This window comes from Pleurodeles waltl, chromosome 10 (genome assembly GCF_031143425.1).
Source record: "Pleurodeles waltl isolate 20211129_DDA chromosome 10, aPleWal1.hap1.20221129, whole genome shotgun sequence".
Lineage (NCBI taxonomy): Eukaryota > Metazoa > Chordata > Amphibia > Caudata > Salamandridae > Pleurodeles > Pleurodeles waltl.
Window position 1 is genome coordinate 22,848,474 of NC_090449.1, and position 144,179 is coordinate 22,992,652.

At 47.5% G+C, this 144,179-nt stretch overlaps 2 protein-coding genes across 3 annotated transcripts; both read left to right on the top strand.

The window, feature by feature from the left end:
* Positions 1-3,740: 3,740 nt before the first annotated feature.
* On the top strand, positions 3,741-78,619 carry GDI1 (GDP dissociation inhibitor 1). The gene is made up of 11 exons (XM_069209499.1): positions 3,741-4,407; positions 24,655-24,762; positions 38,349-38,448; positions 40,594-40,728; positions 42,913-43,111; positions 47,152-47,283; positions 47,701-47,800; positions 49,273-49,444; positions 59,206-59,350; positions 60,573-60,627; positions 71,912-78,619. Exons 1-11 carry the CDS (start codon positions 4,363-4,365, stop codon positions 72,062-72,064), a joined length of 1,344 nt encoding a protein of 447 aa, XP_069065600.1. The 5' UTR covers positions 3,741-4,362; the 3' UTR covers positions 72,065-78,619.
* A 9,660-nt stretch (positions 78,620-88,279) lies between these two features.
* On the top strand, positions 88,280-134,990 carry FAM50A (family with sequence similarity 50 member A). 2 transcript variants are annotated; one of them, XM_069209500.1, is made up of 13 exons: positions 88,280-88,502; positions 97,374-97,458; positions 97,945-98,044; positions 99,318-99,466; positions 100,675-100,754; positions 101,139-101,205; positions 101,494-101,555; positions 102,899-102,975; positions 103,351-103,405; positions 105,866-105,914; positions 108,787-108,857; positions 117,176-117,286; positions 117,642-118,399. In XM_069209500.1, exons 1-13 carry the CDS (start codon positions 88,392-88,394, stop codon positions 117,648-117,650), a joined length of 1,026 nt encoding a protein of 341 aa, XP_069065601.1. In that variant the 5' UTR covers positions 88,280-88,391; the 3' UTR covers positions 117,651-118,399. The 2 variants fall into 2 exon arrangements, with proteins under 2 accessions (XP_069065601.1, XP_069065602.1); XM_069209501.1 differs by lacking the exons at positions 117,176-117,286; positions 117,642-118,399 and adding an exon at positions 134,178-134,990.
* The last annotated feature ends 9,189 nt before the right edge of the window (positions 134,991-144,179 follow it).

Consider the following 144,179-nt stretch of genomic DNA (forward strand, 5'->3'; position numbering starts at 1 on the left):
CGAGGACCACCTAGGCAGACTTGAGGGACCTGCAGCCTCCACTGACAGCTCTCAGTACCCCCAGACACCAGCGGCACCGAGGCCTGCACGAGGACCACCTAGGCAGACTTGAGGGACCTGCAGCCTCCACTGACAGCTCTCAGTGCCCCAGACACCAGCGGCACCGAGGCCTGCACGAGGACCACCTAGGCAGACTTGAGGGACCTGCAGCCTCCACTGACAGCTCTCAGTGCCCCAGACACCAGCGGCACCGAGGCCTGCACGAGGACCACCTAGGCAGACTTGAGGGACCTGCAGCCTCCACTGACAGCTCTCAGTACCCCCAGACACCAGCGGCACCGAGGCCTGCACGAGGACCACCTAGGCAGACTTGAGGGACCTGCAGCCTCCACTGACAGCTCTCAGTGCCCCAGACACCAGCGGCACCGAGGCCTGCACGAGGACCACCTAGGCAGACTTGAGGGACCTGCAGCCTCCACTGACAGCTCTCAGTACCCCCAGACACCAGCGGCACCGAGGCCTGCACGAGGACCACCTAGGCAGACTTGAGGGACCTACAGCCTCCACTGACAGCTCTCAGTGCCCCAGACACCAGCGGCACCGAGGCCTGCACGAGGACCACCTAGGCAGACTTGAGGGACCTGCAGAATTCCAAGAGATGGTGAAGAGCTGGGCCACTTTCTGCAGATCCTGGGTCTGTCCATTCACGATCGAGAGAGCAATCAAAGGTGGCACCTGGCAAAGCATCATGCCAGGCCTGTCTGCGCCTTTAGCCGTGCACGGTGCCAAGAGCACTGGTTCCGCGGGTTAAGACTGCAATTGTAATTTGATTCGTTTTTCAACCAATACTGAGCTGTCAGTCCTTTGAGTAGAAAGTATTTTAAGGGGACCATGGAAATGCATAGCTCATGTGAGTGCCTCCAGCTTGAACAGTATTGTCTAACTTGTGACTGGGATAACCCTCCCTCTTCTTTCCACCCTCTAGTCTCTTCTGTTCCATCACCCTCTCGGTCTCCATCACCCTCCCTGCCCATCACTCGCCTCTCCCTTCTGTTCTATCACTCTCCTCTCATCACGCCTTCTCTGCCCCAGCACAATGAAGCATTCGCTCATATCGCCCTCTCTGATTATGTTGTTTTTTGTTCATCCTAATGCTTTTCAGCCTCATCCATCACCTTCACCCTGCCCCACTCTTCCCCTCTAGTCACCTCTCAGCCCTTTCTCAGTTCAGATCTGCCAATCACCCTATTCACATCACCCACTCGGGTCATGTGTTTCTTGCTATATCCTTCTTCATTCACCTCTCAAACGTCTGCATCACATTCTCTACCTTATGACACACATCACTCTCCTTCTCTAATCAGTCCTTTTCTCATATTTTTCCCTTCTCTTCTACTCGCTACTTTACTCCTCTTTCATCCATCTCTTTTCTAACCATTCGTTTTTGTCCCCCTCCCTTTTTTCCCTTGCACTCATCTTTTCAATCCTCACAGTCTCCTCTAGTTCATCTCCATAGCTCTTCTCTGCATCAGTCCCATCACCATCCCTCTTATCAAGAACCGAGGATGCTTGATAGGTTCACCATCCTCCAGGGCCGCACTGGTGGAGGCTGCGGATGTAGGTTTTTCAGGGCTTCTGACTAAAGGCCACCATCACCTCCAAGGCTGTGCGTTAATTCAGCGTTAATGCATTAGTGGTCTAAGTGGAATATCTGCTCAGCTTTTCAAAATGTGCCAAAACGCCATTGTTGTAGCTCAAATAAGTGTGTTGTCAATCAGAGATCGAGGACCTCCAGAAGCTCAGAGTTGTTATATTCATGGCAGGGCCTGACATTTTTTTCAGCTTCCACTGTCCCAATCTTTAGTCAAAAATGAAAAGGCTGAATAGCAACATTTGAACTGCACAGACTGTAGGAGCATCTTAGCAGCAAGTGCATTAGCCCACTATGTTATCTGACTGGTTTATGGCCGAGGGGTTACCGTACCCCTATAATCCATTTCTATCCGTGTGATATAACGAAAGAATTTGTTGGGAGAGAATAGATACACAGTTCATCGGGCCCTAAAGGGTTCAGTCTCCGCCTTAAGGACCTTCAACTTATGTTAGTTTCAGCTGTCGCCCCTGGAGGTTTGGAGTGGGCAGGACGGTGGCAGCACATGCTGGCAGTGCCAACACAGAATAGCCGCCAATACTGTTCTTTGTGTGGCAGGAATCTGCGCTGCTCCCACCCATTCTGGATCTAGGTTATGTTAGTGAAACTTGGAAAAGGTTTTTCAATTCAGAAAAGTAAAAATGTAAGGCATTGGCAGTTATTTTTTTCATCTAGTGCAACAAGTTGAGAAGAAGGACACAGCAGGAAAAAACTAAAACCACTACTAAGATTTAAATTGGCTGTATGATAATATCTAGTTACTTTTCTTAGGATGGCAGAGTCCTATGAGATTGTTTCTGCCATATTCAGGGCCAGCTGTGATTGGCTGGCAAGGGAGGACCAACCAATGAGTAACATTTACTAAATTATGTGATAGGAAAGTACAAACTATGTGGCCTAATGGGGCATCCTTTTTAAGCAGTATTAGCCATTTTCTGTGCGGACAAACATTTCCCCTCACTAATATCAATTTAACTTCTAAATGAAGCAATCTGCAACAGAGAAGTGACTTGTCTATCCATGACAAAGTCTGCTACTGCATGGCAACACGTGTGGTAGTCTCTTTAAGATCCGTTTGAACAAGAAACATTCTTTTGTTACATCTGCAAATTATTAGCACTGTGTGGCAAATGCGACCAGTCCATAATTATGCGGCAATCACATCTGCAGAATCACAAAATCCCAGTGACTCTGTGCATATGTCATCTCCTAAGTAATGTGTAATGGGAGCTTGCACGCCTCTTTTAATACAACAGGCGTGCCATAGGTAGCCTGCTTTTCACGTGTGCAATTAAACAGGCACCACACCACGGACTTAAACCTGTCCCAGGCACTTCAGGGAGCCCATTGGCAGGAAGTTTAGCAGCTAGATTCACACAGCGAGGCTGCAGGCCCACGTGAATCATTAAGAAAAGAAACAACATTTATTCTCCTACGTCCATATGGAAGTTGGGAGGGCCAGGGATCTACCTTGGGGGGGACTGGCCCACCTGCCCCCCGCCCTCCTCCTAGAACCGGACCTGCTTCCCATCCTCTCCCTGCACGACCTTTACAAAGGCCAATTATACAGACCCCCCCTTATTACCTCTCGCTTACTGCCAGGCCCACTCACTCCCTGCACGACCCTAACCCCCCTTCCTGTCCGTCTTCGGGCCCCTCTCTGTGCGCCCTCCCCTCATAGCCCCCACGCCACACCCTCCGTGCACTGAATGCCACCATGGGATGCATCCCTGCCTCTCTTCCATTTACTGCTCCAGGTCCCATTCTTCTGCACGACCTTAGCCTCCTGCCCCTCTGCAGGTGTCTCTCTATGCGCCCTCCCTGCATGGCCCCCGCGCCACACCCTCCGTGCACGAATGGTCCCATCCGTGCAGTGAATAGTACCCCCATGCAATAAGTGGTCACGTCCGTGCAGTGAAGAATTTATCTCCCCCCCGTGCAGTGGATGTTTCCCTTCGTACAGTAAATGTTCCCTTCCGTGCAGTGAATGGCCCCATCCGTGTATTAAATGATTTCTTCCATGCAGTGAATATCCCCCTCCTGTCCGTGCAGTGAATGTTCCCCCTCTGTGCAGTGGCCCCCGCCCCCCACAGTGAATGGTCCATCTCTGCTGCATCCCTGCATCTTCTCCTCGCAGTGCTCTATTCTGCACGACCCCAGCATCTCTTCCAGCCGGCACCGTGCGCCCCTCCCTCGGACCCCTCCCTTTACACGAAGCTCCCCCTAATGCTCTGCATGCACACACCCTAAAGGACGCGCCCGCCCCCCGGCTGAATGTTATCAAGGGCTCTCCCTGTCTGCAGTACAGACCCCGTCCTGGCACTGCCATAGCCCTCCCCCTGGCACTGCCATAGCCCCTCCCTGCTGTGGAACAGACTCCCCCCGCCCCCCCACCTCCTGGCACTGCCACAGCCCCATTCCCTCCCTGGCACTGTCGTGGCCCCTCCCTGCAGCGCTCGCCCCTCCCCCCGCTCACTCCCTTCAGTGCTTGGTCCTCCCCCCGCGTCCTCTGCACTACTAGACGCCCCCCGCGTCCCTCTGCTCTCAGCCAAGCCCCCCCCCTGAGCCCGCTGCCCCCTCCCGGAGGCGGACTCTTTGCTCTCGCGGAGGAGCCCCTCCCGGGCGGTGGTGCGACGCCATCTTTGGTCCTCTGACAGCAGAAGCAGCTCTCTTCTTCCTCCTCCGGCTCCATCCTCATCCCCGCGGCCGCCATGGATGAAGAATATGACGTCATAGTGCTGGGCACCGGCCTGACGGTGAGTGACCCCCCCCCCCCAAATCTCAGCGCCCCCCTCCCCTAGACTATTGCATAATCATGGCATCTTCGCCCCTTCTATTGTCACCCTGTGCCCATGCATGCCCACTCATCCTGGGGTGTTTTAAAGTCCCCTGCCCCCATGCTTCAGTCATGCCACCCCCCTCACCGATAGTGAAATGCTGGCACCCTCGTTTCCCTTGACGGATCCATGCCCTCACCCCTGTTCTTGATGCCCTGCTCTCACTATTATGGTATTTTCACGTTGGCCACCTGAATAAGCATTGCTGGTTCATGCCCTCCGGCAGCTGGCCAAATGAATGCCTCCCCCCCCAGCCCCATAAGCTGGCATGTGTATACTTTAATTATCTAGTTATCCGCCCCGCCCCCTTGCATAGGTGGAATATCTGTGCCCCAAACTCCTTAGCATAGAATACTCACATCTGCCCCTGTGGACATGGTTTAAGACCCCCTAACTGCGGATTGCACCCCCTGTCGCCCTGGCATGTTAAATGCCCCCATTGTGGTGTGATGCAGACACTGTTCGGGTTATAGCGCTATTCTGCACTTCCCCCTGGAGCCTGTGAGTTGAAAGCGGGCACTGCCCATGGAATGCCCTTCGCCTTTTCTTTCAGTCAGGGCGAAACCACCTGGGAGGGCCTTGCATGACATCATGATGTAATGCCCTAAGGATGCGTGTGCCATGTGAGACCTCCCGGGCCTCCCTGCCCTGGGGTCACTCATTGCAGGTGTCAGGCCTCTGCTTTTGCCCCGCTGCCCATGCATCTGTACATCTGCTGGGGCCGCCTTGCACCCCACCCTCACCCCCGATCTCAGTCACTGATGTGTAGTGAGAGGCAGTGTGTTCTTGTCTTAAGCTGCCAACACCCCCTCCCCCGCCCCCGCCGGGTGCCTGTTCGTGGCTGTCTGCGGTGTTGAGTCTGTGTGAGTCCTGTGTGGGGAGCTATTTGTGGGTGTATGCTTGTCTGTGTGTGGTGTCTGATTCTGTGTGAGTCCTGTGTGTGGATGTATTTATGGGTGTATGCTTGTCTGTCTGCGGTGTCTGATTCTGTGTGAATCCTGTGTGTGGATCTATTTGTGGGTGTATGCTTGTCTGTGTGCGGTGTCTGAGCCCGTGTGAGTCCTGTGTGTGGATCTATTTGTTGGAGTATGCTTTGCTGTGTGCGGTGTCTCAGTCTGTGAGCCCTGTGTGTGGATCTATTTGTGGGTGTATGCTTGTCTGTTTGCGGTGTCTGAGCCCGTGTGAGTCCTGTGTGTGGATCTATTTGTTGGAGTATGCTTTGCTGTGTGCGGTGTCTCAGTCTGTGAGCCCTGTGTGTGGATCTATTTGTGGGCGTATGCTTGTCTGTGTGCGGTGTCTCAGTCTGTGTGAGTCCTGTGTGGGTATCTATTTGTGCGTGTATGCTTGTCTGTGTGTGGTGTCTCAATCTGTGTGAGCCCCTGTGTGGGGATCTATTTCTGGGTGTATGCTTGTCTGTGTGTGGTGTCTCGGTCTGTGTGAGTCCTGTGTGTGGATCCATGTGTGAGTGTATGCTTTGCTGTGTGCGGTGTCTCAGTCTGTGTGAGTCCTGTGTGGGGATCTATTTGTGGGTGTATGCTTGTCTGTGTGCGGGGCCTCAGTCTGTGCGAGCCCTGTGTGTGGATCTATTTGTGGGTGTATGCTTGTCTGTGTGTGGTGTCTGAGCCTGTGTGAGTCCTGTGTGTGGATCCATGTGTGAGTGTATGTTTGTCTGTGTGCGGTGTCTCGGTCTGTGTGAGTCTTATGTGGGGATCTATTTCTGGGTGTATGCTTGTCTGTGTGCGGTGTTTCGGTCTGCGTGAGACCTGTGTGGGGATCTATTTGTGGGTTTATGCTTGTCTGTGTGCAGTGTATGAGTTGTCTGAGTGTGTGTGGATCTATTTGTGGGTGTATGTTTGTCTGTGTGCGATGTCTGAGCCTGTGTGAATCCTGTGTGTGGATCTATTTGTGGGTGTATGTCTGTGTGCGATGTCTGAGCCTGTGTGAGTCCTGTGTGTGGATCCATGTGTGGGTGTATGTTTTTCTGTGTGCGATGTCTCAGTCTGTGTGAGCCCTGTGTGGGAATCTATTTGTGGGTGTATGCTTGTCTGTGTGTGGTGTCTGAGCCTGTGTGAGTCCTATCTGGGGATCTATTTCTGGGTGTATGCTTGTCTGTCTGTGTGTGGTGTCCACACTGCGTGGGTGTCTAATCACTGTGGGAATGCAATTATTGTATCCATGTGTAAACCTGCGCTTACCTGTGTCTGGATGTGTAATTTGTATACGAATGTGGTGTCTTTGCAGCTCTTCTGTCTACTCTGAGCTGTGTGTGAAGTTGTGGTGCGTGTCTGAGTGCTACACGTCTGTCTGTGTGAGGTGCCGCAGTGAATTTGGGCTGTTGTGTAAACTTTGTGTGTATGTGATGCCAGACGGCCCTGCTTGCTATCCTTTGAGCACGTGTCGTCGGAGCTGTACACACGACTGTGAGCCGTGCTGAGCTGTCCGTGTTGTCATGTGGTTTGTGAGCGGTGCATACATCACACAGTGCTGCCGGTGTCTGCGTGTTTGGCGTCTGTGGTGTGGTTATCTGGTGCCCACTGCGTTCGCCGTGTGAAGGCTGCGTTGTGTATCACGTGCCTGTGGTGTTTCTGTGTGTGGTGTTTCTGTGTGTGGTGTTTCCGTGTGTGGTGTATTTCTTGTCGCGTGTTGTTGATCAGCTGATGGTTTGTGCCTCGCGGGCCCTGGAGCCTTCCCCGCCCTCCCCCCATCATCTTCCACGTTTCCTTCTCTCTCCTGGTGGGAGGGAGTGCGGCTAGAGTGACACGCGGCCTGCATCCTCCCCAGCCTGCATCTTCCACAGACAGGCCTACACTGCCTTCTCACCAGGCTGCATCAGCACCAGGTAGGCCTAGGTCGCACCCTCCCCTCACAGGCCCTGTCCACATCAGCCCCAGACGGGCCCAGCCTGCATCCTCCCCAGGTGAGCCCTGCCTGCACCAGCCCCAAGAGGGTCCTGTCTGCATCAGCACCAGACAGACCCTGCCTGCATCCTTCCCAGCCAGGCCCTGCCCGCACCAGCCCCAGGAGGGCCCTGCCTGCATGCTCCCCAGGTGAGCCCTGCCTGCACCAGCCCCAAGAGGGTCCTGCCTGCATACTTCCCAGACAAGTCCTGTCTGCATCAGCACCACACAGGCCTGCCTGCATCCTTCCCAGCCAGGCCCTGCCCGCACCAGCCCCAGGAGGGTCCTGCCTGCATCCTTCCCAGCCAGGCCCTGCCCGCACCAGCCCCAGGAGGGCCCTGCCTGCATCCTTCCCAGCCAGGCCCTGCCCGCACCAGCCCCAGGAGGGCTCTGCCTGCATCCTCCCCAGGTGAGCCCTGCCTGCACCAGCCCCAAGAGGGTCCTGCCTGCATCCTTCCCAGACAAGTCCTGTCTGCATCAGCACCACACAGGCCTGCCTGCATCCTTCCCAGCCAGGCCCTGCCCGCACCAGCCCCAGGAGGGTCCTGCCTGCATCCTTCCCAGCCAGGCCCTGCCCGCACCAGCCCCAGGAGGGTCCTGCCTGCATCCTTCCCAGCCAGGCCCTGCCCGCACCAGCCCCAGGAGGGCTCTGCCTGCATCCTCCCCAGGTGAGCCCTGCCTGCACCAGCCCCAAGAGGGTCCTGCCTGCATCCTTCCCAGACAAGTCCTGTCTGCATCAGCACCACACAGGCCCTGCCTGCATCCTTCCCAGCCAGGCCCTGTCTGCCCCAGTCCCAGGAGGGTCCTGCCTGCATCCTTCCCATGCAGGCCCTGCCTGCACCAGCCCCAGGAGGGTCCTTCCTTCATCCTTCCCAGACAAGCCCTGTCTGTATCAGCAACAGACAGGCCCTGCCTGCATCCTTCCCAGCCTGCACCAGCACTAGACAGGCCCTCCTGTGCCCTCCTCGGACAGCCCTCTTCTCACGAGTCCGCTCCTGCCCTCCTCAGTCAGGGCTAGCCAGCATCACCTCTAAGCAGGGCCTGCTCTGCCCTTTTCCCACAGACCCTCCCCTTCCCTCCTTAGACAGGCCCTCCTGTGCCCTCCTCGGACCGACCCTCGCTGTTCTCTCCACACAGGCCCTCCCTCCTCTGACCCCTTCTGACAGGCCCTGCTGACACAGCGAGAGGAAGAGGCGCTATTTCCTTGATATGACGCTGCTGAACTGTGCATTTCCGTGTTCACATTGTTGTGCATGTGTAGGGGACGCTGTAGGGGCCGACGACGGGGGTCGGCACACCTTTGTGATGTTCGTAAAAACAAATAAGCATTGACAAAGCCAAGAGATCAGTAAATTATCTTGGAACTGGAACACAGTGGGAATGTTTGGGTCTCATGTTTGTAGAGAGTTTTCAGACTGAGAATGGGGATTCACTGCCAGGACCCAGTTTGTGGTAGTTCCTTTGCATAACTAAACTTTCTTCTACAGTACCAGTTGTTTTTGTGATGCGATGGCTCTCATAACGGGTATTGATAATGCTGGCGCTGAGCAGGACTCCCCATAACCAGTGCTTTAAATGGGCCGGTACTCTCCGGTACTGAGTACCGCACTTTTTTATTTTGAGAGGGAGAGTACCGGCACATCTCAAGAAAAACGTAATACTTTTAATTAGAGAGTACCGGCACTTCTCAGAAACAAGCAGGTACTCTGGTACAGAGTACCTGCACTTCTATGTTTCCATTTAAAGCACTGCCCATAACATGGGCGCAGGGAGTTGCAAGCTCCGCCCCTTGCTTCCGTCAGTCCCCCTGGAGGGTCCCTCGGATGGTGGAAGGGCAGGCCCCGCCTAGAAACTTCTCTCCTTTAATAAGCGCATCTGTTGATTCACGCACATCCCCTACGACCTACCAGACGGCAGTGCTCAGGAAGGACTCATCAGCAACCCCTTGCTAACAAAGAACTCTTCGACTCTCTAAAGGTGGCCCTGTCTCCATCCCTCAGCACTTCAGTGTCTGAGGCTACACCCTTCGGCTCAGGAATACCTGGGATACATTCCCACTGTCCAAGGAGGCTGTGGCAGAACCTCTAACCTGGGCCATGTCAAAGCCGAGGGCAATCCAAAATGGATCCCACTGGCTTAGAGCAAACATACACTCTAGCAGGCAGTTCTGCTAGCAGGTAGAGAACCCACATCTACTGAATACACTCATACGGGTGTCAGGTTAGGGTCTTAGCATGACACAAGCGTTGCTTTACTCAAGAGAGCCACTAGGCATCACTCTGTCCTGGAGAGCAGGAAGAAGGCTGTTCCCACTCCCGAGATTCAAGAGCAGACGCTGCTGCCCCCTCACCGCGTATGATCCTGGACAGAGGTGGTTGTCACGTGTCGTTAAAGAGGTGTGCTTTTGGCTCACCCCTCTGACGCCCAGAGCCAGGCTCTTGGTGAATTTCAGGCCTAGACCTTAGGGTTCATGTATGATATCATGGATTCTGGGGCCTAAAGAAAGTCTGGATACCAGGTTCACTTGCAGTCAGGCAACTTAGGGCAGGGTGCCAGTCCACATACCATGCAGCACACATTCATACCCAAACAGAATCTAAATTGAGGACCTTATCATTTGGCTTGGGTCCAGTCCTTCTGTTCCTTTGTTAGACACCACGGATATAGTGCATCCGCGGATATAGTGCGACCAAGCCCTCCACAGGGCTTGGTCGCCCCACTCACTGCTGCCGCTCCTGCCTGCCTTTGCCGCCTCCTGCCTGCAGATTCCTTCGCTCGCTCGCTGCTCCTGGGATTTCCCGCCGCTGCCTCCCTGCGGCCCCGCCCCCCTGTGATTCCATTCGCCGGACCGCTCCCGCCACCCAGCTGCTCCTCCCTCCCGGCTCCTTACTTATGACGCCCCCAGAGCGACCGCGCAGCAGACGCGCGCAGCGGGAGCTCCGACTGAGCGCCGAAGGTGCGCCAAAGGTAAGCCCGTCCGCGCCTGGACCGCGCCCAGCGCCAGACCCCCTGGTCCTCGCCCTCGCCAGCACACCCTGCACAGCTACGATGCCAGAACCCTCCACGCACTCAACGCCGGCCGAAACACCGCCTGCTACCGAGCCACCCCGAGACGCACCCACGGACCCTTCACCTGCCTGACCTGCCGCTTCACCAGCCTACGACCCAACACTGCACCTACTAAACCGAGCCCCAGCAACAAACACCTGATGTGCATCCTGCTCAACACCCGCTCCGTTCACAGGCATGCCGTCGAACTCTGGAACCTCCTCGACTCGACAGCACCAGACATCGCCTTCCTGACAGAAACCTGGATGAACGCCTCCTCAGCACCCGACGTCGCCATCGCCGTCCCAGAAGGCTACAAAATCACCAGGAGGGACCGCGTCAACCAGACAGGAGGAGGCATCGCCATCATCCACAAGAACACCATCCGCATCACGACCAACTCTGATGACACCTTCACCTCCGCCGAACACCTCCACTTCCAGATACACACCAACCCCAAGACCACGCTCAGAGGCACCCTCATCTACAGACCACCGGGACCACGCACACAGTTCAGCGAAGACATCACAGACTTCGTCAGCCCCCACGCCATCAATTCCACCGACTACATCCTCCTGGGGGACCTCAACTTCCACCTGGAGGACGACAAGGACCGCAACACCACTGCTCTACTGGACAACCTGGCCAACCTCGGACTCAAGCAACTGGTAACCACCCCTACACACCACGCCGGCCACACGCTTGACCCAGTCTTCTCATCCAGCAAATATGTCACCTTCAGCCACTCCACCAATCTCCAGTGGACTGACCACAGCTGCGTCCACTTCAGCTTCAGTAAAACGACGACCCACCACCACCCCCAACAAACCCCCCGCAGGAGCTGGAACAAGATCACCGGCGACCAGCTCACCACCTTCCTCAGCCAGAACCCCCCCACCAGCTCAACGGACCCCAACGAAGCCGCCAACAACCTCACACAGTGGATCACCAACTGCGCAGACGCCCTCGCACCACTGAAGAAGAACCCCCCCAGCAGACGCAGCAGCAAGAAAGCCTCCTGGTTCACCGACGAGCTCATCACCTCCAAGAAGAACTGCCGCTCCCTGGAGAACACCTGGCGCACCAACCAGACCACAGACAACATGACGGCCCTCAAACACGCCACCCGCAAACACCACCAACTGATCCGCGCCACAAAGAAGACAGCCTTCAAGGAACGACTGGACAACAACACCCACAACAGCAAGGAACTCTTCAGCATCGTCAAAGAGCTCTCCAACCCCGACGCCGGAAACAATGACATCACTCCCTCGCAAGACCTCTGCGACTCCCTCGCAGCCTTCTTCCACGACAAGATCGCCAACATTCACAACAGCTTCGGCCCACCAACCACAAACCCCACCACCGAACCGATGCCCCCCACCGCCACCCTCCGCACCTGGACCCCAGTCAGCACCGAAGACACAACACGCACAATGAACACCATCCACTCCGGATCCCCTACGGACCCCTGCCCACACCACATCTTCAACACGGCTGACCACATCATCGCACCCCACCTCCGTGACATCGTCAACGCCTCCTTCCACACCACCACCTTCCCGGAGTGCTGGAAACACGCCGAGATCAGTGCCCTGCTGAAGAAACCAACTGCAGACCCCTCCGACCTCAAGAACTACCGCCCCATCTCGCTCCTCCCGTTTCCTGCCAAAGTCATCGAGAAGACCGTCAACAGACAGCTAGCTGCCTTCCTCGAGACCAACGGATCCCTCGACCACTCGCAATCCGGCTTCCGAGCCAACCACAGCACGGAGACCGCCCTCATCGCAGCCACAGACGACATCAGATCCCTAATGGACAATGGGGAAACTGCGGCCCTCATCCTCCTGGACCTCTCCGCAGCGTTCGACACTGTCTGCCACCGCACCCTGGTACAGCGCCTGAACAACACCGGCATCCAGGGGAAGGCCCTGGAGTGGATCGCCTCATTCCTCGCCGGAAGAACCCAGAGAGTCCGCCTCCCCCCGTTCCGGTCAGCGGCCACCGAAGTCATCTGCGGAGTTCCACAAGGGTCATCGCTCAGCCCCACCCTCTTCAACGTCTATATGAGCCCCCTCGCAACCATCGCACGTCAACACAACCTCAAGATCATCACCTACGCCGACGACACCCAGCTGATCCTCTCCCTCACCAGCGACCCGGACGCCGCCAGAGCCAGCCTACACGAAGGGATGAAAGACGTCGCCGAATGGATGAAGAACAGCCGCCTGAAACTGAACTCAGACAAGACGGAGGTCCTCATCCTGGGATCATCACCATCCGCCTGGGACGACTCCTGGTGGCCCCCCGCCCTGGGAGCCACCCCCAAGCCAACGGACCACGCTCGCAACCTAGGCTTCATCCTGGACTCCTCCCTCTCGATGACCAGACAAGTCAACGCCGTCTCATCTTCATGCTTCAACACCCTGCGCATGCTTCGAAAGATCTTCCGGTGGATCCCCACCGAGACCAGGAAGACGGTCACCCAGGCCCTCGTCACCAGTCGGCTGGACTACGGGAACGCCCTCTACGCCGGCACCGCCGCCAAACTCCAGAAGAAACTCCAACGGATCCAGAACGCCTCAGCACGACTCATCCTGGACATCCCCCGACACAGCCACATCTCCGAACACCTGAGAGACCTGCACTGGCTCCCCGTCAACAAAAGAATCACGTTCCGACTCCTCACCCACGCACACAAGGCCCTCCACGACCTGGGCCCCAAGTTCCTCAACAGCCGCCTGACCTTCCACAAGCCCACCCGCCAGCTCCGCTCCGCCAGCCTCGCTCTCGCCACCGTCCCCCGCATCCGCAGAGCTACCGCCGGAGGAAGATCCTTCTCCTACCTGGCAGCCAAGACATGGAACTCCCTCCCCATCCACCTCCGGACAACGCAAGACCATCTCGCCTTCAGGAAGCAACTCAAGACCTGGCTGTTCGAGCAGTAGCGTTTCCCCCCCCCCCCCAGCGCCTTGAGACCCTCCGGGTGAGCAGTGCGCTATACAAATGCCTTTGATTGATTGATTGATTGATTGTGTTTTTTTGTTATCCTAGTGCTTCTAGTTGCTAAAGGGGGTGTTAACCCTAAAAATGGTCAGGTGCCCTATTCCCTGCAGCTCTAAATCAATCCTGCCTGCAGTGAAGTTTTGGATTTGAGAAAATAGTACGATTGGGAAGCGCAGCCATAGGGACACCTGAGCAAGCGAATATAAGGACATTTCCTTCGGCTGTACGGTGCAATTGTGTATGTGTCACAATGAGGAGAATGCAGTATGGGGACTGCGTGGGAATCCTGACTCTTCAGTTTTGAGTGTAGTTTGGAGTGAGCGATCCCCACCCAGTGTGACGCAAGTCTGTGAACACATCCCACTTGTTCATCGAGACGCACTTGAGGTTGTGTGACCAAGCGAAAGGGGCAGGTCATCTATAAATGAAAGACAAACACACCTGGCCCTCAAGCCTTACTCCACAAAACAGAGCAAATACTGCTAAGCATTCAGCGATTCTCGCCCAGGACACAGGCTATAGGAAAGCATTTACTTAAGGTGTCCACAATGTGTAAATATGTCTAGGCATGTATGCAGCAGTAAGTACACAGAGGCGTAGCAGTAACATTGGTGTGGAAAGGTGGAAGCTCCTGAGTGAAGGATTCATGGTGGTAAACCATGCCTTTCAGAAGTGTGCTCCAAGCTCCCTGAGTTATGGACCTCCACTCACAGCTCCACCTAGGTCCATGCCTTTCAGAAGTGTGCTCCAAGCTCCCTGAGTTATGGACCTTCACTAACAGCTCCAGCTAGGTCCATGCCCTTCAGAAGTTTGCTCCAAGCCCCCTGAGTTATGGACCTTCACTCACAGCTCCAGCTAGGTCCATGCCCTTCAGAAGTGTGCTCCAAGCCCCCTGAGTTATGGACCTCCACTCACAGCTCCACCTAGGTCCATGCCCTTCAGAAGTGTGCTCCAAGCTCCCTGAGTTATGGACCTTCACTCACAGCTCCAGCTAGGTCCATGCCTTTCAGAAGTGTGCTCCAAGCTCCCTGAGTTATACTTTTCAGATTATGTGTATATTCCTGTGGTTGGGTAGCCCCAGTTCACAATCAACATCTCCTAGACCTGTGGTTGGGTAGCCGCAGTTCACAATCAACATCTCCTAGACCTGTGGTTGGGTATCCGCAGTTCACAATCAACATCTCTTAGACCTGTGGTTGGGTAGCCCCAGTTCACAATCAACATCTCTTAGACCTGTGGTTGGGTAGCCCCTGTTCACAATCAACATCTCTTAGACCTGTGGTTGGGTAGCCGCAGTTCACAATCAACATCTCTTAGACCTGTGGTTGGGTAGCGCCTGTTTGCAATCAACATCTCTTAGACCTGTGGTTGGGTAGCCCCAGTTCGCAATTAACATCTCTTAGACCTGTGGTTGGGTAGCCCCAGTTCACAATCAACATCTCTTAGACCTGTGGTTGGGTAGCCGCAGCTCACAATCAACATCTCTTAGACCTGTGGTTGGGTAGCCCCAGTTCACAATCAACATCTCTTAGACCTTTGCTGAGGTCATCTGCCTGGTGTCTGCAGGGGCAGTTCTGTTTCTCTCAGATGCTTGAATGTTCTCAGTAGCCTGGCTGACAAGGCAAGTGACAGAAAATTTTGGTCAGACCATATGCTTAGGGCCACTTTACTGATGGTCACATATTGTTGTGGATTGCCAGGGACACGCCGTCCTTGTGGACTGCATTCTGTCCTGGTTCCCCTATCAGCAGCCTATTGAGGTCAGTAGAACAGAGGTTGCAACAAGCTCCAACTTTTCGCTTGCTTCATCTGACTAATGCTTTGTAGCAGCCTCAGCACCATCTCCTGGGCTTGTTGGGACAGCACCAGCCATTGGTAGGTGGGGACTGAGAAGTTCAGGGTTTAACTCGAAGTTCCATGAGTATCCAAGGCCCATGGCTGAAATGGGAGCTCGGCGAGAAAGCTGCTGACAGCCCTTGAGCATCCATCGGACTTATTGGTATTTCATACTACTGAGATCGATCAGAACTGAAAAGGCGATTTGCTGCACCAACAACTCCTTTGTTCACCACTCCTAGGAAGAAAGTGCTGGTTAGCACCTGCAGACAAGTAACAACTATATGCTGTCTCTAGAGCAGTGGTCCCCAACCTTCTGACTTCTGTGGACCCCCACTTTATCATTACTGGAACCCGGGACCACCACTGAATCATTATTGGAATCTGGGGACCCCCCACTGAGTCAATACTGAAACCTGTGGGCCTAATCTGTTAATATCATTTAATTTTCTAAGCAGTCGCAGACCCCCTGAGGAGGCTTTGCGGACCCCCAGGGGTTTCCCGGATCACAGGTTGGGAACCACAGCTGTAGAGGGCCCAAAATACACTGTCATATTCAGAGTGCACTCTAAGCAGCTAGTTTGGTCCTGATTGTACGCAGTTCGGGTCCCTAATGAGCAAAGCAGGTCTTCGGAGGCAGAGGGTGGTTTTAAGTTTGAGGCACCTCCAGGGGCAACGAGTTATATGAAAAAGCGCTGCACAGAGATTGCTGGCAAAGGTGCGTGAGTCTGGACCTCCTGCCAAGTGAGAGTTGTCAGTCTTGGAGGCTGGAGCGTCAAAGATGGGCCAGCTGGCAACAAAAGGAAGATGGAATAAAGCAATTACTGGGAGGTCCAGCAGAAAAGGCGTAAAGTTCTGACAATTTCTAGATGATCTTCAGTATAATGTGTGATGGATTCACAAGTTAGCACGCCAGCACAGAGAGAGTGGTGAAGCCAGTGGACTCTCCAGCTGAAGACAGTACAGTGGTGATTCTCGAGGAGATCTTGTCCTACTCCAGGCCAGTTGAGAAGAGGCTTCACACTATAAAGATTCCCCTGACCTGCTCACTGGGGCAGAGTGAGCCAGTGGTTGTCGGCCTCGACAGGCTTCCCGCGCTCCATGATGACTAACGGTTACAGTGAGGCGTGTGTTTCTGCCCAGAGCTGTCTAAATCTACTGCAGATAGCCCCCTTCATCCCTCTCGATTAAAGGATTCCATTGAACTCTTGTTTTGTGGCGAGGTAATCTAATTTAAAGAAGCAACCCAAGCTGGAGTCCTTCTGGCATTTACTTATCCTGTACTTTTCTTAGTGAACCCTTGCCTGGATCTAGGCCTCTCTTAGGAAGAGCCTTGGAAAGTCATTCTGTCTGGCCAGAAGCTATTTTGTTGGGCAACTGGGGCTCTTCCTCCAGAGATGGCAACCAGGCCTACACTGGAAGACAGGCTGCCCCTCTACACTCAGATGCATGGGCTGACCTCCTGATCCATGTCATCCTTGTTGATGCCAAGGAGGGATGGGGAATGGAGTGGTGCAATTCTTTCTTTTGCCAGGGAACGAGCTACAATGGAATGAAGATGGTGGACTTCCCTGCATTAATTCCAGTACATTAAAGATAGTTCACAGGCAAGCAGACCAGCTGGTGAACACAGCAGGCAATCCATCCATCACGCAAATATCCAGGTGGCAGCAGATGCCCCTTGGTAAAAGGACCACATCCTATTCCCAGCCTGTGCCCACACAATCCTCAGTGTGAGTAGTCCACAACCATCAAGAGTCTCTGTCCAGCCTGTTGGACCCAAACCATTCCACTCAAAGAGCTAGTGGTTAGAAGTTCCACTGCTGCAGCTATTATAATAAAATATAAACATACCATAAATGGTAACTTGCTGATAAAAGAAGATGGGCTAATATGTTCAAGTTCAGTGAAAATAAAGGTGCTCAGGGTAAGTAGCTGGTGAGAGCACAGCCGCCTGTGGTGAGTAAGGAACTTCTGTGGTCCAACAACTGTGACAGGTGGAAGTACGCAGGATATTAAGTCGTACTACTCGCTTTACTGTGTGGTAGAGTAACAGCTTGACTGAAGGTTCACCTAGTTTAATTCCAAATAAGTTCTTATGAACAGACGCAGAGGTTTGAGCTGGGTGTCATTACTGTTCAGTGAGATTGCTAGAGTGTGCTCGATTCCTTTCTCGTGGAAAGTTGGCCGTCCCCTTTATTAAAGGGTAGCGACTTCGGGACTGCGCCATTAGATGTGAAGCGAAACAGTTTACCCACATGCCCCACGCCAAGTTGGAGTAATGGGCTGCTGAAACACCTTAATGCCCACTGCTTGCGTTAGGTGGTTCATTATGCCAATGACCCTGTTCTTTTAGATTGCAAGACATTGCATCCAGACAGGGTGCTTACATGGTTGGTCTCCACTACTCAAGGTAACTTCTTGGTCACTGATCAAAGAGAGTCCATAATCATGTTCTTGTACTCGCGTATTGACCCGTTGGAGTGTGACCATCAAGGTGGATTCTTGGGGTTACAATAGAGCGCGAGCTGAGTCCCAAGCTACAACGGTGATGACCAGCTTGAGCGGTCTCAGTAGCTGCGCTCACCTTGGTCTTGTGCGGTGGTGGCCATATCATATGTGGATGATACTCAGTTGCTTCTCACAAATCTCTTTTCTCCTTACATCTCTGAAGGATGTCTTGCATTAAATGCAGAAAAGCTTTCTCCAATGCAATGCAGACAAAAACAAGATTCTCGAGTTTGGTAAAGCAAGATATCATTCCCTCTCCAACCACGACAGCTAAAAATAGGGTGTCAGAATAGATGATAAGCCGTCCAAGGGTACCCAGATTGGTTCTGTAGCTGGGACCTGCTTTGGCTTGCTGCGTTCCACATGAAATCGCTGGACTTGTTACGTGTTGAGACCCCTAGGACAGTAGTTCATGCTCTGATCACATCTAGATTGGAGTACTCCAATTGTCTCTATATGGGTGGGCCTGGCTAGAAAGCTGGGAAACTTCAGACAGTCCAAAACAATGTGGCCCGGCTTATCTTGGGATATCGAGAAGGGACTCAGTCTCCTCGTACTTGCAGGAACTGCACTGGCTTCTCCTTAAGAATAGGATCCTCTTCAAAGCCCTAACTTTCATGCATCGGGTTTTCGCTTGGTGAGACCAGGAGGACTCTTCTTTTCCGTGCTGGGAGGCAAGGCAAGGAGTGAGCTTCCACCCGCTTGCATGTGTCCTAGTCTGAGGCTCACTTAAAAAAAGAACTAAAAACGCATCTTTTCTCATCAAACTTGTTGCAAAGGGGTTCTGATCTTAGTAGAGTAGCACGGGGACACTCTTGAGGAGTAGATGCGGCTTTATAGATTGTCTTTATTCATTGATTCATGTGGCCTCAAGAGCTGGACATCACACAGTTGATGGAGCTGCTAGAACTGAACGCAGTACTCTAGACCGGACCCCCACAATTGGGCACAAGTTTGGTTTCTAAACTGGACAGAATCCCGTGGCCTCAAAATCTGCACACAAAATCTGAAATGCTCCCTCAGAACCAGACAAAAGCCTTATGCTAGAACTCTGCAACATGTGCTCACGCGCCTGAGGTGGTCTCCAGGACTTGTCCTTCAGGGCTCACGGTAATTGAGTGTCTTGCTTCTGCGTTCATCTTTTGCCGATCTGTGGGCAAGTTTTACAGTATCTTCCAAAGCACTTATACGCCACGTTGGTAGCGCCTTGCGTAGTGTCTGGTCTAGATTACATCTGCACCTATTATCTGGGCTTTCCAGCAAACACACAGAACTAATTGCAACATATTCAAAGTTTTGTCTTAAGAATTGTCCTACAAATGCAGAATGACGGCCTTGAAAACATTGCGCCTTGTTCGTAAATCTTTCTATGAGCATGAGGCACCCTGTTCCCAGAATAGGGCAACTCTATATCCTTCAGGGGATAGATATGCATAGTACGACAGTAACATCCCCAGTGGTGACAGGTTTATTGACTCCGCGAAGTACTTCAAGTATTATCATCTAAACTCTTCTGGTGCCCAGCACATCACATTAGCCAGATATGAGAATAAGGAAAGAAACAACTACAATATGTGCACAGACTCAACGAGAGGAAGAGGTTCAGCATCCTCACATCCTTTGTAATGTGGATTTTACAACTAAGTGTAGCATCATAATACTCAGACAAAGCGGAAAGTGTTTCGCATGTTTTGTGTGTGGATTCACCCATCGCCACAAGTGGAAAATCAGTGGCACCATTGAACAGTGTCCATTAAGAAGGTGCTGCAAGGTCTTTATTGCAGAAAGGAAGCGAGTATTGTATAGAGGCATCACTACCTCCCTATCGCAATGAATGCATGACGTCACAGACTCTATGGCCCTTAAAGGGGCATCTGAGGAATGATGTCACAGTAGGATTTGTAACCCACCTAGATGCCATCAAAGAAAGCGACATCCAGGAAACCTGACTGTAGGTTGCTGATGCCAGATTGGTAAGATGTTACTTCGCCTGCGACGGACTGCGGTGAGTGCGCAGGAACCCTTGCCAGATGTGGACTAGATGCAGAACAGAGGACGGCACATTCTTCTGCACCACACAAGAGGGCTTTTTGTCCCTCCCTTTCGGGGAGAGATATTTGCCTCACTCTTGGGGGTACTCAGTTGGCCGATTTGCCCCTCTCACAAGTTGGCACCGCTCCATGTGTTTGAAGACTTGGAGGCTACTCAGTGTCTCAAAACGCTATGAAAGCCAAAGACTGGACAGCTTTTCATCAAGCGTCAACAGCTGGGGATGTCACGCAATAATTACTTGTCACGCACTGCAAATGAAATGGACTTCTAGTTATACAGGGCATAATATACTTAACTTCATCCATATATATATATACATATAGTTAGAATCTGCTGTGTCTTTGGCTTATTATTCCTAATATGTGTGTATCAGGCTATCATTCGATCAGACTCTCTGCAGTTTCTCTCTTTCTAGTCTCCTTCTTTTTCCCTATTTGAAACTGACCCATTGACCCCACATCAGCATCTCTATTCAACTTTTGTATTTTTCTATTGGGAAAGTTAACTACTATATAGTTTAACATGTTTGAGGGTATCATTTCACTTGTCCACTTTGCAATGTATTTTAATCTTTCTTTTTGTTCTTTGCTAAATAAAATGTTTTAAAAAAAAGGCGTTAAACCCGGGAATAGTATTGACGTCGAGGGGCGTTGCGCAGTTGTGGCGTGCTGCAGACCGTCCCACATTACATGGTTGGGCGTGAGGTTTGAACAGATGTATAGTCCATGAAGAACAGTTCTACAGAGCCAGGAGGTGCCCCCAGAAGCACCGAAGATTTAGGAGTCATAGAAAGATCACTATCTGACCCATGCATCTTCCTTGTACCCTCACATTGTTACACATCATCGACAGTACCTTGTAACATGCTCTTCACGCCTCCCTCTCACCTGCTGCTGAGTAGATGCTTGGTGTCCACCTCCTTCTGGCCACATGTGGACCCACATGGAATGTCCACATTGGAGTTTACTGAATAGTCTGGTTATTGGGTCCATTTTCACAGTATTGCTAACTGTAACTACACTGGTATATGTGTGCCTTGGGCATCTGATAGAGTGCTATTGAAGAAGAATGGTACGATGACGAGGTTTTTTACTTTTAAATGGATAGGCCCTTTAAATGGGGTAAGGTATTCCCCTCACTCACAAAAAGGATACAAACTCCTCACTCGCTCCAGGTGGCTTGCATCACCATATGGGCATTCCTTCCAGGGAGTTTTTAAGGCATGGGTCAGGCCCCCAGCCTTTCAAGGGCCCCCTGATAGAGCCAGCTCTGTTCTGCAGAGAGTCCAGCCTTGATGACCTTGAGTAATGTTTAGACATTATTTTAAATACCGTTTTCCTTTCCTTTGTTTTCAATATGGGTGATGTGTTAAAGTCTATTACAGATATTATGCAGAGAAATGTTCTTTATGTTTCAAGAAACATCCATAAAATAGTTTCTTTTGGATCAGAACAGGACCTCACATATGAGGAAAGGGAGGTGTCACAGAGATTATTTGCAGTAATATTAGTGAGTTGCTGTTGTGTTATAATATTGAAAACACTTTGGGCCAGTGCGCCTGTGCAGTGTCAGTGACCTGACCAAAGAGGGCATGAAAGAGCTGAAACTGGATCATAAATTCAAAGCTGTTCTGAACAGGGGCCCCCAAAATACATTTGGCCCAGGGCCCCCAAATCCTTGAGACACCCCTGACTCCTTCATCAGCAATCTGGTCAGTGGGCTCTCCCAGAGCTCTCGCTTGTAGGCAATTTGTTGTGTGTGAGCAAGGTCACAAAAATTACAATTATATTAAGTCTATGAATATTTAATTCCTTTATCCTATACTAACCCTTCTTTATATGAGGCTGAAAGCAACAAAGGCTGGGGCAGTGAATGAATTTAAAACCCCACCCTAATCACATAAGTGCTGTAAACATGTTTCTGCCCTCTAAATGTGCTCCTTCTTGTCACAGGGCTTTTATCAGGACCTAAAGGACCCTACCCCTGGCTATGTGTGCCCTATCTAACCCTACCATATATAGTGTAGCAGATGTGAAAAGGAATCCTGTCTGCCATGAGATTCAGATGCAGTAGGAAAATGTCCTAAACAAAATCTCTGATTGACAGAAGAAGGCGACGGTGACAACAAGGCACCATTTAGTATCCAGCGGAAGCGAAGGGTGGGTCTGTTCTTTCATGGTAATCCGCTGCTACTGGTCAGTCTCTGTCTGTAGACAGCATAAACGTTGTGGGGTGAAGAATTGAGGTACAAGAAGCATGTGATGTGCTTCAGAGACGGTTTGAAAGATAACGTGAAGGAGGGCGGATGTTTTTTTTTAAAAGGGTGAGCACATTGTCCTCCATCACTGAGACAAGTCCTATGTATTTTGAGTTTGGAGGTCTCTTCACTCAACAGGAGGCCCAGGAGATGATGTTTGAAGAGGAGAGTTTGGAAGCCTCCCATGATACTGATTTAGTGGAGAAGTAGGCAGGATTCAAAAAGCCTTGATTAGGGTCTTTCTTTCATTTGGGTATCTCCACCCCGACTTAGACTCGTCTATGAGTGAAGCGGGGGCCTCTCAAGTTGGTGAGTGTTTGCTCGTGTACGACTACACATTGCTGATGATTGTCTTGTCTCCTTTGCTGCAGGTTTTGAAGAGATTGAGACTTGGAGTGGTGGCCTGCTGAGGGTGACTGCTGATTGTGGGATATGGGTCTATGTGTGGGCACATGTGATGATTTCAGTGACAGTGGGCAGTATAGACCAATTATGTTTTCTTATATCTTAACCTCTGGGACACTGAGAAAGCACTACGTGTCTACTTATAGGTTTTCTTTGAGTAAGCCTGAGATATTCCTCCTTCCACCCGCTAAATTCCTGGGGATGGTCCATTCAACATCTGGTCAATAGGATGCCCCTCCACAGTCAAAAGTAGCCCCGCTTTCATTGGTAGCTGCCCCGCCACGCTAAAAAATAGCCCCTCTTTCACTGGTAGCTGATGGATCATTTCAACATTCATCCCTGGCTCCTGATTCATCTCACTTAGAGACTCCCAGGCCTGGCATGCCATGCCAGGCTAGGTGGTGTCTGCCAAACAGAACAGGGATGGGGCAGCAGCAGAGCTTACAGTTCTGCGACTGTATGGCGGGCACACTTCCCCTGCACTGACTCTTAGTGATGCTGTTGTGGACACAAACAGGAAGCTGAGGGATGGGCGGGAGGTGCTGGGGACGGCAGTGTGAGTCGATTCAAAGCGCCATGGCGCCATGAGTGAGAAGGAGAGACACAGAAGGAAAAAAGTAGTTTGTGCACATAGAACCTATCAGCAGTCATGCGATAATCCATGTATCAGGGTCAGTCTGCAAGGCGGGTCAAACGTAAACCATTTACCAACGCCCTCAGAGGATTTTTGAAAGGCGAGCCCACAAACACATGAAAGTGATGGGCGTGGTAAAAAGCCCACAATCTTTACAACAGGTCGGAAGCTCTTTTGCGCTCGTCCTAATAAAAAGTGCACTTCTTGGTAATTTAGGAATTTTTGTGTAATTTAGGACCAAAGAACCCCAGGCATTGCAAAAACAAATACCTCTTTCATAGGTTGCTAAAAATCTTTCATTACAAATACTGTTAAACTCCATGGAGGAATTCTGTAGAAAGTGCCACTCAGCATTACCTCATAAAAAACACTATCCTTGCAGTGGGATGTGAATGTTTTGGGACAAAGTTTTGGTAAAGACTGTACTAATGTTGTTAATTGTACAATTATGTTCCACATTTCTGATATATTGATGCATTTACTTGTGGATATTAATCTGGTGACTACAAACCAATAAACATATTCATGAAAAGCTGGACACAATTTTGTTACATTTTCAGAAGTCGAAGTGCCCGGTTTCATCTGTCCTCTTAAGAAAGACACCCGGCTCTTTGATGCATCTGAGTTTGGCAGGAGTAGCAGTTTGTTTTGGTAGATAATGAATTTGTCTGAATCCCCCCATGTTCTTGGAAGGGAATGGTGATCACTGTGATTAAGGTGCTGTGTGTTCTTAATGCTGCAGGGCATGGGCTGTGGTTCCTCTGTGCACTTGTTAGAGTTGGGCCTTGGGTGTGGTTAGAAGGCATCCCATTCTGGTTCACACTGCTCAGTTTATTGGGCTACTCATACTTTTCCTGTTAGCTGTGGTCAGAGAGTAAAGTTTGAATATCACTCTGTTTTGTTGGCATTAATTAATGAGTTTTGTCTGAATCCTGACCTGGTCTTGCAAGGGTTTGTATATTGTTATAATTAGATCACTGAATGCTCTTACAGCTGGTGGGCAGTGGGCATGATTTGAACACCTGTATGCACTTCTATGGTTAGAATGCCATCCTGTTCTTGTTAGCCTTGGTCACTTGGTTGAAATGCCCAGAGTTTTATTGTTAGTGTTGGTCAGTGAGTGGGGTTTAAACATCAGGCTGCACCTGTTGCTCTTAAGCCCTTAAGATAATCAAAACAATCTGGATTTTCCTGCTGATGCCAGCCAGGTATCTCATTGTGCCACCTCCCTCTGATCCTGGAAAACTCTCTGCCTTTTGCTTCACTCCTTCTTGGATTTTCACTCCATGCTTGTACCTTTGTCGCCTGCACTCATCTAAAAGCTGCAGCAAAAAACTGCAAACGCCTAATCATGTGCTGCTGGACATCTGTTTTGAAACATGTTTTTGTGTGGGTGGTAGATGTGGGTTTGTGTAACCAACAGTGTGGGACATCGAGTCCGTGCAGTGCCACATATCTTCTCTCTGACTCTACCCCTCACAAGTCCTAACTTCAGACTCTGCTTTCTCTCTTTCCACCAGGAATGCATCTTGTCGGGTATCATGTCTGTGAATGGGAAGAAGGTCCTTCACATGGACAGGAATCCTTACTACGGTGGCGAGAGCTCGTCCATCACCCCCCTGGAGGAGGTAAGAGACCTATCTGTCTGTGCACAGCAAAGCAGGGAGAGCCCAGTGCACAGCGTGGGGGGTTTGCTATCTCTAGAAGAGCCTCCCTTGTGTACACCCCAGCGTGGAGACCACAGTGTGCATTAAGGAGGGTTTGATATCGCTATAAGAGCCTTCATTGTGGACACCAGAGCAGGGAGAGCTCGATGCTCAGCGTAGAGGGCTTGATATCACTAGAAGAGACTGAATTGTGAACACCACCGCAGAGAGAGTGCGGTGTGCAGCGTGCATGGCTTGATATCACTAGAAGAGACTGGCTTGCGGAAACCACAGCAGAGAGAGTGCGGTGTGCAGATTGGAGGGCTTGAAGTCACTAGAAGAGACTGGCTTGTGGACACCACAGCAGAGAGAGTGCGGTGTGCAGCGTGGAGGGCCTGATATCACTAGAAGAGACTGGTTTGTGGACACCACAGCAGAGAGAGTGCGGTGTGCAGCGCGGAGGGCTTGAAGTCACTAGAAGAGACTGGCTTGTGGACACCACAGCAGGTAGAGCGTGGTGGTGGGGCTAGGAGGGCTTGATATCACTAGAAGAGCCTTCCTTGTGGACACCAGAGCAGGGAGAGCGCAGTGCTGGGGCTACGAAGGGTTGACAATGGCGGTACGGCAAGGCGAGTGTGCAGTGGTGCTGGAATCTGTGTTAATGGTAGAGATATCACTATAAGAGTCTGGTCTTTATGACAGGGAGAGTGCGGTGTTGGGAGAGGTTGAAGAGAAGGGATATTGCTAGAAGACCCTGGTCTGTGGACTGCGTGTAAGCCAAACTGTGGTGCTGGCTGTCAGTGGGGTTCGGAGTGAGGAGACCTCTAGAGGTGCACCAGCTGTGGGCTGCACTGCAGGACGGTGCATAGTTTGGGTTACACGGCTATAAGTGACCGGCTTGTTGGCTGCTCTCAGGGTGAGTGCGGGTTGGATCTGGAGGATTGAGAGGCACGGCTATAAGAACCGGACACTGGGATTGCCCAGCAGGGAGAGTGGAGTGCTGGGACCAGGAGGGCTGAGTGGTAGAGACACCGCCCCCTGTGTACTGCATGGCAGTAAGAGTGTGGTGTTGGGGCTCGAGGGTAGGGATGGCACTAGAAGAGCCTGGCCTGTGGACAGCATGGCAGACGAGGCACGGTGCTGGGGCTGGGAGGTAAAGAGAGGTGTGGATACCACTTTGCAAGCATGGTGTGCTTTGTAACCAGACGAACCGCTTGGACTGGGCTGAATTCTGCACGAAGGGTTCCCTACTGGGTGAAGTGGGGCAGCTGGAGTGAGGGAACCATGCTGCACCTGTTTGTGCCAGCTTAGCGCATATGTTGTCCAGTTTCAGTGAGACATTGTACCTGGGGCTTCTCCTATTACCTCAGTTCATGATAAGTTTCTCTGGGACTCCTTCGCTGCTGTTATAGGACCAGCTGTAGCTCTCATTGTGAATGACCCACACACACCTGTTGAGACTCAGAAACATAACTCAGAAACATGAGAGATCAGCTAGTGGAACAAAATGCTATGGTTCCACAGAATGGAAGAGTAACAACCACACCTACTGCAAACTTTAGTCCATTTTGAAGATTTACAAAACCACTTTCAAAGCCCAAGTCCATTCCTTACTTTTCCTTTTCCTTGGGCAAGAGCAGTACCCTGGATTTTAGAAGCTGAAGCCCAAAAATGGTTGTTATTCAGATAGCTACACATGTCAGTTTCTCGTCTTCTTTAACACAGCAGCCAATATAATGTAATATAACTCACTTCTCTTTGCCTTTGAGTGAAACTTCAGAAATTATACATCAGTGATGTGTGGAGGAGTCTCATTTTTTAAAAATTTGCTCAAGAAGCACAGATTCTTAGATTCATATATATGAGGGTCAAACTCCCTTCTCACTTCACGTAATTTTCCTCTTAACCATAAAGCAGACGCACCCTGCCTTCCAGACGAGGTTATACACCTGCAGCGGTTTGCTACTTTAGCACTGAATTTGCTCTGAAAGGTGGGCGACGGCTATTATTTTAGATTTTTTCGAGACGACTCTTTCTCTACTGCAAGTCCAAGTTATGAGCTAGCCAAGCGCCCGCTGCTGGCGGTTTTCTGAAAGCCACCTGTACGTATGCATTTGTGTGGTATTTGTGTAGCGGAAACCAGGCCAAAAGGCAGCAAAGCAATGTTGAAGGTTAAAAGCAAGGATACAATCAACAAATGATGTGTATGTCCGGGAAACATCCTGAACAACTAGGTCTAAACCACTACTTGCCTGAACCACTACTGCTAAACAACTAAAAAGTCTCTACAACTAAGTACTGAACAACTACTGTCTAAACAACAATTGTGCCTGAACAACAAATTTTAAGCTAAGGTTTTCATTTTGGTTTTTATGGTTTGTTAGTTGTTTAGAATATCTATATATATATTAGTTGTTCAGGCAATTGTTATTCAGGCACAATTGTTGTTTAGACAGTAGTTGTTCAGTACTTAGTTGTAGAGACTTTTTAGTTGTTTAGCAGTAGTGGTTTAGGCTATAGTTGTTTAAGACCTAGTTGTTCAGTCACATATTCGTATGTCCTGTCCTTCCTGTAGCAACAGGACTTGGTTACTCCCGTTGACATACAAGACACTTACTTGACCTTATCCAAGTTGTTCACCGTATGACGAAACTCAGTACTTTGTGGTGAGATTGTCCACTCAGGGTAAATGATGGCCTTCTTTGCTTACATTGGCTTCCAGGGATTGCTCCTTGCTTGTGTTGGCAGCTGCAGCCCATCCAAGGGTATGTTAATTCCATTTTACCCTCATTAATGATTTTCTGGTTTAGGCAGTCTCTAGGGTGGTGTTGCAATCATGTACACCTTGGTACCACCTCTCTGCAAGCTTTCAATCCATCAGTATATGAGGACGAATCTCCTGTGATTAAAACAACTAGGGGCAGAGTTCATCAGAACAGTGGTTAAATTAGCAATGTATTCTAATTCAGCCAAAGGGTTTAAGAATCCCTGCTCTTGGTAGCCCTCAAGGCAACACTTAACAAGGAACGGAAAGAGCGCGTTTACTCTATATACCCTAATACCAAAACAAGACTCAACACCAAGACTGAATCTGCATTTGTGGTACAAGTTTAGCAAGACCCTGCGATTCCAGATGATAAGGCTTCGTGATGTCATTCCTTTATTGGAAACAGGAGACTTCTTGGCGACATTAGACCCCCAGAATTATTCTTCCAGATTAGGATTCACTCTCAATTCAAAGTATTAACTTTCTGGATAAAGTCTGCCCTAGGATTGGTTGCTAAGCGTTTAGTGGGAGTAACTATGTAACTTAGGTGATGGAGCATTCTGTCGCAATGATCTATTCAAAAGAAACGTGTTTCAATAATGCTTAGCGAGCATGTATCAGTCTAATTCAGATGTTGCAATTCACAGTCAACATGAAGAAGTCAACCCCCATTCCGTCCCAGCAAAAAACATTCTTGGGAGCATCATTGACCACAAATACATCTATGGCTGTATCAACTTAAAAGAGAATACTGGCATTTCAGAACAAGTTCACCCATGCCAGGGGCTCAACCTAGAAGTAAGAACTGTGATAAATTGTTGGGAACGACAGCATCTGCGAACATCTGACACCACCTGCACGAATGCACATGCGACCATTTGAAGAATGGTTAACACTAGTGGTCTCGACACAGGAGACTCGAAGGAGCTAGTGGTTGTAAGAATCAAGATGCAAAGAAAACTGAAGTGGTGAACACAAAAAAATAACAAAGAGCAGATTGTTATTGAACTGATCCCCCCAGTGACAATAACAGATACTCACAGTATGGAGTGCGCGTATTAGCACACTACTAGTCGTAGGTCATTGGGCACCAGCGGATGTGATCAATCATATGAATTCCTTAGAATTAGAGACAGTGTTTATAGCAGGAAAAGCTTTCCAAAGTCAACACAGGGGAAAGTAGCAGAAGACAAATAGACAATACCACAGCCAGGTTGTGCGTAAACCAGGAAGACTCTCAAGGTATTTGGCAACGGACCATTCAACACCGCGTTTCACTGGTGGCACATCGTTTGTCCGGAGAACAAAATTCAGAGGCTCTGAGCAAATATTCTGTTGAAGGGAACAGGGGTCCCTCAGCAAACACTATAAATCATAATTTACACATAGAGATGCAATGAAATCTGTGTACAATTCATAATACAATATTTATTGAATACAAGGGACACCTTAAATATGTCAGATGACTCTTTCAAGCACAGTTATTCAACAACTCTATGTACACATATGATAAACAATTGGAGTCACTCATAAATTTGTACAAATGTCCATTAGCCAAGCTCAGGCATACGAAACTGACATAGTATAAGTTAGATTAAGCTAGTACCTATACTCATACAAAGAACCAATTACCAATCACATCATGAGTTAGGGTACAACTGTCGACGTTCCGATGGAGATTGATCACTGCAAAAAGAGGCTGCCTGCTCTGGCCAGGCGGCTAGTCGGGCTGAACCAACAGCGGGGCTCAGGCCTCGCAACGCTCGGGAACACATGGGCACCTTTGGTCCTCCTCTCACGGCTCAGGGGTGTCAAGTGCACAGGTGCCTTCAGGTGTTGGGTTTTGCTGACTGGAGCAGTCGCAGTACACTACTAAATTTCCCACCTGTGCAGGTGCCAAATAGGCCCTGGGGCATGGGGGTTGGCATCTCTCCTGTGAGGGAAGCCAGATCTGCATACAAAGGGCAGTGGGCTTCTTTGAAGCTTCCTGCCTTGGCATGTAAATTTGCAGGTCATCCTGTTGGATGTCCCAGAGCAGGCATTGTATCTGCCGCCTGAGAGCAAAGACTCTCACCCTGGGAGGTCATACTCGAGTCTGGGGTGGCAGGCTGGCTCAGACTAGTTTGCCGGCACACCAGAGGCTGGTAAGTTTTCAGGGGGTACCTCTAAAGTGCCCTCTGGATGCATGTATTGATAAATCCATCACTGGCATCAGTGAGGGTTTATCAATACGAGATGTTTGAAACCGAACATCTCTATCTTCAGTGAAGCCATCATGTAGGTTGGAAACTCCTACTGACCAGTGTCCAGCACATGTATTTAAAATGGCTTCCCTTCCCACTTCCTATGTCTAAGAATCGACAGAGACATAGCAGGGGCATATCTGCTCTGGTCGATATGCCCTCATTTGTAAAATACTGCACTCTGCCTTAGGGCTGTAAGGCCTGCTAGAGGAGTGACTTGCATATATTGCAAGCAGTGTTAGAGAACATGGCACGCAGGCTATGTGTCATGTCGTGTTTTCACTTTTGTCTTACTGAGACACGCAGTCTGCAATGGCAGCCTGTCGTGTGCTTGGTGAAGGGTCCCTTAGGGTGGCACAATTTGTGCTTCAAACCCTAGGGACCCTCTTTAGTATCTCAGGCCATAGGTACCAACGGTACCATTTACTAGGGCCTTACAGAGGATGCTAAAGGGTTTGCCAATTGGGGAAACAACTGTGCAGTTTTGGGTAAAGAGATCTTGCAGTGGGGGCCTGGTTAGCTGGAACCCAGTGCACTTTCAGTCAAAATCACATCATGTACCACGTGTTACCATATGTGGGTAACCATGTCAAAATGAGGCACTTTCCTACAATAACCTATGGCTGGCTTTTGTAACACCAATCTGACTCCCACAGAACAAAAGTGAACTTATGATTTATCCCAAAATAACACGAGAATTGAGAAAAAATAAGCACTTTTTTCAGAAATCAGCGTTGGGATGTGTTGAGACTCAGAGAGGCCAAGCCAGGCTGAACATTTGCCTTTTGTGACATCGTTCCATCCAATTCTTCTACAGTGTTTGATAGCTCTTAGCTCTCTAGTATTTAGATTTTTTTCATGTGAGCCAATTTCTTGAAGAAAAATCTTTTGGGTTGTGTTGTCACTCTAAGTTTATCTGTCAATGACAAAATAATGAACCAGGAGGAGCATAGACACCGAAACAAGGCGTACCCAACAGATTCTTATGAAATGGAGAATAATATTTATAGTTAGTCGGGGACTCAGAGATCTTCCATTTACATATTCATTTACGAGGAATGCAAAATTTCTAGTTCTCTAACTCTGTGTCCATTTTGTTGAAGTCATGTTCAAGACATGAGGACCAGCAATCATAGATCTGTTTGTCAAGAGAAAACGCAAAATGTCAAAACATTGCTTTTTGCTTAGACCTTTCCACTGCTACCTGTGATTCCACTGGTAATCCGGTGCAGAGCCACATGTATGACCAGGATACCACCAACATCACACTGGGCTCCAGAAACATGCTATTCAGCTGCTCTCATGACAATGTCACACAGAACATGTGGAGACGTATGATTCTTCCACATGGACTGACAATGGAAAACAGAAGGAGTTATTACCCAGGACTCAAAAGTGTGAATTTAGTTTCATGAGCCCTGAAGTCGTAGTATTCGCACCTATGAATCTGCCAAAAAGAGATATTTAGGTGATAAAACTAGGCAAGAAAACCACCAACAGAAGTGAGATTCAGTAAAGCGGATGCATTTTGTTAGTTGGTGTTAAAACAATGGGTTTCATTAACAAGCGATACTGAAATAGACTTACTTATGCGTCAGTAAGACCTAATTTATCTGCAGTTGCAGCCTTCAGAAGACTGGGGCAGTGGAAAGCAAGCCAACCACTTAAACATAATCAAGGGGAGAGAAGATTGGTCCTTCACGTACAGTCACAGTGCCAACTTGGAACTTGTATATCGTGTTTTGGGGGGTCTCATGGAGTCTCCATTTGAACCAAGGTGCAAGGGCACCTTGAAACACTTGACAATAAAAACAGCATTTTAATCGCTGTTACTTCTTTGTATAGGTTGGCTGATATTCAGTCACGAAAAAAACAGGGACATTATCTATAAATACAACAGGTTGAGCGAGCTGTGAGAACACATTTCCAAGTTCCACAATCTAATTTTCATCTTGTGCCCATCCCATAACCATTTTTCTTTCAGAACCCAGGTTCAGTTGCAGAAAGACCTCAGTCTACATCATGGGTACTCACAAACATTTTTCTGGGGGCCAACATTTTTGATCTATGATGTGACGAGGGCCACATTGATTGCAGCAATGTGGCACTCAGAAGGAGAAAGTTCCAGGGAGTGGTGCCAGTAAAGTGGTTGTACTGGAAGCGAAACACATAACAGCTGCAAACTAGAATTAATCCCAGCTTCCCCAATTTATCAAATTGTGTGATTCTAGGCAATTGTTTTGTTCCACTTTCCATTTTTCTTCAATATCACATACAAAAGCATGTCAAAATACATGACTTCAAGATGTGGGATGTGGAAAACCTTCCCCTGTGTTTGATTTAATAAACTATCATGTTTGTGTATAACAGGAACCCAACCCACAGGGTGCACTTAACAGGTGACATGCATCTTAGCTCACTATTGACAATGTTGTCAGGCTGGGGGAAAAACGAATGCAAATTCATGTTTAAAAACTTACTTAAAAAAAAAAAAGTTCTCAATGTACTGTTTTATATGTTAATGAAATACGCTTTCTGAATTTTGAGTGGATTTAATCATATTTTTACAATATCGCTTTGAAAATAAAGGTGTTTCTGAAGATAGACAGTGCAGGATAACCCAGTTACTGCCTTTCGTTAATTTCAGTTAACCTTTACATAAATGCTTGCTTGTTTTATTTAATTTCTTGCTCAGTGTTAGCGCTGATTCAGCCCGCTGCTGCTTTTGACTTTGGGGCCGCATGTAAAAGTCAGGGGGGCCGCATGCACCCCCGGGCCGTACTTTGAGTATCAGTGGTCTACATGGTACCTCACAAGTGTGTTTATGTGCTACTCAGTGCAGGATACCAAGTAGTGAGAAAGGCACAGCAGTGCTCTCCGGCTCACACCCACCACAAGTGAAGGGAGCACCATTTGCCATGTACAGACAATTCAACCGTGCTGCTCCCCGGCAGGGAAAGCATTGCAGGCGAAGAGAAAGGCACCTTCAAGAAGGAAGGTAGATGCAGCCATAGTATGTGTTGTAACTTCTGCATTCATCACATTTGGGAGCAGTGAGATGGTGATGTGGATACACCATCAGAGAGGATTCAGTCTCAAAGAGAAGCTGAAGTGGGGTAGAGAGTTTCAAAGCACTAGTTGGGCCCTCCTCCTGCTTCATACCTTCCTCTGCAAGCAGCAGTACTAATGCACAGTTTATACAAAGCATTTACGTGTAGGATGGTTCACGCTGCCCAAAAAATACGTTACTTGTAACAATAGTTTTGGTGCTTGAAACTCTGCAAGATTCCCATTGGACCCTCCACTGCCCCGGTGAAGGTAATTTAGCTCACAGGAAAATAGTATTAAAAAAAAAAACCCTCAGTAAGAGGGTATACATTAGAGGTACAAACTGCCAGAATTAGTGCTTTGAAGGGCATCGCCTTCTTTGGCGGCACTCTAAAAGGAATCTCAGTTAGAGATTCTCATTTTGTATTTTGTACATGTACGCTACCCTGGTAGCAGAATCTTCAGATAAAGTAGGGGTGCTACCATGAATCCCCTGGATGTTCATGACCTCTTTTGTGTGAATGTCTTGGAGCTGAGGTCTGAATTTCCGGTTCAGAAGCCCTGCTTTTGCTCATCAGAAGGAACATGTTCCTTGTCTGTGTCGGCCACAGATCTCCATCCTCCAAGGGGAACAAGCAGGGGGTGTCACACTCCACCTTCTTGTGTCTTTTGGCCTGGGAATTTTGCTTCGGTGCTCTGGCCATGGACTTTATGTATAGCAGAAGCATTCACTAGGAATGTGGACAGGCGCAATCAATTACACGAAACTGCTACTTGCACTCTCTCTGCAGGGTGATAAGTATTTTCAGCCCTTCAAGAAAGTCCCAGCTAGACCTATTCGTCTTAGTGAAACTTAGTGCCTCAACAGAACATCTCGGCGGGCAGGTGGTGTGTGTCCAAGGCTGAACATCTCCCTGAGTGCCTTTCCACTCATGGCCATGATATTTAGAGTGTTCACCCAAAATTTCAGCTGTACTTCCGCATTATATGGCATGCATTATAGCGCATGCCAAAAATGCAGAATTCACTACATCAGTCGAACCACTACATGGCAAGGTAACTATGGTGTAGTTGAATGTGAAATTTAAAAATAGTAATCATTTTTTAGTTAAAATCAGCCAAAACATTGCCCTCCTGGTTGAAGGAAATCATGTATCTGTAGACCCCTGGGTGTCCCCTTGTTGATAAACCCAGTATTCCATCAACCAGCCCGCTTTCTCCTCCGTGAGACTGGGTCTTCGTCCATTGATGATATTCCAATTAAAGAGGATCCGTCTGAACCTTTTAGCCATCACTATCCCGCGACGCTGTCAGGACACCCCTCAAACACCCCCTCCCTCCACCGAAGAGCTCCACCACCCCCACATCCTCTTGGTTGGTGTCCCTTTCACTGTGTGTTTTGTTAAATGCTGCAGACACCATTGTATATCGTTCACCGTCAGTGTCGCAATGAAATTAAATTCCTCCAATCAGCATCCGATCTCCCAAATACTAACAATAGCTAGAGTGAACTTATTGTCATGTTTCGCTCCCCAGCTTCTCTGCCAAACACTCGCTGTCATGAGGCCATTCATGGGCTCACTATAGTTATGCTTCATTTCTTAGCACTCTAGAAATCACAATGTCTTTGCTTTGCACTGCCCTACATCGCACATTTTTTCTTTCGTGCCATTGTTTTGACACACACTGTAATGTCACTTGTGGTGCAACCATTTACCTGGGATTCTGTCTTTACATTCTCCGACTGCTCAGTGGGCACAACACGTACTAGGTGTTGTTTTCTGTCCGTCTAGCAATAGTTCCCAGGCTCCTACAGACATAACACAGTAGCATTTCACTGTATCGAGCTAACATTATAAATTAGGTTCCATAGTGTTTAGATTCAGAGAGGAGGATTCTAGATGGGCTGACTCATCTGTGAACAGATGCCCTCTGGGGCATGCAGCCTGTGTAAACTGGGTTTACACTCCCCTATGAGGACTGCTTGACTACGTAAACAGAGGTGTGGGGTCCTCCGCTCCCGGAGAGCACAAATAATAATATTAGTCTTCTTGCACATACTATTACAGGGTGGGCTCAGGCCACTAGATGTGCATTATGGTGGCACTATGCGATATACAGTTTTCTAACTGCTATTGTGATTTTTATAATTATTGCCAGTATTACAATCGCATCTAATTTGCTTCATAATAGACTATGTTAGTTACAATAAATATACTGTTTGCTTTCATTGTGTTTTTTTTACTGTTGCTCTGGATATGTATGATTGACATAATGTATGAAAAGGGCTAAACTGTTTTTCCACAGTTCCCTGAGAGCGGGTAAAGTGTCATGCCTTTTGGGTTGCCACAATTACTTGTCACTCTGTAATGTTGGGAGGGCAGGTAAGGCGCTGTGCGCTAGTAAGGTGTTTTGGTGTGACGGTACTGATTGGGCAGAAGTGGCGCAGCCCCTGCATTCTGACGTTCTGTTGCCCCCACGCACAGTTCTGCAAAAGCAGACTCTCTTCTGAAAACATCCTGTGTTAACATCCCAAATATTGTTTAATGTAACCCCAGCAAGCTCTACTGTTCATTATGCTGAACAAATAAACACAAGCACAATGCAGACGTCCTTCCAAGAGGCTAATTTGTTTCCTGCGATGGACGTAGGCCTGTCAGTGAAACCGTCGCCTCCAGCTATATCATCTTTAGCTTCCAGAAGAGAGTCCTCTTAAAACATACATGCACCTGCAGTGGACGTGTTGGCAGCATCTGGAGACTTAGGGATGTTGTCTAAAAGGCAGTCTTTTCGGCTATGCCCCACGTGCATACCATGCGCAGAATACACGTCCCGAAGACTTTGTGTGGCCTGATCAGGCCATTTAAAATAAATATTTTACCTTAATGTTAAGGCCACAGCTGCCCCTACAGAAAATTGAGCCTTGAGAATTTTCTCAGGTGTGTGAGGCAATGGGTGCTTGGGAGTAGGTAAACACAGTACTCCCAGTAGTAACTGCCGAGGTATCAATGTTCAGTCCCACCCTCCTTCACGGTGTCCACCAGTCTCCTTCGCTGTACTCCCAGGTATACATACCTGCCTTACAAGGAGGAGGTCATGTGACTTGTAGGGCGCAGGACAGCCAATGAGCTCAGTCCTCAATGTTCTGCTGAATCCCCCGCACAAGATTCCTCCTCAGAAGGTAGGGAGGCCCCTTGAGTCTGAAGGATTCTGTCTTGGAGTGTCTGGCTCTGTTATAGTGCTTCTTCCTTTTCTGCTCTCAGCTGTGGTTTCTGCACATAACTACTGAGCATTTCCTGAGGAGTGAAGGAGTTGAGTTTCTTTGGCTGCCCTTCGAAAGATGGTTGACTGCACAACAATGATTTTTGACGGGTCATCTTCCATCTGGGTCTCTTTGACGTTCTCTGTGTTCTTTGTCACCATTCTCATTGCGGTCAGTCGGGTTCCCATCAGGCTAGAAACCTGCTCCTTTCACACTGAGGAGGTTAGTTAAGCTGGGACAGCTGCTTCCAGGGGAATATCAGTGATCCCTTTGGAGACCATGACACCTTCACTGTCTTCTCCTGTTTGAAATCATTCCTTGACTATCCATGCTCCAAGTAAATCTAGCTTCATTGTTGATTTCACCCCAATGGGGCCAACATCCAAGTGTACACTAATATTCCTGACTCTGCATCCTGGCTTTCTGCCTCAGCCTCCGGTGCCTGGAAAAGATCCAACTTCTTCTTTTTCAAAGTGGCCGAGGCGGAAGTAATGATTATTTGTCCAAACAACATAGAACGCTTCACCCAGTTAACCCCATGTGTTTGCTGTAAACTAAGATCACTCGTTTTCAAAGGATAGCGATGCTGGCGTTTACGTAAAAAACTCTATAAACGTGGATGCAAATGGCATTGCAGCCTTCAAACTCTGCCTTTTATTTTAACTGAGATAATCGAAAATTGTGTTTATTGTTCAGGAAATTAGAAAACCTTTCATCAGGGCAGTTACAAATGAACTCCTCATTCTGCATTTTTATTCTTATCCCTCTGGTCTGTTTCTCTTCTCCAATGACTACAGACTCCTGAAGTTAGACCAGTCTTCGAAAGCCATGTCAGTTGTTAGAAGCGTCAGGAAGGACCATGAGCTCCCGGCTGGTGGAGAACAGTATCCGATTCAAGGCACTAGCTTTGATGCGTAACTGCACTTGTGGCATGGCTCCAGGAACCCCAAGGCAGAGTGCAGTTAGACAAACCCAGTAAGATCTATTATCTAGCTCTAAAATACCAGATACTCCTCAGTGCTTTTGAACCAGCTGTCACCTGAGTTAAAAACCTAGATTTGAATCTTTCTGTCCCACACGTCTCTTAAAATTCCTTGTTTGCTTTTGAGATTCCACAGATAGCTTTACAGAGGTGAGCCCCTAGAAGTGATTTTGTTAGCAGTGTGTGCTAAATGAGCAAAATAAATTATATTCAAGCTGAACTTCAAACTACTGTTTGTTTTTGAAACTTTGCTTGATCTGTACTAAATGAAGAGCCCTCTAACAATGTGAATTGATTACAAAATGTAAGTCTTTAAAAATGGTCTGGAGATTTGGCTTACTAAAGGCAAATTCTGGACGAAGCACACAATGTGGAAACATGATTACTAAAAATGAAATTCTACAAAGGCCCAAGACTGAAGACATCCAATAGAAGGGAGGCAATGTTGGTGTGGCGCTCTACAGCAGTGGGTCCCAACCTTTTGACTTCTGTGGACCCCCACTTTATCATTACTGGAAGGCCCACTGAATCATTATTGGAATCTGGGGACCCCCACTGAGTCATTACTGGAAGCAGAGGACCCTGGCCTAAACATTGTCGTGGATCTGAAACGCAAAGAGTACACACAAAATACAGAAACAAACATTCATCAAACGCATACACAAATGATAACCCATTTTATTTAATTTGCAAACAAATATAAGTAAAAAACAAATGTAATAGGAAGGTTGGAGCTTTTCTAAATTCAATTGGAGCCACACATCCCCCATACTCTATTCTGTTTGACGCACCCGCACTGCTCCCTCCAATCAATCTGAGGATACTAACTTCATTTTTTGCATCCAATTTCAAATTGCTTGATCTTTACAGTACGTTTAAAATTGTACATTTAGCCACTTGATATATACACTTTATTAATCTGTTAATATTATTTAATTTTGTAAGAAGACACAGACCCCCCGAGTAGGCTTTGCAGACCCCCGGGGGTACCTGAACCACAGTTTGGAAACCAGTGCTCTGCAGTATTGAGCTGTCCCTGAGTTAGAAAGGGCACAGTTGCTTTGTTTGTGAACGGCGGAATGAATGCGGTGTATGGGATAGCAGCTAATTTTCAAGTCTTCATGACCATGTATGAGGAGCTGCTGTCGTCTTCAGAGGCCCGTTATTGCCTGTTGACTTGTGCTGCGTTTATAACCCTTTGCCTGCAGTCTTGCAAATACAGCCAGTGTATTTGTACTTCTGACTCTTTGTGTCTTTTTCCCGCAGCTCTATAAAAGGTTTGACATTCCAGATGGACCCCAAGAGAGCATGGGGAGAGGCCGTGACTGGAACGTGGATCTTATTCCCAAGTTCCTGATGGCAAACGGTGAGTTTAAGTTTTCTCCGTATCCCACACCCAGCCTGCTGCCTGCCAGCCCCCTCTCTTTTGTAGAAAAGGAGTTACAGGACTGTTCCTGTCACCTCTGACCCTTGATGCAAACTGTAATAAGCATTTGCAATGCAACGGGTCTCGCATTTGCTCGAGTTAAAGCTATTAGCGTTGTAAACTCCGAACCGGACTTTTCTTGCCACACAAATTGAAAGAAAAAAAATGAACGCAATCGAGCTATTTAAAACGCAGCCTGATCATGCTGAAATTGAAAACCAAGCGTGATTGTGCTATGTAAAACTGGGTGCGATCGTGCTGCGTGGAAAATAAAAAGATGAAGTAGTCAGAAAACCATGCTAAAAGCATGGAGCCTTGTATGTTTTCAGTAGTTGACCAGTGCACTCAAGGAGGGCTAAACACTGGAAAAGGCATGACGTATGCACGGCTTTTACTAATGAAATCAAGCAGATTTTAAAAGGCAAGCCTACGAACCAATGAAAGGACCAGGCGTGACATGGGTGTGGTTAAAAACCCAAAGAGATTACAACAGGGATGGAGCGCTTGTGCGCTCAACCCTAAAAATGATGTAGTCTCGGCCTGCCCCAGTGTGTTCCACCAGGGTGATCTCTTGTTGTGTTTTAGGATGGGAAGGTTTGGTTTGTGTAGAGTGGCTGCTGGTCCTGTGTGAGGCTGCCTGCGGCTGGCTGCATTGGGGTTACCTGTGCCGTGCAGTTTCCTTCCAGAGGGCTGTGTATGCTGTGCAATGTGTTATTGTGTGTTAGCATTGATAATGCTAAATGTCATGTGAGATACAGTACGGCTGTGGGGTTCTGTGCTGCACAGTGCACCCCCAGAGCGCTGAAAGCAATGCACACTGCACCTGCAGACGGCTGTGTGTGGGCTTGCTCTCATGTTTATGGTGCATGGTTTAACAGTCAGGCTTATGACACTGTGATTTTTTTTACCTAAACAGTATTCATTTCCTATTAGGATCAGTGCACAGAAGAAAACCAAAAAACAGGGGGGAAAAACAAAAAGGAGTAGGCAGTCGGTAATAGGGAGAGCTCCAAGAGTGAGGAAAACGCCCTCACCCACCCAATTGGGTGTCATGCTTCATCTGCGGGCTAGCTCCTCATTGGGCTGGTGCTGCAATGCCCAAAGGGCCCCTCAAGGGGGACACTTTGCCGGAGATCTTTCAAATTGCAAACTTGGAGGTAGAACGGGCGCTCAAGGAGTAGATTGGTAACTTAAGTGAATAAAAATAACTAGAAGATGCCCTAAAACTGAAATGCTGTTATGATTAAAAACAGCAAAATGAAACCGCTGATAGATACAATGGTCAGAAGCGGCTCCAAGATTGAGAAAAAATGATAATGGTCCAGATGTTTCTTGCCTATGTTGTCACTACAGATTGTGGCAATTTGTCAGGACCAGTAAACCTAATCCACATAATAGTGGCAGAAAATCACTCAACAGCAGTGGACTTTAAATACCAGTTGTCATCCTCCAGTCACTCTAACACCACCCTCAGTAAGATTTGTTGAGTGCCTCCTGGGTTATCACGGAGTAGCACCAACAAGCTGCAAAATGAACAAATTCAGTCACGCTCTTAGCTGCAATCTACCCCTCTCCGCGATGCCGGTGGTTCGACAGAGCTTTATGTCTTGTGTGGCTAGAATGGCCTGTTTTCCGCAGTGGTTGACTCTGGGGTGTGTCTGCGCAGTCTGGCAGCAGAGATCTGTGTGTGCGCTGCTGGTCTTTTTATATTTGTCACTCTTGCTCTCCTCTACCAACTCTAACTTCTTTCTCTTCTCCCTGCCTCTCCATTTGTCCTTCACCTACTTTTTCTCCATTTATGGATCTCTCCACTGTCTCTATCTTTACCTCTGTTTCGTTCTTTCCTTCTTCACTTCTTTGCTGTCATTCTCAACACCCCTATTTCAATCCCCTCTTTTGCTATCCTCCTTCCTTGCTTTCCTTTCATGCTCCCTCTTCTCACTTCTCTTCCTTGTTTCCGATCCTCGCTTCGGCTCCCAGCTTTCCTTTCTTGTCTCCCTTTTCTTATTCCCTTGGTTTGCACCCATTCGTTTCTCCCATTTCTTGCTTCACTTCATGGTTTCCCCTTTGTTGTTCCCATTCCAGGCCAGCTGGTGAAGATGCTGCTATACACTGAGGTGACCCGCTACCTCGATTTCAAGGTTGTGGAGGGCAGCTTTGTCTACAAAGGAGGAAAGATCTACAAAGTGCCTTCCACTGAGACCGAGGCCTTGGCTTCCAGTGAGTAACGTCTTGCATGTTGCAGTCTAGTCTTGTGCTTTGATCCGGCATGCTCATCATACAGGCTCACCCTGCCACCTCTTCCTGATTAGTCATACCCCCTTGTCCAGGCTTGTCCTCTCTTGTTGTAGGCCTCCCTTCTGTGCCCTCATATTGCACCCATGCCCTGTGCTCTGTAGCCCCATCTTGTGGCTTGTAGATCAATCTTTTCCCTACTTGCATGCGCTGCCTTTTGCCCTAGCTCTGGGCTTTAGCATTCCACCCATGCTGCACTTATGGTTTGGGCTGTAAACCCTCTCATGGACTTTTATTTACTCTGCATTACCATCCTACACTTTTCCCGGGTTTCACCAACACACAGAATAGGTGAAATCAAGTGCCAGCTTTACACGCGGACACAAAGCAAGTATAGTGCAAGTAACAGTGCAACCCCTCACGCAGGTGCTCCCACACCCTCCACAGAGCAGGAACAGCACAGCTGGCATCAATGCAAGCTTCCTCTCACACACAAATCAGATACAGCAGAGGTTGGAGTGGAACAGGCTTCTCTTACACGAAAAGGACGTACAACAAAGGTAGGAGTGGAGCAAGCTTTACTCACACACAGAGTAGGTTCAGCATGTCAACTGCAACAAAGCTTTCATCTCTCTTTCAGAAAGTACATCATATCCCAGTATTGCCTGGTCCTTCATGTCTTACTGAGGTAAAACTCCTTTTTAAAAGCAGTAGAACCACTCACAATGATGTGGACTGGCAACAAACTTGACTCCCAAAACCGAGAACATTTGCTTGGTCTTCAGACTCCTTGCTGGGACACCCAGGCACATGAAACGCCGCCATCGTTCTAAAAGGAGACGCTTACATTGATGTGCACATGTCAAGCAGTGCAGACCCAAATGACTTAGGAACATACCTAGGAGAAGCTCAACTCATGGAATTATGTAGACATTACAAAGCAGACCCATGTACAACAGAATACTGAACGGGTTTTCAAGTTGCCGGATAATCGGGACACATGACCCAAGGCCACCACTCCAAAGATAAGGCTATAATTCTGCCTTGCTTACACTAAAGTCCATGCTGGTGTGAGGCATACCAATAGCAGCATTTTTTGGCAGAGAGCAGGAAGTGGTGAATCAAGCATTTGTGATGTGGCACTAAATGCCCTTGCTTAGATCCCAGTGTTCCTGAAACACTGCTGTGCCATTATGCCAACATGTAAAGTTGGAACTATATTTACCAACATGCTCTGCTCGCTGGTGTATGAATAGTTATTTGGAAAGCGACATGAATGCAAAAGCACCACATCCTGTTGTGTAGGAATGTGTGTGTTTGTACAGAACCAGCAGATGGAATAAGCAAGCGAGTGCACTTATATCGAAACAGGCAGAGTGGGTATGTACAGGTCATAAAGGTGCGGTGGAACATATAAAGTAATGCCCACAACCACATCATTCAGAATTATCTGGCAAAAGACCATTGCTTAATCTGTCCTTGTGGATGCAGGTGGTGGGCACTCACCAGCGCTCATTTTTGGGGACTGGGACTAATTTTCCATCATTGCACTCCGACCGAGAGCAAGAGAAAGTCTGAGAACGGAGAAAGGATCACTCTGTGCTGTCGTGGCATGACACTTTAGGCAGTGGTGCATCATTTCTGTCAGCCATTGCTCCTGTTGCGAAGTCGAACACAAAGCAACAGAAGCTCATGTGCCAGATATGCACCTATGCATATTTCTACTGCTGAAGGTGTATCTCCTTCAACTAGGAAACTAGACTGGTACAATGCGGGTGATTGGTCAATGGCTTCTGTTTTGTTTTAGACATTCAGCCCTATCTCGCTGAGTCCCTCCGGGGCATGTGCACCTTCCTCGCCACGGAGTAGGCACGGAAGGGAGGGGTTCCACAGAGCCTAATAAGAATTGTTTGGGCGCTTTCTTGCATGTTGCAATGGGGAATCAATAAAGTGCATTTTTGAGTTACTGTTGTGTCCAAGTTTGATGGACTAAACTGAAGTTAAATATATAGAGTGATGCACATGTGATGACTTTTCCTTATAGTGCTGCATCTTAAGGGAAGGTTTATTTCCTGATGACATGTACCCTGTACAGCTTGATCTGCTTTGTTTAGCTGCTTGCTTCCTCTTCCTCAGTGGCTGTAAACGCTGTACTCCTTCTCTTCGCAGATCTGATGGGCATGTTCGAAAAACGGCGGTTCCGCAAGTTCCTTGTCTTCATCGCCAACTTTGACGAGAATGACCCTAAGACTTTTGAAGGCGTGGATCCCAGGGACACCACCATGAGAGATGTCTACAAGAAGTTTGACCTTGGCCAGGACGTGATGGACTTCACAGGGCATGCGCTCGCCCTGTATAGGACTGATGAGTAAGTGTCTGAGGGCTGATGTATCACACGCCGCATGTTTGTATAGATAGTGAGCACAAATAACAACTCTCTCTCGCACTTCTTTATCCATGTCCCTGCTAAGCGCTGCCTGCGTCCCATAACCCGATAACACCCTTCATAGCCATCAACCACAACATGAAAACACCTCCCACATAGTATCGCAGTCCCACTCACCTAAATCCCAGGTTCTGTGGGAACTGAGATAGTCCGTACTCTCACCTCTAGGCTAGGTCAACAATTCCTTATTTCTTCATAGGAAATAATCCAAGGAGTCCTATTTCAGTCAGAGGATTAAGACCAAGATGTCCCACCCAGGAGTAGGGAACAGAACCACCTTTTCTGTGGATGGGTCATAGAACACAAGGTCTGGTCCAAGTAAACCCTGGGATAGAAACAAACATAGCAAAAAGCAACACCTCGTGGAACGGAAGGGGAGGGAGTGTGCCAGATATAAGGACCACTAGCACGAGTCCACTACGCTATCTATCTGCAGACTATGGTACAGTGCACTGACCGAATAAATAGCAGGGGAGGCTAAGGAAGAAAAAAGTTAACACAAAAACCGTGACAAATCCTTAATCAGGAGGAGCGGGGTGTCAGTGCTCTCAGCGTGGTGCAGGGAACTCTGTAGGCAGGCAGAGCGGGATTTCAGCGCATTTAGTGTGAATTCAGGGAACTCCGTCGGTGACGAGCAGAATCCTCCAAAAAAAAGCCAGTAAGTCCAAAAGAGCCGGCAAGCCAGTAACCTTCTCCTGGACTGGAGAAAGTAAGTCAAGTGTTATGGAGACCGAGCCTCTTGTCCCATGATGGCTAAATTACGTGAAAGCGCATCTTCTCGTGAGGACTCACATTGAGAAGATTTTCCCTGTCAGGACCAGGGTGGAGGCCTTAACCGTAAGTCTATGCCTAACATGTTTGAGCAGTAGAAACACCCGGGCACCCCCCTCCCAGAAAACTCCTAAAAGAAGCGTTGATTTCAAGAACAGCTATGCACACACGTAACCGATTGATCGGGAGAGGTGGGTCAGAGCCTAGGGGGTCATTTCTCTGATCTTGGAGTACAAGTAAGGGGAACAAATAGCACATGAAGCGCAAGTCCTAACACATATGACCAAAACAAGCACAACACTTTGTAGTAGGCATGAGATATGTTTCTATAACTACTACTTTCCAGATAATTTCCAATTATTACATTGTGTTGTATTACATTGCAACATTTATACTCCTGTGCGAGACCCTGGAGCTCTTTCCTACATGGTTTGCATGCTACACCGCGTATGATGTGTGTTTGGAAGGCTGTTATCTTTGTTTTGTTTATGTTTCGGGATGTAGCATTCACAGTGTGCCCACTCAGTGGTTACCACAGTGTGTTGCCAGTCTGAGATATTTCGTTAAATGGTTATGGTCCTGCACGTTCATAGGTTGGAGGGAGAGATGGTGGGGAGATCTGCTGGGATGGACTTTGTTACTAACATCCCATCCATGATAGTCATTCTGAGATGTCAAGAAGCAGTCATAGTGAATAGCTAGTTGGGACCCAAAGTGATGGACTAAATCAGAGTACTGCTGCATCACAGTGTTTGTTGACCTGTGGTACCAAAGTCTGAATCCTTGGTTGTCCTTAGGTTTCCTACCTCTCTTCATCTTGTGGGAGTGGCCTCAAGTTCCTTGGGCCCCATGGCGGTAGGCTGGTGTTTCTGCCGTTCTCCATAAGTCATGAGCTCTGTCTTTGCGATGTTGAGCTTTAGGTAGTTACTCATCCTCCATGCATGTGTGGCACAAGGGCAGTTGTCTACTTGTTGAGGTTCCCTGGTCCATCCATTGTTAGAATGATGTATGTACCATCTGTGTTATGACAGGTAAGTTAGTGGAATAAATAGTTACAAAGGATGAGTCTGTGCCTCTGCCTGGTCTGAATCCAGATTGCTAGTCTGCCAAGTCATTTCCTTCCACAAACTTTAAAAGTTGAGTAAACACTGTCCTTTCAAATAATTTACCTAGGTCTAAGCCAATAGATATTGGTCTGTAGTTTTTCTGGGTCAAACATTTGATGGTGGTTTTCAGCTTCGGTAGTAATTTACCTATTTCTAAGGACCTTGTAAGTAAGCTTCTAGCTACCTTTGCATGTTCAGAAACGATTATCACTAAATATTATTAGTGGTACTAGGTGCAAATGCGACCCTGGTGGTCTTCCTGTGATGACTATGTCATGGAACTCTTTTTCTGAGGCGGCATTGAAAGTTTTAAGTAATGGAAGAATTCCTTTGAACCCCTTTATGGTGGATGAGTCATATTTTGGTAGAGTGCTAGTTGTGTTCTCCTTCAGGCAGTATTGTACGTTTTTAATTTTTGAGCCCAATTCCATGGATTCATTGTCACAAAAAGCTTGCATTTGTGATGTTTTTGCGATTTGGCACTCTGGATTGCAGAATTGCTAGAATCTTATGGGTTTTTCTAGGGAGGCGGCATAAAACACTGGCTGTATTAAAGAAACAGGTATGACAGTAATAAATATCTAAAGTTAACATGTTTAAAGAGACACAGCAAGTGTACTAGGATCAATCTCCCATTACCCAGAATCCAAATGACCAGCAAATCCAGTTGAACAGATGGGAGGGCCATGCACTCAATGTGACACAGTGTCCAAGTGTTAACTGTGTTTACTTATGTTAAGATATATTTTCATCACCTTATGAGTAAATATTTGATGTTTTTGCAACTTATTAAAACACTTTTAATGTAGGCTTTAGGTGATGGGAAGATTTTTTTACATATGCCCACAGAGATTGTTTTTTGTACCTTGGGACTGATGTGTTTCAATTTCCTTTTGAATTACTATTTTTTTCTAATAATGAGAAAAGCTTTAATGAACTCATTTCATACAAGGGCATGCAAACCAATTGTGTGTTTCATTATTTTTATCTCTCCTATTGCTGCCAAAGTGAGAAGATTGTGTTTAGACTCCATCTAAATGTCTGCCCAACGGGAGTGGTAGACTTTCATATAAATCAGTCACCTCAACTTTTTGTGATCTGAGCATCTGGTAGGCCACTCATTTCAAATTTCCTGATGCAAAGAGGGCTGTGTAGCACTACATGGAGGGCATTCAGGGTATGCTGTTACTTTTGTCATCAGCACTTGGTATGTTCCATGTTCATATTCATGAATTTTTAAGTGGATTTCCACATAAGTTAGGGCCTAGATATCAAACGGCTAACGTTGATTTTACTTATAAGCCTTAAAGCTTATTTAATTCAGTCTCTACCTGTGATTACAGCCATCACTTTGGTGTGGGCTGGCTTTAGATTCAATTTTAAGGAGGCAGGCATTCACAGTGAAGTCTGCAAACTGGTGATCATAGACCTGTCACCCCTAGCAATAAGGGCATGACTTCCTCTAGAGTCTCCGGAGTGCCAGTCAAGTCACCAGACTAATTGCCACATTAAAGAGCATTCTGATCTTTTCATTGGCTGAAAGTGCAGGTGACCTTGCACCAGGTCACAAAGTGCTGTTCCCTTGACAACAGGAGGCCAGTTCACCATTTTGTGAACAGATATGAACAGGTGCCACTATTTTTCAGAGCTACATTTGGGAAGCTGCAATGGCTCTTGGACCTACCTTAAACACTCCTGATCTGCAGCGCTTTGAAGAGGTGAACCATGTTACGAGTGAGGACTCTTTTCTTTTTGTTACTCCTCATTCCAGTATATTTGAAATTGTAATAGTATGTATATAGCGCTTTCTACTCCTGACGAGGCGTTGAAGCACTTTTTGGCAAGTAGCATGTTACCCCGGAACCTAAAAAGTGGTGCATTAGTATAGGACAGTGCTCTGCAAACTTTTTCATGCTGCACCCCCCAGTGGAAAAAAAAGTGCAGCATCTTCTGACAAGCTGGACATTAGCTTTTCTGCTTTGACATTCCTTACACAGTACCCCGCTTGCCTCCTAATGCTGATCCTGAATGCACAGTCCCCTGCTTTGATATAGACTGATCCTTTGTTCCATTGTGTACCCACAGCTACCTGGACGAACCATGCCTGGAGACCATCAACCGCATCAAGCTGTACAGTGAGTCCCTGGCCCGATACGGCAAGAGCCCTTACCTCTACCCGCTGTATGGACTCGGCGAGCTGCCCCAGGGCTTCGCTAGGTAAGGAGTCTCAGGAAGGTGTGTGCTGTACCTACCCATATCACTTTCATCCATTAACCATCAAGGAAGCTGGAAAGGCATGCATGTACAGCACGATCTGAAGCAGTGTCCATTGCAAAATCTCCGAGAAGCCTCTTTTGTGGTATGAATGAAGGAATGAATAAATGCGTGAGCTGCCTCGTAAACAGCAATATGGTGCAGCTTTCTGCTCTTGTGAAACTGAGGGTTTGTGGCCAGAGACATGGATTTTAGGTTCATTGTTTCTGCTTGTTAGTCCCAGGAAGGAGGGTTTCATATCCAGCCTGCCAAACAAGCCCCTTCCCCAAAAGTGGAGTTACCCCAAAGCCTCACCCTTTGGAATCTGTGTACATTGAGGAACCCCTTGTTGATGCCCTGTTTTCTCTTGCTCTTGTGCAGGCTGAGTGCTATCTACGGAGGAACGTACATGCTCAACAAGCCAGTGGAAGAGATTGTGTTGGAAAATGGCAAGGTGGTGGGAGTCAAGTCGGAAGGGGAGGTAGGTAATGGCTTCATTTGGTGCTAATGTCCTGGCATGCATGGTTTCCCCTAAAACGCCCACTAGATTCAGTATTTAGTGGGCATCCTTTGATCAAGAAATAAGATTCAAAAGGACAAAGAAGACCAGCACCAACGAAGACCCCAAAGCAAGAGATCTGTGGACCTGCTGCCCAAGAAAAGACGCCAAACCCTGCCTGCTGCACCCAGGACCCACAAATCGTCGCTGTGACACCGGACTGACCTCAAGAAACCCAGAGGACATACAGGCTTCACAAATAGCCCAAGATCTCCCTTCTGAGTGGAGGTACGACTCTGCAACAAACAAAGAACCAACAAGCCAGTGATGGTCACTTCACTGACCGGCCGATATCTCCTGAACTGGAAGTCACAGCCAGACCCAACAACACACTGACAAACGCCAGGCAATTAGTGCTCTGATCATCCCTGTCACAAGGACACCGGGTGCCTATGCCATGTTCCCTAGGAGCCTGGACTGAGAGTTCATGTATTTGCGGACCCAACAGAAAGCCTGATTTTAGTGCCTGATTTAGATGTTGGCGGAGGGAATACTCCGTCACAAATGTGGTAGCTATCCCGTCCACCATATCTCGATCTCCATAGGATATAATGGGATGGTAATACAACGGACGGGATATCTGTTACATTCGTGATGGAGTATTCCTCTCTCCCAAGATTTAAATCAGGCATTTAGGCCCTCATTATGAACACGGCGGTATTTCCCGCCATGTTCATGCTGGTGGTCTAAACACAGACCGCCAGCCTGTTGAGGACCCCGCTGGCCCAATAAAGAACATTCTGCTGGGACGGCAGGTGGAAACAGTGTTTCCGCCAGCCAGCCCAGCGGAATGCTGGGCCTTGACATTGCCGACGGCTCCAATGTGGCAGTGGGGCGGGTGCAGCAGCACCCGTCGTGCATATCTCATGCACAACGGGGCTGTGCACGGGGTCCCTGGGCCCCCATTCTGCCAGCCTTTTCCTGGCGGGGGACACCACCAGGGAAAGGCTGGTGGGCACAGGCTCTTTATCCGGCGGGAAGCGCTGCTTGCAGCGCTGCCCTGTCGGATAAGGAACTCCGCCATCGTCAGGCTGCCTGGCAGCGGTAGTCTGGCGGTGGCGGAGTTCCACCTCCGGTGGTCACGCAATGAACATTATATGGCGGTCTGGACCGCCATGCCGGTAATTTCCGCCACCGCCGGCATGGCGGTCCGGACCACCAATGTTCATAATGACCACATTAGTCTTGTTTACTTTTACTTCCAACTTCCTGGAACCATCTGCAAGTATATAATATAGTTCTATGTGAGACCAGGATCAAGTCCCGCACCAAGGTGCTAAGATGCTATGTACTGCCAGCAAACTAGGTTATGATTCCCACGATTCTGGAATGTAATAAAAGTTGTAGAATAGGAGAGCAGACGTCTTATTCTTTATTTTGTTCCGCTTCTGTAGGTGGCGCGTTGCAAACAGCTGATCTGTGACCCCAGCTACATTCCGGATCGCGTTCACAAGGCAGGCCAGGTCATCCGCGTCATCTGCATCCTGAGCCACCCAATCAAAAACACCAATGACGCAAACTCCTGTCAAATCATCATCCCCCAGAACCAGGTCAACAGGAAGTCAGGTGAGAGGGCAAGGGGGTCCACTGGGCTACTCAGTGCTCGGAACTGCTATGTGTCGTGGATGGGAACAGTATGGATATTGGTGGACTACCAAGTAGAAAGAGGGTGCATGCCTTTGGTACTGGCAGGAGCATAGGCTGTCCATGCATTTGACTAGGGAAGGCTTGCTGGCCAACCAGTTGGTGGCTAACTTATAGAAGAGGTGATCTAGTTTCTGTTGTGATCTTGCTGATGGAAATAGTTATTAGGTAATAGATAAACAACAGTACTGGTCTCCAATAGGTAAAGAATGGTTGCAGATTGAGTTGCAAGTTGGAGGCTGAGCAGATACTGGCAGCAGCATTGTGCAGGTGGGCACTGGCATTGTTCACCAGCTGATGCTGTGTGCAGGGCTGGAGTCAGAGGGTGCAAAGGAACTCAGAGACTACACCATATGCTAACATGACAGCCGCACAGCCCGTTGATACAGGAATTCTGGAAGAGTCCTTTGCACTTGGAGCTTAGCAGCACACGAAGGCAAGAAGCGGGTGGGCTGGTTTCTGAGTAGATGGCAGCCGATGCTGTGAAGGTGTGGTGAGATGCACAGACGGACAGGTCTGCTGGGGAGGCACAAGCCAGAAAGAGTAATGGAAAGGGGTGATGAGGTTTGTGTGGACTAGAACCTGAGGTCACGGACTTTAGCTGGGGGTGCTGGGTTTTCACTCTTTTGTGAAGTTGCCTCAATTTGGCTACACAAACCGCTTTATCTGCTTTTTAGGTCTGGGTTAGAGACAGCTTTATTCTTACGGTCACTCTCAAGTCTGGAAAAAAATTGAGAGTACAAATACATATATATTTATACCTATAGGGGATTGGGTCAGCCCTCTTCATCTTCATTCATTTGTCTCTTCATCTGCCATTTGCATTTTGCTACCACACACCACACAAATACAGGCCGCCTTCAGATGGCAGCATTTTTAGTTTTTATTACTTTTAAATTTTAATACCAATTACATAGGTTTGCAAAAAAAATAGGACATCACTGCAATTTTGCCAACACCACACCTATTGTATTTAACAATGCTTTGTTGAAGTGGATCATAAGATGCCCATTCTATGGAATGCCCATTCCATGCAGAAGGTGACCCCGCAGCAGCCATTGCCTGCACAGAAGTTAAAGAACAAGGTCATAGTCCAGAGTTGTTAATTAATCTGCAGATGAAACCGGTGACTTGAAGCTGCCCTGAACCAGATCCACATTTCTGTCTTGGCTGGGGATTTTCACTTAGGTCAAGTCAGATAAAGCAGCCGCAAGAGGGACGAAGGAATGGTTTGGAGAAAGATCAAGGAAAATCTTACAGAACTCATCCCAGTTCATTTGAACACATCCCAGGACATAAGAGCAGTGGAAGATAGCCAACTTCATGTCCACAGTGATCACAGGTAGACTCACATGTGGCAAATCAAGTGTCCCAAAGCTGGTAAGAAAAATAGAGTTACTGCCTCTGGTGAACCCCCTCCCCCCACACCCACCTCAAGTGCCATCAAAGCACCCTCAGGTCGTCTGCCCTTAAACCACCAAATCAGTGCTTCTAAAGGACTGCCAGGACGGCCCCCTAAGCAACCCTAGAACTGCCTTAAAGCACCTCACAGCTACCAAAACAACCTTGGGATGTCCCTCAAAGCACCCCCACAACTGCTCTCAAATCGTTCCTCGAAGCATCCAAAAATCATCCCAGGCCTTCCTTCAAAGGACCCCAGGACGTCCTTAATGCAAGCCTACAACTGCCCCAAAGCACCATCAGGTCTGCCCTCTAACCAATCTGGAACTGCCTCCAAGGCACCCCTAGGACTTTTTTTTTGTATGGACTTTTCCCTTCTGAAACCTGCAGATCAGTCTCACAACCTGAAGATGTTGCAGTGTGGCTCACGGATGAAGGAGAGGTGGTAAACTATTATCCAATACAGGAGGGAGAGAAGACCAATGGAAAGGGTTGGGAGAAGATGGTCGGCATCACAAACCCACTACAATGTGTTCACAGAAATGGTAGACTTGGGCAGAACAGCAAATACAACTAGATCATACAGATGCTGATGTCAATGGGCAGGCAAAGACAGTAGGCTACAACACCACACAGATGGTACTCACGTAGTCGCTGTCACACAACGTAAAGAACAATGCCATGTCTGTGCCATGCAGCACAGTGATTGAAACTCACTTTAGGAAAGTACCCTCTTTTTTGGCATGATTACTGTTAGAAATGGGGTCTCTAGTTGGCAGTCGGTTTGCACATTGTCCAAGTAGGGACCCTCACTCTAGTCAGGATAAGGGAGATACCCGCTCAGATAACCCCTGCTCACCCCCTTGGTAGCTTGACACGAGCAGTCAGGCTTATCTCAGAAGCAATGTGTAAAGCATTTGCACATAACACACAGTAACACAGTGAAAACACTACAAAAGGACACCACACCAGTTACAGAAAAATAGCCAATATTTATCTATTTAAAACAAGACCAAATACGATAAAAATCCAACATACAGTAATAAAAATATGAATTCTGCAAGATTTACTCAAAAATACAGTTCCTTGAAGTCAATAGCTCCACCTGGGACAATCACAGCGTTGTGAGCAACAAAACCAACAGTTCAGGCTGGCTGCGACCTCGCGTGCAAGCTACGGTGTCAAGAAGACCCGCATACAGTACCTTGTATTTGTAGGGCATCGTGATCCTCACGGTGAGCTCCGGTGAGCGGTGTCACTGACGTTGCGGTGTCGGTTCCAGAGTCGGTGCAGGAGTTGTCGGGCCCTTGAAGTCACACACCTTGCGGATTGAACTCCGGGCTGATGAACTTAGGTGCGACAGCATTGATGGGGTCGGGGCTGCGATGCAAAGTGGGACGATGCGATGTGCGGTGCCCACAGGTCACGGTGCAGGCAGCGGCTCGGTGACGGCGTCCAGTGGCATTGGTGAGACCAGATCTGCGGTGTGAAGCGGGGGGTGCAACGAGCGGTGTCCACAGGTCTCGGTGCAGGCAGCGGCATCATCTTTGCAGAAGCGCTGACATCGGTAGGCCCAAGCCAGCGGTGCCTGGTGGGACGGTGCTTTGTGACCCTCACAAGCAGTGTCCACAAGCCACACTGCGGGCAGGATGCCTGGTGACGACACTGGAGTTGATGGTGTTGGCTTTGGTGGACTGGGCCTGTAGACGGGACAGGACGGTGCTTCGTGTACCTCACAAGCGGTGTCCACAAGTCATGGTGCAGGCAGCAGTGCCGGTGTCTGCAATAGGGTCGTCGTCGGGGATGCCCAGGCTGTGGTGTGAGCAGGCAATGCCGGAGTGCGGGACCCACGGTTCGCGGTGCAAGCTGCGGCTCAGTGAAGTCATCTGATGATGGCGTTGGTGAAACCAGGGTCACGGTGCGAAGCGGGGCAATGCGACTCCGTGCGGCATCTACAGGTCACGGTGCTGGCCAGCGGTGTCGTTGGTGGCGTTGCAGTGGTTTCTCCTCTTGAACAGCACAAAACACACAGTTCCCAGTGCTGCAGGTCGAGGAAAATGAAGTCTTTGGTGTCCCTGAGACTTCTAACAGGAGGCAAGCTCTACTCGAAGCCCTTGGAGAACTTTCTAAAGCAAGATACACAGCAAAGTTCACCCTCTGCACTCTTTTCAGGCAGAAGCAGCAACTGCAGGCCAGTCAAAGAAGCACAGCAAAGGGGCAGTTCTCCTCCTCCAGCTCTTCTCCTTGGCAGAGGATCATCTTGATTCCAGAAAGATTCTAAAAGTCTGGGGTTTTGGGTCTTCTTCTTATACCACTTTCTGCCTTTTAAGTTGGCAAACTTCAAAGCAAAGTCTCAAGTGTTTGCTAGATCCTTCCTTGCCCAGACCAGGCCCCAGACACACACCAGGGGGTCAGAGACGGCATTGTGTGAGGGCAGGCACAGCCCTTTCAGGTGTGAACGACCACTCCTCCCTCCCCTCTAGCTCGGATGGCTCATCAGGATATGCAGGCTACACCCGCCCCCTTTTGTGTCACTGTCTAGAGAGGTGCAAATCAGCCCAACTGTCAAACTGACCCAGACAGACAATCCACAAACAGGTAGAGTCACCAAATGGTTTAAGCAAGAAAATGCCTACTTTCTAAAAGTGGCATTTTCAGACAATTTAAAAACCAACTTCATGAACAAAATTATTTTTAAATTGTGAGTTTACAGACCCTCAACTTCACATTTTTATCTGCTCTCAAAGGGAATCTGTGCTTTAAGGATATTTAAAGGCAGCCCCCATGTTAACCTATGAGAGAGGTAGGCCTTGCACAGTGAAAACCGAATTTGGCAGTATTTCACTGTTAGGGCATATAAAACACACTAGTATATGTCCTACCTTAAACATACACTGCACCCCGGCTACGTAGGTCCTATTTTAGGGGTGCCTGACATTTAGTAAAAGGGAAGGTTTAGGCCTGGCAAGTGGGTACACTTGCCAAGTCGAACTGGCAGTTTAAAACTGCACACTCAGACACTGCAGTGGCAGGTCTGAGCCATGTTTACAGGGCTACTAATGTGGGTGGCACAACCAGTGCTGCAGGCCCACTAGTAGCATTTGATTTACAGGCCCTGGGCACTTCTAGTGCACTTTACTAGGGACTTACAAGTAAATCAAATATGCCAATCATGGATAAACCAATCAACAGCCCAATTTACACAGAAAGCACATGCACATTAGCACTGTTTTGGCAGTGGTAAAGTGCCCAGAGTCCTAAAGCCAACAAAAACTAGTCAGAAAAATTAGGAGGAAGGAGGCAAAAAAACTGGGGATGACCCTGCAAACAGGGCCAAGTGCAACAATTACCCCCACTTTATGCCTGCTATCAGTGTGCTTAGACTGTTTTCACTGGGATCCTGCTAACCAGGACCCCAGTGATTGTACTCTCTCCCTCTAAATGTGGTTGCATAGGACCACAATTGGGATATTGCTGTCCCCTTATAAGTCCCTACTATATAGTACTTAGGTACCCAGGGCATTGGGACACCAGGGGACCCCCATGGGCTGCAGCATGTATTGTGCCACCCATGGGAGCCCATGCAAAATGTGTCTGCAGGCCTGCCATTGCAGCCTGTGTGAAAAGGTGCATGCACCTTTTTCACTACAGACCACTGCACCAGGTCACTGTAAGTCACCCCTATGGCAGGCCCTCCTAGCCCAGAGCGCAGGGTGCAGGTCCCTGTGTGTGAGAGCACCCCTGCATGAGCAGAGGTGCCCCTACGAACTCCAGTTCCATTGTACTGGACTTCGTAAGTGCAGGGAAGCCATTTTACCCATGTACTGGACACAGGTCCTGTGTCTAGCTACATCATGGTAACTCCGAACCTGGGCGTGTTTGGTATCAAACATGTCTGAATCATACCCCAATACTGTTGTCAGTATTGGTTGTATGATTCCATGCACTCCCCCAGTATTGCTCCTAACAGTCTTCTAGGGTTTTCTGTGCAACCCGTGCTGCTGCCACCCCTCATACAGGTTTCTGCCCTCCAGCTGCTTGACCAGCTCAAGCAGGGGAAGGCAGAACAAAGGATTATCTGTTGGAGAGGGAGGCAACACCCTCTCCATGTAAATAGGCGTTACAAGGGTTGGGACGGGTAGCCTCCCCAAGCCACCGGTTTGCTTTGAAGGGCACATTTGGTGCTTTTCTTGCATTAACTGGTTTGCACCAGTCCAGGGAGCCCCGGTACCTGCTCTGGCATGAAACTGGACAAAGGAAAGGGGAGTGACCACTCCCCTGTCCATCACTCCCCCAGGGGTGGTGCCCAGAGCTCCTCTAGGTGGCCACTCGATTCTGCCATCTTGAAACCAAGATGTGCAGAGGCCCCTGGGAGCATGAGTGGCCAGGTCAGGCAGGTGACGTCAGAGGTCCCTTCTGATAGGTGGTCACCGTGAAAGGTGACCAAACCGCCTTTTAGGGCTATTTAGGGACTCCCTTGCGAGTGTGTCCCCAGATTCGATATGCAAGACTCCACAAGGACTCCTCTGCATTGTTTACTTCTACTTCTGGCCACTGGAACTGCAACTGGACTCTTCAGGAAACGACAAGACTGCAACTCCTGAGACGACCTTGCCTCCAAACATTGTTTCTCCAGCTCCTTCCAGCAACTGCAACATTTCCCCGGCTGTGCATCCTCTGGGGTTGGCGAGATTTCAGCCTGCACCAAGAAGCAAGAAGGAATCTCCTTTGGAGTGAAAGAGTCATTCCCCTGCATCTGCAGGCACCTACAGCAAAGACGTCTGGCTGCGTGGATCTGCTCGCTTCTGGAACTGCTTGAATCCTGCTTCATGGGTGGTGGTCTAGGGTGGTCCTCTTGGTCTTTTCTGCCCCTTGTCCAACTGGGGAGACAGTGAGCCCTTGCCTCTCCTTGCAGGCAGTACCCCTGTGCACCGCGACTCTTGCAGCAATAAAGGCTTGTTGTCTCCTGCTCCAAGGGAAATTCAGGCTCCGAGTAGCCCTGGCCTCCAGCACTCATCTTGCCAAGAACAGTCTCCTCTCTGCTGCTCCAGCGATGTGGGACTCCTTTCCATGTGTTCTGATTGGGCCTCACTGCAACTTACTGTGCCTGCTGCCAGTGATTGCCTGTGCGGGCTGCGACTGCTTCCGCTGGCTCTCCCGACTGCTGAGCGTAAGCCCAGCCTCCCTTCCAAGAATCAAGTCCCCTGGATCTTGCTGGTCCTCTTCAGACTTGCGAAACTTATTTAGCTTCTTCTTGCATTTGCCAAGGCTTGTTGGTGGTTCTCCTAAACCACTGACCATCTGTGACCCGACGACCGATGTGGGACACAATTTGCACCACTCCAAGGGCTCCTCTTCAGCTCCTGTGCTCCACAGCTGGTCTTCTTCCCCCGTTGACCTGGATCTTCATCCACAGAAGGGTGGGTTGTGACTCCTGCTCCCACTGGACACTCCATCGTAGACTGGACTCTGTCCCCTTCTTTTGCTGGTTCTCTTCTTCCAGAATCCACCTTTGGTTTCCTCTGGTCTGGCCCTGTTCTTGCACAATCCATTTTCTAAGTCCTCTTGTTAGTCCTGGGGAAGACAAGGTACTTACCTCTGCTCTCCTGGTCGCTGGGGGCCACTTAGGTACTTGCCTGTTAGGGTCCCTAGTTCTTCCAGCTCCCCTTTAACTACTCCATACCTTTGGGTGGGAGACTTCACTTCACATTCCACTATTTTAGTATATTGTTCGTCCCTCACTATTTTTCACGAATTCTTGCCAATACTTGTTGTTTCTTGTGCCAGTTTCTAATTATTACTATATATATACATATATATATATATAGTGTGTACTTAACTCTGGTTGGGGGGACTGCCTATAATTAATCTAGTGTAGTGTTACTGTAATAAAGTTCCTTTACTTTTGTAACACTGTGTGGTTCTTTCATGCGTGTAAGTGATGTGTGACTACAGTGGTATTGCATGAGCTCTGAATGCCTCCTAGATACAATTGGCTGCTCGTCTGCAGCTTCCTCTAGAGAGCCCTGGCGTCCTAGACACTGACTACACTTCACTAACAAGGGATACCCTGACCTGGTATAAGGTGACAACACCATAGGTGTCCACCACACACCAAGCCAGCTTCCTATACTCACAAATCCAATGTCCATCCTAATCAGACAAAGTACTCCATCAAATAAAGGAAGCAACAGCATTTCAAAAAGGTCCATGGGCAAGCAGCATACCCAATCAGAGAGAATCAGTGCCAGCAGACAAAGGAAAAACAATTAGGGGTTTCATTAACGCCAGGTGAAACATCACCTTCTTCAGCAGTCCCAAGCTAACAAGGCTAAAAGCTTAGGACCTTTCTTTGTTATAAGTACCCTATGAAGAATATGCATCCCTGAATGTGGGTCCTCGGTGATTACCAGCGGTGGAACGAGTAACCCATTCACATACTCAGCAGCACTTAAGAGGTATGACTGAAACATTCCACCTTTGATATAGTTCTCGAAACACGGTTCAAGCAGTAAAGGAGCAGGTGCTTCAAGATACTACAACTGAGAGTTAAGAAGTTTATCCACCCCAGTAACACTACTGATGCTCTACCTGACATCTCCGTTAATCAGCAGAGCAGAAACGGGTAACACAAAATACTTTTGACAGAATGTCCAGGAAGCCACAAGTAAGGATACTTTCTGGTATATCTCTGCTGTTCCCTCCATCCCTCTCTTTCCTGTAGCCCCAAATCAAATAGCTCACATTTGTTGCAGCCTCAGTGCTGCTAGAGAAGAACTTCATGACTGACACAGCATACCAACCTACCCGGCTGGCAGCCACTTGCACCTGTATTGTGCCCCCCCCCAGTCTCTGCCATGCCACATTCTTTGCTTTCATTGTGTTTGTCGCGCAGATTTCTTAATTATTGAACGTTTGTCACTCCGAATTATTAAGTCCCTTCTTTGATATCTTAATGCGGTTTTATGCAATCCTGACCACTTTAAGATTAGCTAGCCGAAGTGTGCTGAGGTATCTAGAATGCGGTGGATACACAGACAGCGCTGGTCTCTGCTGGACAGGGTTGAGAGAATAGTTTGAAGCTGGTGTAGAGGCAGGAAACACTGGGTGTTGCTGTGCTGGATAGAGAGAATGGTTAATTAAAGATGGGTAGTCAAGCAGCCCTAGTCTCTGTCTGGGCTGGCTAGAGCAGATGGTTGGTAAAAGATGAGTAATCAAGAGGCCTGGTTTCTGTGTGGGATGAGAATAGAGAATGTTTGGTAAAACATAGGTAGTCCAGCAACCCTGGTCTTTGCTGGGGTTGGGTAGAGAGAATAGTTGGTAAATTATGGGTAGTTCAGCTGGGGTAGAGCGAATGGTTGATAAAAGATGGGTAATTACGCAGCCCTTGTTGGGTAGAGCGAATTGTTGGTAAACGATGGGTAGTCTAGCAGAACTTATTTCTGCTTGAGTTGGGTAGAGCAAACAGTAGGTAAAAGATGGGTACTCAAGTCGAACAGATTTCTCTAGGGGTTGGGTTGAATGAAGAGTTGGGAAAACATGGGCAGTCAAGCAAAAGTGGTTTCTACTTGGATAGGGTAGAGCAAACCATTGATAAAATATGGGTAATCATGCAGCCCTGGTTGGGTAGAATGGTTGTTAAGATGGCTAGTCTAGCAGAACTTATTTTTCCTTGTGTTGGTTAGAACGAATGGTTGATAAAAAATAGGTAGTCAAGCAGAACTGGTTTTTGCTTGGGTTGGGTAGAGTGAATGGTTGGTAAAACATGAGTAATCAAGCAGAACAGATCTCTCCTTGGGTTTAGAAGAACGAACGGTTGATAAAAGATGGATAGTGAAGCAAAATCTGATTGCTCCTTGGGTTAGGTAGCGGGAACGGTTGGTAAAATGTAGGTAGTTAAGCACAACTGGTCTCTGCTTGGGTAGAGCGAACAGTCGGAAACAGATGGGTAGTAAAGCAGCACTGGTCTCTGCTTGGTTTGGGTATCTAGACTAGATGGATCCTGATACATAGACAGGTAAGGGTCCGCTAAGCTGCATAGAGAACAAACAGTAAACTATGGCAGCTCTCGCCTCCTTTGGGCTGTCCAGAAGGTTGTGGCCAGGTTACTGATAGAAGGTGGGTGTGCACTAGTTACCGTGAACAGCTGGTTACTGACACTGGTTGAAGTGCATCCTTTTTGCAGGAAGGCGTTGTTAGTTTGGGCACAAACTGTCTAGTGTGCGTGGGAGCAGGAGGGGTTTGCTTTCTTTACATTTATGTGTACATCTCTCTCTTGCCAGACATCTACGTGTGTATGATCTCCTACGCCCATAATGTCGCCGCCCAGGGGAAATACATTGCCATTGTCAGCACGACTGTGGAGACCAGCGAGCCTGAGAAGGAAATTGAGCCAGCGCTGGAGCTTTTAGAGCCCATCGACCAGAAGTAAGAATGGAAGAAGTTCTCGAGGAGTTACTTGCTTCTTCGAGGCAATTTAATAAATGCTCATAGAGATGTCACAGAGGCTGTCTCACTCGCTCATCACTGTGCTTACCGAAGGCAGAGAGAGGGAGGACGTTTAAATGATCAGAGTCCCAGGGTCACTAGACACCACATATTGATCCTATTGTAATCGCTACGTCCCGCTGACTAGCCATTGTTCTCTTGTACTTTTAACTCACCATTGTGCCTGTAACTATCTAAATGGCCCAGAGTACAAGCATTGTGAGCCTCAGCTAGTCTCCTTAAAGTGCAGGTTTACGCCAAAAGAAACCTAGGCCCATTGTTCCCTAAGGAACACCCCTTAGCCTTGAAGTGAGTTGAGCCGGTAAGGGGAATGCCCATGCTTTACGGACCCCCAAGAGTGAGGTCTGTGGTCTTACGCTACAGGACTGTGCTGAAGAGCGCACTCAATGGCTTGATGTAGGCCCTGCCTGGGAGATGTGTTGTACTCCACGGAGCAGAGCTCTACCGAGTGCTTTCTGCAGTCTCTAGTGCAGGTGAGTTATGCAGGTGCTTCTAAGGTGATTGGTGTCACTAGACATCTGGTTCTTCTCAGTCAGGCTCACAGAAGGGTCTGGGCCCAGTTTAATGAACTCTAACTAAAAGGACTACATAGAGCACAAGGTCCCAAAGGAGCTTCATGCTTGACGTAAGCAGATACAGGAAATCTGTGTTGGTTAGTGAGTCCTCCCAGGTACTCTATGTACATTTAAGCACTGTCCACAGACTATCTAGTTAGTTCCTGCAAGGCTTGGTATTATGGTGCTATAATGGAAATTGTCCCTGATTTGCCTGAAGCTACTTCAGATCACCATCCTAGGCTTCCCATCAGATAGATAATATCCACATTCTGATTGGCCGGTAACAGGTATGGAGTTCACAAGGATTCTCAGACCTGTTCCTACCATGAGTGAGTAATTGAATGAAATGCTGCATGCAAAGGACTAAAGCTCATTTTGTATGCAACCACACCACATAGATGAAGGAAACCTGTTGCCCGATTGTTTAAGTGTGGTCCCATGCATACAGTGGTGGCCTGTGGTGGGGTGGGGTGCAGGGCTGCCATTCTGCCCACTTGTCTTCCTCTCTTACCTTCCTTATTTCTTTGTTGTTTATGGTTTCAAACTATGACAAATTGCCCAAATGTATTGTCTTCTCTTTGCAGGTTCATCGCAATCAGCGACTTGTTTGAATCAACGGATGACGGCTCGGAAAGCCAGGTAAATAACTCAGTGTTAAAGGGTATTCTCTCGACCTTTGTAGGGTCTGCACTATCTGAATGGGCAGCGTAGTGGAGAATCGGTGTGCCTGGCACATTTCATAGTCCTCTGATTCTTTTTTTCAATTCTTCTGCATCCTTCAGTCACACATATACAGCCACAGTAGGAGTGCTGTAAGAGAGACTTCAAAGCACACTCTCTTGGGTGCCCCGTGTCGTGCATTACAACACCATTTGTTCGCAGACTGGGCAGTGTGCCGTGGCATGGGTCAAGGAGAGGCATCTTAGCAGCAAGAAACCCTTTTGTCACTTTTCGTTGCTTATGGGCAGTGACTTTCAATAGACGTAAAGAGCTGAAAATGTCTTGCTGCGACTGGGCCATGGCTATCACCCTGGCAGGCAGTGGGGTCAACAGGCCACATTTCCCCCCTTAACAAGCCATCCTCGGTGACACACAGACCTCTTGGATGAAACAACATGCCTTTCCAATGGTATTCAGTTAAACTGGTAGCAAATGATTGCTGGGCGAGAATTGACTGTGTCTCACCTCATGCCATCCAGAACAGTCCTCCTGTGTCTAGACCACTGTATCTCTTTCCTGTAGCCAACATATAAGAAATCTAGAAGAATTCCAACTTATGTTTCAGACAGTAAAATTCCACATATATGCTGAACAGAAATAATGCATTGTTAAGAGAGGTGGTGCATAAAGTTGTTGCAGAATTCCGCAGCAGGCTCTGGGAGGGACCATTCTTTAGTTTTCATAGGGGTGTCCATAGACAATTTTGCCTGACATGGCATCGGGCCAGCAGGCTGATAGACGGTGTTCAGGAAACACAATCACCCCCTCGAAGGGAAGCAGTAATTGCTCTTCCTATGCTGTCATGCACAAATGAAAGCACTTCCAGGCCACTGTGAGCCTTGTCAGGCAGATGTGGAGCAGACACATATGAGGCAAATGAAAGACGGTCTCACCTGGAGAGACAACATAGCAACCTTGACCCCTGCACTAGTGCAGGGACATCTTGTGAAAGTGAAGCTTCCTACCACAGGACCAGATATTCTTAAACAGAAAGGAATTTTACCTGTGATGTAAATTAGGAATTTAAAACCTTGTCCTTCAGCAGTGCTAGATACTGTGCCCTGTTTCTCTGTACATTACCAGAGCAAGCAGGCATATCATTGTCTTCAAATGTGCTTCATTCAGACTTTTCAGCCAACAGAAACTGTTGTTTAAATAGGAGCTAACTGAGTGTTTGAAAACAATGTTTTTTTCTAAGATTTAAATAGTCTTTGTATGTGAGCATAATGTGCTCAGATTGAACGCACACATCCTCCTTTCAAGCTCATAGAGGCTGACACAGTCGGTTTCTTTGAAAGTAGCTTTCACTGTTGACATGACATTTGCTTGAGAGTTAGTGACGTGGTCTGTGGTGTGTACATATGGCTCAGCATTTCTTTGAAGTGGACCACATTTCTCTAGGCATCCTGTGCAATTAAATTATTTTTGGGATTTTCTTATGGTGCATTTTGCTTTCTACCCAGCAGAGTTTAATCAAGACCAAGTAGAGGTGGGTTACTTGATTGGTTGTCCTCCTGGACCTGTGTTGGGCTTGACAGCTCATTTAGCAGGGACTATGGAAGCCTATTTGAAGACTCATGATACAATCCTACTTTCATTTAATGGTATTTGAATGACCTGATTTGGAGTATTCCGATGAGAAAGAATTGTGCGATATTCAGCAATGTAAAATGGAAGTTTTGACACATTAATCTATTTAATTAGTTAGCAGCAGAAAAGCCACTTGGGTTGAAAGAACTAAAATAACTCTTTTTGACGAGATTTGAAAGAAGAGATTAAAGAAAATTTGGTTTGTTTGCAAGTCCTATTTAATTTGTTTACCTCATTGATTTAGAGTTGGTGATTGAGAATTGATTACAGGAAAAATGAAAAGAAAGAAGAAAATACCAAAGATGTTATTCTAATTTTAGTAGGATTTGTACATTTGGTCAGTGGGATGTTCAAGTGGACCCATTGCTGCAAGTTGGGGTGACACAGAGTCTTTTGACAGAAAATGGAAAAAAGCATCAGTGTAGGACTGGTTTGTTTCCACATGGTGGTGATGCTGCATATATGATTTAGATATATCCCAGATGCTTCAGAAAAAGGTTTAACAAGAAGAAACAGGACTGCATTGGCTTCTTTCTATTGGATCGTCCATGAATAATGCTGAAATTGTTTTGCTTCTTTTCCAATCCCCTTTAGAAAGTTAGAAGGGAAAGTTATTTAGTTATCTGTTTTGCTGGATAATGGTGCCTGTGACATGTCCATTCATCTGTAGTGGTTCACTAAGAATAATCCTAAAAATGTTAAGAAGGGTTCTGATGTCATGCAAGCTCCAGGTCCGGTTCCTCGTGCCTCTTTACCATCGCAGGTCTCTCTTGGCGATCATACTGAAACATTTACCTTTGACATTATTGTCTCTCCTAATTATGCTGTAATAAATATTGGCATACATTGGTTAAAGAGGCATGTTCCATATGTCTACTAGAACAATATCTTCGTCCTTACAGTTTTGTCACACTCGTTGTAGTGCTTGTGACTAATATGTCTTCAATGCCACTTCAGTGGCAAGCCCCAAGTCTGCTCATTTCCCTCCTCATAGGGGCTACGATTGATGTGTCCCAATTGACACATGTATCCATCGTCTAAAAAAGAAATACTGAGAGCTTTTTGTTAGGGAATGTGTAAAATGTGCCACATTCCTCAGCAGCTGGCGCTCCTTTGTTTTTTGTACTAAAGAAAGATCAAGATTTCAGACCTCACATTGATTCCGGCGGCTTAACTCAAATTTCCGTCAAGTATCGTTATACTGTACCTCTAGTAAAGGACATTCTAGAATCAGTTCAAGAAGTCTTTACTGTGGCGAGTTGGAGAAGTTCCCCCTTTTTGGGGGGCTGGAACCAAGAAGGAAACTTAACAGACCTTCATTCTCCCCAACTTTGACAACAACATATCATCTGGATATTGGTGCACTGTAATCACTTGTGCTGCCATGGAAGACCCCTGAGGATTCATTCCATTTTTAAAATATATATATTTTTATTATTGAGTTTTGGCAAACAATAAGGCAGCAAAACAAGGCACACCACCCTCTAAAACCAAATTTAGTGAAAATCTTTGTAATCTGAGGGGTAGAGGAATACATGGCTTTACTAAGACCCATGTCAATCCACCTCTGTGTGTTTCAGGGAAACACCATTTTAAAGAAACATTTTCATTGGAAGTGATTTCAATAAAAAGTCGGCTTTTGCTGTATCTCACATTGCATTGGAAATTTCAATCCAAAATGTTTGTTTGAAAACATTTTAATTGAAAGACAATGTTCATCTTTCGTTACCCCCCTTCTTTGCAAGTGCATTTTCTCTAACCTGCCTGCTAGAAATACCTGAAAGCTGCACCTGAACCCATATCACACTTAGATCGCAGTCCACATCCTAACACCACTTCAACCCATACCAACACAAACCCCTGTCCCCCCCCTAACCCTATTTATTACTCTGACTCTAGGCCTGACTGACTGACTACTTATGCCTATTACCCCTCCTGGGTTATAGTCGATCAACCACGACTCTCCAGCCATCTCTGTCATGGGCTTTCCTTTCAATCTGACTCCAGGTGTAACCCATCTTTTGCAGTCAACCTCGACGCCTCTGCGCCGGGTGTTTCTTGGCTTTCCTCTTTTGTTTTTCCCTTGAGGGTTCCAGCTTAGGGCTTGCTTGGTGGTGTTTGATGCAGGCTTGCGGAGGGTGTGACCGATCCAGCCCCAGCGTCTTTTCATGATTTCTTCATGAGCAGGGAGCTGGAAAGTCTGCTGCCACAGGTTGTTGCTGCTGATGGTGTTTAGCCAGCAGATTTGGAGGATTTTGCTCAGACAGGTGTTGATGAAGGTCTGGACTTTGTTGGTGGTGGACACTGTTGTCCTCCGAGTTTCTGCTCCATACAGAAGGACTGGTTTTACATTGGTGTGAAAAAGCCTGATCTTGGTTTACAGCTTAGGTCCTGGGAGCTCCAGATCTTTAGCTGAATGAAGGCAGCCTTTGCATTGCTGATTCTTGCCTTGCTGTCGGCATCTGGCTGCCCTGCTTGTCTGTGACACTGCCCAGGTAGGTGAAGGCCTTAACCTCTTCCAGTGCATCACCTGCATGAGTGACTGCAGTTGTGCTGTCCATGTTAGCATTCAGAATCTTGGTTTCTCCCCTGTGGTCGTTGAGACCACGTTGTGCTTATGTGGTTGCCACATTGTCGGTCTTCTCTTGCATCTGCTGATGGGTATGGGAGAGTAGGGCTAGGTCATCTCCAAAGTCCAGGTCACTGAGCTGCATCCAAGTAGTCTGCTGGATCCCATTTCTTCTCCTTGTTGTGGATGTCTTCATGATCCAGTCTAAGGCCAAACGGAAGAGAAAAGGCGAGAGCGAACAACCCTGGCGGACTCCAGTCCTTTCTTGGAAGGCTTCTGTGCGTTGTCATCCATGGACTATCTTGCATGGCATTCCCTTGTAAGAGTTCCTGATGACTCTTACAAGTTTATCTATCACACTGTAGTGTGGGAGAAGTTTCCAAAGGGTATTTCTGTCCGCACTGTCGTATTGCTTCTCATAGTCAATGAAGTTAACATACAGGGGGAATTCCATTCCATCGGCTGCTCAATGATGATGCGCAGTGTTGCAATCTATTCTGTGCAGGATCTATCTTTGCGGAAGCCAGCTTACTGATATTGCAACTGAGTATCAACTTCTTCCTTCATTCTGGTCAGGATGACTCTGTTGAACACTTTGACTGGGGTTGATAGAAGAGTTAGCCCTCTGTAATGTTCACAGTTACTCAGGTCACATTTTTGGGGATCTCACTGTGATATCCCTCCTTCTAGTCTGATGGCACATTTCCCTCTTCCCAGATCCTTCCAAACATGGGGTAACATGTCTACTGATGTTTCAATATCTGCCTTCAGTGCCTCTGCAGGAATGTTGTCAGGTTTCTGCTGCCTTCCCATTTCTCAGATGTTGATGGCTTGCGTATTTCCTCCTTGGTTGGTCTGCTGCAGTCGATTGGCAAGTCCTTGTCAGCTGGCTGTATGCCTGGTGGAGACTGCAGCATGGGCTGGTTCAGCAGTTCTTCAAAGTGCTCCACGCAACTTAGTTCTTGGTCTTTGTTACCCATGATTGTCTTCTGAGCTTTGTCTTTAACAGGTCTTTCTGGCTAGCTGTATCTGCTGAACAGTTTCCCTGTTTTGTTGTAGAGTTCTTTCAGGTTTCCTTATGTCGTAGAGTTGAAAGAACCCTGTGACAGGCTTAACTGGCCCCAGACCTAAAGTTACTCTGTTCCTAACACTAATCCATTCCTGACCTAAACCTTGCCTTTCACCATTAGCCTAAACCCATGCCCTTGCTCTGTTATCCCCAGCCCTCTAATCTGACCTTATTTAGTCCTTGCCTTTACCTTCACCATTAATATATCTGTGACTTCAACCTTTGTTCTAAATCTACACCTAATCCAGGCCTTTCTTGAAACACTTTCTTGACACTAGATTGTACTTTATTCACACTTTGATGAAATGCTTTAATTTGAATAGTTATTTCTCTGATGTTCTTTTTCATCTGAATGCCTATTCAGTTAATTACTTTTGTTGCATTAATTTTCTCTGTAAGGTACTGGGTACAAGTGGCAGGACACTGAGAAATTGTAAAGGGGCAAGGATGCAGCCTTTCAGGATCCCCCACCTTGTTTCAAAGGATGAGGGGGTGAGGGAGGGAGGGAGGGGGGTTAGAGGTGCCTGTTTGGGCGTATCTATGTAGTTTTGTCAGGAATTAGGTGAATCAATTGAGGGCTTCTTTGGAGATGCCCAGGTGGGAGAAAAAGAATAATATGAATGACTTTGTAAACGTATAGAAAGCTGCAGATAATTCAAGACGTGCAATTAGATGTCAGCAGGTTACAGCAATCATTGTTCCTCTGAAGTTTAAAGTCTAAAGCTCTTTCTAGAGGTTCTCTGGCAGAGCAGGTCCTGATGATTGGCACGGTCTATGCTGTTGTGGATATGTATATAAGAGGTCGTATGTACTGCAAGCTTTGTTACAAAGCCGTGGAGCAATGTACAATAAGCCGGGGGAGTGATATGGCCATAGGTGAAGGACGTAGGGATGGACAGATGGGGAAACAGGTGCTAACTACAAATCGGTGGCAGCTGGGCTCTTCATCCGTACCATGAGGTAGGAAATTTACGAACCAATGAGGTATTGTTTGAATTTTGTTAATTAAGAGGGTGTTGCTGCTGTTCGATTTCCCAGTGTTCTGGTGATGGTGAGAGCTGATTTGTGCAGTGATTTACTGATTGCAGAGCAGTTGACTTTTGCTTCCCTCTTGATTAATGGTATTGTTACAATCATTTCACACTATGGATGGTGTATTTGCTACTGGCTCATGCATTTTTGCTGCTAGATGACCTGTGGGAGCTTGGTGTGGGTGTTCTATTCTTACTCAATTTGCTTTGTTTACACATTACCTACCACTAATATTAGCCAATAGGTCACTACCAGATCACCCATTGTGAATTCTACACAAAATAAGACATCTTTATCTCCTCTGCTGGGGAATACCTGTTTTGCCGCTATTTGCATGGTGCCAGCTGGTATTTATTGCACAGGTTCTCTAAACTCACTTCAAATTATGGTTTACACCACCTTCTTTCCTCCTAATGTCACTTAACGTCAATAATGCTTGCTGAACTGTAACTTTAAAGAAGATTCTATGATGTAACAAAGTAGTTTAACAGTAAGAATGGTTCTCCGACAGAGGTATCTTTGTCAGAGCAACATGAATCCCTTCCTGGGAGACTAGAGGTTTCCAAACACACATAGAGTAGCTTTCTCTTTACCTCAGACCTCATTTTTAAAATACAATACACACGATTATCTGCCATACCTTAATCTTAGAAGGAGCACCTGGGATGAGGAAGCCATAAGATATACAGCTAAAGCAACAGAAGAGAGCAGATGGCTTGGGAGGAGAGATTCCTCACAGAGAAATGACAATCTATAAAGAAACCCCACATAATGTAAATTATTGTTCTAGAGAAATGTTAAAGGAATGCACACGATGACTACTCACCACGTTATGAAAAAACACGTAACAGTCAGGCACATTATAGCCCACAATTTTCGTAGCGTTTCCAAACATAAGCTGTGTTGCTACAACATTAGAGACTTAATAGCCCACTGAGTAAACAACCCCAAGTCTACACTCCAGGAAGGGCAACAAATATGGCAAAGAATTACAGTGACAAAGTCTTAAAGGTGAAACAAAGAAAGTAGGAAGAGAAAGCCATGTATGTTGTCATGAAAATACTGACCAACTATAAATGATTCACAACCACTGAGGTAAAACACACTTTAAAGTAGGGGAATAGCATGAGGGCTCTAAACATTAGGCTTCAACTACTGTCTGCACAACTACAGGTTCCTAAAAGACAGAACTTGTTCCCAATATTAATTTTTAGAATTGATAGTTATGGCCTGAAATAAATCAGGCTTGGCCATGGGCCTGGCTTTAATAAAATCCTGTCCGACACCCCTAGTGTCAATATTGAAATCTTGATAAATCAAATCTTTTTCGCACTGACTCACGGGAACTCACTGTTTCATCTGGAGATGTTCCAAATGTGCTTCACAGCAAGCCCTAGAAGCTGTATAATATTGGATCTTGGTTTCTCTCCCAGTTTAGACTTGGAACCATATGTGCTCTTTCAATTTCACATTGAACCTTGAGCGGGGAAGTGGGGGTGAACCAAAAGAATAGATCACTTTCTGAGAAACCCAGACATGCCATCCTGCTCACCTTCCTCGAGAAAGCCCGAGACCCTACAGTCGTTCCTCCAACTGATTTTCCAACTTTGAAAATATCTTTTGAGTAAAGGAAAGCATCAGTTTAGACAGAGTGGCGTCTTCTTTCAGTTTGGTAACATTTCCAACACCTTTGCTGTCTTCATATGCTTCTCTCTTTCTGTGGCTGCTTCCAGCTTTCCTTTGAAAGTGTCACATTTAATGTACATTGCATGTGTCTCTGACAAATGTTTACAAACCTAGTTTGACCAGCTAGACTACTATGGCAAGCAGCCAATGTCTTTACAGAACTGGGGTTGAGGGGCCCAAATGAAAGATAGTTTAATGATGTGTGTGTCATACATTAGCCCCGTGCAGGACAAACAGATCGATTGCACAACATTGGGATGCATTCATGATAAGGGTCACATCTATGACATGGATTGAATACGTAGAAACAATGGGAAAGAGGTTAGGGACTGTTCCACAAACGTTGTATATTCTATTATTTTTTGTTGTTGTTATGGTCATGTGCCAAATGGTAAATAAAACCTTTAAAAAAAATTATTGATCATACAGCCATGGATGATAGTTTGACAGAATAGTAGGGAAATGACATCACACAACCTTTGAGTTCCTCCTCCATCGTCACATCACATTCTCAACCCGTTATTCCAACCTTAGTCACTTAACAGTTGGTTTTTGGCTGTGAGGAGGTTATAAAAATAGCAAGTGGTGGAAACATCAGAAACTAAACAGGACTCTTAGGCCCTCATTACAACCTTGGCGGGCGGTGGAGGCCACCCACCAAGGTTGGACCACCGAGCGGCCGCCAATGCGGCCGCAATCCCGCCAGCCGCATTACAACATCCCCGCTGGTCTGGCGGGGATGTCGCCCGTAACATTGGAGCCGGCTCCTAATGGAGCCGGCGGTGTTGTGGCCGTGCGACGGGTGCAGCTGCACCTGTTGCGCTTTTCACTGTCTGCTGTGCAGACAGTAAAAATCAGGGTGGGGCTGTGCCTGGGGTCCCCTGCACTGCCCATGCCAAGTGCATGGGCAGTGCAGGGGCCCCCAGGGACCCCACGACTCCCCTTCCTGCCAGCCTTTCCATGGCGGTCTCTACCGCCATGGACAGGCTGGCGGGAAGGGAAGTCATAATCCCCAGGGCAGCGTTGCAAGCAGCGCTGCCCTGGTGGATTATAACCGCATGATGGTGGGAAATTGCCGGTCCTCGCGGTGTCATAATATGCCAAATTGTACCGCTAGCCTGTTGGCGGTACAATTGCCAAACCTTGTAATGAGGGCCTTAGTGTCCTTTTTAGGTCTTGCCTACTAGACAGTGCATCACTGTTTGTTGTGAGACTTATTGTGGTTTACCAAGAACATACAGGGACTTTAGCCCGCTCATTGCTTTTCACTAGTTGCCCTTCTTGTCACTCATTTGACAGCCTCTTATTCACGTCCCATCTTGTCAATGTTGTCTCTACCATGGAGCATAGCCTCTTTACCATCAGTTTTGGTTGGCTAGCTTCTGTGCTTCACTGCTAGATTTTCAAGCACTACTTTTTTCTTTTAGGTTAAACATTCCATGGGAGTGCATGTGTTTCTCAGCTGTCTCCCTGTGTAGTTCTCTTCCCTTGCACTCCCATTTTCTCTCGTCATCAGTGTGTTTCTTACACCCAACTCCATGTTGCACTCACCCTTGTGTACTCTCCCGCCCTGTTATTTTGTCGCCATGTGCACATCTCTGGTCGTTGCGGCTTCTGCCCATCATTGCCATTCTTATTGCTTCCCGCACTGACGCCCACCTCTCTCGCCCGTTACTTCTCCTCCCCACGTATCTACTTCCAGTGCTGCCTGCTTTACCTCTCTGCTTCTCCCCCACTTGCTCCACAGCCTCTTGTTTCTCCTCTCACCGTGAGGGTTGCCACCTTTCCAGGAGAAAAATACAGGCAATTCGTGTTGTATCAAGAGTCTGCAGAGGCCCGGACGTCATACTAAACACTAATTTAGACAAAACTTCAGGTGTTCATTTGTGACATCACTTTCCTGTCTTTGCTTATTTTAATTATTAGTCATGGGTCATTAACACAGCCCTAGAACACATTTAAAAGTGGTTTCTAGTTACATTAGTTGTTTGAAGCATACACTGGTAAGGGCTAAAAATTCAGCTTTAAGTGATTTTTCCTATTTTCTTTTTACTGGCCGGGTCATTAAAATACCAGTGGTTCCGGTAGAAAACCCGTCAGGTGGTAACCCTACTCACCAGTTGTGTCCTCTGTGTTGCTTTTGTTCCCCCCCCCCCGAGTTGCTGCCACCCACCCGCTTATAAAAAAAAAAACTCAGATTGGTAACTAAACAGAAAAAAAGTGCTTGCACCATTTTGTAGACTCATGCGTGGCACAATGAAGGAAAGATGAAAATGGTTAACGGAAGCATGTTGACTTTTGTATAATACAGTGTGCAACTCCACCTGTATTGAGTCTAGAACTAGACCTCAAACAGAAGGCATGGTTTCTTGTTTTCACATTTTCAAACCAGAAATCTACAACAAAACCATAAACCAGGTTTTACTGTTTCCTTGAAACATAAGAATTTCTAAAACCAAAAGTAACTCTGGTGAATCACACACCAGCGTGTGCAGAGTCTTATAAACTATGACATACCATTTGGTTATTCAGGTATACAAACGCTTCCTTTTGTTCCCTATTAATCTGCTGCTGCAGTGGTGTCCAAGAACACAAGAGGGATCTTGCAGTATGGGACTCAGGTTTTGCAATTGAACCTGAGCAGGATGCCTGCATACCCAAAGAGTTTTGCAGTCTTGGGGCCTGTTTTAGATCTTGGTGGACGATTTACTCTGTCACAGTGGTGGCGAATATCCCGTCCGCCAAAATATAAATCCCATTATATCCTATGGGATTTATATTCCGGCAGATGGACTATCCATCACCGTTGTGATGGAGTAACCCATCCACCGAAACTTAATTCAGGCCCTTAGTCTCATAGACCTAGTAGGTAGCCATTGGAAGCTTCAGCCCAAATACAGTTTAGTTTCATTCATTTTCCCATGTTTCGCCAGAAAGCATTTCCCTGTTCCCACGTCGGCAGACAAAAGCAGTATCTTTTTTTTTACTCCATGTTATAATTCAGGTAAATATGCTTCCAGACTTGTGATGCCAGGCATCAACATGGAGACCATGCCCACCTGGCATTAGATTATTCTAATACCATGCTGATGTGAGCAAAATGCTCATTGAGAGCCAACTTTACAGGTGAGTAAAATGTCTTATCTAAGTTGTTCTTGCTAAGTCGTATCAAGGGGCTTGCCTCCAAGCACCACCTCCACTATTTTGCCTGCTTCTAACACCACTCTCTTTCTCTGTCCACCTCCCACACGCTACAGGTGTTCTGCTCCCGTTCCTACGATGCCACCACCCACTTCGAGACTACCTGCAACGACATCAAGGACATCTACAAGCGAATGACCGGCACGGACTTTGATTTTGAGAACATGAAGCGCAAACAGAACGACGTCTTTGGGGAAGACGAGCAGTGAGGCAGGAGAGCGGGACCACCTCCGGCCCCCGCTCTACCACCACCACCCACCTGTCCACCTACCCACCCTGGATCTAGAGCTGCTGCTTCCCATAACTTATGATGACGACGTCTGTAATCCCTTAAAACCCCTTTTATCCTCTCTTGGCCTGTTCTTTCTCATTCTAAACCACATAACCACAGGCTGCTGGAAGGGCCGTATACAAATATTTACGTATATACCGTCTCCCACTTACAGAAAATAACCATTCCACTCTGAGCTAACCTTCTGTTGCTCCTCTTCTTTCTTCCTTTGTGTTGCCTTCTCTCCTCCCCGTCCACCCTTTCATCCTTCACTTCAGTTTCTGTATTTCTTGTCATTGGAGGGGGGGGGGGTCATTTTTTTTAACTTGGTAATTATGCTGTATTTATTTCTTTCGTGCAAAACAATAAATACTTAAAAGAAGGTTCTGCGCAGTGACTCGGGGCAAGCAGGGGCCGGCTGCAATGCCATTCGCTGGCGCAAGTTCTATTGACTGCACTTTTTCTGCACAACTCTCTCGGTTTGGTCTCATCTCTAGGGTCAAAGAATTTCCTGCCCCAGTGCCATTGTAGCCATGAAACTGCTGTAAGTTGATGCAGTGTGCACTGACTAGTTTGCACCTTTGGTGATGGTGCATTTGGAGAATGTGTGTTATAGATTCTCATTTGGTGCTGCAATGTAGTTTTGTGTTCAGAATATTACATCCTGTTTTTCTCAATTAGTCTTTTGCTTCTCTTTTTAGGAATTGTATTTGCTGTTAGCTCTGCAACTAGTGTGCAAGGTGCAGGAAACATCTTAAGTAGCCCACTGCTCACCTACTGCCCTTTCTTGGACTGTCACTTCTCTTCCAGGAGGGTGTACAGGTAGCAGAAGTCACTTAATGGGGATTGCTTCATGAAAGCCACTATTGGTCCTGAGATATCCTGTTGCTTGGGAGATGCAAGAGGTGGGACCAATATTTTTGAGGCTATTACAAAGAATGTCTGCCATGCCACACATGCGTATAAGCTTGCAGAAGGCAACTCTCTATGTTGTGTCTGATCATAAAGCTGTGTGTTGCCGAGCTCCCAACTTCATAAAGTTCAGACAGTGGATATGTTGTATCCACTAGAGGCATACTCTGTAATGGTCCAAAAAGTGCAGGAGGCATGATGAATGTTTCATAAGCACATCACAAAAAACACATATAGCAATTATAACTTTGAGAAATGGTCAGGCCTTCCCTTAGATAGATAGCCATAGTGTTTAGTACAGATTTCCTGCTGTCGGAGGACATCGTTGCTTACTTATGAAATTGCCAGATGTAGCAATGCCAATCTTCTCATTGGTTGAGATGGCACTGGGTAATGATGGTTCATAGTGGCAGTGCTTCCCATTTCTCGTGGGTGCAGTCTGAGTATTTCCTTCCATTTCTGGGGGTGCTTTGCTGAAATGACAATTGGAAGCTCAGCAATAAGGCAGGTCTCCTATTATTTCCCCTTATAAGAAGTCACCACCAGACACAAGGCGACTAAGGGTTGAGTTGTTCATGAAAGAGGTAGTGTTGCAAGAGGATGTGAGCCTGCTGAGGACCCCGTCTGGCACCCTCAAGGCACATATTCAGTGAAATAGTAATACTGTCCAATCTGGTGGTGGGCGAGCTTTCTGAGATCTTGACATGTGCTCTGACAGTTTTGACATTCTTGGCAATGCCAAGGGTTGAATACTGTCAAAGAAATTGCTGTGCTCTGTTTGACTAGTTTGTGTCAAAAAAGCATCATAGTTTTTTTTTGTACCATGGTGATGGGTTGTGATGGTTGAGCAGGGTCTCGTGGTAGAGAACGGGTAGTCGTGGGGAATACTTTTGGAAGATTCCTGAAGCTCTAACATAGTCAGAGTACTTCTATATCTTTTCCGTCCCACTCCATGAAAGCACATCTCACCCAAACATATGAAATAGATATCAAGTTCAACATTGATTACAATGTGTGAGAGGAAACCATCAAAAGGTATGCCAGATTGGGATTAGAATGTGCCATTGCATTCACCATTGGAAGCGGAAAGTTTTAGTGATAGTCACTTCTTGAAAAAGGTATATTTCTATGGTTGCTCTTGAAGTGGATACTCAAATAGATTTTTTCGGAAGGAGATTATTCAGATACTAAGTATTTGTAGAAGTGAAAAGTTCCAATGTTATTCTCTCTTGGAAGTTAAACAAGCTAGTATCATTCATTCTTGCAGAGATATTGATCCCTCAACATATGCTGTTGTAAAGAGAATTTTGACAAATGTCACTGTTTGGCAGAGTCTGCTCCCATAAGTTGCTCTCTGCGGACAATATTCTAACTCGCTGTAAGGTGGAAATACACCCTTGAGTTTCTCTTGGTTTGGAAATGTTATCATAAATCTCTCTTGGGTTGAGAATAATTCAGTAAATTGTTTTTGTGCAGAAATATCCCCAAAAGCAGTAGTGGGTGGAAGAGTTACTATAATGATTACAGAAGTCAGACTTGGGTATAGAAGGTGCCTACACATTGCAATTGGATGAACAAAATTCTAATAGCACTCTTGAAATTGTGGGGTTCTTATACTAATTGCTTCTATGAGGGAAATGGTGTAATAACTACCCTTTGAAACCAAAATGTTTTCATAAGTTGTCTTAGGAGGCAATGTAATAGTTTCTCTTGATTTTCAAATGCAAACATTACTCTGGGAAGTGGAATGTAAGCATTGCACTTGACAGGAAACATATGAGTTGCTTCTGGAAGCGATGTGTACAATGTACTCTTGTAAGTTAAATGTGAGAGTTGCTTTTGAAGATAGTGTTAGAGTTACTTTTGGAAGATAAACATGAGAGTTGCTCTTTGAAAACAACGTAAGAGTTACCCTTGGAAGTTAAACATGAGAGATGCTCTCGGAGGGGGTGTTTCTCTTAGAATGAGTCTTGGACATTAAATGCAACAGTTGCTGTTTGGAGACAATGTAAGAATTCTTCTAGAAAATGTAATGTGAAAGTTGTTCTTGAAAGGGAGGTTTCTCCTGAAATGAAATGTAAGTTAAAAGTGAGACATGTTCTTTTGAAGATAGTGAAAGAGTTACTCCTGGAAGTTAAATCTGATTGTTGCTCTTTGAAAACAATTTAAGAGTTGTTCTTGTAAGTGGGGTTTCTCCTGGAATAAAATGTAAGTGTTGGAAGTTAAAAGTGAGACTGGATATTTGAAGACAATGTAAGAGTTACTCTTGAAAGTTAAATGTGAGAGTTACTCTTGAAAGTTAAATGTGAGAGTTGCTCTTGGAAGTTAAATGTGAGAGTAGCTCTTGGAAGAAATACGAGTTACTTTTTGAAATGGAAAGTTTTGCTCATAGAAGCGTGTAAGTGTTTTACTCTTGGAAGTAAAATGTGAGATGTTGCTCTTTGAAATGGAATGTTGATTTATCAGGCGATAGGATATGAAAGTCGCTTTTGGGCTTGAAATATAAAAGATGATCTTGGAAGAGAAGATTAGAGCTATTCTTGGACATGAAAGGTGAGAATTGTTATTGGAAATGGAGCGCAAGAGTCACTCCGGAACTCAAATGTAAAAGAAGCTCTTGGAGTGGAATGTAAGGGCAGTTCTTTGAAACTGAATGTGAGACATGCTCTTGGCAGGGAATGTAAAACTCGCTTTTGGAAGTGGAATGTAATAGTTACTCTTGGAAGTGGAATGTAAGAGTTACTCTTGGAAGTGCAATGTAAGGGTTACTCTTGGAAGTGGAATGTAAGAGTTGCTTTTAGCAGGGAATGTAAGAGCCACTCATGGAAGTGGAATTTAAGAGTAGCTCTTGGCAGGAAATGTTAAACTCTTTTTTGGGAGCTGAATGTAAGAGTTGTCTTCTCAGGATATGTCAGACTCACTCTTGGAATTGAATATAAGAGGGCTCTTGACAGGGAATGTAAGACTCGCTCTTCTAAGGGAATGTACAAGCCACTCCTGGAAGTGGGAGGAAATAATAGCTTGTGAAAGGAATGCAAGAGGTGTTTTCTAAGGGAATGTTAGACTATTCTGGGAGTGGAATGTAACAGTATATCTTGTAAGGGGGATGTTCTGTAAGTGTGTGCATATCAGGTGCTCTTGGGAGAGGGATATTCCTGTATTCGGTGTTCTTGGTAGTGGAATGACCCAATAAGTTGATTTTAGATAGTGCCTAGGGACTGTTACATTACCCAGAAATAGTAAAACACCTGATGCCCTCCAGAGCATTCCTCACCCAACACAGACTGGAACACTAAACTGGTGAGAGAGAGTGTCCGTGTCCCAGAAGTTGTATGTACGGAGAAAGTGCCATGGAAAACAGGAGCCTGGAACGATTCTCCAAAAAGCAATTCACAGTTACTTGTTACTGTCCATGAGATAAAACCCATGGCCTAGAAGAGTCAAGTTAGTCAGCTTGTCAAAATACTTTCTTTGATTATACCTATGTATCCCAATAGAGGCAATCCATCAAACACATACATTAATATTAAATCCTACTAATATTTCGTGGTCGCACAGCAGATTTTGAAAGAAGACCAAGAACCTGGAAGAGACCAGGAGCAGAGGCTGGCGAGACCTGAGATGGGTGGGTTGAAGACCCTGACTTCCCCTTCGCATGGAAGAAGTTGGTATCAACATGACAGGCCTGAGGCTGGCGTTTCCACAAAGATCCGAATAAATTACGTAGTTGTTCCAAAACCACAAAATGTAATTTTGTCTAGGACTCCAGAAGTCCTTGCTCTGTGTTTCTGAAGCACATATCATGCTAATTAGGAGCAAGGCATCAGCTAAGAGAGCGGAAAAGACCCTTCAAGGAACTATCTAATCAGATGTGGATTCGGGTCATGGATAAATGTTTAAACTAAGTCAGTAGCGCATCTGTGTTGTCCAAGAAGGAACAGGGCAGCAGAAGGCCACATGTCAAATAAAAGGAAGGAGCAAAGACGGAAACAAATCCAAAGATATAGCAGTCTAGAGAAATGCATGATGCAGGAGAGGAACCACATGGAGGAAGTCCAGTCTCCAAGCAAGATGCTGTTCTTAGGCGTATGTCTACGCGTGGCCTGTAACACGGCCAGGATGTAACCAGTGGCTGCAGGCTCGTGCAGAGTATTTGCAGGGAAAAGGCACCGGTGAGGCTGCAAGTGAAGCGCTTAGGACATTTTTCAGAAAGAAGTATGGAAACCATTGCAAAGCATGCAATGGTGTTTAGAAAGGTGTAATTACTCATCCCACAATGGATGGAAGCTCGCGCATGCGTTTGAGACTGACGCTGCCACTACTCTGTAGCACACACAACCAGAGGTTGTGAATTCAGTGCCGGTGCAGACGTGCTGTCATGTACTTGCACAGAAGGATCTAGGTTCTCCCTCTAAGCGCTTGTACTCAACGAGTTGATGGGCACTGCGCTAGCTCCTGGGTGTTCCCAACACAATCAGTACTTGTCTATAGTGTGTTGGCTACATGCTGTTCATTAAAAACTGTGCATTACTTCCTGCATCGAGTGGTTAGGACTGAAACTATTCCTTGCAGGGCAGGCAAACAATAGAGAATCATAAAAATAATATATAGGTGTATATAAATATATAATAAAAACAAAAGAAGAAGAATTAACTGGAGCAAATTACCGGTCCTGAACCAATGGCAAACATTTGCAGGATGGGAGAGGCCTTTGTAGCCTGGCATCATGAGGAGGTCTGCATTCAGACTCTCCATGTCCCCTCCTAAAGATGTCAACTCTGATAAAAACATGTGGTAGTTCCAACACCAACCACTAGTTGTGGGAAAAAATGCACAGGATGTGAATCTGCAACACAACAAGCTTCAAATAGTTGGTAATAGGTAAGTCACATTTGCCTTTTTTTTGTTAAGGCAGCAGGTGTTTGGCAATAATTGAACTGAAAAAAATATTTCATCCGCATCACTTTATTTTTTCAAAATGCCTTTCTTTTTTGTTGTTCTGTGTTTTTCTTTTCATTTCTGGCAAAGTTTTGAATGGCAATTCCATTGTTCACACTTAGCTTTGAAAGAGGTCTTGAGAGGAAATGTTTTTTATTCATCTAACAGTAAATATTAAATTGGTCTTCCATCGATTCCCGCAGCAAAAATATAAAATAAAAATAAACAGTGGAATACATTTAAAAAAGTCAAATAAATATGTGCTTCTATTTTGGAAAATTGTTTGTCTGTCCCTAGAAAGGTAACTCTGTGAACACTGGAGTTGCATGTGTACTTCGATTTAACAGATCTTGGGGGGCTGTTTTGTTAGGATTTCCTCACTGGTTATGGTTCCCAAGCTAGGCTATGTGAAACTCGCATTTAGGGGGGAGGGGGCGACACTCTGTGTTATCTCTTGCGGTTAATTACACCTTGTATGGTGGAAATCTGCTCTGTACCTTGTTCTGTCCTGCCTCTGCCCCCTCTGATTTCTTGGTTTGTGTGTTGGCCCCTGCATTGTCCCCAGATGAAAGTGACAAGTGGATATTGCCCATTTACTGTGTATTTGACCACAATAGTACCAATAAAAACATTGTGGAAAGAGTCCCGCGCGCTTCCGTTTGTTGTGTACAGTGCATGCTGAGTTTGTCTATCTTCCAAGCTGAAGGCACACACAGAGGGACAGTGAGAGGTGAGCGAGGGTGGAGGTGGAGGGCTGTATCCATGCCCCATTTTCAAGATAAAAATGGATATTTATTGACTATATAAATGTTTCCCATTTACCTTCATTCTGTGGATATATTTGTAGTTGGTGTAGCTATGGATCAAATACTTGCATTACCAGCCATATTTTGTTTACACCAAAAACTGAGTTTTGTTTTCAATAATGACCCATGGCCCCATACGAAAAACCCACAATGCTTTAGCACAAATACTCCAATTTAGATTATGTATTTCCTGCAATTAAGTTGCAGGGTGAATTTTGGTGATGCATCTTTGAAACTGTATTACAAATCCACAAGTTAAGTGCTGGAAACAAATATTGATGGTACCAAACGACTTTGAGGATCTCCCCTGCACGCTTGACCTGGCAAAACACCGACGGGACGAGTTGACGCTTCGCAAATCCTGGATGCTTAACTTCCAGAGAGCATGAGGATGACACTTTGGAGTGTCGGGTGGAAAATACACCACTTTCATTCTGTCCCTAGTTATTTGAAGTTGGTGCTATCCAGTTGGCATTAGGTTTGTAATCTATGCGTCCCTTGAGATCTCAATGAAGGAAGCTGTTCGCCATGTCAACATGTCAAGTGTAAATGCACTAGACGTAACGTGAGCTTACCTTATTGCTACAGCGTCAAAAGTTCAAGACGAAACACCTTCCAAGGCGTTAGAGGACATTAATGTCAGTAAGGTCTCGTGTGGTCCTACAAGAGCACAAAACCAGCACAAAGAAGCTTCTTTTTTAGATGAGGGCTCTGAGAATGAACTGAGACTCGAACAAGACTACAGAAGAACAGAGACTCCACCTCAGCTTAAACAAGCATTGGGAAAGCTAATAGGTCTCACTATGTGGATTAGCCAAAACAGACCTGCTGGCTTTGTCTATATTTATTTTTTGCCATTGCTATTCTGCAACATGAACAAGGAAAAATAGGCTTGTTTGCTGATTCTCAACTCAGACTCTAGTATTGTGACATATGGCAGCTAAATTACACCATTGTGGCCCAAATTACACGACACAAAGGCAGTAACTTTTAACAAACGTGACTCCATTATTTTAAGGATTTTCATATGTGTATGCAATATGAGGAGAACCGTCTTTTAGGTTTAAAAAAATGTGCTGCAGTCTCTTTGCATAAAATAGAATTAAAAAAACAAACTTTCCATTGCATGTTGTAGTTAGGAAATGTGATGCCAAAGATTAACAAAGCCATAAAGGATGAATCTGGATATAAGTAATGAAAACTTTTTGGAAGAATGAAAATGAGGAAAAACACAACATCTCTCCATCCTTGCACAGCATTCTGGAACAATCCAATATGGCAACTTCAAGTTGTCTCTCGACAGAGATCGCCTGAAAACTCTGGCTCCAAACCTTGATGACAGTTACCTGACCCCAATCCCTCCAAAACTTCAAAGGCAAACCCCTCCTGTGCTGGCTAAAGAGGTCTGGCCCTTCTCATTTGTTGCAGTAGGCCTGTGCTCTCCCTGCCAAGGTCCCCACCCTTTCTTTCCCCAGCAGTGGGTCAAGCACTGTCAACTGTGTGGGGAGGTATTTGATCCCTCTGCTGTGGACAGCAATTAACTTGGCCAAGAAGGGTAGAAGCAAGGCCCGGACTCCGATTGTAAGCTGAGCCAAGGAAATATGACAAATCTTAAAGTTCCATTGGCTTGTTTTTGGGATGTTGGGGACTGTACATTCACAATTGGGGTGAATGTTTATCCTCATATTGATACATCACTGCACAATGGAGGCCTAAATACTACAAAACTCTGGGGCAGATTTCGCTTTGTGTGTACACAATGCAAGCACCACAGACCTTCAGTAAGCACTACAGACATATACAATGACTGTCAACTCATGCCATTAGGTGTACCGTAGGTCAGCACCCATCCCTGTAGAGTTCCTTCTGAGACAGGCTACCTGTGTCCAAATACTGGGTTGCGCAAGACTGTTGTCTCCCATGGCAGCCCGCACAGACGTATGCATATGTGTAAGCAATCCTGGGCCTATTACCCTAGCTGTGCAACAGCAGCCTTATCTTAAAATGCAGACACTGATAGTTAGCGCGCTCAGTCCAATTACTGTGAATTTACCGTAACGGAGATTCAGGTAGTGAGATTCAAAAGTCTGAAAACCGGGTAGTCAAAAGCTAAAAGTTCTAGGGGACTAAATGGGTGGAACAGATTTACTACATTTGGACACAGAATGTTTTCAGTGGTGGTGATAAGATCTGCCAATGGTCTTCCACCAATGGATGCAGCCACCAATCGAGATCTGCCAGGTTCTGCTTGCTAAGCTTATCTCACCCGGCATCCAACGATCCCACCGGATGGCTTGCAATTAGGGAGATGCTTTGACGGTCAACCCACATCCAGAGGCATAAAGCCTCCTGGCACAGGACCTCAATGTGCCATTCCTGTTGCAGTGCTGCATTGCCGTGATATTATCTTTGTGAACCTCTACCAGCCTTTCCTTGATGGATGATAGGTTGGAATTCATGTCCAGACAAATGGCCTGTGACTCCAATAAGATGATATGGAGCCGGGCTTCTGCTGGATATCAGATTCTTCTAACCGCCACCTCTCCCAGATGACCCACTCTCCCAATCCTGCAGTGATGAATCCTTTGTCACCGTCAGATCTGGGTGGGGAAGAAAGATTGGCCAGCTGCTGGCAGGTCTTGGTAGAGCAGGCACCAATGCAGATCTTGTGTGGTCTCCTCTGAAACCTATATGACATCTGACATGTTTCCTTGCTGCTGGGCCCATTAAGACCTCAGGTCCCACTGCAGAGCCTGCGTATGGCACCTGTTGAAGTGGACAAGCAGGGTGTATGTGGCTAACAGGCCCATAAGTTTTATAGCTGCTCTCACCGAGGCCAAGGCCAAAGCTGAAACATCAGAATCATGTCCTAAATGTCAAGGACTCATTGCGATGGAGGAAAGGCCCTTCATTGCATTGTATCCAAGAAAGCACAAATAAAAGGAAGCTCTGAAAAGGGAGTCACAAGTGACTTTAGGTCACGGATCGAGACCTTCAGTGATGTCAACAGGTTTGCTATCGTCTACAGGTGGGCTACAATTGACTGTGGCAAGCTCCCTTTCAACAGCAAGTCATCAAAAAAGGGGAAACTTAGTATTCTCAACCTCCGAAGATGGGCACCTACCACCACCATCACTTTAATGAACACCTGGGGGGCACTGGTGACGCCGAAGGGGAGCACAACAAACTGAAAATGCTCTTGGCCCACCTTGAACTGCAGGTAACATCTTCGAAATTGCAGGGCAAGCACATGAAAGTATGCGCCCTGCATGTCCAAGGCTACCATCCAGTTGCCTTGTTCCAGGCCAGACAGAACTTGGCCACTGTGAGCATTTTCAATGTGTCGTTCCGCAGGAAAACATTCAGTTGGTGAAGATCCAAAATAGGATAAATGCCTTCATCCTTATTCGGGGTGAGGAAATAGCGAAAGTAACAACTGGTCCCTATTTCTGAGTCCAGAATCTTCTCAGTGGCCCCTTTGGACAGTAGAGCTCACACCTCCTTCAGTAAGATGGACAGGCGCTGCTCTGCAAGCCGCTCTGTTGTGGAGGAAGCTGCAGCTGGTCGGAAAGGAACAGAAGAGCATAGCCCTGCAGAGTGAACTAGAGGACCCATTTGTCAGATGTGATGGATTGGAACTGTGGAAGAAAGTGTTAGATCCTGCCTCCCACAGGGCAGCTGTGTTGCCACTAAGAGTGAACTAAAGTGGCTTGGATGCTGAGGCAGCAGGGGAGAGAACTGTCATGATTGACGACCCTGATGACGTGTGCGTTGCCTGCCTTTTCCTTGGCCACAAAAGGACTGGGGTAATTGCAGTGGGGCTGGTGGGCCCTGGCATTGCCTGTATGCCAACTCCCTGGAGTAGCCAAGAAGGGTCAAAAGTGATGGGAAACTGTCTGGCAGAGGTCGAGATGCCTGCCTTTCCTCAGAGTGTTCTAAGGCAGAGTCAGCTTTTTTGCAAATAGGCAAAATCCACTGAAAGGCATGTCCATGAGGGATGTCTGCACAGCTCCTTAAAAACCTGCAGCTTGCATCCATGCATGTTGATTGAGCACCACACTAGTGGTTCCCCAGCCAAAACCATCTTGGAAGGTTTGAGCTCTGCAAGCTTTAAATACTTCTGGGACTGCTGGCAATATCTTGCCCCAGAGAACATGCATTTGTCTGCCCTATAGGCAAACCGCATTGACCGACCTCAAGGCTAAGCTGGCCAAAGAGAACATTAATTTTCTGAACTCCTCAATTCTTTTTTTTAACTCCTTGTTTAGGTGGGGTTATGGGGAATAAACTAGGATTCACCTTGCTGGTGGAAGCTTGGATCACTAAACTCTCAGGAGTAGGATGCTACATGAGAAAATCAGGGTCACCAGGTGCCAGTCTCTGGGGCCTGCCATCTGCCAAATCACCAGTGGGCAAGATCAAGGCTTAGACCAAGTGCCCATCAGAGTGTCAGTTAGGACTCTGTTAAATAGACGTAAGGGCTCGGAGAAAGCAGGTCCTGGTTTCAGGGCTTTTGTAAGGATGATTGTCTTAACACCAGGCTGATGTACGTCACGACAAGTTACCTAAGAAAAGGAAGTATAGTCTTCCTTTGGTGGCCCAAGTTAGGGAATCAACCATGTATCATGGGAAATGTCAACTCTACTGGCCTTCCGTAAATCAAAGTAAACACTGTCATTATCGCGGGGTGGAAATCACCCCATTATAAGAAATTAAATCATAATTTGGGGTGGGTGACTACCCATCTCAAGGAACAATCACAACCATGGTCCTGGTGAACCATCAAAATCACTAAATTAGCCTGAGCTGAACCCCCTGGTACCTATGGTACATACCAGACACGCTTAACTTGGGGCAATGTGTAAATATTTACCAAAACAGATTAAGAAAAATAGAATAAGATTTCATTAACAAAATGAAATAAAAAATACAAAACTCCAATAAAAGGAACCGGATATATGATTTTTTTAATGTAGAAATAGCACCAAAAAGCACAAAGTGCCAATAATAGTCAAAAGTTGTGTTAAACAGGCCATAGGAGCAATTTGAGGCTGATAGCAATGGAGCGTGGGTCCAATTCATCAGGCAAGTTTGTTCTGGTCGCAGAGTTTACCTTCTGACTTAGCCAATTTAGAGTTTGGCAGCTGGGGATTTACTTTCTCAATGAGATGGAGAAAAGTACTCTGTCGCCCTGACAGAGTTCCTATCTTCCAAATTTTGAGAAGTCTGCCAGCCCAGCAGACATCTCTAGCGTTGGCAGGAGGCGCCATCATGGTGGTTCCTGTCAATGCATTGTAAGTTTGACAGATGGCTCTGGTAATATGACCGAGCTGCACGACAAACTTACCATTGTTTTTTATTTTCCAAAACAAAAACCCAAAGTGGGATTTTGCTTGGAAAATGAAAAAAATCAAAGCCTCTCTTGCAATGGGAGTTTTCTCCCGTGCAGCAGGGGCGTTCCCGTATCTCGTGCAGCAAGGGCGTTTTCAGTTTTCACTCCCCCTATGCAGTACCTGGCAGTGACGGACAGTGTAAACTGGCCATGTGTTTGCCCACTCTAAATCTGGTGGGAGAACACATTGCCAAACCTCCAATGGCCCTTGCTCGGTTGAGCCATCTGAGGTTTATGTCAATAGTGAAGACAGAGTAGTATCTGCCATCAACATGATGAAGGTCTACCCAACTCTAAATGTAGCCGGTGGACATTCAGTTTTGTGAAGATGGTACTCACTGCGTTGAACATGTAGCTGCTGCTCTCTTTTCAGCTGTCCACGTCAAGCTCCCTCCTCGATACAGTAACCAGCAAGCCTCAGCCATGTACTTCTCTTGGGCTATCTGGGGCTGCCTCACGATGCTGAGAGCAGGTGGAGGTCAGGCCAGACTGACCATCGAAGGACCAGTTCAGTGCAACAGCCAGGGGGGCAGGCATGGATCTCTGAGTGATGCTGCTGGCACTGCTGAGCTCAGAGGATGCTGGGATCCTGGTGTGCAGCACGTACTTTTAATTCCAAGACTGGGCCCCGGGGACAGTCGAGACCCCCTGATATACAGACATGTAAGAGAAGGACTGTGGTGTAGTATGATGCAATATCTCTGGTAGGGAGTCACGTCCCTCATGGGCTACCAGGATGAGGTTGTAGCGGAAGAAAACATCCTGCCCTTTATTAGTGGAAAAGGCAAATGTCCACAACACTTTGTGCCCCTATAATAGCAGACTTGGGGCCACAACAGCCTTCCATCCCCCATGTGAAGTGATAAGCCAAGAGCTGGGCTTGGAGGGAACACTCAATCAGTTTCTGTGTAATTCTAGACATTAAAATAAACAATTTAGCCAGGCCAAGGCTCATATTTCATTCTATAGCAACCAGAGTCGCCTTTCCTCAACCAGGTCATTACTTTTGCCTTGGGCAATAAAGTCACAGCACCATTTTTTTAGATTGCCTATGTGTGAAATGGCCATGGTTTCACTGTACTTATGAGTGACATTATACTCTCAAAATTAGTGACACTTTGAAGTAAACACAGTATACGTGTGTCTCAATTTTTAAATAATGACTTACATATTCACAGTGCCTTCTCAGTTGCAGGCTGGGAAATTGTAACACTAGAAATACAGTAGTCCCTATTGTCCAGTGCACCAACCAGAATTAAATTCTATTTCCCTAACGCAACCAGACATCTGCAGTGATTGCATTAATCAAATGATATTTTGTAACGTAATTGAGTGTATTTCCCACTAGTTACTTTAACTAGAATGTATGTTTCATTTAAAATGTGTGGTATTTTATATGCAGTTACCTTATTGTATTAATAAAAATAAATATCTTGAAAGCACTTGTTTTACACTTTTTATGCTAAATCTCTTTGCACATTTTGCGGCAGCCTACCTTATAGTGTTGTAATACAATTTTAAATAATGACCTCTATATCCATAGTGCCTTCTCAGTTGTAGATTGGGACCTTGTGGCACTATAAATACACATGTAACTATTCCACACTGTGTTATCCAGGATTCAATTCTGTTTTTCTCTAGTTACACACACAGACATCTGCAGTGATTACATTGACTAAGTGAGGTGATGTAACCTTAAAGGGAATTTCTCACGGAATACTTTAACTTGCATTTATCTTTCATTTAAGTTGTGAGTACTATTTTATATAATTTACTTGAAGATAAAGGACCAATAAAATAGTTATAGAATATTTTGTCCTTTTTAGCCAAATATTTGACCTAAACTTCACTGCAGACTGGATGAGTTTGGTGTTCTGCTGGGCTCACCTGTTCTGACCAGAAGTTCCTCCTCAGTGACTGCCAGGCTAAACCAAGAGTGTTTTTGGGACAGGCTGGGGGCCACCAGGCTGTAGACAGAGCTGATTATAAGAAGGCCTGATGGTGACAGGCCTGATAATTGACTGGAGTAGCAGAGCAGAGCAAGCTGAAGAGCATTGGGCTGCTTTTGTTTCATTATATCTTGCAGCGCCTTGTTGGAGAAGCTGTAATATGCATGCCTAATGCATTTTAGTATGGGAAGGCGGACGCAAACACCAGTTCTAAAATAAACTAGTCGAACCCCTTATGCATGGTACTTCGAGGGCTAAAGAGGTGCTCTGGATATCATGGTTGAGCAAAAGAATGATGGATTAAACCCAGATCTGTGACTGGGGGTGAGTGTTTGCATTGTTCAGCACTCTGTACATCATCCTTTTGTGTTGCTAAAGTTGCCCTAATTGGGAAGGGTATGCCCAGACGTAGGTCCCTTGCTCACTGTGCCACTGGATTCAAGCTAGCTTGGCTGATGAAGGGTGAAACCCTGAAACCGGTCCCAGGATGCTTGTTTCCGGTCCAGGGAGGACCTGGCTTGGCAGTTCTGGCTGGACTGTTCCCATGAGGATAAGGGTCAAGACTGATTTGCATATGGCTCGGTCCAAACTGGGGTGGCATGGTGAGTAAAAGAATTATGGATTAAACCCAGATCTGTGACTGGGGGTGAGTGTTTGCATTGTTCAGCACGCTGTCCATCATCCTTTTGTGTTGCTATCGGTGTTAAGCACCACTGTGCTGCTCTGACAGTTGCTGTAGTGCTTTGTGAGTCACCATGCATTTCAGTGAAGTTGCTAATTATGCATGACTTGCCATTTTAGTGTGGTGGTAGTGGTGTGTGGTGGCCCTGCCTAGTTTCCCAGGTCCATGCGTGATGTGCTGCTCCAGTCCAGGTGTTTTTCTTTGAATTCCTGGACTTGTAGTCCTGTTTATTCCATTATAAAACAGGACTACAAGTCCCAGTATTCAAAGGAAAAAATCTGAACTGGAGCAGCACGTCATGCATGGACCTTGGAAACTTGGCAGCTATGGTGACACTGAAGCTAAATTTCATGACACTAAAGACCCTTTTTTCCTTTGAATTCTGGGGCTTGTAACCTTGTTCATTTTATTATAAAAGATTACAACAATTCCTAGAATTCAAAGAAAAAACTTGAACTGCAGTAGCGTATAATGCGTGGACCTGGGAAATTTAACAGCTATGTACTAACCTGAGGTGCATTGTACTTGACAGGGCTGAAAACTTGTGCACGTCAGTGAGTGCTCATAGAAAAAAAGTAATTTCATGATGTGAGTTGTGGAAAGATGCAAGTGATCTAATGAAAAGAATGATTAAGAAGCTATGATGCAGGGGAAACACAAACAGGAAACAAGCATTTGTAATGCAATGGGTCCCGTGTTTGCTCGAGTTAGAGCTATTAGCGTTGTAAATTCCTAACTGGACTTTTCTTGCCATATAAATTAAAACTTAAAAGTAAAACTGTTGACATAAGCAAGCTGATTCAAAGCGCCACCGCCGCCAATAGCATGAGTGTGAAGGAGAGACAAAAAAGGGAAAAGAAATTCACTCGCAGTCACATATATTAGCAAAAATGCAATTATCCAAGTAACATGGTCGGTGTCCAAGGTGGTAACAAAACGGCCCCAAGAGAGGACAAACATAAAGCATTTGCCAATGATAACAAAGGATTGTTGAAAGGCAAGCCCATGAACGAGTGATAGTGATGGGCGTGTGGTGGGCGTGGTTGAAAGCCCACAGATAGATTACAAGTCAGAGCTCTTGCACACTCGACCTAAAAATGCATAAGGAGCATGCAAATTAACCTGATAAGAACCACCCAGTTATAAGCAACGAGCTGACCAAAGGACCACTCTATTAGTGTTGTACACATTAAATCGTTGACAAGAAGCAGTTAAACGCTATCTATGGGCGAGACCTGTTCAAAAAAATGTTTGACTAGTAACATGGCGCCCAGCGCTGAGCCATTAACGTAACCTTGGTAAGCACTCTAGCTCTTTTTAGAAAGGTCCCGCGCACGCTTCTTAGCTCCTATCTTGAAGCTGGCACTTCACGCTCAACAGCTGCTGGGATGTCCCGTTTCTGATTGGCGGCGTGTTTCCGAGCAGCTGCCAATTGGAGTTATTTCTCCGCAGCGTCTCCACTCTAAGATGGCGCCCGCGCCTGCGCAGTAGTTCCCGCTGTGCGACGAAGGCGGCTGCTGTAGTCATCCCCCGGCTGCGCGGTTGCACCGGAGCGTTAAGCGGCGGAGACCGGAGGCACCGGCAGCATGGCGCAGTACAAAGGGGCGGCCAGCGAGGCCGGCAGAGCCATGCAGCTCATGAAGAAGCGCGAAAAGCAGCGCGAGCAGATGGAACAGATGAAACAACGTATAGCCGAGGTCAGAGATGAGGGGTCATAGGTCAGGGGTCATGTGCCACAGGGGTCAAAAAGGAGTTTGCTAAGGGGTAGAGCAGTGGTTCCCAACCTCTGTGGACCCCCACTTTATCATTACTGGAGCTCGGAGACCCCACTGAGTTATTGGAACCCAGAGACCCCCCAATGAATCATTATTGGAATCCAGGACCCCCCTCACTGAGTCATTATTGGAATTCAGGGACCCCCTCACTGTGTCATTATTGGAATTCGGGGACCCCTGCCTGGGTCATTCATGGAAGCCCCCCTCCCCAAACTGAGTCATCACTGAAAGCTGGGGGCTCAGTCTAATATTATTTAATTTTCTAGGCAGTTGCAGACCTCCTGAGGAGGCTTCCCTGACCCATAGTGGTCCCGGGACAATAGGTTGGGAACCACTGGGGTACAGCAAGTGGCAGTGTGCGCAGGTCATGTCTAAATGGGAGAGCTAGGGATAAAAGTGGGTGGAGCAATGGTGGGCTAGGGGCGTGCTGAGGAGCAAGAAAGGTTAAAGGGGAATGATGATATATCGCGGTAGGGCTGGCCTGGCCTTTAGCATGGGTGAGCTGGGCCCAGGCCTCCAATATTCTGAGGGGTGCGTGGAGGTGTATGCATTAAGGCTATACCACTGGCAGCGCCCTTCTTACCTTTGCTCCAGCTCCTTCTACCCGTTTGTTTCTGTCTGTTTTGGCAGTTTAAATTGGTTTTAGTCCTTCATTATCACACCGCTGGTTATGTTTTTTTTTTTAAACATCCTTTTAGCCCCCTTCCATGCCCTCCCTTCACCATCTCACTCCTGCAAGCACTCAAAACCATCATCTGCGTGAGACAGCTAAGCTATCAGTGATTTAGGTGAGCTGGGGGATGTCCGGAGACATTTGTGTAGAGGGGCCAGTTGCTGCTCTTCCAGGTGCTGACCATTGAACACAAAAGTGACCCCCTGCTGCCCCATTTAATTTACTACCATCAGCAAGGGTGCCAGGTTTCTCACCGTCCACACCTAGAGTGCTATCTTAGCAAAGGCAGCCTTTGCTCTATGGGGTGAGTGGAGGATCAAGGGTGCTGGCATAGGAGTCCCAAGAGAATGGTCAGGGGTTACATGGAGGTGCTGGATGGCCAAGGAAGGTCTCAAGGGTGAATTTGAATATGTTCTTCCAATACACTTTCTTCAAACACCTCTAGATTGTTAAGGTGCAGGACCTTGCCCTGAAAAAGGTTGGCTTGTTTCCTATCGATTGTTACCAGATGGTCTTCCTTACTCACTACACTGCTTATAGTAATTCACTCACTTTTGGGTTCCCCAGAGTTTCAGCTGACCCTGTTCATTATGTGGCATCCATGGCAAAGCCTTTCTCCCCAATTGACTCACTTACAACTCTTCCTTGTGTCCACCCCCTCTTATCTCCCACAGTCAATGTGTCTGTGTGATACTTGAATAGGAATCTCTTTCTGAGTAATGGGAAAAGCAATAATACCATTGGGGATACAAACCTATTTTTAGGGGGGAACCTCATTCAGATAGATTCATCTAGGATCAGCTCTGGAATCAATGAAACATGTTTCTAAGATGAAAACAGGTTATGACAGGTCACTGTGATAGACTCGACAGTGGCAGCTCCAGCAAGACAATTTGCTCATCAGCGAGAATATCTGCACAATCCTTTCAAAGTGAGTTATCTGCCCCTGACGGACCTCTGGACTTGTCTCTGTTCAATGACAACCATGTCTCTGACATAGTTGGATTATGGAATTCAGCGCAGACTCAACCCCACTTTTCTCAGCCTTCTCCAACACAAAATTTATCTTCTCAGTGTCTCACTTCAGTTTTGTACTTACTGTTCGCTGAAATCTCAATTTCCTCCTCACCTGCAGAAGGAGAATACGTAGCACACAGTACAAATAGTAACCTTGAGTCACTTTTAGATAGCCCCTGCCCTTATCCCTCAAAAGATTTTATTTGTAATGTGTTGGACTGCTATGTTCCCACATTCCTCTTCTACCACCTTGGTCTCAGCCAACCCTCACCCCCGGTATAACATCTCCTCTGGCATAATACTGACTGTTTTGTTGTATAGAGCTAAACTTCAGACTTACTCAGCAAAGACAGTGGTAAACAAGAACTTTATTCCCATGCCCAAATGAACCGTGTACACGCAGCAAACTAAAGCCTTAAGTTCAGGTCTGTGCTGTATGTTACATAATTGTACCTCAGTGCATTAAGCACAGGCTTGTGTTGCGTAAACTAGTCTCTGGTCCAGTTCTACAAGGTTTGGCATTCCCATCTACGGGTGCCTGAACTTCGTTTAATGTACCAATGCTTGAGTGTGAAAGTCCAGATTGTTATACCACACACAACAGCATTTAAGATACTTGTTGGTGTGGTGTCCATGTTTTCTGGGTTAGTAACACTTCTCTAAAGGGTTCAGAGACGAGTGGTAATTGAAGCCAAATTTCGTGATTAAGAACTGTACTAAGAAAAAGACAATGGGGGTCATCAGCCGCCCGCCAAGATCTGGCCGCCAATGCGTCCGCTCCCCCGCCACGGCCATTTGGAGATCCCCGCTGGCCCAGCGGGGATCACGGCCGCAACATAGGAGCCGGCTCCAAATGGAGCCGGCAGTGTTGCGGCCGTGCGACGGGTGCAGTTGCACCCGTCGCGCTTTTCACTGTCTGCATAGCAGACAGTGAAAAGCTGCATGGGGCCCTGTCAGGGGACCCCTGCACTGCCCATGCAAGTGGCATGGGCAGTGCAGGGGCCCCACGACTCCCCGTTCCGCCAGCCTTTTTCTGGCGGTGCAAACAGCCAGAAAAAGGCTGGCGGTCGGGGACTCGTAATCCCCTGGGCAGCGCTGCCCTGGCGGATTATCACCGCCGGGGCAAAAGTGGCGGAATACTGCCGGCCCCGGCGGTGCGACCGCGGTGCTTCCGCCACGGTCGTAATCCGCCTGGAAGCACCGCCAGCCTGTTGGCGGTGCTTCCGTCATTTTAGCCCTGGCGGTCTCAGACCGCCAGGGTCAAAATGACCCCCAATGTTTTTTAAAAGTGTTTATTTCATCAGTCTCATTATGTTGCTCATTACATGAGTAATACGACACAATATAATTAAAACAGAACTGATGCATGTCGCTAATGGGGAGAAACAGATGAACATTTCTAACATAGTTGAAATGCCCTTGGCAACCTAACCCTCTAAAGACTACTTCTGTGCACTACACTAAAAGGGCACGGAGTAGATAACTTGCTTCTAGATTTTCTTTGGATTCAGCACGCTGCATACCTGTTCACAGTAGAGAAGCTGTGACTATCAGACTTCAGCCAGGAGAGAGTGTTTGCTCAAAAGGAAAAGGCACGTCAGCTGAGTTCAGATTATCTTAGCTCAATATCATCTCTTAGCTTAGGAATGGATGCTTCTGCAGTCTGGCAGGCCCTCTTGCAATAAGTTGCAATGGAGACCTCCCTGAATCGACAGTCAATGCATGGTTTCTTTTTTAATTGATTGACTACTGACTCTTAATCTACGTTGAGGACTCTCCACCTAGTTCCAGATATAACCGGTGTGAACCAGTATGACAAATGTATGTCAATTTAGACTTCCTGTTTACTATATGCGTTCACTGTCTGTCCTTGAAACATAGATATTAGGGAACTTGTATCAAAGTTATGTTGCCTTGTGTGTTGATCAAGGGAATTGTTTGGATGGTTTGGCACTTTCATTAGTTCCTAGATTGATCAGGACATTCATTATATGGGTCAAAGATAGACATGCTAACTTAACAAGCTCAAAATAGAGTGTTGCCTTGGGGTCTTTAAAACTCTGGAAGTTATTGATACTACTAAACCACAGTTTTGATTCACTAGTACTTACTGAGACCTGGTTCCAGAACACTTCTCACAAGGTTATAGGCCTACAGCTCCTTCTAAAATATTCCACTGTTAGATGCAACTATATAGGGGTCGTTAGATGCAGCATTGCAGTAATTTACAGGAATGCCTTTTACTGGAAAGAGACACCCTAAAACTTTTTTTGCTAATTTCACTGTTTCCCCTAGAACGCTGCTCACAGCAACATTCCGCTATTAGATTAAACGTTACAGATCACCCTCCTGATGACAATGCAACATTTATTGAGGAATGCATGGAGCTCATGCCTAGCCAATTAATCTACTGTGATTATGATTTTTCAGTGTTCTTTGGGCAACCCAGATGATGCTAATGCCAGTTTCCTTTTGCTTTTTGAACTCTAAAAGTGATCTAATCCAACACCGCATTAGATCTACCCACAACCAAAGGCTACACTCTGACCTACTGTCTAAGGGCAGACTGCTCATTATAGGAGATTATCTCCCTGTAGCTTAGTAAAATCATCTTCTTATCCCCTTCCATCTGCTTCACTTACCCTCTTCAACCAGGGACTAATCCAGTAAGGCTCTAACTTAGTTTTGTGACACTGAAAATCTTGACCTCAACAATTTTGCCTTAAGAACACAGAATTCGCTCCCTCCATGTGGTCCTGATGTCATCATTATCGACTCAACCTCCTATTATTTTGGTCTCTCCTGGATCTGCTTGATGGTCTAGTAACACTAAAGAGTGATGGGGAAAAAAAAAAACAAAAAACTTTAGGTCCCTGGTAACATAATGATCTACGCAAGAAAAGGAAATGACTGAAATTGATGGAGAGGTAATGGAGACAGTCACTGCCCACTTCTAACTGTGATCGCCTCATGGCAGCAAGATCCTGTCACAAAAGAAACCTCTTCAGTGCACAGTTGACATATTTCAGAACTCTAATCAGAACAGTAAAAAGCTGCCCTAACAACTTTTTGAACTAGTTAGAACTAAAAACAACTATCTTACTCCCTTATGTATGATGCCCCTAAAGCTAAATAAGAAAAATTTACTCCGTTCTTTGACAAAGTGAAATCCACTGATAATTTGTTGGAACACTGTCCTGATTCACAACTCGGCTTGAACGCCACCTGCAAATTTAAGAGTACATGGCAACATTGCATTGCATCTTTGAGGATGAGTTATCTAAAAGTATCAGGAAGACCAAACCCTCTAACCATTTTATGGGCCTAATACTTGCGATTATTGGGAAAGACCTGGCACACCACCTGCTACCTTATTGGACAACTCGAGTGAATCTCTGCCTAGACAGGGTACTGCTTTATGATTGCATCAAAAGTGGCCATGTTACTCTAGTTCTAAAAAACACATTTGCAGATGTAAGTGATCTCAACCACTCTCAGTTCCTAACATTCCTTTTCTTGCAAAATGTATCAAAAGCTGTGCAGACATGCAAGCAACTAGAAATATCCAAGAAATTGACCTCTTTGATACTTATCAGTTATGTTTCAGACAAGGCTCCAGCACAGAAACAGCACTGCTCCAGGTTGTGAACCACACTTTTTCCACATCCTGGGTTTGGGGAGTCTCTTCCTTCATTTTCTTTTGCAGTATCTGAGGCATTTGATACAACGAACCACTGTATGCTTACAATCCATCTAAAACAGGATTTCTCCTCCCTTCTTCATCCCAGTCACCACTGCCAGTTCAGTCTTAGATTGACTTAGTTAAAACCCTCTACTGAAAGCTTTCATTATTGACAATGCTAAATCCCCGGAAGCCGTTCTTCACAAAGGACTCAATAGACACAAATCAACAAAATGGCCAGAAATGTGCACTTTCAATTGCATTTCCTCTGGAGCAGTGGTTCTTAAGCTGTCGCCTGGGGACTCCTGCGGGTCCCTGACACCTATTGAGGGGGTCTGTGACCTTTAAGAATATTACATGATATTAACAGATTAATAAAGTGTACGTTAATTAAAAAACTTAAATAAGTTGTTGTCCTCAGATTGCTACTTGAGAACAGTGCAAATGCTTCAAATATAATATAGTATGGAAGGTGGGTGGCCTCAGTTTAATTTAGAAAAGCCAAGACATCCTTGTTTAAAATAAATCAAAATTCAGATTTGTTTTTCTACACTTGTTTGGTAATTAAATAAAATATTTAATAATTTGTTTGAATGCTTTGCCTTATTGTGTAGAGGCTCAGATCAATGAAATTGCTTAAGCTGGGTTTCCCTGATTTCAATAATGATTCAGTGTGGGTCCCAGGATTCCACGAACGATTCAGTGGGGAGTCCACAGATGCGAACAGGTTAAGAACCCCTCGGGTGGCTGATTCGTGCCATCCTCAACTAGATCTCAAGAATCTGGTACCCTTCTTCTTCTTCTTTTTTTTTTTTTTTTTTTTTTTTTGTGCTTTCAAGAATTGACTATTGTAGCTTTCTTCTGACTGGACTTCCAAAAGCACACCTCACTTCTCAGAAAGGAGTGCTCGTTGGTGCAGCAAAGTTCGTCTTGGGCATCAAAAGGCATGACCACATTCTAATGCTCCCATTGTAGCTTGAGCTGTTTACAAATGGCTTGCATCACTCATGTGGCCCTACACATATCCTCTCAATGATACCTGGCATCCAAGCTAAAGAAATCTGGTGGGAGCAGAAAATCATAGTGCTGACTCATTGATTCCAGAACTCTGGCATTCAAAAATGTGTGCACTATGTCTGGATTATTGTGAGGGATTGCTATCGGAGTTTTTAAAACATTGCTTCAGGCTTATGTACTACTATGTCACTTCCTGTCTTCAGGACCAAACAGAGTCCTTCCTTTTGAAAGATATTTCATGTAAACCCTATTCTCTGTACCACTCACTGATTGACACCCACGACTGTTTCTATTCTGCACATACTTGCTGGGGTCAGCTTTCAGTCTTGAGCCTGTTCTCGCCCTCCCACACTCCTGCTGTTTCTTTACTTCAAACTACTGGATTGTGCTACTTATTAAAGTGCAGATTTTGAGGTTTCATGGAGCCTTGTTTTGCTGCTTACCCATTTCATTATTTTGTGTAGTTTTGTCCTTGTATCTTGTTGCTGATTAGGTAACGCTTGTGGAATTTCTTATTCTTAAGTAATGTGCTTCTTCTTTAAAGCACGCTAGCACTTCTGGATATTGTTTACGTTATATAGAACTGCACAAATAAAGCTTTTGTTCCTTTGGTCTTAAGTTCTTTGCGTGTGCTGATGAGTCACAGCTTATCTTTCATCTAAGTAGTGGAGCCTCATACTAACAGACTTATTTCAGAGACAGGTTTAGCTGCATTATGCCCCTGATGGATACCAGCTGCTGGTGCTTGAACTCAGACGAGCTATTGCTGTGTCGCTAACTTGAATGGGCTATGGTTGTTATATATTTTTTTTTAGGTCGAGCCTAGGCAGTGGCAAGCGCTGTCTCTCGACATGTTGTAATCTACATCAGTGGGCTTGCAAAATGCCCATCACTTTCATTCGTTCCTTGGCCTGCCTTTGGAAATTCCCTTGATTTTGTAGGTAAATGCTTTACGTTTGACCCGCCTTGAGGCTTCTTTGTTACTGCCCTGGAGAATGACCCTGCTACGTGGATTATTGCATGATTTGCCATATAGCTTATTATGGTGTGTAATTTATTTTCTTTTGCCTTGTTGCTTCACGCCTCTGTTGTTTCTTCCTCTTCCTTGTTCTTGGCATGCTACTGTGTGTGTTTTTTGGTGTCTGCGCACAAAGGCTGCAGGCTGAGGGGGGGGGGGGTTCTTTTTTTTATTTTTATGTAAAAATGTTTTATTGTAAAAGAGGTTGATATAGCACAACCTCGATCAGAGTAGCGCTTTTACATGAGGACGTGAAGTTTCATATAGTGCTAACTCAATTGGAGGAGTGCTTTACATGAGGGATTGAGGTTTTCATAGCGCGAACTCGATCTGAGGAGTGCTTTACACGAGTACCACTTAACAAGTTTAGCCGTTCAAAATTATAAAAAATGGAGCATATAACACAGACAAAAACATAGAAATTCTCAAAACGGCTCTCCTGCTGTGTCGGGAGAGCTGATACTACAATATTCACTGCACTCGGGAAACTAGCCCCATTATGCTTTTCAGGGCATTTCTTTAAAAAAAAAAACAAAAAAAAAAAAACATTTTTGACCATAACTCGGCCCGTGATGGTCCTACGACAATGGGGTCACCACCAAACCGTCCAGCACACCAGACTATTTCTGTCTACGCCATCTCTGGGTCCCCACACTAGGCTGGGGGACCCCAAAATAGTAACCTCTCCCCCCATTCAATGTCTTTTGAAGCTCTCCCTTGACTAGAACGTTTGTTTTACAGCTGGGCATAGTTTGTGTGTTAGGGGCCTTGTTTATAATAGTATTGCAGTAGGCCTGAAAATATGTAAGACACACAGTCCTCTAGGGGCTCCATATATGGTTACACTGCATTAAATTTTGCCACTTTGTTTTCATGTCGTTATATCCTCTAGGGGCTGACTATATGGTTACATGACTGTTTCTTACAAATGCTATTTTTATTATGGTGTCCTCGGGGGCTGTGCTGAGCATCACTCTTAAGATACTACACAGTTTGCTGCACTAGGAAAATTGCCCCATAATGCCTTGCAGGGCATTTGTTTTACAAAACATTTTGCCCATAACTCACATTGTGGTGGTCCTAGGACAATGGGTACTTCATCAAAACATTCAACACAATGCACTCTTTCTGCCTGCGTCATCTCTGGGCCCCCACACTAGGTGGTCATCAGGCTCAAGGGCTAAGCCCAGGTGATTGGTGAAAGAACAGACCCAGCGGGATGAAGGGTTTTGGGATCAAGGGCAGAGAAAGGGACAGCAGAAGGTCTGGGTGCTCTGGAGCGAATGGTTGTAGGATCAATGAAAGAGGCCAGGTGGCAGGCAATGCTAAGGGTGCTGTGGATTTAGTTCTGAATAGTCTAGTAACAACTGATCATATCCCATACAGGAAAATGACGTGAAGTCCAACATCAACAAGAAGTTCTCCGCACATTATGACGCGGTGGAGGCTGAGCTGAAATCAAGCACAGTGGGTAAGTGCAGAATGAAGGAAATGTGTCTCTTTTTGCACCCCTGGTCAGTGATCTCCCTTCAGTGCCTCTGGCGGACATTGCATTCTTCAGCGAAGCATCTATTGCTGGGCTGATCTACGCTATGCAAGTGCAATGAAATTCTCTTTCTCCTTCTCCTTTTTCTCTCTTTCCTGTTTCTCCTTCTTTCTCCTTCTTTTTTTTTCCCCTCCATTTGCTAGAATAGATATGGCCTAGTGCTGCTTATTGCAGATCTATGATTACTGCTGCAGGAGCCTCTTTGGGTAGGGCTAGTTTACGTGGATATGCCTGGTTACGAGTGCCTCAGGTCTACTTCAGCTTGACCGTTTTTGTCTCCAGGGACATAGTTCTGTAACCTGCAGAGATAGCGTCCTCTTTTACTGACATGTAAATTACTTCAGAAAATGCCTTTGCTGCTGTCCTGCCCTTGTCCTGAGGACATTTCATGTTTTGCTTCTCTCCCATTAGGTTTGGTGACCCTGAATGATATGAAAGCTAAGCAGGAGGCTCTGGTGAAGGAAAGAGAGAAACAACTCGCCAAGAAAGAGCAGTACAAGGACCTGCAGCTGTGAGTATAGCAGTGACCCTTCCCAGGACTGCTTATCTCCAGTGTGAATGTAGCCCGTTCCCTTCTTCTCCGCTCTGAGTGTATCGGAGAACTTCTCTTCTACTCTGCACAGCTCCCCATAATTTCAGCAGTGAATGTCATTGTGTCCCACAATTCCTCTCCCTATCGTGCTCCACATCTCCAGGCATGTGCTATGACATGCTAAGCCACAATTGCTGCAGTAGCCAGCCAGATCCTTTGATTTCTTGGCCAAGTCTCTTCTCCTAAAACATTTAAGAGGAGCAGCTTAGCATCCAGGGGGACCGTCTGCTCGAGCACTCTGGTCATAACCTGCAACACCACTATCTAGTAGAGCTGTTTTGATTGACATGTCCATAGTATATGAAAGTACCTTCCTGCCCACAACCCCTCGGGCGAGGTGTTGAATCCCCCCTACCCATCTTATGCAGAAGCACCCTGGTAATAGTATGCTGTGTGTAGTATCTGTAGTCATAACGGCCTGAAGCGTGCCCTTATTGCCTCCTGTCTTGGGCTCTGGATAGCTTCAGTCCAGTCGTTGTCCTCTCGTTCCCTGTGTTCCCTTCCCAGGCCTCTAGCAGGACTGTCAGCTGGTGGGTGGTCCTCTAGTCTCTGTGCCTCTGGCTGCTGTTCCCCTTCTAGGGTAAGCCCAAGTTGCAAGTATCTATAGTGTTCAGCCTCTGCCATCTCATAATCTTGGGGCAGGACCTCAATGGTCACCATTGCCAGCCCTATCCACACTTCACTCGGATGTTCCATATCCATCAGCGGCCATTTCATGAGCCGCGTAAAGAGCCACAACTTCTCGCAAGAGATCACTGTTCCATAATGGAGTCTGTCGCCCCCCACCTCCCCTTAACTCCACATATCTCATCGCTTCTCACCACACACAAATAGCTAATCAGTATTTTTGCAGTATAACAAATTATTTTGTCTGATGTCCAAAACCAATTACATAATATTGGTATATTAAATTTCTTTTAAACTAGTTTGTCTAGATATGCATAGGAATCAATCCTCAAAAAGATTGTAGAGGCGCCAGATTAGTTTTCTGGAGAATTAGTTCTTCGTCCAAAAATAGCTGTAAATTCCATCTAATATTTCGTTTCCTCACGTTTTTTTTTTTTAAACATCATTTTATGGAATATTCTCTAATTTGTTACAGGGTATGGATTTTGAGAACCTTGCACTCCCTCCACCCCCATACAGATTATGAATTTTAAATTGATTTCCTCCTCCTTCCCCCGCATCCCAGAAAACTAGAAAAACAGAGAGAGAAAGAGCGTAAGAAGGAGCAGAAACGGAAGATCGCCAGCTTGTCCTTTACAGTCGATGATGGCGAAGAGGATGAAGATGAGGATGATGAAGATGCAGATGACCTAGAGGAGGAGATGGAAAAGGAAGGTCAGGATTGCAAGTAATTCTTAAAGCCCTTGTTTTAGCTCGTATGTTTTTTATTTTTTTTATTTATTATTTTTTTTTTTTCTTTTTGGTAGCGTTGTCTTGCGTGCTCAGCAGTGTCTGTTGTGCTCTTTGTCTGTTATTTGAGCAGGTTATCAGTTGCGATGGATCCAAGCATCAATCTTAGAGATGCATGTTCAGTTAAATGCCCTCCATTTTATCGTGTTAGTGCCTGCCATGGTTCTGCTTAAATCTCCTCTGTCATTGATTGCTCTTGCCCTGTGCTCTGGGTTGAGTCAGCTGTGTGGCACTGGTTGCCAATGTGTGGCTTTTCTTTGATTTCCTTTGTACTGTTGCCCGAATTTCCGCATTACCCTCTACTGTATTTCTTCCACGCCATCACTTGAATAGCCACTGTACAATTGCTTAATATTTTTTTGTCTATCTGATGAATATTCTGTGCACACTATTTAAATTCCCTTGTGCCATCACTTCAATTTCAGTGTCCGATAGCCCTTTTTTCCCCTCTGGAAACTGCTGTAATTTGTCATATGATTCATTCCATTTTTTGGGGCGGCTCTTGAATTTCTTTTGAGCCATGACTTGGTTTTCCCTTGTTGGACATCAGTTGAAATTTCATTTGTGTGTTTGTTGAATATTATTTCCTGTATGCTATCACTTGAATTTCTTAGATCCTGTATCTTGATTTTTCTCATGCTTTTGCAATACTGTTATTGATATATATATATATATATATATATATATATATATATATATATATATATTTTTTTTTTTTATTTCCATTGCCCTATGGACTGAATTTCCCCAGTGCAGTTGCGTGCATTTTATGTGTCACTTTATAAATTTCAGTATTGCATTTTCTTAAATTTCTTTTTTCCAATTGCTTATCCCAAAGCATGATTTTCCTTTCTGCAGACACCTATTTTTGCACTGTGCCAGTTATTGAGTTTCTTTGTGCCTGTAATCGATTTGTTTTCCCTTTATGCCAGTGCTGTGATTTACCATTTGTGCCAGGGCTTTGGTGTTTTGCATTTGTGATGGGGCTTTGGTTTTTCTACATGTAGCAGTGTTCATATTTCGCTTTGACTCAATGTTTCACTTTAACGGTGAATCAATACTTGATTAGACTTTGTGTGATTGCTTGAATCTGTTTTCTCATAAGTTGAATGAACTTTTTTGTTGACCTTCAGTGATTCCAAAGAAGAAGAAGAAAAACCTTGGCAAAAACCCTGATGTAGACACAAGCTTCCTTCCAGACAGAGAGCGAGAGGTGAGTTCCCACTGAACCTCTACGTTGAGCATCTGTTTGCAAGCTCATATCTCAGTACTGCCTATTCTGCGGGCCACTGTGCGCGAGTATATGTTCTGAGGTGTTTTCAGTGTGCCCCCAAACCAGTCTGGAAGTGCTGTGTCGCCGTCTGCCACTCTTGGTCTACTCTTCATCCAACCTCACTTCAACTCATCACATGCTCATTACGACCACCTTGTTACTGTTGCCGTCAGAGCACTCGGGTGCCTCTAGCATCAGTCCCTTGGTACTACACCGGCCAGTGCCCTCCTTCATCTCATGGATGCCCCTCCCCTTCGTAGGAACTCCAGACTCTGCCTTCCTTGCAGGTCTGTTTTTAATGCTCTTTCTCCTCAATCTTCACAGGAGGAAGAAAACCGCCTGCGAGAGGAGCTGCGCCAGGAGTGGGAGGGCAAGCAGGAGAAGATTAAAAGTACGTACAGCAGCTGGCAGCGTGCGGGGTCAGGCCTCCCTGTCATCTGGGCCTTGGCATAAGTGATGCCTGTGGTGGTACAGGAAGGGCATCCCTGCATGTAGGTGCTTCTGCCCAAGGGGCGCTGCAGGCATGGGCTGCCGCAAGTGCTTGCTAAGGGTTTTGGTGCTGATGTGCACACTAGACCCAAGATGGGACAACCCATGGAGAGCTTCCGGGGGGAAATGTTGATATACCATTTTACTGACATTTTTGTGACTAACAATTGATTTACATGTTTGTCTGCAGGCGAGGAGATTGAGATCACCTTCAGTTATTGGGATGGCTCCGGGCACCGCAGGACCGTGAAGGTATGTCCTTCTATGCCAAAGTATCTTTGACAGCATGCCCTGGCCTCATCTTCCACACTTTCTGGGCATATCCACCTGAGTATACATCCACACACCTTAGACTGTACCTGTACATTTTTCTCAGTTGTGTACCTCAACAAGTCTGTTCTTACCTCCAAAGTGTTAAGTGTCCTAAATATCATGCTGGCTCGTCATTATTTTCGCAGTATAACCAAAACTGTTTACGACCCACAAAATAGCTTGCACTTTTTTGCAGTCAGGGCAGATGCATACGAGTATACGTGAAATAATTTGTGATTTTTAGATTGTGCCTTCTGTCTTGAGACTGTACATCAAGTCTGTGTGTCCCTGTTCTGTGGGTTAACCTGTGCTAGCCATGTACCTCATTATAGTGTACCCCGTATGTCTGCTGGTTTTGGGAATGTATGCCTAAATGTTCAGTCTAGGTTGAGGGGTGGTAGAGACGTTTGTTCATTCAGGATATTAAGATGCAGTGATTGTAGGAACTCCTGCATCTATGTTGGACATACTTGATTCAGTAACATATCCCTTCATGTGCCTTGACACAGCCAATATACTTATACCAGAGGCTTTGCTAGGATTCTCTGTTTCGGAAATATCTGGGGCTTCAACCTGTAAGATGCTGAGAGAGACAATCTGCAATGGCACGCACATTTCCAAGTAAATTTACTGCAGCACCCAGAAGCAGCTAAGTTCTGCTTCGTTAGTTCAGTGATATTCTGGTATCCTGTGCCCCTTGGGAAGGGGCAGGCACTGGATTGGAGGGAACCTTTCCTTTTTCATGTGGTTGTAGATCCCACGTGTTAAGCTGGTAGTGGTAAAGCTAGCTTGGTGAGTTCATGCACTTCCTGCATAACTTTCTGTGAAGCTTCGAACCATGGCATTGCAGGAGTGTGATTATCAGCCAGTTATGTGCAGACTCTGTGATCATGGTTAAGTTCTATGCAGCATGAATGGTTCTTATTGAGCTATGTACAGACTCCATGGTTGTTATGGAGTTACTTGCAGTCTATAGATGTTGAGTTACGTGCAGACTCCATGGTTGTTATGGAATTACTTGCAGTCTATAGATGTTATGTGCAGACTCCATGGTTGTTATGGAGTTGCTTGCAGAGTCTGTAGTTGTTGAGTTATGTGCAGACTCACTGGGGTTACTTCCCAGTACTAGGTTTAGTTTTTGGACTTTTAACCAAATTGCTTAAGGTGGTGTGCATTGCTCTGTGCTTTTGCTGGTTGGTTGTGAAGGTGACAATGCTCTGTAGTTCAGAAGAGCGTTTGTCCCCTGCAAGCCCCAGCCTCGTTACTCTTTCCTGCTTTTGCAGATGAAGAAGGGGAACACCATGCAGCAGTTCCTTCAGAAGGCCCTGGAAATCCTGCGCAAGGACTTCAGTGAACTCAGGTCTGTCTTGCTTAACACAGATTACTTCTACTGATGATTTCTATGGGGAAAAGTGATGGGGGTGAGGGATTATAATGTAATTAAAGTGTGCATAAACATCCTTATTGGAAGAGTTCATCAGCCAGCCATATTGACTTGCCCTACAGCATCCTTCCCTTTGTCGGCAGATGTGGAGTTGGTGTGACGGGCGTGTGTCGGGTGTAGTATATGATCCTGGGGTGGGGTGAGGCTCATCTTGTTAACTTGCTGAGGTTTCACGCCCATCGCCTTTGAAACCCCAGTACATGGCTCAGGAGAATTGGCCGGCGACTGCAGGTAGAGTGGGTCAGGCTGCTCGTGGCGCTGCTCTGACATGTTTCCCTTCCTGTCGTGTAGGTCGGCCGGCGTGGAGCAGCTCATGTACATCAAGGAAGATCTGATTATCCCCCATGTAAGTCCAGCCTCCATGGTGGAGTGCACACGTTCAGATTAAGCATCATGCTATGTCCATTATCTTGTCCTGTTCTGCTCTTGAAGTTAAAGAGCTGCTGCCTCGATCATCTTTGTATTTTCTCATATTATTTCTTGAATCTTTGAAGTTAATTAAAGTATCTTCTTTGGAGACTAGACCTACTGTTTTTTAATCTTCTCCACATCATTGCCATTTCCATGAAGCAGGTCAAAAGTACCACTACCTGCGCCCATAGGTCTTCCCAGGTGGGAAAAGTTTATTTTACTTGAGCTACGGTTCTTCTTAGAAACACTGACTGCTTTAAAAAATGTTTCCTTTTGAGGATATGAATACAGACGTGGTGGCGTGCTGTTCCCTGCAGGCCATCTCTGTATACGCTGCCAGTAGCTGGGGGTCCACAGATAGCAACATGCTAAATTAATATTCATTTGACTGGTTGTTCTGCAGCCCCCTGCAAGTGGCCATTTTGTGACTCGTCACACTAGTACATAGGGTGCATCGCAAACTTACAGACAGGGCTCCAAAACTCAGTGCATAGTATTCACTCACTCTTTACGACCTGACGTGGCCCTAAGTGACTATATTTTCTCCTGAGTCCTGACTTTCCTCTTCCTACTGAGTGCACCACCTTCCTGCCAAGCCCATACATTCCTCTCAGGCTTTCCCCCTTCCTTCTGAGTTCTGATATTTCCTTTCCTCAAGTCCACTTTTCCTTCCGAGGCTAGCCTCCTGCAGATTTCTTTCCCCCTCTTTACAAGCTCTGTGTTCCCCCCTCTTCTCAAGGATTCTTATCTTCTTCCTGTTGCCAAACCTCTCCCCCAGTCGTAGTTTCTTCTGTCTGAGGTGAAAGTGCCCAAGTACGCAAAGTCGTCTTTCCCCTTCCCGGCATTCCTTCACACATCCACCAGCGGATCAGCAAGTTAATTAATGTGGACACTGGACCCTTGAAAGTGCCTGCAAACTTCCTAACTCTTTACCTGTGAACACATCCCTTCGGCCATTCTCATGCCTGTGGGTGTAGTGGTCCGAGGGAATGAAACCCATTAATGAAAGGAGGGATTGCTTAAGACGCTGTGCACTGATAATGTTATCATTTATACTTCAAACGCATCAGTCAGTTACCTGGGATACATAATGTGTGGCGTATGTGATCTTATTATGTTTAAATAGTGGCCTGAAGCAGTCAGCTAACCGCTATAGAGTTCCGTGAAAGCCACTAGTATAACATAGTATATCACGTATATAAATCTGGAAAGGGACCGCGGCAGGCAGAGATGAGCAGCCGCAGGATGGCGCCATTCTCCTTATCTTGTGAGGACTTCCATTCTGTAAGACTGGGATTAGTCTGCACTCATACTTGGAATTGGGGACGCTAAAACATGGGCAGTGTTTGAAAATATGGATGTGCATTTGACGGCTACGTTGCCGACTTAGGTGGTCAAATATCTTGCATTGTAATCCTGCTTCAATTCCTAACAAAAAATTGCCTGATCCTCGGCCGATTTGTCCCCTCATGTCTCGCTTGCTTTAGTTTCCAAAATTGGGTACTTGTTAAAGATGGCTGAAAAACAAACCCTACATAAACAAGCATTTGCAATAGAACGGGTCTCGCAATACGTCGAGTTAGCTATTAGCGTTGTAAACTCCTAACTGGACTTTTCTTGCCACGTTAAATGGGGGAAAAAAAAAAGAGCGTGCGCGCTGCAAAATAAAGAGAAAAGGTAGCCCAGAAACCATACAGAAAACATGGAGCCTTGTATGTTTTCAGTAGTTGGTCGGTGCGCTCGAGGAGCGCTAAGCACCGGGGAAAGGCATGACGCATGCATGCCTTTTACAAATGAAAACAAGCAGATTTTAAAAGGCAAGCCCACGAACCAATGAAAGTGACTGATGTAACATGGGCGTGGTTAAAATCCCCCTAAAGAAAAATTAGAAGAGGGACGGAGCGCTTTGCGCTCGCCCCTAAAAAATGGGGTAATTCCCTCATGGAGGTGTATAAAAACTACTTAGTTTGTGCTGTTGCATGTTTCAAATCGGTTCACTTACAAAGTCTGCCTTATTTTTGGGGTGAAGCTCCTCACAACAGGCCACAGGGGTGTGTGGGGTAGTTTGCAGATGATAGTCGCTAACATGTTATTATTTTGTCTTTTTATATTGAACTTGGTGACTGTAATAACACTCACACTTTAGAATAAGTCTTTGATTTGCAGTGTAAGAATATCAAAATATGGGAAGGTGCATATCCTAAATTTGAAAAAACTCAGCTTGCTCTTGTTCTAATGTTAGGGGGACCTCATCTCGGCTGGCTCGCTCTGTGCTGCCTGCGTCTGCTGCAGTTGTGCTGCTGTCACACATGTTTGTTTGATAATGACACTTTGTGTTCACGATCTGTGGCAGATGACCTCATTGTCACCACGTTTTGTCCTTTTTATATTCCAGCACCACAGCTTCTACGATTTTATCGTCACTAAAGCTAGAGGCAAGAGTGGTAAGTTGGGCCCTGAAAGCAGCTTGTGTGTGTGTGCTGCGTGTGTTTGATCTCTGCTGAGGTTTCATTCAGTGAAACATTACCTTTCCTATCCGTACTGGTCTCGATGACTGCCTGAGTTTCACAAGACTACCCTCAGGGAAGCATGATCCATCCTGTCCGTCGATGCACGTGGTTCACGGCCTGATCTTTCCTGTTGCGGTCATCAGTGGAGTGGTACTTGCCCTGTCCCTGCCAGCTCATAGTTGACTGTTTGATCTTTCCTTTGGCTGCTTAGGGTCAGCAGTATCGCCCGGTCCCTGCTGGTCGCAGTGAGTAATGGATCTCATGTGGCTGATCCACGGCCAGCAGTACCTCTCCGCCCCTGCTAGTCAGTAGTGAGTGCCTCGTCTCTCTGGCGACTGCCGACAGTGAGCAGTACCTCCCCCACCCCACTAGTCCATAGTGAGTGCTCATCTCTCTGGCGACTGCCGACAGTGAGCAGTACCTCCCTGCCAGTCTGTAGTGAGTGCCTCATCTCTCTGGTGACTGCCGACAGTGAGCAGTACCTCCCCCGCCAGTCTGTAGTGAGTGCCTCATCTCTCTGGCGACTGCCGACAGTGAGCAGTACCTCCCCCACCCCACTAGTCCATAGTGAGTGCTCATCTCTCTGGCGACTGCCGACAGTGAGCAGTACCTCCCTGCCAGTCTGTAGTGAGTGCCTCATCTCTCTGGCGACTGCCGACAGTGAGCAGTACCTCCCTGCTAGTCTGTAGTGAGTGCCTCATCTCTCTGGTGACGGCTGACAGTGAGCAGTACCTCCCCCACCCCACTAGTCCATAGTGAGTGCCTCATCTCTATGGCGACTGCCGACAGTGAGTAGTACCTCCCTTCTAGTCTGTAGTGAGTGCCTCATCTCTCTGGCGACTGCCGACAGTGAGCAGTACCTCCCTGCCAGTCTGTAGTGAGTGCCTCATCTCTCTGGTGACTGCCGACAGTGAGCAGTACCTCCCCCGCCAGTCTGTAGTGAGTGCCTCATCTCTCTGGCGACTGCCGACAGTGAGCAGTACCTCCCCCACCCCACTAGTCCATAGTGAGTGCCTCATCTCTCTGGCGACTGCCGACAGTGAGCAGTACCTCCCTGCCAGTCTGTAGTGAGTGCCTCATCTCTCTGGCGACTGCCGACAGTGAGCAGTACCTCCCTGCTAGTCTGTAATGAGTGCCTCATCTCTCTGGTGACTGCTGACAGTGAGCAGTACCTCCCCCACCCCACTAGTCCATAGTGAGTGCCTCATCTCTCTGGCGACTGCCGACAGTGAGCAGTACCTCCCTTCTAGTCTGTAGTGAGTGCCTCATCTCTCTGGCGACTGCCGACAGTGAGCAGTACCTCCCTGCCAGTATGTAGTGAGTGCCTCATCTCTCTGGTGATTGCCGACAGTGAGCAGTACCGCTGGGTCCCAGTTGACCTGTAGTGAGGGCCTGATCTCTGCTGTGTCTGGCGATGGCCGGTATTATTGCCCTAGTCCAGCTAATCCGTAGTGGCTCGGATCTTCAGTCTGCATTCGTTTGGTCTGATAGTGGGGAAACATTAAGGAGGGTGGGATGTAGGATGGGAGTACTCATCGAGGGTCGCTCACCATCTTTTCTTGAAGATGTCCGCAGTAATACATTTTGGAGCAAGGGCGTCCTTTGAGTCGGGAGTAGGAGCATCAGGGTTCTTAGAAAGGCACATCCTTGGTAAAATGCATTTTTGACAGTGGTGTCCTAGAGGACCAGTGCCAAGTTTGAGCTTAAAATGCCCCCTATGTTGTGCACTCTTAGAGATGGAGCGGGCTGGTGACCTAAGGAATGTCCAAAGGGAACACGGCTGGATTGCTGCTGAGTTGAGCTCTCTTAGGTGTGTTGGTTACTGTGTGTGTGTGTGTGTGTGGGAGGGGGGAGGGTGAGGGGGGCGGGTGTAGGCCATGTTATAGGTGCCAACGATGTTGGCGGGGCTTCCAAAGACGTGTTAGTTTGAGACCGTGTCGACCCTTGTGGGAGCTAGTTGCCTGTCAACTAAGAGACGAAGGAGGCCAGTTTTAAGAGCTTGTACGTCTACAGATAAACCACTGCTTGAGTTCCCTGGTTGTTCGCTTTGGTGCATAGAATCTCATATGACGTCCCTTCCGACCCGTTAGTATACTGCTGGCTATGTATTCAAATTCTTTGTTGTTTGAGAACCCAGTTTTAAAAAGCCTTCTCATACTGTAGAGAAACGACAATGCAAGAGTTCAGAAGTATTCTAAAGGTAGGCATTAGCACATGTATCTGCAAAGACATTATCCATACTGCAGTGTCACTGTTACAGGTGAGCAGAGTTTTCAACTTCCTAAAATAAAGTTCTACTTAGGATTTTACCAGCCTTCAAGTGTTCATGTATTCCTTCGCTTTCCCTTGGATGTGTGAATGACCTCTCCGGAAGGCTTCCATTATAACTTTCTAAAAGGCAGGATGACCAGTGCCCACTCTTGAATAGATGGTGATGGGTCTGATGTTGCTCTGTGTGAGTGAGCGAGGCTTCTTCGTGGGCGCGCCTCCGTGCGGACAGGCTGGAGTGGGCTTGCAGTTGGGAATCTTGTGTTGCATGTGGGGTTCAAGCAGGATGGTTCCCTGTTGAGTGCTAAGGCTGGAACCAGGTATCCGGGGAACCGAATAGGCAAGTGCACACGTCACCTATGGAGCGTCCTGTCCATGATCAGAGTGAGTTGGTGTTTGTAATGAAGATTAGTTTGGAATAACGGCTGCTTATGGGAGTGTGGCAGGACTGTGAACAGCGCACCCTGGTCAAGAGTTGTTATTGTTCCCACCTAATCCTGGTTAATTACACTTTTCCTTCTCCCCCCTTTCTATAAAGGACCTCTCTTCAACTTTGACGTGCACGAAGACGTCCGGCTCCTGAGTGATGCCACGGTGGAGAAGGACGAGGTGAGGATTGGGTTGGTCTATGTTGGAAGCACCGTGGCGGCTGTAGGGGGAATGGGCAGTACCCCTGAATCTGGGCCTGCGCCCCAGCCTGACTTCTTGGGAAGAGGGCTTACACTTCCGCCTGATGCCTCCGTGTGACCTTCTTGCACCGGGGACTGTCGTGTGGTCACAATAATCCTCCTTGATTGAGTGCCACCCCGCTCCCCCATTCCGGACATGTGATGGACTTCTGTGATTTTATATTATTTTCCAGGTGTAGAGGTCGAGCATGTGTTTCTTTAAGTGCTTCTTGGCTGCCCCACGTGTTCTGTGGATCTCACTGAGAGGGCTTGCTTCATTAATGTGTGTACATGCCATGGGGATTTGCGTCCTTGTCTAGTGGTACATTTTTTTCCCTCATGGTTTTACCATTGTAACTAGGGGTTGTCAGAGTGAAACAATCTTAAGCCACATCAGAGAATGAATGAATGAATTCATTAATTACTGCTTGTTGAAATTCTAAAGCGCGTTACCACCTGGAGGTGTTTTGGTGCTAGACTCCAGTCATAGAGCCCAGTGACAAAACCTAGGGGGTCATTCTTACTTTGGCGGGCGGCGGAGGCCGCCCGCCTAAGTAACCCCGTCAGAACACCGCACCGCGGTCGAAAGACCGCTGCGGTGATTCTGAGATTTGCCCTGGGCTGGCGGGCGGCCGCCAAAAGGCCGCCCGCCAGCCCAGGGCAAATCAACCTTCCCACGAGGACGCCGGCTCAGAATTGAGCCGGCGTAGTGGGAAGGTGCGACGGGTGCAGTGGCACCCGTCGCGTATTTCAGTGTCTGCATAGCAGACACTGAAATACCTTGCGGGGCCCCCTTACGGGGGCCCCTGCAGTGCCCATGCCATTGGCATGGGCACTGCAGGGGCCCCCAGGGGCCCCGCGGCACCCCCTACCGCCATCCTGTTCATGGCGGGTTTCCCGCCATGAACAGGATGGCGGTAGGGGGTGTCTGAATCCCCATGGCGGCTGAGCGCGCTCCGCCGCCATGGAGGATTCAGAAGGGCAGCGGTAAACCGGCGGGTGACCGCCGGTTTACCCTTTCTGACTGCAGCTGAACCGCTGCGGTCAGAATGCCTTTCGGAGCACCGCCGGTCTGTCGGCGGTGCTCCCGTGGCCGGTGACCCTGGCGGTCACCGGCCGCCAGGGTCAGAATCAGGCCCCTAGTGTGTAATTAAAAAGGGTTGTAATTCTATGATCACATTTGAGGGGTTGACCGGGAGCTGGATTTTGAGTCGGAATTCTGTGATAACAGTTGAGGGGTTAGCAGAGAGCTAGATTTAGAGTCAGAACTCTGGGTTAGCAGAGAGCTGGATTTTCAGTCGTTACTCTGATAAAGTTGAGGGGTTAGCAGGGAGCTGGATTTTGAGTCTGGTCACTTTACATGACAGCACATCACCGGAAGTAGCGACCACCACGACTGCATGTTTGAAGGAGGAATGTGCACCAAGCTCTTGTAGTTGGTTTAAAGACATTGTGTGGGCACATATGGGTGGGTAAGGGAGCCTTGGGCAATGGCAACGCTGTGCAGTACGCATAGCGCTTTCAAGGAGATTATTTTTTTGCTAGTAACCCAGTGAACTTTGAAAAGCTGAGGTGATGTGTGATCAGTTTTACTCAGCCCATGGAGCAGACACTCTTTTGAATCGCTTAGTTTGTGAATACTTGGTGGTTCCAAGTACAAGGCGTCGGGATAGTCAAGGCATGGTGACAAGGACGCCTATATCACCTTAAGTACCGTGACAGTGGATGAAGGGGAGAATGCTTGTTCAGGAAACAAGTGAAAGCGCCTTTGCCAGTTTGTGGGATGAATGGCAGAGTCACATCGAGCCAGCATTACAAGCCTTCGAGACTGGAAGAAGGGGGAGGCAGAATAGAATAGCCCACTTGAGGGCGACTGAGACTACTCCACCTTGAAGGTCCTATTAAACTTTGGATGGCCCATGTCGTCAAAAGCCATCAACAGATTCAACGTGATTGGAGCAGTGATGCTGCGACCTTTAACCTGATGTCATCTGTGACTGCAGTGAGCACCTTCTTGTTCGCTGAGCAGATCAAGTCTGATCGTGCAGAATCCGGGGCTGCAGAAAAAAAAGGGGGTGTTGACCTTTTGGTTTTCAAAGATTTTGGACGAGAGGTGAAGAAGGGAGGTGAGGTGGATGTTTTTAGGTCTACCCTACAGACCGCTTTGACACATACCCATTGTGGGACGCGCCATTACCAGCAGTGAGCATGTGCCGTCAGCTCGTTTCTGGTTGACTTTCTCATGTGTCTTTGGCGTTTTCTCCTCTTTTGTGTGTGTGTGTTCCTCTTCTGGAGCAACGTGTTTCCTCCCTTCGCTTATTTTCGGGAAAATACTTTTTATTTATTTATTTTTTGTTTCTAACACTCCATGGCAACGCAGGTGTTTTTCTTGCTCGCTCCTTCGACCCCGTTTGCTGCTTCCCCTTCATAGCCACACCCTCCCACGCGCTCCTGGTGTTTCTCTCCACCCTCCAGCTCGTTTCTTGCTTCTAGGCCGCTCCGCTCCGCTTTAACATAGGAAAAATTGATTGACGAAGACACTTGGTGAGATCTGTTACTCTGCTGATGCATGCTCAATTCTATAGGGTCCTTCTTACAGGTTTTAATAACTGCACAGTGGCCTGTTGGAGGGATGTCTGAGCACAGGCCTTGGATATTGATGAATCTGGATTTTAGCAGATGAATGCTACAACAATTTGGACTTTTATTCAAATGAGCTGGCAATGCGGGAGTTGACAGGGAAGCCCAATTTAGTAAATTGAAAGCTTGCACACCGCCCTGGAAAGGTGCAGCCAGGATGCGCCCGCCCAGCTTCCTGCTGGAGGGCAGTAGGAGACCAAGAACCTGCTGTGCATCCATGGAAGTGGCCACAGTAGTGCAGTCTGAGGTTGGGGGGGGGGGTTAAATTCACTGTTCTGCAGCTCTCTAGGGGACTGCGCTGTCCAGCCGCTCCTAGTCATGGGCGCTGAGGATAAAATTGAAGGACCAGGATCCACAGCGACACCAAAATCCTCGTCCTAATGATGGAAGTGGGGGAAGTGAGTTCGGCACCGACTGAGTGTCCACTTACTTGTCTTTCTAATAATTAGAAAAGTCTGAAATGGGCTTTCACAGGGAGGTGCCCGATGCTTGTCTGTGTACATCTGTTGGGTCCATCAGACAGCTAGGTGGCTCCAGATCATTACTTTTAATATCTCTCTTGCATGCTGGGGCTGGGTGGTAATTCACCTCGAGGGACTAATATGGGGTGTGTCAATGTAATCCTTGCTGCCTTCACTGTTATAGGCAAAAGGTGATGGCACCAATCGTGGGTTGGGGAGGGGAGCAACAATCATGGCGGGGGAGGGGAAGCGGTTCATGCCCAGTGGGCAGCAGGCATTTGGCACCATCCCACACATACTCGCTTACAGAGGCCACTTGTTTCTGGCCTCCAAGCCAGCTCAGGAATGCTTAGTGTGCAGTAGGCCAGAGCCCTGTGTGCTTCCAGTGATAAGTTCAAGTGGTGTCCATACTCTGTAGTAGTTGCTTGGGCACCTGCCTTATAAACAAGCATTGACAAAGCCAGTGGGTCTCACCTTTGGGACCTATGGGTTTTGTCAGTGGGTTTTAGCATGGCTAAAGAAGGGAAAAAAAAACCAAAACAAAAAAAAAAACTTGACACGGCTGCAAGCGTCATTTTGGAAGGGGTCGGCACCTACATAGTGATGCAGGTGTTTATTCTGTGTAGTTACTAATTAGTTTCATTGGTAACTAAAGAGGGGAAAAAAAATTAAAACTTTAAAAAAAAAAGTTTTTTATATTTTATATATATATATATATAATCTCAGGCAGAGGATCAACTGGGGTGGAAGCAACATGTAAGGTGTGTGTGGGGGAAGACAAGCAATGGGTGAGAGCAATGCGGAGCGAACAAGAAGATGATGTCGGGTGAGCAAGGAGTACAGGAGCGGGGAAGAGAAGCGATGCGTGATGTCAACGTGGAGAAGCACGGCCGAGCAAACCATGAGCGAGTAGTGAAGAGGCGGAGAGGAGAAGCAATGCGTGACAGCAAGGAGTAAATGGGGAGAAGCACACGGCCGAGCAAACCATGAGCGAGAAGTATAGGGGTGGGGAGGAGAAGCAATGGGTGAGAGTAACATGGAGTGAACGAGCAGAAGCACACGGCGGATCACACTGTGAGCGAGGAGTATAGGGGCGGGGAGGAGAAGCAATGGGTGAGAGTAACATGGAGTGAACGAGCAGAAGCACACGGCGGATCACACTGTGAGCGAGGAGTATAGGGGCGGGGAGGAGAAGCAATGGGTGAGAGTAACATGGAGTGAACGAGCAGAAGCACACGGCGGATCACACTGTGAGCGAGGAGTATAGGGGCGGGGAGGAGAAGCAATGGGTGAGAGTAACATGGAGTGAACGAGCAGAAGCACACGGCGGATCACACTGTGAGCGAGAAGTATAGGGGCGGGGAGGAGAAGCAATGGGTGAGAGTAACATGGAGTGAACGAGGAGAAGCACACGGCGGATCACACTGTGAGCGAGGAGTATAGGGGCGGGGAGGAGAAGCAATGGGTGAGAGTAACATGGAGTGAACGAGCAGAAGCACACGGCGGATCACACTGTGAGCGAGGAGTATAGGGGCGGGGAGGAGAAGCAATGGGTGAGAGTAACATGGAGTGAACGAGGAGAAGCACACGGCGGATCACACTGTGAGCGAGGAGTATAGGGGCGGGGAGGAGAAGCAATGGGTGAGAGTAACATGGAGTGAACGAGCAGAAGCACACGGCGGATCACACTGTGAGCGAGGAGTATAGGGGCGGGGAGGAGAAGCAATGGGTGAGAGTAACATGGAGTGAACGAGGAGAAGCACACGGCGGATCACACTGTGAGCGAGGAGTATAGGGGCGGGGAGGAGAAGCAATGGGTGAGAGTAACATGGAGTGAACGAGGAGAAGCACACGGCGGATCACACTGTGAGCGAGGAGTATAGGGGCGGGGAGGAGAAGCAATGGGTGAGAGTAACATGGAGTGAACGAGCAGAAGCACACGGCGGATCACACTGTGAGCGAGGAGTATAGGGGCGGGGAGGAGAAGCAATGGGTGAGAGTAACATGGAGTGAACGAGGAGAAGCACACGGCGGATCACACTGTGAGCGAGGAGTATAGGGGCGGGGAGGAGAAGCAATGGGTGAGAGTAACATGGAGTGAACGAGCAGAAGCACACGGCGGATCACACTGTGAGCGAGGAGTATAGGGGCGGGGAGGAGAAGCAATGGGTGAGAGTAACATGGAGTGAACGAGCAGAAGCACACGGCGGATCACACTGTGAGCGAGGAGTATAGGGGCGGGGAGGAGAAGCAATGGGTGAGAGTAACATGGAGTGAACGAGGAGAAGCACACGGCGGATCACACTGTGAGCGAGGAGTATAGGGGCGGGGAGGAGAAGCAATGGGTGAGAGTAACATGGAGTGAACGAGCAGAAGCACACGGCGGATCACACTGTGAGCGAGGAGTATAGGGGCGGGGAGGAGAAGGAATGGGTGAGAGTAACATGGAGTGAACGAGCAGAAGCACACGGCGGATCACACTGTGAGCGAGGAGTATAGGGGCGGGGAGGAGAAGCAATGGGTGAGAGTAACATGGAGTGAACGAGGAGAAGCACACGGCGGATCACACTGTGAGCGAGGAGTATAGGGGCGGGGAGGAGAAGGAATGGGTGAGAGTAACATGGAGTGAACGAGGAGAAGCACACGGCGGATCACACTGTGAGCGAGGAGTATAGGGGCGGGGAGGAGAAGGAATGGGTGAGAGTAACATGGAGTGAACGAGCAGAAGCACACGGCGGATCACACTGTGAGCGAGGAGTATAGGGGCGGGGAGGAGAAGGAATGGGTGAGAGTAACATGGAGTGAACGAGCAGAAGCACACGGCGGATCACACTGTGAGCGAGGAGTATAGGGGCGGGGAGGAGAAGGAATGGGTGAGAGTAACATGGAGTGAACGAGCAGAAGCACACGGCGGATCACACTGTGAGCGAGGAGTATAGGGGCGGGGTGGAGAAGCAATGGGTGAGAGTAACATGGAGTGAACGAGGAGAAGCACACGGCGGATCACACTGTGAGCGAGGAGTATAGGGGCGGGGAGGAGAAGCAATGGGTGAGAGTAACATGGAGTGAACGAGCAGAAGCACACGGCGGATCACACTGTGAGCGAGGAGTATAGGGGAGGAGAAGCAATGGGTGAGAGTAACATGGAGTGAACGAGCAGAAGCACACGGCGGATCACACTGTGAGCGAGGAGTATAGGGGCGGGGAGGAGAAGCAATGGGTGAGAGTAACATGGAGTGAACGAGCAGAAGCACACGGCGGATCACACTGAGCGAGGAGTATAGGGGAGGAGAAGCAATGGGTGAGAGTAACATGGAGTGAACGAGCAGAAGCACACGGCGGATCACACTGTGAGCGAGGAGTATAGGGGAGGAGAAGCAATGGGTGAGAGTAACATGGAGTGAACGAGGAGAAGCACACGGCGGATCACACTGAGCGAGGAGTATAGGGGCGGGGAGGAGAAGCAATGGGTGAGAGTAACATGGAGTGAACGAGCAGAAGCACACGGCGGATCACACTGTGAGCGAGGAGTATAGGGGCGGGGAGGAGAAGGAATGGGTGAGAGTAACATGGAGTGAACGAGCAGAAGCACACGGCGGATCACACTGTGAGCGAGGAGTATAGGGGCGGGGAGGAGAAGCAATGGGTGAGAGTAACATGGAGTGAACGAGGAGAAGCACACGGCGGATCACACTGTGAGCGAGGAGTATAGGGGCGGGGAGGAGAAGCAATGGGTGAGAGTAACATGGAGTGAACGAGGAGAAGCACACGGCGGATCACACTGTGAGCGAGGAGTATAGGGGCGGGGAGGAGAAGCAATGGGTGAGAGTAACATGGAGTGAACGAGGAGAAGCACACGGCGGATCACACTGTGAGCGAGGAGTATAGGGGCGGGGAGGAGAAGCAATGGGTGAGAGTAACATGGAGTGAACGAGCAGAAGCACACGGCGGATCACACTGTGAGCGAGGAGTATAGGGGCGGGGAGGAGAAGCAATGGGTGAGAGTAACATGGAGTGAACGAGCAGAAGCACACGGCGGATCACACTGTGAGCGAGGAGTATAGGGGCGGGGAGGAGAAGCAATGGGTGAGAGTAACATGGAGTGAACGAGCAGAAGCACACGGCGGATCACACTGTGAGCGAGGAGTATAGGGGCGGGGAGGAGAAGCAATGGGTGACCGGAACATGGAGTGAACAGGGGGAAGCACCGCTGAGCAAACCATGAGCGAGGAGTATAGGGGCGGGGTGGAGAAGCAATGGGCGAGAGCAACTTGGAGTGAACGAGGAGAAGCACACTGCCGAGCAAACCATGAGTGAGGAGTAGAGCGGTGGGGAGGAGAAGCAGTGGGTGAGCGGAAGGCATAGACAGGGGAAGCAACACTGGAATGGGGAGGAGAAGCAACGGGCAGGAGCTACATTGGGCGGAGGGGAAGCACATGGGTGAGAAAGCAACGGTGGGTGCTCGCGAGAGCAAGCACAACATGGAAGAGGCACTGAGGCGTACATTGGCGACCGAGCACCACTGAGTGGAGAAGGAGAGACGTGCAGAGGGAGATGGCTGTTTAAAAAAAAAATAACAAACAAAAAAAAAGCACTCGTGCAGTTCTTAACCAAATAAAAAGTCTTGCTTGAAAAGCATGAAGTTGTGGCATTGAAGCTAGTCAGCCAGAAGTGATGGTACAGAGTCTGTGCTCCATGTGAGGGACAAAGATACATTTGACCAGCTCGGACATGAATAAGAAGCAGGCAACTCGGGGACAGGAAATCTAACGAATGATGCTGGCGGACTCAAAGCCCCTGTTTGTTCTTGGTAATCCCACAATATGTGTTGACCTAATTATCATTTGTTTATCCAGAAATAATTTGTGTGTAATCAGTGTGCTCTACTTCTTACAGATGGGCATTGCCATCCCACTTTGTTACTTCTGCAGTCACACACTGTACACATACTTGTGTAGAGCAGCATTGTGGGTGCTGTTTCTTCTGTTTGCAGTATGTGCCCTGCTGGCAGGCCTGTCTGAGCCCAGAGTAAGCCTGCAGCAAGCGGGTGATGCCACTGTGCCTTAATGTTACTTTGGGGAAGGGAAGGGAGAGGATCAGTCTCTGCTTTCAGCTGTTAATGAGTGCCACCCCCTAACCTCTCCCGTCTCCCACCCAGTCTCACGCCGGGAAGGTTGTCCTCCGAAGCTGGTATGAGAAGAACAAACACATCTTTCCTGCAAGCCGCTGGGAGCCCTACGACCCAGAGAAGAAGTGGGATAAGTACACAGTAAGGACACGCAGCAGCTGCCCGTCTCAGATGACTCGCTCAGTGCTTTCTTGCTCTGCCTTGCGTAGTGCTGTCCCTCCAGCCACCACTCCCACCCTGGCGCTCCAAGATTGTGATCCCATCTTCTGTTATCTTCTGGTTCTCTCCCTTTCATTCGATGCTTGACTTTCAGATGCCACCCCTCCCTAAGCTTCTTCATTTATTACCCTTCTGCCACCAAAAGTCTGTCTACTTTGGGCCAAGTTTGCACAGAGCGTTGCCTGCTTGCGTGATCTCACCACCATTCCTGCTTTAATTTCTTTCAAGCACACAAAACCACTTCTAATGCTTTCCTTTTTTTCTCTTACGCACACAGATCCGATGAAAATTGTTCCAAAGGGTAGCATCAGTTTGTCCCTTCCAGTGATTTCCTTTTCCAAATGCATTTTGAAACGCACCGAGGAGGTCGAACCACAGCCACTGCGTAACTTCTAATCATCACGAAATGTAGAATGCTCATGCCTTGATGGTTTGGCCTGGATTCATCGTCCCATGATGCATTACTCTATCTGGATCTACTCAGTTCGAAGTAAGGACATCAATGTCGTTTATGTAGGGTCAACCCCAAGAACATTTTTTTTTTTTTTTTTTTTTAAACACAAATTCCTAATCAAAGATGTAGTTTTAGTAGTTTGTAAAAGTATCTCTTAAGGAGTTGTTAGTAGATACTATATGAGCTATCGCTTGCCTTCCATGTGTTGAAATGTTGAAAACGGCTAGCGCGTTCCCATTTTTTAATGCTCTTATCGTGATTATGTACCAACCGGAGAGGTATAATACAAAAGTAAATCCAGAAGAAAGGGACATTTTGAACAGGAAATGCCATATTAGAAGTGTCATTGGATATGTTGCTCTTGTAATATGGTGGGCGGGAAATCAGTCACCTTCGCGAAGGAGTAACCCATCCACTGAACTCTAAATCAAGCCCATAGACTTCTTTTTGTTTGCAAGGGCTTCTGTCTTGTACATAAAGTTTTGTATTGTTAGAAAATGTTTTAATGTAACAGGATTTTTTTCTGCTGTTTCTGTTCGCCTTGTATCGATGTTGAACGGAATAAATGTTATTTACTTTAACCTGTTACAAAGTGAGTGGTTTTTGCTGGAGAGAGCAGTGGAGATGAAGGTGGTTTCCTGATGCTCTATACATTTCTTGCATTGAAGCAGTTCCTGGGTCTAGTGGTGTCATGACCTGCCCAAGCAGAAAACCAGGCATCTTGTCCTGTCGCTGTCAGTCTGAGGAGCACAGCCTTGATAACACACAGTACTTAATAAATGGATACTAGAAGCTAAACAAATTCAAACTAATGCCAAATACAGGTACCACACGACTGGATCTTTATGAATAATGTGGGAGCCCTCCTATGGCAGGTGCTGGTAGCAGGGATGACTGGTTACGCGCATCTGTACGTGACCCTGGGCTGCTGGTAGAACCCCAGCTCTAGTGCTCAGGTTTTGCTCCCAGCTGGACACCTCCTTATACATTCAGGAGCACAAACCGCATGTTTTGTGTAAATTACACTATAAAAAATACTGGTGTAAAAAACAAAATACTAAAACTTGAATTTATCAATCCCCAAATTACTTTAAAAGTACATTTAAAAAATAATGGGGCTGATTCCAAAGGAAACTAGTAGAAGTCGAATCATTCCATTCGAGTTCTCCGACCATTTTCCTCCTCGTGTTTGTGGCACTTCCAGTGGGATATACGAACACTCCCGGGTATGTACATGGAAGTCAGATTATTAGTTTGGCCTGGCAGCCCCTGCTGGCCTGCACTTATCTGTGCAGATTCCTTCCTGGAAGACGGCCAGATGACTTAAAACCTGTCATTGTCTTTCCTCCCCCTGTACGTTATTCTTGCAAGTACAAAATCCGCGTCCCTGGAGCCCCTTAAAATATGAGGTGGTTGGGGTATGTCTCCGACTAAACCTTTACACTCACTTCGGCATTCCCAGGCACGCAAACTGGGTTTGAAAAAGCATCGGGATAGTTTGTGAATATGCACAAAGCTCAACATTTGTGGGTGTCCCCGGTCTTCCGCCAGCCACCTCCCCCGACCCCCCTCACTTGTGAGAAGACTTTTATTTTATTTTTTTAAAGATATTTATTGGAATCACATAGGGTGTGCATGACATTAGTAGTGAATCGTTGTTTTTTGGCTAAAATAGGTAAACATAGGCACGACAAAATGGTGAAAGCCATCCCCAACTTCCCCCACACCCTCATGCTCTTGTGCAGTGTATCCCATATAATAACATACAGCAAGACTAACCTAGGATAAATGTAATATCCATATATGCGGTTATAGAGTGCGGAAAGGCCCAGCTCCCATCTCAAATCATCCTTTTGTTCCCCCAGTAACCCAGCTGTGGGAGGAAGCTTCGAGTGGGATGATCTAGCTGCCCAGGCTCTTAGATGGTCTTCAAGTTGTTGTCCCTACGGGCATGTTTCATCCGGATTTCCTCTGCTGTAGCCCACTTACAAACATCACTGAGCCGGTATGTGGATTTAGGGGTAGCCACACCCAGCCACTTCCCAGCTCTCGGGCGTTTTGTCGGCAGCAGGCCTAGGAGGACAAGCCCCCTCCTAAGTGTCCTGGTGGGGTGGAGTGGATCAGACCTAGGAGTACCTGTTAGACTTTGAGGGCTAGGCGCCAACTGGTGACCGTGTTTAGATTGGTTGTGACTTCCTGCCAGTAGGACCACACCATGTGTATAAAATCAACGGTGGTGCTCCCACACAGAGGGCAGGTATCTGAACGGGCGGGGTATATAGTGTGTAAGGTTTTCGGGGAGAGATATGCCTGATCGTTGTAGTTATATTGAATTAATTTTAACTTTGCACGGAGCAAGTGAACTGTCTGGACCCCCGCCCTCCCCGACAAAGTCTCGTCTAGCAGCCCCTCCCATTTTGGTTCTCATCTAAACCCTACGCTCATGACTACAAAAGTACACCATCTCTGGATTTTCAGTCGCTGGCGGACTTTGCACTTTAAAAGAATCCACAAACCCCAATTATGTCATTATGATTTGGAGTTAAAGCCACGCGTGCAGATTTTTACACACCTAGGTGGCAATTCGGTGCATGAAAACATTTGTGATAGTGGCCCATTGAGAACAGCCATGACCGCATAATCTAAGAAAGACATCTCATTGTGGACTCCACAAACCGTTACTTGTACATCAAGTATACCAACATCTAACAATCCCTAGTATTTATTCTACCAAAAAGTAGAACTTAATTAACAACAGTAATTTGCTGAAAATGTAGGAGAGAGCAGCAGAAGCAACAAAATTCCCTCCGTCACAACCTGGAACTGCTAATACGGATGGATGATCCGCCCAAAAAATGATGCTGTAGGAAGATGACGCATCCATTTAAAGTTCTGTGGGAGTTTGCCTACCAGCCCTCTAAGAATTCACAAGAGCATTAATATAGAAAGACTCCCAGTATGAATTAAATATCTTGAAAACCTATTGCTTATAAGTAACTGCAAGGTTTCACAGAAATCTCAACAAAGTACACCCCTGCAACGTTTATTATGCCTCTAGTTTGTGAAAAATGTTTTGCCATTGTCACGGGTGGTGTTTTGTATACAAAAAGCGCAACTGATTTATGTGCGCGACTTGTTCAGAATTCACGCGTCCTAAAACATTTGAGGCGTGCTCATATGAAATCTCGCAGCAAAGGCACTCGGGCAGTCCACCTTTGTCGCCCAGCGTACCCAGATTACAAGAAAGCCTAATCGATTTCTCTCCAATGCTTATTGTTGGAGGAGATTGACTGCTGCAGCACCCAGGTCCTTCTCCCAGCTTATAGGATGTGACCAGGCTGACTATAGCCTACGTGGGAACTGTCACCCCACCCACTAGAGTCCTCCTTCTGTACCCTGGATGGGGAACTGCAGGCCCGGGGAGGGTTCATTGGCTGCTGCAGGGTTGAGAGCTCTTACCGGTCTAGGCTAAAGCACGAGCACCCAACTCGAGTGCCTCAAAGTACTCGGGCCCTGCTTCTTCAGGCCCAGTGTGGGTTTCCTTGTTCTGGCCGGGCAAGGAGCTCTGCCCAGCTCCCCACTCCGAGCTCCAGAAGCTCCCTGCCTTGCTGTGGCTGGAGCTCCAGCTCCGCTTGAGTCAACTGACTCCATTGCCTGCAGCAACTCACCGCAGTAGGCACGGTACAACCAGATGGCTCTGTGGTTATCTAGTTGTCTGTGCGCCATGAGAATGATGGTGCACCCACATGGCTGGGCTGTCCTGGAAGTCCTGATGATGGCTTATTTAAAGCTTCTAGCCACATCAGGGCTCTAGGATACATGTGCTCGAACTCCCACTGTCATATACTCCTTTTCATCTGAGCCTTTCTAGGCAGGATTCAGTTTCGTCCCTTCCCTGGGGGAAGAGAGTTCAGAACATTGAGGCTATGCTCATGATCTTTCAGGCTCAGTCCTGGATTTCATTGAAGTTGACTCTGAGGCTTCTGGGGCTGATGGCCTCCTGTATTCTGATCGAGCACCCTAGGTGGCATATGCAGGCTCGGCATTGGGATGTTAAGTTCCAGTGCGCACAACATCAAGGAGACCTCTCGGACCATGTCCAGATCTTGAGAAGACAGAAGGATCTGAAGTGGTGCCTGCTAGACTGAGTCTGCGGCAGACCCCTCTCCCTTTTCCACTCAGAACTGACAATGATGACTGAGATATCGCTTCTGGGTTGGGGTGGCCATCTGTGAGAGGTGGCGATCAGAGGCATCTGGTCTCCGGCTCCATATCAACCTTTTACAGCTATGGACCGTCCATTTGGCACTGGCTGGTACAAGTTCTTACAGACTATGCTGCTGCCATGTGGTACTGCAACAAACAGGGTGGGGTGAACCCTGTGCCAAGAAGCATTGCACTTCTGGAAATCGCTGACCCACCAACAAATGTTCCTGGTGGTGAACCACCTGGCAGGATCATTGAATGCCAGGGCAAACTAGCTCAGCTACATCTGGAGGTGGCATAAGGTCTCGTTTGTGAATTGGGAGAACCTTGGCTCGATCTGTTCACTAGCGCAGGGAGGGCACAATGTCTTCACTTCTGCATGTTGGAATATTCAAAATGTCTATCGTTCTTGGAGATAAGTTCAGCCTCAAGTGGAACTCTGGACTTGTGCGTGCCTTTCTACCAATACCACTCCTTCCCCAAGTTCTCAAGAAGATAAGGACAGACCGGGCTCAAGTCATCATAGTGGGCCCGGATTGGGCATGGCAAGTATTGTGTCCTGAACTCCTGAGCTTGATCATATTCCCTCCAATTAGGCAGCCCCTCCAGGAGGAACTCCTGTAACAGCAGAACAGTAGAGTTCTCCACCCTGGCCTACTCAGTCACTACCTTTATGCATGGAGACTGAGTGCCTCAGCAGAACACCTTCGACCTTCCTCTGGACATGGTGAGTGTTATCACGGTAGCCAGACGTCCCTCAATGAAAACTCTATATGGTTGTCATTGGAATGAATTGTAGTTTGGGACGGCGATCACCAGATTGACCTTCTCGAGGCCAAACAGTCTAATATTTTGTATTTGTTCTGTCTCTCGCCCGGCACGACCTTGCTCTAGGCACAGCTAGACGGTATGTTTCGGCCCTCTCTGCCGCCTTATTGTTGCTCAATCAGCCCTCTTCATTTAAATCACCTGTTGTGATACGTTAAAGGACTGTAACATGTTTCCCCAGTCACTGGTAGTGATACTCCAGTTGGTCTTCAGTCTTGTCCGTGCGCATCTGATGTGTACTCCATTCAAGCCACTCCACAGTTGTCTTTACAGCTCATCACCATCACGACTGTAGCTGCCATCACCTCACGTCAGGCTTTGTATGTTTAGCCACCATACACCACCTTTTCCCCAACAAGCTTGTTCTGCATACTAGGGCATCCCGAATGTTGTGACATCATTCCATGTCAGCCAAACCATCACTCTGCCGGCGTTTTATGCTGCACCTCACCCCTCTGAGGACGAGGATGAGGAGAGGCTCCATCACTTGCACTCTGAGGTTCTACATGGTTGCACCAGACACCAGCAGGTGGACGTTCAGCTGTTTTTGGGATTCACTGGAGCAAAAAAAGGCAAAGCTGTGCGGATGCGGACCATCTCATGCTGGCTTGTGCTCTGCTTTGATCGGCTATGCACTGTTGGAGACCCGGCCTCCATAAGGACTGTCCCCCCCCCATTCGACCAGGTCCAAAGCTGCTACTGCTGTGTTAGCACATGAAGTCTGTGTCCTAGACATCTGCCAGGCAGCTATGTGGGTGTCCCTCCATGCGTTCACAAAAGCATTAATGTCTGCACAGCCAAGTTAGCAAGAATGCTACTTTGCTCGCTTGGTTCTGTGGGACTTCCTGGTTTAAGTTCATCCATAGCCCTCCTTTGATTATTTCCTACTCTGGTTTCTTTTCAAAAGGTGAGGAGTCTGTGGCGAGCAGTCTCTATCGGAAGAACACATTACTTACCTTCAGTACCACTCTTTAACACTTTCTGGTGGAGAGTATCTAGCCGTAGATTCCTCACCAACCTCACATTCTCCCTGTTCTCTGGTTCGAGTTTACCATTAATAAGATTCCAAATCTAGGATTTTAAAAATTTGCTTTTGGGGCTCCACGTCCGAGGCGTGGAGAGACTCAAAAGGAACTGACATCAGTGCCCAGGAGTGGCACCTCCATAGTGGAACGGCGTCAGTGTGCTGTTGCACCGCACAACCTTTTGATAAGCACCGGTACAAAGACAAATGTTTTTCCGGCCCAGTCTGATTCCTGGGGGAAACTACAGCTTGATAGAGTCCCTACCAGACAGAGCGTTACCAAAGGTAAATAAGTTGTTCATCTGGTACATGATTACTGTATTTGGATGTATGATGGCTGTTTCTGGCATGTGATGGCTGTAAGTGACATATAGTGACTTACATAAAATATGATCACTGCACCTGGACGTAGGGTGGTTGCACTTTCGCTAGGATGGCTGTATTGAGCCATTGATATGCTGAACCATAGCAAAGGATGTCAGCGCTTGGCATAGTATGAAAATGCCTGTCAATAGGATGAGTGCTATTGCCTAGTAACTGTAAATGGGGGTATATTTCTGGGCATGTGATGTCTAGTTCTAGCATGTGATGGTAGTACTCAGTCAAATGGTGGCTGCATCTGGGCGTAAAAATGCTCTACTTGGGCATTTGATGGCGGTACCCAGACATAAGAGACTGCAATTAGGCTTTCAAGGCTATGCATAGGTATTTGAGCCTACCATGGACATACTTATATGCACATGTGGGCATATAATTGTGCTTGGGCATCCGAGGCAATATTTCTACGTATGGCGGTTCTGCCTGGGTGGAAAGGTGCCATGGGGTGGTTCCACTTACCAAAAAACAGGGGGGACCCTATAACCCTAACCTGCCCAGGGTCAATATAACGTCAGAGTAAGCGACAGGTAGGGACAAATTTAGTCCTAAGTTTTAATAACAGTACTTAATTCTGTTACTCCTGATTTCATTTCTTTCTCCTATTTCTTTTGATTTTTTTTTTTTAACAAAAAAGGAGCTATGATTGTTCAATACATGAATAAATAAATAAACACCACATTAATAATAAATATAAACAATAGACAAAACATTACTCACATTACTAGCAAATGAAACAAGTATAAAGTTTAACAATATAAGAAACCCACCAAAGGTGGTGCCCTACGCATTTAATTAGTGGTCACTATCGCATAGCTACACGTATGATCCACTCCTACTTGCTAAGGTTGTGGGCTTTACATGCACTTGGCTATCAACGCGCTGTGTATTTCTTTCACACAAGCGTGATATAGTGCATCTCAAGTCTTTACGTTATAGTCCATTGTTTAGCAAGCCCACACACTTGCAATAAAAAGAAGTCAACGCGTTTCGGCCTTCTGATTTAGGGCCTCATCAGGACTGGATAGGGCAATAGCATTTCTGAATTGTAGAAAAAGGAGCTAGATGTCTCTTAGCAACTAAATTTACCCGGAAGACGCGTCCTAAGGCAGGTTTGCCGTATGGAGAACGACACGAGCAAACGCCGGGCACGGTAAACGGTGTGAGCCCCAACGCCACACTTCGTTAAAAACAACCTAAGTAGTAAGGCTCACAGATTGAATCATTTGAGGAAGGCAGACAGCAACTAGCTCCTTTTTCTACAATTCAGAAATGCTATTGCCCTTTTCCACTCCTGATGAGGCCCTAAATCAGAAGGCCGAAACGCGTTGACTTCTTTTTATTGCAAGTGTGTGGGCTTGCTAAACAATGGACTATAACGTAAAGACTTGAGATGCACTATATCACGCTTGTGTGAAAGAAATACACAGCGCGTTGATAGCCAAGTGCATGAAAAGCCCACAACCTTAGTAAGTAGGAGTGGATCATACGTGTAGCTATGCGATAGTGACCACTAATTAAATGCGTAGGGCACCACCTTTGGTGGGTTTCTTATATTGTTTAACTTTATAATTGTTTCATTTGCTAGTAATGTGAGTAATGTTTTGTCTATTGTTTATATTTATTATTAATGTGGTGTTTATTTATTTATTCATGTATTGAACAATCATAGCTCCTTTTTTGTTAAAAAAAAATCGAAATAAATATGAGAAAGAAATGAACTCAGGAGTAACAGAATTAAGTACTGTTATAAAAATTTAGGACTAAATTTGTCCCTACCTGTGGCTTACTCTTTGACGTGATGGGGTGGTTCCACATCAGTACCTTTTAAAGCTCATGCATTTGGTCGTGAATCTCATTGTATTGACTGTCAGTCTGTAAGGATGAAGTCTGCGCTTTCATGGATAGACTCATGTTATCAGTCCTACACAAATGAAATGTTCAATTAAAATTGATGTGAGATTAACCTATACATTTTAAGTGGGGTGTAACTCTGCATCATGTGCATTACCTGCTGCCCCTACGGTGCTGGTTAACTGAGCCTGGTGGAAACCTTTTGCCCTGTTCGAGTGCCCTTCTCAGACTCCCTGCCTTTGTGTAAAGTGATGCTTCTCACAGCAGATGGCTCTGGGGCTTGCTCTAAGCAGGAGCACCCACTACATGGACACAGAGGTGTGAGACCGCTGCCCCGGGCTGTAATGAACCTTCCAGAAGCAGCATTAGAAACAGGCGAAGGGCAGGCTTGGCTCAGAAACTCCCTCATGGTGAGAGAAACCGCAGTCTGCCCCTCGCCTCTGCTACATGGCGATGCTGGGGAAGGAACCAGCTAGTTTCCCCTCGCTAAGACAGCTAGTAGAATTGCTCAAGTAGCCATCGCTACACCCCCCTGACTTCAGTGTCTGTCCCTCCGCTGCACAGATCTAGGAATGCAGACAGCACACTTCCACGGTTTGTGAACCTCTTCCCCCCCCCCCCCCCCCCCCCCCCCAGTGCCACAGTCAGGAGCGTCCAGAACGGATCCACTTTGAGTTAATCCTGTGAGCTGAGCTTTGGGGGTGAACATCAGAAGACACACCTGCACCATCTGCAGTTTCCTCTTCAGTGTTTGCATTATTCACACTCTCACGTTGCTGAGACCTGAGGTTACTGCTGCCTTTGAATGTGGCCTAAAACTCTGCGTTTCCCTGGACGTGGTTCCAGCCACTACTCTACAGTCCTGACCCTGGGCTGGCAGCTGTTCTTGCTTTCATGCGCTAGAATGTCTGCCCGATTCTAGTGCTTCCCAAAAGTACCTAATATAGACCTCTCACATGCAACACAATGTTTATTTCTACAGTTTTTTGTATGCTAAGATTACACACTGGTCTCTCCACCATTCCTCCTGCAACTTGTGGCTGCCTCAGGGCAAGATGTCTCTTTGGACCACCAAGGGCAGTGACCGCCCAAGTGTGAACTATGATCAGACAGAATTCCATAAAGGAGCTTGTCGAAACTTACTGCAAACCATAACCTGTGCGCCTCTATAGCACTCTTCATTCATCGCACTGCTAAGCGCTGCAGTCCACAACGTAACCGCACCTCAGCGGCCACCAACCACAGCGTGAACCACCTCCCACGTGTGGTCAAAACACGTCAGCCTTGTAGACGAGCCCTTCTGCACGCCACAGAGGGGTGGAGAGCGCTATATACATTTTACAATACAATATAGCCAGCTGGACCGTGCCTTGTACAACGAAAACAAGCTTAGGCAAAAGGCTTTCACCTATGTGAAATCTTTTGGCTTTGTCAATTTTTTTATTTTATTTAGCTATGTACAGCAGTTCCGCTGAAAGTAAAAGAAAAAAAAATAACAAAAACATTGACAGCCAAAAACCTTTAGTGTTTGGCTTTGCTAATATTTTGAAGCATGTTGTACAACAGAACGACTGAAAGTGAACATTAAGTAAATGCTAAGACGCAGCCAGCGTTCACCGTGTCATAGCTTTTTGTTTTATATATCCTTTCTGCAGGGTTGTTTACGAGACCAGGGCAGATTTGGACGTAGTATGTTTAAAATAAGAGCTTGCATGTGAATTCCATCAATTTGTGAAACTATTTCTGAATAATTATGACCTGGCTTGCCAAAAAAAAAAAAAAAAAAAAAAAACACACACAAAACAAACAATAACCGGGATGATTCACGTCTGATTGCTTCCAGAGGAAGGCTGCTCACTGCACTTGTGTGTGTGTGTGGGTGGGGGGGGAGCTTGTTCACTGAAAGGAGATCACTGCAGGGGACAGGCGGCGCTTCTCTTGCCTGGCACCAGAGCATCTGAGTTCATGGCATCAAGATGAGCCCTCCAGGTCCTCGTGGTCTCAGGGCGTCGATCCTCAGAGAGAAGCGGAGGGTTGCAGATGACCGAAGTACCACCACAGTTAATGTCCACGAGTATGTCAGATGATAGAAGTACCACCATGTAGGAGACTGGACTGGCTTGTAGTGAGTACCAAGGGGTACTTACACCTTGCACCAGGCCCAGGTATCCCTTATTAGTGTATAGGGTGTCTAGCAGCTTAGGCTGATAGATAATGGTAGCTTAGCAGAGCAGCTTAGGCCGAACGAGGAGACGTGTGAAGCTACTACAGTACCACAAGTGTCACTTGCACAATATCATAAGAAAACACAATACACAGTTATACTAAAAAATAAAGGTACTTTATTTTTATGACAATATGCCAAAGTATCTCTGAGTGTACCCTCAGAGTGAGGATAGCAAATATACACAAGTTATATGTACACAGTACTAAAAATATGCAGTATAGTCTTAGAAAACAGTGCAAACAATGTATAGTTACAATAGGATGCAATGGGAACACATAGGGATAGGGGCAACACAAACCATATTCTCCAAAAGTGGAATGCGAACCACGAATGGACCCCAAACCTATGTGACCTTGTAGAGGGTCGCTGGGACTATTAGAAAATAGTGAGAGTTAGAAAATTAGCCCTCCCCAAGACCCTGAAAAGTGAGTGCAAAGTGCACTAAAGTTCCCCCAAGGACATAGAAGTCGTGATAGAGGAATAATGCAGGAAAGACACAAACCAACAATGCAACAACAATGGATTTCCAATCTAGAGTACCTGTGGAACAAGGGGACCAAGTCCAAAAGTCACTAGCAAGTCGGAGATGGGCAAATGCCCAGGAAATGCCAGCTGTGGGTGCAAAGGAGCTTCTACTGGACAGAAGAAGCAGAGGTTTCTGCAGGAACGAAAAGGGCTAGAGACTTCCCCTTTGGTGGACGGATCCCTCTCGCCGTGGAGAGTCGTGCAGAAGTGTTTTCCCGCCGAAAGAACGCCAACAAGCCTTGCTAGCTGCAAATCGTGCGGTTAGCGTTTTTGGACGCTGCTGTGGCCCAGGAGGGACCAGGAGGTCACAAATTGGACCAGGAGGTAGAGGGGACGTCGAGCAAGACAAGGAGCCCTCTCAGCAGCAGGTAGCACCCGGAGAAGTGCCAGAAACAGGCACTACGAGGATGCGTGAAACGGTGCTCACCCGAAGTTACACAAAGGAGTCCCACGTCGCCGGAGACCAACTTAGAAAGTCGTGCAATGCAGGTTAGAGTGCCGTGGACCCAGGCTTGGCTGTGCACAAAGGATTTCTGCCGGAAGTGCACAGGGGCCGGAGAAGTTGCAAAAGTCGCGGTTACCAACAATGCAGTCTGGAGTGGGGAGGCAAGGACTTACCTCCACCAAACTTGGACTGAAGAGTCACTGGACTGTGGGAGTCACTTGGACAGAGTTGCTGGATTCAAGGGACCTCGCTCGTCGTGCTGAGAGGAGACCCAAGGGACCGGTAATGCAGCTTTTTGGTGCCTGCGGTTGCAGGGGGAAGATTCCGTCGACCCACGGGAGATTTCTTTGGAGCTTCTGGTGCAGAGAGGAGGCAGACTACCCCCACAGCATGCACAAGCAGGAAAACAGTCGAGAAGGCAGCAGGATCAGCGTTACAGAGTTGCAGTAGTCGTCTTTGCTACTATGTTGCAGGTTTGCAGGCTTCCAGCGCGGTCAGCAGTCGATTCCTTATCAGAAGGTGAAGAGAGAGATGCAGAGGAACTCTGATGAGCTCTTGCATTCGTTATCTAAAGTTTCCCCAGAGACAGAGACCCTAAATAGCCAGAAAAGAGGGTTTGGCTACCTAGGAGAGAGGATAGGCTACTAACACCTGAAGGAGCCTATCAGAAGGAGTCTCTGACGTCACCTGGTGGCACTGGCCACTCAGAGCAGTCCAGTGTGCCAGCAGCACCTCTGTTTCCAAGATGGCAGAGGTCTGGAGCACACTGGAGGAGCTCTGGACACCTCCCAGGGGAGGTGCAGGTCAGGGGAGTGGTCACTCCCCTTTCCTTTGTCCAGTTTCGCGCCAGAGTAGGGGCCCCTGAACCGGTGTAGACTGGCTTATGCAGAATTGGGCACATCTGTGCCCAAGAAAGCATTTCCAGATGCTGGGGGAGGCTACTCCTCCCCTGCCTTCACACCATTTTCCAAAGGGAGAGGGTGTAACACCCTCTCTCAGAGGAAGTCCTTTGTTCTGCCATCCTGGGACAAGCCTGGCTTGACCCCAGGGGGGCAGAAACCTGTCTGAGGGGTTGGCAGCAGCTGCAGTGAAACCCCAGAAAAGGCAGTTTGGCAGTACCAGGGTCTGTGCTACAGACCACTGGGATCATGGAATTGTCCCAATAATGCCAGGATGGCATAGAGGGGGCCATTCCATGATCTTAGACATGTTACATGGCCATATTCGGAGTTACCATTGTGAAGCTACATATAGGTAGTGACCTATATGTAGTGCACGCGTGTAATGGTGTCCCCGCACTCACAAAGTTCAGGGAATTGGCCCTGAACAATGTGGGGGCACTTTGGCTAGTGCCAGGGTGCCCTCACACTAAGTAACTTTGCACCTAACCTTTACCAGGTAAAGGTTAGACATATAGGTGACTTATAAGTTACTTAAGTGCAGTGTAAAATGGCTATGAAATAACGTGGACGTTATTTCACTCCGGCTGCAGTGGCAGGCCTGTGTAAGAATTGTCAGAGCTCCCTATGGGTGGCAAAAGAAATGCTGCAGCCCATAGGGATCTCCTGGAACCCCAATACCCTGGGTACCTCAGTACCATATACTAGGGAATTATAAGGGTGTTCCAGAAAGCCAATGTAAATTGGTAAAATTGGTCACTAGCCTGTTAGTGACAATTTGAAAGAAATGAGAGAGCATAACCACTGAGGTTCTGGTTAGCAGAGCCTCAGTTAGGCACCACACAGGGAACACATACATATAGGCCACAAACTTATGAGCACTGGGGTCCTGACTAGCAGGGTCCCAGTGACACATAACAAACATACTGAAAACATAGGGTTTTCACTATGAGCACTGGGCCCTGGCTTGCAGGATCCCAGTGAGACAGTGAAAACACCCTGACATACACTCACAAACAGGCCAAAAGTGGGGGTAACAAGGCTAGAAAGAGGCTACTTTCTCACACACCACAGTTAATGTCCATGAGTATGTCAGATGACAGAAGTACCGCCACTGTTAATGTCCACGAGTATGTCAGATGATAGAAGTACCGCTACTGTTAATGTCCACGAGTATGTCAGATGATAGAAGCACTGCTACTGTTAATGTCCACGAGTATGTCAGATGATAGAAGCACCGCCACTGTTAATGTCCACGAGTATGTCAGATGATAGAAGCACCGCCACTGTTAATGTCCACGAGTATGTCAGATGACCGAAGTACCGCTACTGGTAATGTCCACGAGTATGTCTGATGACCGAAGTACCACTACTGGTAATGTCCACGAGTATGTCTGATGACCGAAGTACCACTACTGGTAATGTCCACGAGTATGTCAGATGACGGAAGTACCGCAACTGTTAATGTTCACGAGTATGTCAGATGACCGAAGTACCACCGCTGTTAATGTCCACGAGTATGTCAGATGATAGAAGTACCGCCACTGTTAATGTCCACGAGTATGTCAGATGACCGAAGTACCGCTACTGGTAATGTCCACGAATATGTCTGATGACCGAAGTACCACTGCTGTTAATGTCCACGAGTATGTCAGATGATAGAAGTACCACCACTGTTAATGTCCACGAGTATGTCAGATGACGGAAGTACCGCTACTGTTAATGTCCACGAGTATGTCAGATGATAGAAGTACCACCGCTGTTAATGTCCACGAGTATGTCAGATGACCCAAGTACCGCTACTGTTAATGTCCATGAGTATGTCAGATGACCCAAGTACCGCTACTGTTAATGTCCATGAGTATGTCAGATGACAGAAGTACTGTTAATGTCCACGAGTATGTCAGATGATAGAAGTACCGCCACTGGTAATGTCCACGAGTATGTCAGATGATAGAAGTACCGCTACTGTTAATGTCCACGAGTATGTCAGATGACCGAAGTACCGCTACTGGTAATGTCCACGAGTATGTCAGATGACCGAAGTACCACTACAGGTAATGTCCACGAGTATGTCAGATGACCGAAGTACCGCTACTGTTAATGTCCACGAGTATGTCAGATGATAGAAGTACCGCTACTGTTAATGTCCACGAGTATGTCAGATGACAGAAGTACCACTATTGTTAATATCCACAAGTATGTCAGATGACAGAAGTACCGCTACTGTTAATGTCCACGAGTATGTCAGATGACGGAAGTACCGCTACTGTTAATATCCACAAGTATGTCAGATGACAGAAGTACCGCTACTGTTAATATCCACAAGTATGTCAGATGACAGAAGTACCGCTACTGTTAATATCCACAAGTATGTCAGATGACGGAAGTACCGCTACTGTTAATATCCACAAGTATGTCAGATGACGGAAGTACCGCTACTGTTAATATCCACAAGTATGTCAGATGACAGAAGTACCGCTACTGTTAATATCCACAAGTATGTCAGATGACAGAAGTACCGCTACTGTTAATATCCACAAGTATATCAGATGACAGAAGTACCGCTACTGTTAATGTCCACGAGTATGTCAGATGACCGAAGTACCGCTACTGTTAATGTCCACGAGTATGTCAGATGACCGAAGTACCGCTACTGTTAATATCCACAAGTATGTCAGATGACAGAAGTACCGCTACTGTTAATGTCCACGAGTATGTCAGATGACAGAAGTACCGCTACTGTTAATATCCACAAGTATGACAGAAGTACCGCTACTGTTAATGTCCACGAGTATGTCAGATGACCGAAGTACAGCTACTGGTAATGTCCACGAGTATGTCAGATGATAGAAGTACCACTACAGGTAATGTCCACGAGTATGTCAGAAGTACCGCTACTGTTAATGTCCACGAGTATGTCAGATGATAGAAGTACCGCTACTGTTAATGTGCACGAGTATGTCAGCTGACAGAAGTATCACTATTGTTAATATCCACGAGTATGTCAGATGACCGAAGTACCACTACAGGTAATGTCCACGAGTATCTCAGATGACAGAAGTACCACTACTGTTAATGTCCATGAGTATCTAAGATCAGCTGCGGGCGACCCTCAACCCCATCACCTCCACAATATGAAGAGGTGTCTGTTGTCAGAAGGTGGCACAAGGATAGAAAACTTTAACAAATCGGTTTGTCAACCCAGCTGCCAAAAAAAAAAAAAAAAAAGCATTGGCAAAGCCAATAGGTTTTCCCATGCACACTGCCAGGCTACAGCAGCGCAGTGATACGCAGCATGGCAAAAAGTTAGAAAAAGTGATATGACATGGCCAGTACTGGCCGTGCCATAGGGCTTTTTTCCGGTGGGAGGGAGCACAGCAACCAACAGCGGGGATGGGGCGAGCAACAACCAGGGTGGAAGAGAACAGGGGGGTGGGGGAGGAGCGACAGGACAGCCAATACAAAACAAGCATTTGCAATGCAACGGGTCTCGCGTTTGCTCATGTTAGAGCTGATAGCGTTGTGAACTCCTAACCCGACTTTTCACCTATCGGCAAAAGTGCATTTATGTATGTAACCTGAAAAAGTGCAATTAACTATGTAAAGCGCTCGACTTCTGCCAAGCGAAATCGCGCTAGTAAATTAGAGAAAAAGTAGTCCACGAGCCAGACAGAAAACAGCGAGCCTCGCATGTTTTCTGTACTTGGTCACTGCGCTCGAGGAGGGCTTGCCACCGGAAAAGGTATGACGTTTGCGTGCCTTCGACTAATGAAAGCAAGCAGATTTTATTAGGCAAGCCCATGAACCAATGAAAACACTGATGTGACGTCGACAGGGCTCCGAGCCCTTTTCTAAACATTAAAGCGTCTCGCTGCGATACGCATGCGCGAGCGCATGCAACACAGGCTCGACCCTAAAAAGTGCTTTGACACAATAGCGCTGGCTGCGTCATAGCGTTTTTTTTTCATTTCAGATGGAGGTCGGGCAAGCAACTTCCTGCCAGTGTTTGGGGCGACCAGGCGAGAAACGACGGGCAAGCAAAGCAATGACTGGGGAAGCAGCACAATGGCGGGGCAAGCAACAAAAATAAAAATAAGTACCTCGGAATGCCCGCGAGCAGTGGAAGGATGCAGTACTTGGCCCAAGCTCCAATGAAGAACAAGTGAAGCAGGGATGTACTGACCAAAGAGGAGCCAGCAAATGAGTGATGATTTAGATAAACAATAGCAATCAATGGGCAGGCTCCTACCCCCCCACCCCATCCATCCTAACATCCTAACAAAATGTCTTGTAAGCTGCAGCACGTGTGCTGTGCAAGCAAGACCTAAAAAGGTCATTTTTTTTACTTTCTCATTAATTTGGTTTCATCACTCTTTGTCACCCTAAAGTTTCTGCTTTACCCCCCTTCTGAAAGTGCTTTAGCATTTGAGACTATAATTATGCCGAAAGCTGTCTGAATACCTCATTGGGCTCATCAAATCCAGCAAGGGCCAATCAGCCTTTCATCTGTCTGAGGTCTGTAAACTGAGTAGCATTAATTTAAGTAATATCAAAAACTGTAAATAATAGCATTTATGAACTACACAGCGTGGTGCTCGGCAGCATATAAAACATTTTTGTATTATTTGAGAATAGTTTTTAGCTGCAAGAGTCTGGCATTATATAGTGGCTGTGTTTGGGTGTGGCACGGCTGTAGTGCTGGCCAGCACTAGTGGTGTTCTTTAATATCATGGCAGCACCATATTTAATGTTTGGTAACTAATAAAGTTTTTCTCTGCTTCCACAAGGCCTTCATTTATTAATCCTATCATGTGATATCAGATCCAGTTTTGCACTCGAGCTGCCATAGTTTGAGGCCACTTGATGAAAGGTCATTTCATGTCTCTATGATGCCATCTGCGAGTGTAGTTAGGGGCATTGACGCCGTTTTGGGATCGCGGCGGCCCCTTGCGCCCTCTGGCAATGCTTTTGTGGCCCCTGGGCTCAGAGGTGGCAAGATCCATGCTAAGGACACAGAAGCAGCTTGGCGTTCTTTATTTTCCGACTATTATTCAGTATACCAACAGTGTATAGTATTCTGTGATTCTCCAGTCATTTAACACACAATGGAACACATTAGCTGGAGCAGGGCATTTTGGTGGCAGCTGTGATGGGTCAGAATGATTTTAAATGAATATTGTGTGTGCATGCGGGCGAGAGCATGCTTATGTGAAAGAGCATGTGTGTCTGTGTGTAAGCATGTGCGTGAAATTGAGTGAGTCAGTGACAGTGAAGGAGATGGTGTAAGATTGTCAGTAAGTATGAGTGAATGAGAGGAGTGAGTACAAGTGAGGACTGAGAACAGACAATGTGTAAGGTGGTGTAAGAGAGTGAGTGAGAATAAATGATTGAGTGTGAGAGAGTGAATATGAGTGTGAGTGAGTGTGATATGATGCTTGCGAGTTAGTCGTTGGCCCTGGCATTCTGAAGGTAATCATTGCCTGTGACAAAATACTGGCACTGGCTCACTGGGGGCAGTTATTACATAAAAGGCACCAATGGTAAAACACATGTACTGGCATACTACAGGTAATTCATGGCAAATGGGGCACACGTGAAAAAATAGTGGCCTACCTGAGGAAATTCTGGCATGTGGACATCAGTGGCAAAATGGCCGGTACTGGCATGCTGGGTGTACTTCTTGGCACAATGGTGGACAACCTAGCATACTGGAGGGTGGCAACCATGACAAAATGTTGGCTCCCACACCCTGAGGTATTTTTTGACACAAGGATTACCTATGGCATGTGGACAGCATAGACTGAAAGATTCTGCCACTGGCATATTTTGTTAGTTTTACTGTAAGGGGGCACCCATATAATATGGCTGTGCCCATGACAAAATGCTGGCCTTGACACTAATGAGGTCATTTTTGACACATGCGGGCACCCATACCACATTTTGAAAAAAATGAAACAACTCCTGGAGAACATCGTGTTTCATTGGTTGGTACACCTTGAGAGGATTTGAAGATTTTTTTTTTATCGAGAGGCCCTTTCACCGCCTGTGGCATTTTCAGCAATTGTGCTTTAAAATACAGCATTTCACTCCTTTATTTTAAAAATGTTCCCAAGGGAAGGAACTCCCTTGAAGAGGCCTGGCTTGTCCACTTCAATTGTTCACTACAATTCAGGAAAAGTATTATGCCCCAGAACTTTCAAATATCAAGGCAGCACCATAGTGTAGGTGTTGTCTAAATTAAACACGTGTGTGTTATGGTGTTATACTAATAATGCCGCGATTAAGGCCTTTCAGCAGTGTCAGTTGTTACGTCATGGTCATTTACCGTGCTTCCTGGGAAAAGCAGGGTCAAGGGTTATGTGATGGCACTTCTAGTGATGTAATGAAGATCAAAGGGCATGTGATGCCACTTCTGCGATCTCTGGCCTATTGGTGAATTGACAGGCATGGTTAAAGGGAGCATAACGCCCCTTTCACTACTTCAGTGTGTCTGCGAATTGACGTCATTGTAATTCGGTGCCGCCATGTGACGCATTCCTCATCCGTAAATCGTGGTTGCCTTAAGTGGCCTTGGGCGTAATTGCCATTCGTACTGATTTAGGCGCTAGAATGCTTGTAAGCCAGGCGTCAGTCCACAGGTTTAAGGATGCCACCCTTCCAGTTTTGGGGCAGTCGAGGATTGAGGCTGCTCAGAGCTGCAAACCCAGCACCCTGAACAGGAGGAGAATTACCGACGCCCCCCTCAAAGCTTCATAGTTCCTTGAAACGCAGGCTTCGAAGCGACTAATGATGACTGCATTGATACGTTTACTTCTGAAGAAGTGTTTTCGAGATCAAAGCCGGTTGTACTGGTCAAGCATTACTAAATAAGCCTAACTTTACTGAACCCTGTACTCAAGTGGTGTAATTTCCCTTGGATATCCAGCTGTTCCGCGGTTTGGAAAACTGAAAAGTCCTATTTGATTGGTCACATAATTGTATTTTAGCTGCAGCCCGGACAGTTTCCTGGGCAGCCGAAAACTCCCTCCAGGGCCTTGTCTGACTGTTCCCATCATCAGTGCCTTCTTTGAACCCGCCACAAGAGGGCAGCGCCGAACCATACATTAGGGTGTTATTTTTCATTATACAGTTTGCGAGCAATTTTCCGTCTCTGAAACATCTGTGCCCCGTCTCTGTGCACTGAGCCTTGTTTCAGGTCCACTGTCCGGTACTGCCCTCTCCTACCAGTGCCAGGACATTTCACACTTCCTATGCGTGACATTCACCAGCCTTGCGTGCCACGCTTTCAGCTGAGCCGTGCACTATGGGTGTAACATTACTTGCAGCCAGGCCGGGTTCTGGAGGCTGGACGAGACCCTCCCAGAATAGCTCCAGGTCCCACCCAAGGCCCTTTACAAGTAGAAAACAACCCTTTGTTCTTTTACTGAACACAAAAATTAACAGTACCGGAGCCTCGCTAAGAAAGCCTAATTGTGCGGCGTTCATGTATAATGCCAATGCCTACGGCTACCCTTAGTCATGGACGTCAATTCACCAAAAGGCCAGGGGAAGCGGAAGTGACATCACGCGCCCTTTGACCTCCACTTTCACTCACAGAGAGATACATACACATTACTCTACACTTGCACACACACAATCTCACAGAAACACTCACCCGTTACCACGCGCACAACACACACTTAAAAGCATTTCTACTTGGCTCAGCTGCCATGGAAAGGCCTGTGGTGTCGTCACCGGCGTGGGACTGCACCACCAGAGGAGTACGAGAGTGGTGAGGAGACATCACCCCTCCGGTCGGGGCAGGATGGACTGGGCGGTGAGGAGGGGCGGGAGGTGATAAGTAAGGAGGGGAAAGGGCGCAAAGCCAGTTAGAGTGTGACAGAGAATAAAGGATATATACACCTCCATTACGGCGTCTCTGGTATTTATTCAGGGTCTCCCGGGACCTGACAATTGGCGACGAAGAGTGGGCCTACCACCTATGGTAGTGACACCACCCACGACCAAGAACACCAGACTGAGAGCATTGAATCAGGGCAGAAAGGTGTACGCAGGCCGGCGCGCCCCAAGGATCTTCGCCTACCTCAAGCGGAAGTTCCCCGTTGCAAGCAGAAGTGGTGCAAGACTCCAAGCCCAGGCCCGGCCTCCCCAGCAACTCGAAAGAAAAGCAGCCGGCGAGCAGCCGCCTCCAGGTACCTGCCTCTTTTCCCCAGGGGAAACACGCTTTCCTCGGTGCGAGTGCGCTCACCGCCCCCAGCGACCCGGAGCGAAAAGCGGCCGGCGTGCTGCCGTGAGCAGGTACCTGCCTGTTCGCCCCCCCCTGCCCTGAGGAATCACGCGCTCCTCAGCGCGAGTACGGCCAGCGCCCACCAACACGCGCTGCCCCATCGCGAGCGCTGCAGGCACCAAGAAGGCGCCCCCACACCTCCAGCAATGGAAAAAAAAAAAAACAATAAACAGCCGGTGCGCTGCCACAGAAAAGGCACCCGCCCCCGGCCCTTACCAGCAAAGAAACGCACTGATCAGCGCGAGTGTGACCGGCGCTCCAGAACACGTGCTACTCAAGCGCGGGCACCCTACAATAACAGTGAAAGTGCCCACCCCTCCCGGAGCTAACAAAAAAAAAAAAAAAAAAAGAGAAAAAGGAAAATACACACACCGGGATTCCCCAGGCTCTGCCCAGCAGCCAGCAAAACACAGAAGAAAGACTGCAAACGCACAGCCCAGCCTCAGCAATCTGCAGTCAAGAAAAAAAAAATATTAATTAAATTAAAAGAAAGGCACACCAGGCAGAATCTTTGCCTACCCCTCAAAGAAAAAGATAGAAGTGAGGAACACGAATAACAACAAGGCACAACAGGAAGGCGCACAAACTAGCCCCACCCCTGCAAGAATTTTGTTCTCCTTGTTGCCTCCCAGCCCAGACACAGTGCCCGAAACCAACGTGCCCCACTTTCTCCCACCCCAATTTGACACTATTCACGATGGCCGGCGTACCGCCATTAGAGCCTTTCACCATCACAGTCGCCCCCGCCACCCAAGCGGCAAGGTGGAAAGTCTGGGTAGAACGCCTGGAAATGTATTTTGAAGCCCTAGACATCAAAGCAGAACGGCGCAGACCTCTCCTCCTCCACATCGGCGGAGCGGACATCCACAAAGTATTCAAATCGGTCACAGAAGCACAACCACGCACGTATGAAACACTAAAAAGGGCGATTACAGCACATTTTGAGCCATACGCCAACTCAGACTATGAAAGATTCCTATTACGTCAAGCACGCCAAATCACAGATGAGTCCGTTGACGTTTTCTACGCAAGGCTAAAGGAACTAGCCAGCACCGGCACTCTGCCCGACGAAGAGGACGAAATCCGTGCACAGTTCATACAGGGGTGCTCATCGTCAAAACTCAGAGAATGCATTCTCCAGCAGGCCAACATGCCGATGAAGGACATCCTCACACTGGGGCGCTCCTAGGAATTAGCACGGGCTAGAGCAGCCCACATGGAACAAGCACCTGCAACCCAGATAAAAGCAGAGGCAGCCAACGCAGTAACGGCAAACATACCACGCCCAAAAAGAGAACCTTATAAAGGAAGACTATGGGGCAGACCGTGCAAGTGGTGCGGCGGCCCAGCACCACATCCGACCACCTGCCCAGCCTGGGGAAAGATATGCAGCGCATGCGGGAAGCTCAATCATTTTGCCAAGGGTAGGTCGCTCCCCCTGCCGCTGCAGCTCCTCCAAGTTCCCGAGTTCCTGTGTTCCTGAGACCCACCTAACTGTAAGTACCCCCCTCCTCCCAGCCCCTCGCCCTGCCCCGCGCCACTCACCTTCTCTCCTGCTCCTGCCTCTTTTCCTCCTCTCTGTCTCTTCCTCCTCGCTCCCCCTCTGCAATCTTCTTCTGTGTTCTTCTGTTCTTCTGTTCTTCCCTTCTGTTCTTCTGTGCTCTTCCGGTCTTCTGTGTTCTTCTTCTCTGTTCTTCTCGGTGCTTCTGTGTTCTTCTTCTCGGTTCTTCTGTGTTCTTCTCTGTTCTTCTCTGTTCTTCTCTGTTCTTCTCTGTTCTTCCGTTCTTCTGTTCTTCTGTCTTCTGTTCTTCTGCTCTTCCGGTCTTCTGTTCTTCTGTCTTCTGTTCTTCTGTCTTCTGTTCTCCTGTCTTCGGCTCTTCTACCTCCTCCGTCTTCTTCCCCCGAGCCTGCCCTCCTGCTCCTTCCTCATCCCCCTCCCTCACTCGCCTCCCCCTCTCTCACCCCTAGCTAACCCGTTCGCTATCTACCTCCCTCACTCCTCCTATCTTCCTATCTCTCTAGCTCCCTATCTCACTATCTAACTCCCCCACTCTCCACCTCCTCCTACCTACCTATCTGTCTATCTATCTATTTCCCTATCTATCGACTTCTCTATCTATTTTCTCTATCTATTTCTCTATCTCTCCCCCCCTCCCGCCACCCCCTCCACTACCTATCTCCCTATCCTCTCACTCTACCTCTCTCCCTCACCCACCTCTACAACCCCCCTCCCCTATCTTCACAACCCTACTCCTATCTCTCTCCCTAATCTCCAAACCTCCTAACACTCACCCTCCTCCACCCTAAACCCCCTCCCCCAGCTCCTCTCACTCTACCTGTCCCCCCCCCCCTCCCTCGCGCTTTCCCGCCGCAACCTCCTGCACGCCCCCGCCCCCCAGCTCCCATTCGCCCCCAGCTGACCCCTCCCCCCCCTCCTACCTCTTATGGCGGCCGCTGCGCGACAGTGGTAGCGACCCTTGACCCAAGGGTAGGTCGCTCCCCCTGCCGCTGCAGCTCCTCCAAGTTCCCGAGTTCCTGTGTTCCTGAGACCCACCTAACTGTAAGTACCCCCCTCCTCCCAGCCCCTCGCCCTGCCCCGCGCCACTCACCTTCTCTCCTGCTCCTGCCTCTTTTCCTCCTCTCTGTCTCTTCCTCCTCGCTCCCCCTCTGCAATCTTCTTCTGTGTTCTTCTGTTCTTCTGTTCTTCCCTTCTGTTCTTCTGTGCTCTTCCGGTCTTCTGTGTTCTTCTTCTCTGTTCTTCTCGGTGCTTCTGTGTTCTTCTTCTCGGTTCTTCTCTGTTCTTCTCTGTTCTTCTCTGTTCTTCTCTGTTCTTCCGATCTTCTGTTCTTCTGTCTTCTGTTCTTCTGCTCTTCCGGTCTTCTGTTCTTCTGTCTTCTGTTCTTCTGTCTTCTGTTCTCCTGTCTTCGGCTCTTCTACCTCCTCCGTCTTCTTCCCCCGAGCCTGCCCTCCTGCTCCTTCCTCATCCCCCTCCCTCACTCGCCTCCCCCTCTCTCACCCCTAGCTAACCCGTTCGCTATCTACCTCCCTCACTCCTCCTATCTTCCTATCTCTCTAGCTCCCTATCTCACTATCTAACTCCCCCACTCTCCACCTCCTCCTACCTACCTATCTGTCTATCTATCTATTTCCCTATCTATCGACTTCTCTATCTATTTTCTCTATCTATTTCTCTATCTCTCCCCCCCTCCCGCCACCCCCTCCACTACCTATCTCCCTATCCTCTCACTCTACCTCTCTCCCTCACCCACCTCTACAACCCCCCCTCCCCTATCTTCACAACCCTACTCCTATCTCTCTCCCTAATCTCCAAACCTCCTAACACTCACCCTCCTCCACCCTAAACCCCCTCCCCCAGCTCCTCTCACTCTACCTGTCCCCCCCCCCCTCCCTCGCGCTTTCCCGCCGCGACCTCCTGCACGCCCCCGCCCCCCAGCTCCCATTCGCCCCCAGCTGACCCCTCCCCCCCCCCTCCTACCTCTTATGGCGGCCGCTGCGCGACTGCGCAGCGGGCGCGCCAGAGGCGCGCCAGAGGCAAGCCCGTCTGCGCCCGTCCGCGCCTGGCCCGCGCCCAGCGCCACGACCCCTGGTCCCCAGCTCCCCCAAGCCCCGCTGATCCGCTACGACCCCACCACCCTCCACGCCCTCAAAACCTGCTTCCTAGCTCACCCCAAACGCACCCATGGACCCTTCGCCTGCAACTCCTGCAAACGCATCTTCCACCACGCAACTACCACGACCACAAGCCCACGCGCCATCAACCACCTCAAGTGCATCCTGATCAACGCTCGTTCCGTCCACAAGCACGCCGTTGAACTTTGGGACCTCCTGGACTCCACAGCCCCGGACGTCGCCTTCATCACGGAGACATGGATGAACGCCTCCTCTGCTCCAGACATCGCCACCGCCATCCCCGAAGGCTACAAGATCTCCAGAAAAGACCGCACCAACCAAGTAGGAGGAGGTGTCGCCATCATCTTCAAAGACTCCATCAGCGTCACCACCTCCACCGAAGACCCCCCCCTCGCCGCTGAACACCTGCATTTTCAGATTCGCACCGACCCAAGGACCACCCTCAGAGGATCCCTCGTCTACCGTCCTCCCGGACCTCGCGCCTCTTTCAGCGACGCCATCGCCGACTTCATCTCCCCGCACGCCCTCGCCTCACCGGACTACATCCTCCTAGGCGACCTCAACTTCCATCTGGAACAAAACAACGACCCCAACACCACCACCCTGCTCGACAACCTCGCCAACCTCGGCCTCAAACAACTGGTGAACACCGCCACCCACATCGCCGGACACACGCTCGACCCTATCTTCTCCGCCAGCAAACACGTCTTCTTCAGCCACACCTCTGCCCTACACTGGACCGACCACAGCTGCGTCCACTTCACATTCCGACGCGAGACCTCCCACCTCCGCACTCAACCCATCCCTCATCGACAGTGGAACAAGATCCCTGAAGAGCAACTCTTCTCCGCTCTCGCCGCCAACCAACCCACCCTCACCACCGACCCCAACGACGCAGCTCTCAACCTCACAAACTGGATCTCCAACTGCGCTGACAACCTTGCTCCCCTCAAACGCACGCATCGACAGACCAACACCAAAAAAACCTCTCTGGTTCTCTGACACCCTCAAAGAATCAAAGAAAACTTGTCGTGCCCTTGAGAAGGCCTGGCGCAAGGACCACACCGCTGACAACATGACCGCCCTCAAGAACGCTACACGCGAACACCACCACCTGATCCGCACTGCCAAAAGGAACTTTTTCACCGACAGACTAGACAAAAACAGCCACAACAGCAGAGAACTCTTCAGCATCGTCAAAGAGTTCTCCAACCCCAGCGCCAGCGCCAACGCCGTCACGCCCTCACAGGATTTGTGCGAATCCCTCGCCACTTTCTTCCATCGCAAGATCAGCGACCTCCACGACAGCTTCGGACACCAGACCCAACCATACACCACTGAACCCGCTTCCCCGGACATCACCCTCAACAACTGGACCCACATCAACACGGAAGAAACCAAATCCATCATGAACTCTATCCACTCCGGTGCCCCTTCGGACCCCTGCCCGCACTTCATCTTTAACAAAGCCGACGACATCATCGCCCCGCACCTCCAGACCGTCATCAACTCTTCTTTTTCTTCTGCTACCTTCCCCGAATGCTGGAAGCACGCTGAAGTCAACGCCCTACTAAAGAAACCTACGGCTGACCCAAGCGACCTGAAAAACTTCCGCCCCATCTCTCTTCTACCTTTCCCAGCCAAGGTAATAGAAAAGACCGTCAACAAACAGCTGACCACCTTCCTGGAAGACAACAACCTGCTCGACCCTTCACAAACCGGATTCCGAACCAACCACAGCACGGAAACCGCCCTCATCTCAGTCACAGACGACATCAGAACCCTGATGGACAACGGTGAAACAGTCGCCCTCATTCTCCTCGACCTCTCGGCTGCCTTTGACACCGTCTGTCACCGCACCCTAATCACCCGCCTACGCTCCACCGGGATCCAAGGCCAGGCCCTGGACTGGATCGCCTCCTTCCTCGCTAACCGCTCCCAAAGAGTTTACCTCCCTCCGTTTCGCTCAGAACCCACCAAGATCATCTGCGGCGTACCTCAAGGCTCATCGCTCAGCCCGACACTCTTCAATGTCTA

Coding starts and splice junctions, on each gene's coding strand:
- GDI1 (XM_069209499.1), top strand. CDS start 4,363: ATGGATGAAGAATATGACGTCATAGTGCTGGGCACCGGCCTGACG. Junction 4,408..24,654: donor TGCTGGGCACCGGCCTGACG/GTGAGTGACCCC, acceptor TCTTTCCACCAG/GAATGCATCTTGTCGGGTAT. Junction 40,729..42,912: donor GACCGAGGCCTTGGCTTCCA/GTGAGTAACGTC, acceptor TTCTCTTCGCAG/ATCTGATGGGCATGTTCGAA.
- FAM50A (XM_069209500.1), top strand. CDS start 88,392: ATGGCGCAGTACAAAGGGGCGGCCAGCGAGGCCGGCAGAGCCATGCAG. Junction 99,467..100,674: donor GGAGGAGATGGAAAAGGAAG/GTCAGGATTGCA, acceptor GTTGACCTTCAG/TGATTCCAAAGAAGAAGAAG. Junction 103,406..105,865: donor AAGATCTGATTATCCCCCAT/GTAAGTCCAGCC, acceptor TTTATATTCCAG/CACCACAGCTTCTACGATTT.